General features: G+C 38.8%; 1 protein-coding gene and 1 non-coding gene across 2 annotated transcripts; both read left to right on the forward strand.

Annotated features, from left to right (window-relative positions):
- The first annotated feature begins 6,317 nt into the window (after positions 1 to 6,317).
- LOC142871252 (U7 small nuclear RNA) lies at positions 6,318 to 6,379 on the forward strand. The gene has a single exon (XR_012919506.1). It is a non-coding gene; the product is annotated as a U7 small nuclear RNA (small nuclear RNA).
- Positions 6,380 to 61,251: 54,872 nt separating this feature from the next.
- On the forward strand, positions 61,252 to 117,687 carry NOX3 (NADPH oxidase 3). The gene is made up of 14 exons (XM_012759587.2): positions 61,252 to 61,326; positions 61,940 to 62,035; positions 62,149 to 62,259; positions 63,532 to 63,616; positions 72,276 to 72,421; positions 74,904 to 75,085; positions 78,491 to 78,620; positions 83,981 to 84,073; positions 85,847 to 86,100; positions 91,353 to 91,515; positions 102,057 to 102,203; positions 105,566 to 105,690; positions 116,040 to 116,193; positions 117,481 to 117,687. Exons 1-13 carry the CDS (start codon positions 61,279 to 61,281, stop codon positions 116,164 to 116,166), a joined length of 1,707 nt encoding a protein of 568 aa, XP_012615041.1. The 5' UTR covers positions 61,252 to 61,278; the 3' UTR covers positions 116,167 to 116,193; positions 117,481 to 117,687.
- Positions 117,688 to 144,179: the final 26,492 nt, after the last annotated feature.

Here is a 144,179-nt window from a genome sequence, read left to right on the forward strand (position 1 = left end):
ATTAGTGAGGCCCAATGTGGTAACAGCTTTCAGTAGCACAAAAACAAAATAGCAGAGCTGGAAAGGAACCAGAAGTTCAACTGGCCCAGTCTCCTTGTGTGATGTGTGAGGATTCAGGGCCACAGAACGAGGCAAGTGATGCAATGGGAAGTGCTCTAGGCCAGAGACCAGGAACAAATTCTATTCTGGGTGATGGTGGTAGAACTTTCCTGTACCTAAGTTTAATTACATGGAAAATGAAGGATTAGGAAAAATTATACACAGGTTCAATTTCAGTTCTAAATTTCTCTCTTGTGTTACATTTAGTGTTAGGAATCAAAGGGGTTTCAAAGTCACTAAATAAAAACAGCACTTGTACCTTGAGTATTAATTTTGCTCAAAAATTTGAGCAGGAAAAGTTAAGTATGTTGCCTGGCAAGTGATTTAAAAATTATCTTTTCATCTCTAAAAAATGCAGATGTGTTTTGGAGGAGATAAAACATAAAACTACAAAGAAATATTATGCCTGCAGTGAGTTATTTGAGATATACTCCCAAACCCCTTCAAGAGTTCTCATTCATTCTTTCTGCCTTTAGGGACAGTTTTTAAACATTTGAGGAATGCGTCACTGGGCAATAGCACAGGAATAAAAAGCCTTCCGATGACAAGTTTGAAGACTCAACAGAAGTATGATAAGGTCTTCAAGCCAGAAATTTCATTTTGTTAAATCTATGACATGATTAAAGTTAGCTCACCAAAAAATACAAAGTAATGATGTAAGACTTAATAGTGGTGATGCTGCTAATTATATCAGAGCTCTGGGGCAAATAATTACTAAATTTTATAAAAGCATATACCCTGAATTTCCTGGAAGCTAAGTAAAAAGAAAATAGAATGAATAGTATCATTCTCATTTTATAACTAGTGAAGAATATAGCTGCATAAGAAAAACAGAAAAATATCCAAAGTCTGAAAAATCAGAGGGATCAAAAATGCAGGCGTGTTTTACAAAGGAACATAAGGATTATAAAATGAACATTGTGTTTAACAGCAATTTTACAAATGAGACAAGTAGTCTTAATTTTTTTTTTTTTTTTTTTTTTTTGAGACAGAGTCTCACTTTGTTGCCCAGGCTAGAGTGAGTGCCGTGGTGTCAGCCTAGCTCACAGCAACCTCAAACTCCTGGGCTCAAGCGATCCTCCTGCCTCAGCCTCCCGAGTAGCTGGGACTACAGGCATGTGCCACCATGCTCGGCTAATTTTTTCTATATATATATTAGTTGGCCAATTAATTTCTTTCTATTTATAGTAGAGACAGGGTCTCGCTCTTGCTCAGGCTGGTTTCCAACTCTTGACCTTGAGCAATCCGCCCACCTTGACCTCCCAGAATGCTAGGATTATAGGCATGAGCCACTGCACCCAGCCAAGTAGTAGTTTTCATATTAGCCATTTATTAGGTTGACCCTGGTTGTATTGAGAATTTGTCAAAGCACTTCTATGTAAAGTAAAACATTAATCTGTTCCAGAAATATAGCATTAGGTGTCCTAACTTGATAGAAGGGTAGAGCTTAGAGAATATGAAGAAATGAATGACTAGAATGATCACTTCCTTTTTGTTTTAAAGGACACGTGCTTTATTTTTTTATTTTGCCCATTAAGATACCACCAATGCCAAAAGAAAGCCATATTATACTGAAAGGTGTGAGTTTAGACACACTCTTAAATATCAGTTGCTTAAAACGGAGAGGATACAAGAGAAGCATTGATAAAGATGTTTAGTATCCTTACAAAGAAACTACCAACAAATACTATTTATCTCAGATTCTACTGTCAACTGAGATGGAAATACATTGTTAATTCTTGTCTTAGGTTTTCAAGTAGTAATGGTAATTATATACTGATCAGTACATAACTTTTCTTTCTCAATGTTTTTACTGTGGTAAAAAGTACATGCTATTAAATTTACCATCTTAACCATTTTAAGTGCACAAGTCCATAGTGTTAAGTGTATTTTCATTGTTGTACAACATATCTCCAGAACTTCTTTATCTTGCAAAACTAAAACTATACCAATAAACATTAATCCTCCCTCCCCTTCCCCTCAGCCCTTAATAACTACCTTTTTGCTTTCCATTTCTATGCTTTGGGCTACTTTAGATATTTAGATGTTTTGTATGAGTAATCATATAGTATTTGTGGTTTTGTGACTAGCTTATTTTACTTAGCCTAATGTCCGCAAGGTTCATCCATATTGTAGCATGTGATAGAATTTCTTCCTTTTTTAAGGCTGAGTAAGATTCATCTATTGACAGATATCTGCATTGCTACCATCTCTTGGCTATCGTGAATAATCTTGCAATGAACATGTGTGTGCAAATATCCCTGCAAGATCCTGCTTTGAATTCCTTTGGCTATATACCCTGGATCATATGGCAATTCTAGTTTTGATTTTTTGAGGAAACTCCATACTATTTTCCATAATGGCTACACCATTTTACTTTCCCGCCAACAACAGTGCACAAAGGTTTTAATTTCTCCTCATCCTCATCAACACTAGTTATTTTCTGTTCTTTTGACAGTGGCCATCCTAATAGACAATGAGCATTTCTATATTGTGAAGTGATAGCCAGACTTTTGACAGGAATATTGTACAGCAAGCAGTTCAAGATGGAGGTTGCTTGGATGACCTGAATTATAAGCTAGTATAGAATTGTAAGGGTTGCAAAAGTCTTAAATATATACACTTAATTAACCCGAACAGTGTAATAATGGTGAGTAGTCCAATAGCAGTGCCTACAGTTTATAGCAGTAACCATCATTGATGTGGTAGCAGCAGCAGCAGTGTTAAGAGAAGAAGATAGCGTGGGTTTCCCCATCCTGTTCCTACCACTATCAAGTTGTGGGATGCGGAAAAATACTTAACCATTCTGAACTCGTTTCTCACATTTGTGAATTAGGGATAACGATACCTACCACACAGCACATTGTTGGTGTGAGGAGTAAATGAAAGTATATACACAAAAAGAGTCTGGCACACTATACGCTATTAACAAATGTTACCTTCTTTACCCTTAATCCCCAAATCATGCAAGTTAATATATTAAGAGATCAAGATCTGAGTGTTAAATAAAAGTCTGATATGAAGTTTCAAGAGATATTCAGTAGCTACTGTAATTTTTAGGGAGTTTCTTTATAGTAATCTAACCCAGGCTTTCAATCTGAAGCTACCATGCATGAAGAGGGATCTACTACTCAAATGAGACACAAGAAATGCTACAGAAGAGTTTCTTCAGTCTTTAATATAAGACGTTAGTTAAATCAAAAGTGTTGTTTTGAGTAAACTATTCTGAAGTCTTAAGCAACTACGTCTTAGGATCTATACTCATAAGCCCAGATGGGCAGAGGGAAGGCCTCACTTTCATGTCTTTGGTCGTCCACCAGCCCATTCTCTTTTATAATTTCAATCTATTTTCAATAGAGCAGCCAGAGAGGTTTTCCCAAAACAAACTAAATCATGTCACGTTTCTACTCAAAACCTTCCAGTGGTTTCCTGCTAGAATATTGCAAAGCTGCACAGCACAGGGATTGTGCCTATTCTATTCACTGCTGTGAACACGTACATAGAACAGTACCTGACAGTAAACAGGCCCTTAATAACTATTTATTGGGTAAATACATAGTGAGTAATGGAATAAACAAAGTACTCAAATTGAAAGGACCTCCACAAAGTATCCCTGGGTTCTGCTTAAATGCTGTCCTGTGTATTTTTTGAGGTTTTTCTCGACTTCTAATTAAGGTTTCTGAAAAGTTATCACTTCCTCTCTGATGTTTGGATATATAATCAGTGCAGACAGCTCTCCCAAAAGACTACTGGGCCCAAACATGTCATAATCATTTTAACTCCTCACCTGGAGGAGAGATCTCAATCAGTTTCAGCCCCCAAGTCAGTGCACAAACACAGGACACCAGTGTTGGGGGAGGAGCAAGTCGGTCACAAGATTAGCACTCTCAAGCCACATAAGATGCTCCTGTCACAGATGGAGACAAGCAAGGACAAGTTAGTCAAAATTACCAGTATGAGTAGGGTCACCCCGGGCCTTATCTTGAGGGTTACACTTAACTATATTAAGTTGTTGTTTCATCAAACATGTCTCTCTTTGGATAGGATATCATTACAAAAATAATGGCCCACTTGGAAACAATTTTCCTAAACCAGGTAAACTAGCAATAGAATTTTATTAGAACCATATCTATTTTTGACATTCAGGGCACCTAAAATTACTGTATCAATTAAAGTATGCCTGAAACATACATTGTTTAACCAACTCTCTACTTGTGCCTAGAACACTGGACTTTTACATGCCCACTAGCAGTGTGTGTGTGTGTGTGTGTGTGTGTGTGTGTGTGTGTGTAAGACAGAGAGAGAGAGAGAGAGAGAGAGAGAGATTACCTGGGAAAGAAACAGAAACAGAAAGAGAGAGCTCAGAACTGGCTGACCAAAATAGTCAAGTCAGGAATCAGAGATTCTCACTGGTTTGCCTTCAGATAATTTTAAAATGGCCTGACTGATATTAATTCTAATCTGTGCAACCAAGAAGTCCTGAACTCTACTAAACGTGTGATTGAGTTATCTAAGAAAGAAATTTATTCTCTAAAAACCATATAAGAGGAGGGAAAAAGCTACTAGATTGAAGGATCAATGAATGAAATTGAGAAAAATAAACTCAATGCCTTAGAATATTGCTTTCAAAATTTAAAATGCATACATTATCACCTGAGAATCGTGTTAAAATGCAAGTTTTCATTCATTAGGCCTGATTTAGGACTAAGATTATACACTTCTAACAAGTCCCCAGGTGAAGTTGATGCTGCTGGTCCACAAACCACACTCCAAGTAACAACATTTTAGGACATGCAGACACAAAAGGCCTAGTTTCACAAGTTGAGAAGGAAGCCACCCATACAATTTGAGTAAATGCCAAAGGTGATTTTAGAAAGGTCTTGAATCATTGTTAGTTCATGGATGTGACCATGTTACAGCCCAACCAGGTTCACTGTCTGCTGCTCAAGAGGAAGCCAATACACTGAGACAGCAGGGTTTACAGCAGAGAAAGAGTTTAATACAGTAAGCACCATGCAAGGAGATAGAAGGAATTTCTCAAATCTGTCTCCCTGAGAGTTAGCGAGAAAGGGTTTTTTAAAAAAAGTTTGGCAGCCAAAGGGTTAGGCAATTAGGTCTGCTGATTGGCTGGGTTTGGGGTAAAATCATTAGGTATAGAAATTGTCTTCTTGTGCTCAGTCAGTTCCTGGGTAGGGTTTGCAAGACCAGTTGAGTCAGTTCCTTGGTATGGGCCACTGGTCTGGCTAGGTCAGCTGATCCAATGGAATGTAGGGCCTGGAAGATACCTCAAAAACTAGCCTTAGGTTTCACAAGCAGAATGTTATCTATGGGAGCAATGAAGAAAGCCAAGAATCTTTATGATTATCAGCTCTGTGATTCCTGAGTAGCAATTATAAGAAAACAAGCTAGGGAACAATGGCTGGTTGTATATATATTTTAATGATGTCTAAACCTTGGCAGAGCTTAGGCCCCTACCACAGTTCCTACCTTGTGGCCCTTTATTAATTTCATAAAGGGTATTTTCAACCATGATTGCATTATGAGAAGCAATCATTATTTTTTTAGTGTGCTGTAATTCAAGCTCCCTTCCTTTCACAAGTGTGAATCATTGATGCTTATTCTGGATTTGTTGCCATGAGTCTTTACTGCTTCAGCTCAAGAGCCATAGGATGAATCTTTACTTAAGCACATTTCACATTTACAGGAAAGAGAAACAGAAGAATGTATAGCAACACAGTGTGACACCCTGTGCCCAGAATAATCACTATAAATAGGGAGAAGCTGAGACCCATTGGATGAATACAATCTCTGTTAGAGGTTCATGTGTGGACAGAATTGGAACTCTAGGAGAAGTCATGGTGTGAGACAAAGCCCCGTAGGAAGCCTACAGGAGCCCTGCATCCCTTGGAGCCCTGCAGCTCTGTGCTGACTCATCTCATCACACGGAGCACAAAGAACCAAGCTGGGCCATCCATCGTGATCGTGATCACCCATGTCTCTCCCCAGGCCATGTTCACATCAGAGGCTATGCATTTAACACCAGGGAACAAAAGGAAGGAGGCGATTATAGCCAGGGTGGAAATAACAAATAAAACCACCCCCCAAAAAATTCTTCGACTTGCTAAAAATTCAGAACTTCAATAAAATTCATTTAATTTTGAGCCTTCCCTACACAGTTCTCCTGGCATGCCCTGTTGTGCTGTATCAAAAAACAAAGCAAGTGTTACAGCTCTTTTAGAATTTGTCTAGCAGGTCTTCCGGTCCTTACTGGAAGGCCCCAAAATAAAAAAAATTTTAAAATAAACCAAAAAACAAAACAAAGCAAAGTCAGAGAGCCATTTTCCTCACTGCAAACTGAATAGAAGTATACAAGTTGGAGTAAATGTAGGTATATCCAGAAATAGCAAATTCACCAACATCCAGTAAAGAGAAGACTCAGACATTTGAAAATGGTGGCTTCAGGGGTTGACTTGCTTGTTTATATAAGAAAACATAAATAATGTCCCCCATAATATCATACTTCTAGACATATTTATTTTGGGTGTGACATATCATATTGAACATTAAATTGAAAAAGTGATTTACTCTTTATACAATAATTGCTGAGGTCATTGTGACTTGCCTGAATCTGTGTGTGCTCTGAGCAGAGTGGACACATTGTAATTGCTTGGGCTGGAGCCTTAAGAGTATTGGAGTGAAATGGGTGGGGAAAATTGATAGCCTAAGGAATGTAGTTACAGATATCCAGTGTTAAATACTTAAGAAAGCTCAAGAAGTATGGGCACTACAAAAGGATACTGGATTTCACTAGTAGGCTAGTCATTATTTTACCTTGAGTATGTAGCTTAATTAGATCCAATGAAAATGAGATTTGAAAGGGTGAAGTGTTGGCAGGGAAATGGAGAAGTTTAGCTTTGCCCTTCACCCTCGGAAGGTTTGCTGAAAAATCAACTCACAATAAAGCAAATTAATAAGGGAAAAGTCATCTAATTTATTTAATGTGTATACATGGGAACCCCCATAAAATGAGGATTCAACTCCCCAGTGTGGTTGGGGTTCCAAAGCTTATATGCCTTTTGATAAAATGAGTTATGGGAGGGGAAAATGAGGAATTCTGTTTAGGGGCAATAAAGGATTACTAGGGAGGATGAATGGATGGGGAACAAAGACTAACTGGTAAATAATTCCCTTTGGAATTTCAATGAGTCTGAGAGAGGTGACATAATCTTCTTAAAGAGTCTATTCAGAAGTGATCACATCTCTGGTCTTACAGGGAGGAAAAGAAAAGAACAATTGCTCTCCTAGGTGGGTCTGGATCTCAGGCAGATAAAGAAACCAAAGATTTTGGGAGAGTTGATGGGGACTGGTGAGAGAAGGTAGGAGAGATCTTGAGCTTTCTTCAGTCACTCTAGTGTGTCAAAATGCAACATTTTGGGGTAAAAATGTTTCTAATTTTCTTCAGCATGAAAGATTAAGGAGGAACAACAAAATTGAGAGTTTTGAGAGCGGGACAGAGAGAACATATTTATGCCAACATAACATGGAGGGGCAACCCATGCAAAGTGGCTTCAGTCTCCTGGTCACAGTAGATGGTGGCAGTGCCATTTCTGAGAGGGAAGAATGGAACTGGAGCTGGGATAGTGAGTTCTTCTGAAACAGTTGGAAAATCAACAAGAGGACTACAAAGGCTGCTGAGCAAAAATATAGGTATATTTGGAGTCAGTATAATTTAGTGCTTTAAAATAATTAAGAAATGTTCTTAAAACACTTTATTTTAAAAATGCCCATTTCTTTGATGCTCTTAAGTAACTAGTTTCATCCTTTGGAGTATACCCTCAGAAAGTAATGTTTATAGAAAACCCTTTCTAAACAAATTTATCACATTTATTTTTCTGTGCATAGTTCTGTTCAGCCAGAGCCAGAACAGCAAACATAGAAGGAAACATGATAGGAAAGAGGTCTGCTCCAGTCAACGAACCCATATCTTGCTTCATGGAACATGCGATGCTATAATTATCACTCCCAGCACAACCCACTAGCTTCCCTATTCTACTCTTCTTCAAAAGAAAAATACATAAATATGCTGTAATCCTCCTGGCATTATGTAGCCAGCCGATGACAGATAACAATTCCCAAATCTCTTGTTTTGAGACGCAGTCCTCTCTGTATATGCAGCTAGAACTCTTGGCAGAGACCTGAGTTCACTCAACATTTGATCTTTTTGGTAACTGGTTCACTATTGGATCTCTTTGGTAAAATCTAATAGGATTTGCCAAAGGGATGTGTCATCTTTTTAAAAATGTTCAGTATATTCAATAATTATGTTATGCAAAATAATTCCCAAAAACTAATTCTGTTAATTATTTAATGATGCACAGTTATGCCAAATGGACTCTCTGACTACCAATTCCATACTGCCTTAGTCCATTTGGGCTGCCACAACAAAATACCGTAAACTGGATGGCTTATAAACAACAGAAATTTATTTCTCACAATTCTGAAAGCTGGAAGTCCCAGATCAAAGCAGAAATGATATGTGGTGAGGATCCTTTTTCTGGCTTATAAATGGCAACTTCTTGGTGGGATGGGCAAGGGGTATCTCTTGGGCCTCTTTGATAAGGGCACTAATCTCATTCATGAGGCCTCCATTCCCATGACCTCATCACCACCCAAAGGCCCCTTCTGCTAACACCATCAACTTGGGGGTGAGGATTTCAACAAATAGATGGGGTAGTGCATAAACACTCACATCATAGTATATACAGACCAATTCTTAATTTTTCTTCACAAGTAACTTGCATGTGCTTATACCATCTTCATATAAAGATTTGTTTCTGCCCAGTAGTCACCAAGATGTGTATTTGTGTGTGTCGTGGTCTTGGTTATTATTGTCACTAGGCCACCAACATTCTTCTGCCTAGAATTCTTTGTGATGGGGTGTGCATTCATGCAATTTTTGACCTATTTAAAAGTATAGTTTAAATGAAACCATTATTTCCTTTGTGTAGAGCAAGTTGCTGATATGAGGATAAAACCTACAACTTTGGACTCATTAGTATCATGTTCAAACTATCTTAGTTAACTCCCAAGGGCACTATTACCCTCAAATACACTTCGTTATAACTCAGAATATAATTTCTTGATAATATATCAGTTTTGTTGGAAAGAATAATGCTCTAGCAATATTTCAAAGATAAAGCAAGAGGACAAAATTAAGGATTACAAAACAGAGGGAAATACTAGTATATACCAAATGTGTGCAGAGGTAAACAACCAAAATCCTGGCCAAGAAAAAGCAGAGAGTAAAAACCAGGGGAGTAGTCCAAGGTCATTTATGTTAGTTGACCAATCAGAGCAAAGCAATGAATAAGATACGCAGGCAAGAAAGTAAAACAACAGAGCGAAGCTTGTGTGATTGATTCACGAGCAGCATGGGGAACCTGTTGCTGAAGTCAAGTTCCGCCAGACTCAGGAAGCTCCTTTTAGGGAGAGCTTCAGATTTTTGTTGCAAACATACCACTCTAGGAATTAACGGTTTCAAACAATATCCACTCGTTTTTTATCAGAATTTATTTCTGAGGATCTGGGCCAGGCCAGGCAGGCTTAGCTGAGCTCCCTCATGTATCTGTGGTCAGCTGACATCTTGGCTAAGGGTGGTCTGGCTTTGGATGCCCTCAGCTTTGAAGACTCAGTTCTTCTCCAGGTGACTCTTATCCGTCCAGCAGGTTAGCCTGGGCATGTTACCACGGTCAGGTATGAGAGAAGAGGCAGAAATATTCAAGAGCTTTTCAAAGCCTTTGCTTGCATCTAATTTACAATCCTACCATTGCCAAAGCAAGTAATATGGTTAAGTCCAAAGTCAGCATGGGAGGGCACTACCAAAGAACGCCGTTACAAACTGAGACTATTAATGCAATCAATATTCCACAGTGAGGAGCTAACATCAGGGCACTGGTAGTTCTGAGCCAAGTGTTGAAGACAGGTAACTGTACATACCTTCTAATAAAGGACAGCCTGGGAAGTGATATGTGGAAAGAAAGTAGTCAGCTTGCTTACTTGCTCAAAAGTAATTAAAGACATAAAGACCATTCAAATCCTGCCTGCACATTTCTACCTGCTAAGGTTTAAGAATGCAACATGGGACATTTAGGCTAGATATAAAGAAAATCTTGCTGACAATGAGAGTTGTTAAACACTGGAATGGATTACTAAAGGAAACTGTAATTTTCTGTTCTTTTAAAGTACTTAAAAATCAGACTAGCTACCTAGTTATCTGGTATGTGTTCTTGGACAGAGCAAAAAGATGAACTAATTGACCTTTCAGAATCACTCCAGACCTATTATTGTCATGCTGAACCTATTCACACGGTGGAAGAAAGAGCCTAACAGCCTGGCTTTTATTCCTACCACTTAACACACATTTATTACAGCCCCTCTCTGTGCTTGGCACTTTGCTTGGTGTTAGCGATGTAATCCCAACCTTTAAGGAGATCATAGGCTTTGGTCAAAAGGTGGAGCAAAATGCTCCATCTACATTAGTGCTAATGCATAGGGGTGATAGAAGATGCTATTTAAAACAGTGAATGTCTTCAAAGGACAAAGGATACTGTGAAAGCAAAGACCTTACCCTGGGTCTCTGCCTATCTTTTGTGCTTGCCAAAGGAGCAGAACACTCTTTTGTTCAACTGAGCCCATTGATGGGTTTGAGACAGACAAAAGAGCATAGAGAGGAGTTAGTTATAGGTTAGGGGCTGGAGAGAGCAGAGTTCTACGTATAAACGAGTGAGAATTTGTGGTTCTCTAGAAAACCTTGGTGAGAATGTGGAAGGAACAGAGATGAAATAGGTATGGCAAGAGTCCAGGCATTACATGGGGTAACTTGGCCAGTGAGAAATCCCTTGTTTTTTGGTGGCTAATGGATATTTAAGAATCAAAACAATATAACTTTTAAAAAATCTAACAAGAGAGGTTTATGTCCAAATAAGGTGGCTGGTATAGACTCATCTTTCTTTGCTTATCCCTGCTAAGTACAGTGATAAACCCTAGAATATAATGCAGGAGAAAATCTAAGGAGAACTCAGATATGTGGTAAGAGAAAGCAAAACTGATTTGGGATCTCAGGACTAAAGGATTATGTTATATTATGAATAACATAACATCAGGGTGTCTTGCAATCACTGCCCAACAGAAGAAGGTCACTGACCTAAGCCCAGTATCTCCCACCGCAAAAACGCAACAGGTGGCCCAGGTAGTCCTGATGACAATAGGTTTAATGTGAGTCCTGTGCACAATATCCAAGGAGCCAGGCAGAACCAGAGGGGAGGGAGCTGAAGCCCCAGTGATGACAGGTGCCAAGTCAAGCTCTCCTTACCTATCGTTCTTCCCTCTTCCACAAAGAGACACTGTCTGGTGGGAGCATTTGGCACCGGCAAGGAGGATCCCCCCACAATAAGCACCTAGCCCAGGAATCTCTTTGTCCCCACAGACCAGAGGCCCTATTCCCTCACCTGGAGGCAGCACATGTGAGGTGACAGTCCTGGTAACCTTCCTTCAGCCTCCTCAAGCAGCAGCAGGAGAGAGCAATAAGAGCTCAAACAGCCTACCTTAAAGAATGGCTAAAACACGTTCTTCAAACAGAAATGAATGAAAATGAAGGTATTTTTCAGAATAAAGAAGGCAGAAAACACAGCAAGGAAAGCAATATCATAGACTATCCTATTCAAGAACTTTCTATCATACATGCTGTGACCGAAACAAAAATTATAATACCGTCTAATACTTAAGACAATGCTATTTAAGGGGAAGGGTAGGTGGGAGTCAGGCTTTCACACTTCACTTGAAGAGGCAAGACGTTGATAGCAGTAGTCCATGATCAATCATATATGTATACTGTAATACCCAGAGCAACCGCTAAGAAAACTAGACAGAGTGACACATTCACAGATACTAGAAATACATCAAAATGGAATTCTTTAAAAAATTAAAGTAACCTACAAAAAGGTAATAAAAAAGAAAGAGAAGAAACAGAGGAAACAAGCAGAAATCAAAAAATAAAATGTCAGAATTAAGCACTAACATTTCAAAAGTTAGCTTAAGTGTAAATGGTTTAAATATAACAAATAAAAGGCAGAAATTAGAAGTGTGGATAAAATAAAAACTATGACTCAACTACATGCTGTTCATAAGAAATTTACTTCAGATTCAATGACATAGGCAGGTTGAAAGTAAAAGGATGGGAAAAAGATAAATCATGAAAATATAACTGTAAAAAAAAAACAAGAATGGTTATATTAATGTCAGATAGGGTAGACTTCAGAGCAAAGAAAACTATAAAGACAAATAAGGATATTATATTATAGTAAAAGAGGATAAATGTACTAAGAAGTTATAATCATCCCAAATATGTATACATAAAACAACAGAGCATCAGGAAAAAAATTGAGCGAGCTGGAAAGAAAAATAAACAAATCCACAAATATAGTTGAAACCCTCAACAACCCCCTCTGAGCAACTGATGGAACCACTAGAGAGCAAATCCACAAGGACGTAGCATACCTAAACAATACAATCCGATTGACTTATTTAGAACACCCCACCCAATGATACACATTTTTTTAATGTACCAGTGGAAAATTCACCAAGACTGGCCAATCCTGAGCTACAAAACAACTTCAACAAATTTAAAATAATTAAATTTATATAGACTATGTTCTAGAACCATCATGTAATCAAACTAGAAATCAATGACAAAAGAACAGAAAAATCTCTAAACACTTGGAAATTCAATAACACATTGAGAACAATTCATGGATGAAAGGGGAAGTCTCAAAGAAAAATTTAAAAAACACATAGAACTAAATGAAAATGAAAATGCAACCTATCAAAATATGTGAGATGCAACTAACACAGTCCTGAGAGGGAAATGTATAGCCCTTATGTTAGAAAAGAGTCTCAAATGAATAATCTAAGTTTATACTCCCAGAAAATAGAAAAAAGAGCAAAATAAACTAAAATCCAGCAGAAGGAAAGAAATCATAAAAATGAGGGGAGAAGTCTATGAAATTAAAAAGAGGAAACAGACTAGATATTTTTCAGTAGGGAATGATTCAACAAACTGTGATATACCCATACTATTAAATACCACTCGGTGACACAAAGAAACAAATTATTAATACTTACAGAAACTTGGATGGATCCCTACGAAATTATGCTGATGCTGACAAAAGCTTGTCCCTGATGCTTATATAATCTTTTATTCCATTTATATAACATTCTTGAAATGGCAAAATTATAGAAATGGAACAACAATCAGTGTTTGCCAGGGATTAGGAACAGGAATTTGAGTAAGGAGGTGTTGTAGCTATAAAATGGCATTAACTGGGGTCTTTGTAGTGATGGAAACATTCTGAATCTTGACTTGTGTCCATTTTTATCCTGGTTGCTATACTGTATTATAATTTCACAAGATGTTAACATTGGGAGAAAACTGAGCAAAGTTTGAGATCTCGCAGGATTATTTCTTAAAACTGAATGGGAATCTATAATTATATCAAAGTAAAAGTTTAATTTTTAAAAGTCTAACAAGAAATTAACAGGGGTTACATCATAGCAAAATTTAAATTTACTAAAAGACATAAAATAAATACATTGCAAGGAATTCTGTTTGGGGAAAGTTATGATATATAATAGCAAAATATTATTTTCCCTAAATTATTTAATAAATTCAATGGGATCGTAATGAAACTATAAATGAGATTTTGGGAGTAGAGTGACACAAGTTGACTCTAAAAGAGAGCAATTTGGCCATATACATGGAAATTATAGATCCAAATACCTGTTAATCAAAATTCCACTTGTCGAAATTTATCCTCCCAAACGTTTAATTATGTGCACAAGGAGGAATATTGAAATAGCAACAGGCTGGAAACATCTTGAATGTCTGTTAAGAGCTGATTGGTTAATAAACCATGGTCATTTCATGCACTGGAGTATCATGCAGCTACTCAAAGAATAAAGCAGATCTATAGATGCTGATAATCAGATTACTCAAAAATATTTTGTTATATAAAATGAAAAGTACAAAACATTGAGTATAGTGTAATACCATTTTGCTTACAAAAAGGGATTGAGATACATACATAAAGTTGTATATTTATAAAAACTTTATGGAAGGATACAAAAAAAGCATTAACAGTAGATACTTCTGAGGAGGATAATTGGGGAGTTCATGTAAGAATATTTTTTTACAGTATACCCTTCCATGCTGTTTAAAAATTTTAACACATGCACTGGTTAGGTTTTTTGTAAGTTTATATAAGAAGTAAACTGAAGGTAAAAAAAAGAAAAACTTTTATTAATAAAAGGTAAGGATTCTCTAATATGCAATTTCATTTTGTTTACAACAGTAGTGCAATGGTGGGTCCTCTCACCAATGCAAAACCACAAACCTTTTAGTAAAATCCTACTTTCTGTGGTCAGCCTGCATTAATGGTTCTCTTGGGTGCAAGGAGGATCAAGAGAAAGCATCCAGAAGTTTCCCCTTTCCTGATTGAGATGTAGGAACAGCCACAAGGTAAAGATCGAACAATAGTTCCTCAGAAGAAAAAACGGAGCCAAAGGCAATCATGAAACTGTAAGCTTCCCACCTTCTCAGACACCAGAGAGTCGCAGAAATCTTGCTAAGGACATTGAACTTTTACACAGCCGTGCATGCCAGGTCAAGCTAATTGGCTGGACTCTCGTACAACAGCATTCCTTAGCTGACCACTAGGTAACAGCAGGGCGACCTGTATCTTGGTCTCTGCCACTTGTGTCCACTTGTAGAAAGACAGAGTTGAATGATTTGACCCAAAATTACAAATCCAGAGCCTCAAAAACCTTCTTATGTTAATGCCCACTGGCAAGTTTTATTATTTTAATTATTTAAGTTTTATTTCCAAATTATAATAAAAGAATCATGTTCCTTAGGTACAAGATACTGAAAGCACCTGTACCGTTGTTTGTAACACATCTACAGCCATTTTCAAATTCAGAAAGGGAATGCCCCACAAGCCGCACTCTCCTTGACAAATTCTGTTCCTTCTCTCTTGACAGTAGCAGTGGGTGAGACAGATGACTCGGAGCTTTCATACATTAAGATTTTCCCCACTAGCTATTTATAGGGAGATCTTTTAAAAATGTATATGCTTAAAAGTTTAAAGTGTGCTACTTAGGATGTTACAGTGACAAATGGATATGCTGTAGGTTACTCAGTTCTTACGCTCCAGACTTAATTTTATTGCCAACGGTAACAGAAAATGCATGTTTCAAGTTCCTGATTGAAACTCTTAAATAAAAAGAGAATTTTTTCTAGTTAAAAAATAATCATGTCCAAAATCCTTAAATCAAAAGAGCTTCTTATCCCTGAAAAAAAATACAAGAAAATATGTAAAGGTGACTTGGACCTAGCAAAGAAGTGGTATTTGGAGATATAAATATTTAGATTAAATGGAAGGAATGACAAGAAAAATACCAAAAGAGGATCCAGTCTGTATGAATCCCCATTAACTATCCTTATTCCCTGGCATCTTTTCCAAGCAGCCTTAGAAGTGGCACAATAGTGAAGAAATTACTAGAGTGGGCACCATATTGAAATTCAATCTACCCCATTATTAATTAAGTTCATTTGATTTCTGCAGCTAGTTAAGGTGCATAAGTCAGTACACTGAGATGGAGAAGGGGTTTTTATACAATCAAATGACTTATTTAGTCACCAAATCATTGTTTCATCCTGGACAAAGGATTTACAGCATATGCATGACTAACAGTAAGAAGACTCACACCAGATCTTGCATTACCATAGCCTTAAGCTTCTTATGATCCACTCAGTTTTCTTGAAGCCAAGAGCACAATCCTCCACTTGGCCCTCAACCAGAACAGCCAACATTCATTGCATTATGCTGCAATTTATTTTGAGTGACAGCCATGTTCTAATCCCATATTTAAATTCCTGCACCAAAAATAGATGAAGGAGGTAGTTGAGAATACTTAAACTTTTGTGGATCATATCATTTAAACCTAGAAGAACAAAATGCACTACCTTATATTTGACATGGGAACATTTTACCTAATAAGATGGGCTGTGCACTATACAATGCTGTTTAGAAACTATGCAACTACAGTATGAAGATTGTTTTGTAAAAACAAATAGTAGACCAAGAATATTAAGATAATGTTTCCAATGACAGCTGACACTAATTGAGTGACAAGTTACTTAACTTTGTCTTTATTTCCACCTCTATATATGAAGCTCTTGGACTAGAATTATTTCTAAGCTCCATATTATAGGAAAGATGCTTTTTAAGTAGAAGTCAAAAATTCTAGAATATATATTTTAGAAAGAGTGATACATTGAGTAAATATTGTTTTTCAGAAGCATTTTTTTTACGTTTAGTATTTTGCAAAAATAATTTTTGTAAAAAAAAAGGAGACATCTATGAGTTTTTTTCTAAGGAATTTTGCATTATTAAAGTTAGAAAAGATAGGCAGGACTATAAATGTTTCTGAATAATGACTATCTCTGATTTTTTTCTTTATTATCCAGTCTTCAAACAAGCTGGCAATAGATAGCTTATTTTAAAAATATCTTCAGATGTTGTATCAGAAGACATAATACCTGTGAAAATCTTTTATCAATTGTAAGGCAATATAAAATGTAAATATCAACATTTTACTGTTAGTGCTATAAAATTCCACATATGCTGCCATTGACTTCTTAGGTTTATGGTGTATTTCTCTTCATTTTTAGTAACAATAAAAATCTAGATGTTAAATTCAAACAACTTTCTAAGATGAACAATTCATATGTATGTATGTTCCTCCTCCTTTGCTTTTAGAAAATGTGGTAGATCTAGATATTATCTAAGATTCTTCAACTGTCTTATTCAAATAAAGTACTAGTACTGGTTTTAACTGAAGAAGCTATCTATTGTCACTCATGTAGCTCTGGATGAATGAGTTTTAATTTGACCCTCAAGAGTCAGTCTGGCCAAATAATAACAATGAAAATGCATGAGAACAGCAATTTCAACCTGGCTATTTCACAGACAAGCTTATTTTATGCATCAATAGCAAATAAATCAAGAAATTGGATGGACTTGCTGAATGTCTTTCACTGCCCTAAGTAAATCCATCTAGCTAGCGTAACAAGCAGTTCTGAAGATTGGAGTGTAAGCAGAGAAGAAATATTGATTGATTGCTTTATTTAGAGTAGAACTGTAACACCACCTATGCAAGGAATTTAGCATATATAGCTAAGCAGTACCATCTTGTTGCTATAAACTTAACTGCAAGATAGATTAGACACTGGCATGTAGGTCCCATAACTTAAACCCATCTCTAATAGCAAAACAGCTCCTACTAAAGGCATTAGCTTTGGGGAGATGCAAGTGACCGCTGGCTGGCACATTAGATTTCCATAATGCCCCACTACAGGGTAGCTGAGCATCTGTGGGAATGTCAAAATTCACATGTAGGAGTGAGTTGTTTCAATCAACTTTGTAGGCATTTTAAAGAGGAAGAACATCTTACATCAAGGAACTGAATTCCAAATTGATTCTCCATTTTGGAGGCTTGGACAGAGTAAAGTGCACATAATAATAAAGTACCCTCTAGACCAACCTTCTGCTTCCCTATCAGCAATTCTTTTGTTGTGATTATTATTTCTAAAATAGTAATAATGCAAGTAAGTCCAAACCCATAGTCTGAATCCTAATAGATGGCTTCCTGAGACTAGGAACATACAAGAATTAAAAGAATAGGGAATACTTGCATTAGCAGTAGAACTGCCCTGGAGAGAACTGTGCTAAATTAGTTCTTGTTGCATGATCAGCAGTGTTTTAATAACAATATCAGGTCCCAAGAAAGCTGGGGAAAATATTTACCAGCCTCATCAATTTTTAGACCACTCTAAAAAATTATCCAGATCATCTATGTTTCCAGATGGTGTCTCTCTGAGATCTGTCCATATACTTTGAAGCCTCCTTTGACCAGGGTCCAGCCAGTGCTCAACTCACAGATGCTTGGAGTGCCCTGCATCCCTGTCCGGGCAATTTCAACACAGCCATCGTGCCCCAGGTACCGTTTCCTCGCAGGCACATTGCTGATGCAGGCACTCCTAAGCGATAAGATCTAGGGGACACAAACTTTAGGAGGAGAAAATTAAAAATGTAAGCAATTGGTTATCTGATGCTGAGAAACCAAATTGTCTAAGTAATATAGTTAAGTTTTGATATTTAGGAAGGCTACATCCTTAGAGCTTTGTGTATCTACAAATTAATACATATACCACACTCTAGCTTATAAATTCTTCTATGTAGTGGACTGAGTTTTATCTGAAAAAAACAAACTCAAATGGCTTCTTCAATCCCTTCAAAGAGAAGATAATTTGATTATAAGAACCAATAAAGAAAAAAAGCAACGCAGCATTCAGATGTAGGGTGGTCAGCTAGGCTTCATTCCAAACTAGATTACCTGCCTTGCACAGCCGTCTTACAGTGGATGGAATTCAAACTGCTCTTTTAGAAAAATGACAAATTGCTACAGATCCCAGGCCTTATGAAGGGTCACTTGTAAATGCAGCTGGTCAAACTTACACTGTGCAAAACCTTATGGGCATTTTTATGAGGAGAAAGTTGTCTGTTCTCACAAATAATTTGATCTCATCAGTTGTAATATGATTCAAAAGCAGAACTATTGGTAATATTTGTTGATATGAAAATCAAGGGAAAGTATTTAAGTATATTTGTATTACAATCAAATTAAGAGCAGCAGCTTGATAACTTTAGAAGAAGAATAGGAGTATAATTATTTTAAAGTCTTGGTTTACAAATAATCTGGATCCAATGTTCTTTAGAAACTCTCCTGTGAAGCTGGCATTTGTCTACCTTTTATACAGCAGTAACAGAGCTACAGCTAATCCATCACTGTATGCCTTCTTTAAACACCACAATTTCGACACTGAAGGACTGCAGAAATAGGTAGCACGTTCTACTCCTGATTTTCACAGATTTCACCCAGTGGTAGCGATATCACAGAAGGAGAGCTATTTTGATGGGCACTCAGTAGCTGTGTGGGGCATCTCCTTCCTCGCTGAGGCTACACCCATCCTCCATGTCTTGCAGTTCCCTTTACCTTCACCTTGGTATATAACCCACCAATCTTATCTGGATATCACGTCACTAGACTACAAGCTCCTCAAGGACAGGAGCTTTCTATTGTTCATCTTCATGTCCCCAGCCTCAAGCATTAGTGTATGTCACATAGAAGTTCACACAGCAGGTGTTTACTAGTTAAGGTGAATAACAAAGTAACCAGGCATTTGACTAAGTTAACTTTCCATTTCTAATAAGTCACACTGTCTCACTTTCTTTTTTTTTTTTTTTCAACTGAAGCCCTATGGAGCATAACCAAGCCCTTGGCAACAGCTCACAGAATTTTTTGCATCTCTCTGTGACAGAAAAGAAAGCCAAAATAGAAGCCAGTACTGCTCTACCCAGCAATGCCTAAGGGCAATCTAAATGCATCTCTGTAAGATGGTGAAATGAGAACAGTTTATCACCTAGTAAAAACAGAAAAATGAGCACGATTACTCTGGTTTCTTACAGTACAGTATGAAAAGAAATTGAATAAATACCCTTGATGCCAAAATTACTAGGCTTCATACTTGAAATGATTGAGTGAAAAGTGAGCGTCTCAGAAAAGGTTTTCTAAAATGGGCCTGTTTAAGCAGCTTGTTTCCTCAAGCAAAACTACAAATTTCGATTTATAAAGTGCAAGTAGCTGTGGAAGCAAGCACCTTTGAAAAGGCTACTTATACTCTTCAAAGCAGGAATCTGATAATACTAGCTGGCTATTTTTCTAGAGAAAATGCTGTATCCAACTGGCTGGGCTTTCATAGCTACATAGGAAACCACTTTTTCACATCAGTGAAGTTCTTCCCTGCAAGTGAAAGAAAAGAGAATTCTGTTTCTTAAGCGTTCCTTCTGCCTATGTCAGAGAAGAAATAGCTAGAAGATTGCGCAAAGCTCATCTGCTGAGGGTTGAGCTGCAACAACGTAAGACAGGTAAAGTCTCCACCCCTCCCAATGGTCGTGGGGTGGTGGCTTTGACTCCTAGGGCAAGGTGTCACACTCCCAGTTGTTTTATCCATGAGTTCTGTCCTCTGCCTCCAGAATACTGGAGAAAGGACCAGAATGCAGTAGGATATAAAATCAAGAGAAAGCAAGAGAAGTGGGGGGGAAAAACAGATGGAACAAATAGATAACAACTAGGAAGAGGGTAGATGTAAATCAAAGCATATCAATAATTTCATTTAATATAAATACTCTAAACTCTAAGAGGCAGAAATAGTCAGATTTAATAAAACATAAAAACCCAGCTATATCTGAGAAAGACTTGGATAAGTTAAATGTACAAGACTTGGAACATATATATCATATATACCATGAAAAATAATCATAAGAAAGCTGGAATGGCTATATTAAGGCCAGACAAAATGGACTACAGAACAAGGAATATTACCAGAAATTACAAGAGATATTTTATAGTGATAAATGAGTCAACCCATCACAATCCTAAAGGTGTACATACCTAATAATAGACCTTTAAATATATATGAAGCCAAACTTGATGGAACTGAAGGGAGATAGAGATAAATCCAAAACTATAGTTAGATATGTCAACAATCTTTTGGGGAAAAAAAAAAGTAGAGAGAAAATTCATTAAAATATTAAAGACCTGAGGAACAACACTATCAATCAACTTGACCAAACTAAGGAATATATATTCCCCAAAACAGAAGAGTACATATTCTTTTCAACTATACATGAAATATTCACCAAGAAAGATTATATACTATACTATAAAACAAGTCTCAAGAAATTTAAATACTTAAATCATACGAAATATATTCCTTGATCACAACAGGATTAAACTAAAAAGAAAAATGTTGAAAATCCCCAACTGTCTGAAAAATTAAATAACACACTTCTAAATAGCCCATGGGTCAAAAAAAAAAAAAATCACAAAGGGAATGAGAAAATACCTTACACTAAGTGATAATGAAAATAAAGCATATCAATATGTCTGGGGTGTGACAAAAGCAATGCTTAGAGGGATATTTATAGCATTCAATATTTATTTTTAAAAAATAGTCTCAAAATAATTATCTAAGAAATTAAATTCAAAGTCATAAAAATGAAGGGAATAATAAGAAAGAGTTTTGTGAAATAGAAAATAGGCAAATGATAAAGAAAAATCAGTGTAACAAAAAGCTGATTGTCTGGAAAAAAAGAAAGAATATATAAATTACCAATATTAGAGGGAAAAAAAGAGGTGACATCACCACTGATTCTACAGACATTCTATATACAGAAAATGTATATAGATTGGAAAAGAAAAAGTAAAATTATTTTGATTTTTAGACAACATGATCATCTGGGCAGAAAATCCTAAGGAATGCAAAAAAGCTAATAGAACTAGTAAATGCATTTAGCACGGTTGCAAGATATAAGATCAGTATAAAAACATCAATTGTATTTCTATATGCTAACAACAAACAATTGGAAATTGCTTTTTAAAAGAAATACCACTTATGGTAGCAATAAAATTGAAATATTTGAGTAAAAATTTAATGTATGTAAGACCTGTACACTGAAAACTACAAAATATTGCTAAGAGAAATTAAAGAGGACTTCGATTAAAGTGGACATATACCATGTTAGTAAACTAAAAGACTCAATATTGTTAAGATATAAAGTCCCCCTAAATTGATCCCTGGTCTTGAAACAATCAAAATCAAAACCTTAGCAGAATTTTCAGTATAAATTGACAATATGTGCTCTAAAATTTATATGAAATTGCCAAAGCCTTAGAATAGTCAAATCAATTTCAAAAAAGAATAACAAACTTAGAGAATTTACTAATTTCAAAACTTGTTATGAAGCCACAGTAATCAAGACAGTTTGGTGTAGATTTAAGGATAGACATATAGAACCATGGGATCAAGAGAGCCCAAAAATAGAGCACATAAATGATCAATGTATTTTTAACACAAGTCTGAGGTACTTCAATAGGGAAATGGTACACTTTTCAACAGATGGTGTTTGGATAATTGGATAACAATATGAAAAAATTTCCAACCTTATACCATAGAAACAATTAACTCAAAATGAATCATAAGCCTTTTACTCTTGAAAGAAAACACAGAAGAGAATTTTTGTGACCATGGGCTAAGCAAGGCAAAGATTTTTTGGACACAAAAAGCATAAACTAAGAAAAAATGATAAATTGGACTTCATAATATTTTTAAAAATTTCTCTTCAAAAAATACTGTAGGAAAATAAAAAGGTAAGCTATAAACTTCAAAGAAATATTTTAAAAATATATAGCTGATAATGGATTTGTACTCAGAATATCTGAAGAGCTCATAGTTTGATAATAAGAGGACTAACAATCCAATAAAAACTGGGTCAGAACACATGAAGACTTCTTAAAAGAAGATATGCAAATAGCATATAAGCACATAAATAGGCACTCAATATCATTAGTCAGTAAGAAATACAAATACACATACCACTACATTTCCTCTAAATTGGCTAAAATTAAAAAGATTAATTCTACCAAGTATTAAGGAAGATACAAATTTTCATATGTTGCTGCAATGTATAAATAAAATAAAAATTGCTACAGGCACATTACAAATAGTTTTGTTACCAGCCTCTGAGTGGAGATTTTTCCAAGTTCTTGGTGTTTGTCATGGAAAAGGATTTTAGGACACACCACATAAGCCAAGCAAGCGGAAGCTTTATTGAAAGCAAAAGTGCACTCTCAGGGTTGGGAAGGGAAGGCTTAAAAAGAGTAGCTGTCTTTGGAGGAAGTGGTTTTAGATCTTTTGTAGTCTTACTAATTGAGGGGAGGAATGTTCAAGGTCAAGGGGTTGGCTTTCACTAAGAATTTGGGTAGTAATTTCTAGAATTAGGTTCCCTCTCATTTTCATATTTTATATGGTTACCTTAGAAGTGTCACAGTGATTTCAAAGATGGAGAAATTTTACAATCACAATGTAAATGATACTGTAAGTAGCCAAAATTCATGTAAGGTGGCAGAGATAGCTGACAAGCCAGTCAAGGATGGTTCTTGCCTGCAGTTGTCATCTCCTCTAGTGAACTTCTGCTTAAGAGTTGTTTGTTTTAATACCTGCACCTGATCTCTGAGTCCCCACCTCCAGTATCAGCCCTGTCTCCTAGTCTCATACTCTAATAATTTGACAGCTTCTTCTTAGGCTAAAAGTACGCTTAACATGGTACCCAGAAATCCCACCTCTACATGTTTATTAAAGAGAAATGAAAATCTATGTCACAAAGACTTTGTAGGGGTGAGGGGAAATTTGCTCTTTCCCCAAAAGTTTGCTGAAAGATCATCTCACAAGTAAGGCAGATTAATAAGAGAAAGGTTTATTTACCAATACCATGCATACAGAGAGAATTACATAGTGATTATCCCAGTGAAGGTCAGATATTTTTAGAGGGGAGGGGGGAAATGGGGAGTATAGGTAGTTCTGTTTAGGAGATAGACAGCTGCTAGTGAGGATGAACAGATGTGGGAAAACAGATTGACTTGTAAATTAACCTGAGAAACAGGTATCGCCTTTTAAAGGATTTGTGCCTAGTTTGGTTGCATTCTTGATCTTCCTTCCAGCATTATATTGAGGTAACAGGGAAAAGAAGGTAAATCAATTCCCCTTTGATCTTTCATTGGGGTCAGTTGGGTTTATGCAGATAGAGGGAAAGCCTCTTCCAGTGAGTGCTTTTTGATCTTGAATGGCCTTTAACTCAAAATATTCTTTATACCAAGGAATCACTTTTTGGGGTGAAATTTCCTGAGCTCCTTCAACTTATATATTTTATTCACAGTAACCCCAAATGGAAACAAGCCAAATGTCCTTCAAGTGGTAAATGAATAGACAAGTGGTATAGCCATATGAGAGGATACTACTTAGTCATAATAAGAAAAGCAATATTAATAGACCCAATAACATTGATGATTCTCAAATGAATTACTCAACTACATACTCTGTGATAAAAGTAAAATTATAATGATGGAAAGATCAATAGCTGCCAGAAGCCAGGACAGAGGGAAGAACTGAATGTAAAGAGACACAGAGAAATGCTTAGGAGTGGTAAGATTGTTTTATATTTTGATTGTGGTGATGCTTATACAACTTTATCCATGTGTCAAAACTAATTGAATTATACATTTAAATTTATTTATTTTATCATATAATTATACCTAAATGAAGCTAATTTTTAAAAAGAGATCAGAAGAAAATATAATAAAAAAGAAACCATCAACATTTATTAGAACATCTGTATTAAAAGAAATCCCTCTTGCTTCCTATATTGTGTGTCCTGTTGTGTGTTTTATATTGTATCAAGCAGGGGGAAAATTAAGCTATTTAAGGCTGAGGTTAACTATGTGGAAAGACCTCCAAATGTTATAAAATTAATTTCCATTAAAGTTAGAGTACTTTTTGGTAGCTGACAGGGTTTTAAGATATATTTTAGAAGTGCAAAGAGTACACAAGGATGCTTATCTTCACTGTGAATTATTAAAAACTCTGACATACCTACACATTTCCTCATCAATATGAAAAATTAAACTTCAGTGAATGACCTTATAAATAGATCAGAGAAAGCAGAAGGACACTGAGAATAAGTTAACGACATTTCCAGATAATCAAGCCCAATAAAAATGTAGTATTTGAATGTGCAATGTGCTGAATAAATCAAATTCAAAGGTGTATCCCAAGACTTCAAATAGCCTGTGCTGAATAAGAAAAGAGTAACCTGGTAAATCTAAATCTTGATCACTTTAAGGTGGTAACTCCTTAACTATGCTCTGCAGAAGGTATAAGTATTGGATGTGTACACACACACACACACACACACACACACACACAACCACTAGTTCATTATCAAATCAATTAGTACAATATTGAATTAAACAAAATAAAACCAGTTTCCCCATGTGAAGACTTCTCAGACACTTTGACATGCTAATCTATATTGTGATTCTTATTGGAGAAAAGCACATGTTAAAAAACATGTCCCCAAATTATTAGACCATGAATTCTTTCATCAGGGATCAGGTACTGGAAGTTGCATTTGAAAAACAAACTTTGGGAAAGCTGGCTTAAAGCCATGTTTATTTTCCCAGAGAAGTCCTTTCTAAAATATGTGATCACAGTTATCTAAACCATGTCTCAATCTTTCAATAGGTGTGTGGTTTCATCTGTTCTGCTTAGTAAATATTAGAAATAATTATTTTGTCCCTGCAAAGGGACACTTTGTAAACAAGAAGCAGGTGTTAGAAGACAATTCCCCGTTGGTCTCTTGCATTTCTGCATGTCTTATGACAGAGGCATCGGCAGCTTTTTATAGCATGGCCTTTTGGAGGACATTTGTATAGCAACAGTCTTAGAAGATATAGTGTCTCCCTCCAGGGCACAGGGCTTTTTTTGCAATTGGGATAAATAAAGATAATGTCTCCTTTCAGGCAAATGTTGGGCAGGTTTGCTAGAGCTCCCTTTAAAAACTCAGGGGATCTCAGAATGAAGCAAACCCACTGGCTGCAGAGTGTCCACCTGGGCTGCTCCATAGCATGCCCCTGGATGTTAAGGTGCAAGGGAAGCATTGTGAACATGATGTTCATGCTTCCTGCTGTACCTTGAGTAATAACATCCTTTGTCTCTGACCCAGGAGTCTCATATCTTCTACAAACATCCATAAAACTGTGACAGGTAAACTTGCAAATAGGATAAAATCTTAGACTCTTCATAATTCTTGACAGCTGTAACATTTGCATTGAGGTGCTATCTTCAGGTAAATATCTTCTCACATAACAGCAGAAAAAGCTTGGAGGATTGAATGACACAAGATGGGGAAGTTGTAAGGAGTCTTTCTGAAAGAACCAAATGCACAGCATTGGTCCCAGAGACTGCCAATGTAATACACAATGAAAATGTCAGAAAGACTATGATAGAGGCAGAATTTCAGAACACAGTGGTTTGGTTTCATGGTCCAGTTGTGCCCTCTACATAGTTGGTAGGATTTTCAAAAAGAAGAGGGTGGCAGGAAGCCAGAATCTGGGAGAGTCAGGAAAAATATATCCTGTCTCCAAAAAAGAGAAAGAAAGAAAAACTATATTCAGAAAGCTTAAATACTTTTATAGTACATCTTTATTTTGGATGTCCTGGCATGATCAAATATGTGCTGCATGCTTGCAATTCTAGAATGGAAGGAAGAACTGGAAAGGTACCTCACAGAAACAAACTGCAAAGCACAACATTCCAGAAAAATAAATGCTCTGAAATTAGAGAAATAAAATTGTACTGTCTACACTCATGCCTACCACCTGCCAGAAGGCATTCCTATATCATTTTGTTCTTTTTATTTGTTTTATTCTTTTAGCACAAAAAACAAAAATCTTACGTTTGGATTATGAAAACTATCATATTATTGAGTACTGACATAGGAAGGACAGTAGCCCCATAAAATGCCCAGAATTTGAAATATGTTGTAAATGAGGACTGAACTCTAATCTTTTTCTTTTGCTCAAAACTCCTTCCTAAGGAGGCCAGCTTAGTCAAGCTCACAAATGGTAAATTCCCACTAAGCAGCTTTTGTTAACCAAATAAAGCATGGTTTACTTCCCAACCTGATTCCAGTATAGCATTAACATCACCTAAAAGACAGAAAGCCCCCATCTTAATCAAGCATCCTAGCAGATGTCTATCTTAAACTTGAAACATTCTCCTGTCTGGACCTCCCAGAGTGCTCACACCTTTATCTTAAATTAAGCATTTCCTTTCTGGTCTTCTAGACAAAGCCTAACTCTCTCAGCCAATGGCCAGCCAAAGAAATCTTTAAACCCACCTATTACCTATAATTGCCCCACCTTTTGGGGCCAAACTAATGTATGCCTCTCATGTATTGATTTATGACTTTACCTATAACCCCTGTCTCCCTGAAATGTATAAAACCAAACCGTAACCCAGCCACAGTGAGCCCACAGTGAGCCCACTTGCTCAAGGTTTCTTGAGAGTGGCTCTGGGCCATGGTCCTCAAATTTGGCTCAGAATAAACTTCTTTTCAATATTTCAGGGTTTGGATTTTTTCTGTCCATACAAAATATGTCAAAAGGAACCCTTCAGATGTAATTATGGTTACAAACCTTAAAATGGGGTGATTATCCTAGATTATCTTGGTGGACCTAATCCAATCACATAAACTCCTAAAACTGAACAGAGCACATCTTTCCTGCTAGAGGCAGGAAAGCTGGAAGCCACAGGGGAAGCCAGAGAGACGTGTAGCATGAGAGGACCCATTGTTCCTGGAGGGCCAGCTTGCAGAATGCATAGGCAGCAATGTAGGCAGCCTCTTGTGGGTTAAGAATGGCCCCCAGGTGATAGTCAGCAAAGAAATGGAGACCTCAGTCCTACAACCACGTGGAACTGAATTCAACCAACAACCTGTATGCGCTTAGAAATGGATTCATCCTCCAGAGCCTCCAGAATCAGCCTCTGCAATTCTAAGCAGAGGATTCAGCTGGGGTCTAGACTGGTGCCCAGACTTCTGATGTACAGAGCTATGAGATCATAATGGGTATTTTTAAGGGCTAAATTCATGATTTGTTATGGCAAAAATAGAAAACTAATACAAATCCTAAGCTTCCTCTATAACCACTGATAGACAATCTGTAAGAAACGTTTTATATTTGAGGATTCAAGCAGTGGTGACCCAATAAGCAAACCTATGGAGATGTTGCCAGTTTTTAATTCAAGTGTCAGTTATTTGCCTACAGACATTTGTCTACTAAATGAAGTAACCTGATGAATAATTGAAACTTTGCTATTTGATACCTTTTCAATTATTCAATAACAAAAGAGAATAACAGTATCATTGCCAGAGACTTTAAATAAATATTTCTCTCCTGAATTTATTTAACTCTTAGACTATTACATGACTACAATGTCAAGGCTATCACAACTGACGGTGAAAATTGGAAAACTTCCTCTGAATCACTCTTTTAGCCAGCAAACACGAGGTCATTGTGGCTTAGTGGAGCACATAGGTTAGGTCATTTTGCACAGCAAAATCTTTTTAGAAGGATCTTTCTGACTACATTTGAATTAAGAAAGCTAACTTTTCTTTGAGAATAAAATCTTTTGACAAGTGTAAACAGCAGAATTGAAGTATTGTAATCTGTGCTTTGGGGAAAATGATATTAGAACTGATCATTTGATAATTCACAGCAAGATTGTTAACAAACTATAAGAATGGTACTAAAGAACTACAAAGAGAGGGTCTCTCTAAGGCACAGTGAGTGATTTGGAATGATCACAATTACTTATTTGGTAGCTCTGAGTCAATACTCCAGAAGAGGATCATCAACAGGCCTAACTTTTCACATGGTTTCCCTATAGCCTTTCATCTAATATTATAGTACAGTGGCTAGTAAAAACAAATTAGCAATTACATCCTACCAAATATAAATATTTCAGAAGCAAAAGATTTCAACTATTTTCAGTCCTTTTTTTTCTTTTATTTTCATTTCTTTCTATTTCTTCCCCCCCCCTTGTGATAAGATTGACACCAATATTTTCAGTCTTTTGACATCATCATAACAACAACAACAAAGCTACAATAATATGCTGGCACCTCCTTAAAAAATGTCATACCACACTGAGCCTCTGCTAGAACTTCCACTCTGACAGTAACAGAACATGATATCTCACTCATAACATGTGGACTCCAATAAAGCAAGGCCAGAGAAATTTAGGGGAAAATAAAAATTATTTTTTATTGAGTCAGATTTTATTTTTTAAATTGCATGTGAACATCAGTAAAGGGCAAACAGAGTGGAGTTTAAGGACTAAATATCATATAATCATTCCTCCTATTTGCAAGAACAACATCAAAAGCATCTCAAGCAGATAAAAGTATTTCCTATTTGAAAAGGTTTTCCAGAAAAGGGAATTTCACAGTGTCTCATGGCAACTCATACCAATATAGCATTTTTGGAATATTTATTTTTATATATAATTTATCCACTGAAATCTGATTTTTCCTGAAAAATCACTCAATAAATATTTATTAAGTACCTACTATGGTCTCATTCTGTCTTTTTTTTAAAAAAGCTTTAGATATTACTCACATACCCAAAACTTTACCCACAGTCTGTTTAGAACATTCTCATCACTTCAAAAAGAAATCCCCTACCTATTATCAGCCACTCCCCAATCTCCCTTCCTCCAGCCCTTGACAACCATTAATTTTCTTTCTCTCTGTATAGATTTGCCTATTTTAAATATATATAAAAATAATACAAGATATGGTCCTTCTTTACTCAATTTTTTCATTTAGCCTAATGTTTTCACAGTTCAACCATGTTGTGATGCATGTCAGTACTCTCCTTTTTATGGCTGAACAATGTTTCATTGTATAGATATACATTTTATTTATCCATTTATCAATTGATGAACATTTGGATTGTTTCTGCTCTTTCACTATTATGAATAAGGCTTTTATAATCATTCATGTGAAAGTTTCTGTGTGAATATCTGCTTTCATTTCTCTTGAATATATACCTATGGATAGAATGATGGATTATATGGTATGGTTAACATTTTAAGGGACTGTCAAACTGTTTTCCTAAGTGGCTGAAAAATTTTACATTCCCACTAGCAGTGTCCTATACATCCTCACCAATACTTGCTATTACCTGTTTTTTTTTATAGCCATCATTGCAGGTATGAAGTTGTACCTCATTGTGGTTTTAATTTGCATTTCCTCAATGAATAATTATGTTGATAATTTTGCCATGTGTTTATTAGTCATTTATGTGTCTCCTTTGGAGAACTGTCTATCCAAATATTTTGTCCATTTATTAACTGCATTCTTTACCTTTTTATTATTGAATTGTAATAGTTCTTTATATATGTGGATACAAATACCATATCAGATATATACTTTGAAAATATTTTCTTCCATTCTGTGGGTTGTGTTTCACTCTTTTGATGGTATTACTTCCAGCACAAGAGTATTTAATTTTGGTAAAATACAATTTATCTATTTTTTTTCTTTTGACACTCAGTGTCTTAGCTAAGAAATCATTGCCTAACCCAAGGTCATGCATACTTAGTGTTAGGTTTTCTTCTATGAGTTTTATAGTTTTAGCTCTTACATTTAAGCAACTGATGGTATTTGGAGTTAATTTTTATATGTGGTAAAATAAAAGAGTCTATCTATTCTTCAGCATATATTCAGTCGTTCCTGCACCTTCAGTCATTTGTTGAAAAGACTAATCTTTCTCCACTGAATTGTTTTGGAACCCTTGCCAAAAATCACTTCACCATAAATGTATGGCTTTTGTCTGGAACATTACTTAATTCCCTTCCATTGATCTTTATGTTTATCCTTTTGCCAATAACACAGCTTTGAATACTACAACTTTGCAGTAAGATTTGAAATCATAAGCATGAGTTCCTTTACTTTTTCTTTTTCAGGATAGTTTTGAATGAGTCCCTTAAGATTCCATATGGATTTTAGAATCACCTTGTCAATTTCTTCAAAAAGGCAGCTAGGATTTTGATAGAAATGTGCTGAAATCAGTAAAGCAGATCTGGGGAATATTGCCATTTTAACAATATTAAGTCTTCTGATCCATGAACATGATATGTCTTTTTCCATTCATTTAGATCTTCTTTCAACAATATTTTGTAGTTTTCACTGCACGATGTTTGTACTTCTTTTGTTAGTTTGTTTTAACTGCTGTAAACATTTAAAGCTGTCTATTATTTCATGTAATAATCTTTTAAATGATCTCTCCCATGAATTTATTACCACCACCAGCTGCATAGGATCTGTATTCCTTCCACCTCTAGTCTACCGAAGAAGAGGTAAAACCCCCAGCTTCTCCTTGTTTTCTCTAGACCAGAAAGCATGCTCATGGTCTTCTGAAGATTTGCATAGGTTTAGAGCACAGTAGAGTAAACACTGTTTCCCTCTTTCAGAATTTACATCTTGTTAGGAGAGGCATAGTCACACCAGGAGAGGTTATTGTATATACAATGAAGCAAAGAAAGATTTGTCTATCTTATGGTAACTAACATTAACATAGAACTTTACCACCAAAAAATACATATGTCATCACTTTTGATTCCCATGGTAGTCTTTGAGGAAAATAGGACACTTCCAATGTACAAATAAAGAATATGGGCTTTAAAAGGTTTCAGCAATTTGCCTAAGGTTATACAACTAGGTTCTACAATGAGAAAAATCCAGAGCTCTTCACACCCAGGGAATATTGGCTCCTAGTACTGCTCAGATATTTCAAGCTGTTGCCTCCCCATTTAAACAAAGAGTGAAGATATGGCATTTCTGATTGATAAAAAGAAAGTAAGGCTGGGTGGGTGAGCTGGCCAGAGTGAAGAGCAGATCTGACCCTATTGGAAAGGGGAGAAGAGAAGGTGCTAGGCTGCTGCAATCAGGAAACACGAAGTGCCAACCAGGAGGGGAGAAAGGCGGGCTTCACTCCCCTGCCTCTGCTGGGCTGATGGCCACCAGACAAAAATCTGAAGTACTAGTTTAGGGGATGGCACGGAGAGGGGCCTGGGCTTCCCCAAAACCAGTCTCCAAGAGGAAAGATGGCAGGAGCTAGCCCGAGGTATGATGGCTGTCTTGCTAGCCTCACGACTAGAGGGGAGCAGGCTTGGGTGGAGAACAGATTTTCCTCATATGCAGCCTGTGTATGTCAGGCGCAGGTGAGTGTGGGTCTGCCTGCAGCCTGTTTGCAGGAGAAATGGTCTGTGGAAGGTAGACTTAAGGAGAAATCCTCACATCAAAATATTTCGTGTTGAAAGAAATTGTACAATCCTTCCCCCTGTCCTCCAGAAAGGCTTTTCATTTTCTAAAGGGCATGTTGCTTAAATCGTTCCAACCAAGGCTGTGCAGAGCTCTTCAAAGGCCTTCTACGGCTGCCCTTGGGAGACAGTGCCAAAACACATTAGATTTTGAAGCTCTAATTTGAAAAAATGTTTCTAATTCAGATCCTACAGTTTCCTTTAGTAAATTTTGTGGTATTATTTCTCATTATACTTCCTCTTGGCACTATATATAATCCTACACTTCCTTTTACCCTTCAAATGGCAGTCGGGAGGTATCACATCTCTCCAATTCATCACTTAGCTAAGGCATATAAAGCATATTGAGTTATTTTAGCCACTCCAGGCTTAAGCCCTTAATATGATCACTTCATCGTCCTCAGCGCTCTTCTAGCAAATGATCTGAAAGTTGGGAGGAATTTTAAAGATCACCTTCATCCAGCCACCCAATTGATATCTAAATCCCATCTACCAAGCAGACCAAGGAAAAGAATCCCAAACAACTATGCAGCCTTCAGACAACTCCATACCTTGTCAATTAACCCTTTCTTTATTTGAGCAGCAGAGATGTATTTTCTTGCACTTTTTTTGTTCTGGTGGGGCAAAAAACATCTGTGACTTCCAACTATTGTTCAATGCTCTGAAAGTGAAATAGAAGTCTACCTATTATACATACAGCCGATCAAATATTGAAAACAACTTTTAAGCACATTGAATATCCCAAGACTCTAGCTAAAGTCAGGTATAAGGGCTTGCATCAGTTTTAACTATGAAGTAAGCAATTTTTTTGCTATCTACTCATCAGCTTAACTGGAAAATACAAAGAAAACATCAATGTGCTATTTCCTGAAATCATTCCATTCTCCCCAATGCCTTCTTTCAGTAACTGCCCTACTTGCTCTTCTAGGGGAGCCCATACTTTCTCCATCATTTGCTTGTCACATTCTCTTAAGTTCTTACCAGGTGTTTTGGTAAGAAATATAATGTGAATTTGGACTAATTTGGACTAAGTGAATATACACAGTGACATAGATGACTTAGCCTTCTCTGACGTCATTACATTTTTTCAGAGATGTTCAATATTTAATATAAATACATGATGTTGCAAACATCAGGTGACTTAGTAGTTTGACAGGAGTAAGACCCTGAGATCTGGAAAGTACTTTTGACTCTTTAAAAGTAAACTTTATTTGTCTAACCTAGGGCCAATGCTGGAGACTACTGGTAATATGTTTTGTGTCCTGGAATAAACCCACATTTCATTGTTGAAAGAATTGCTTATGTTATTTGTTTGGGGAGATGACTCAACACGTCTAGCATAAGCTGCAAATCAGCTCGGTTGAACTGCATTTGCATCTGAGAAGTAGGAGGCTTACCAAAAGCATTCTTCTCTGATTACTCAGATATTCAAGGAAAGAAAATTCTTGGCTTTTTTTTGCACTTATTTCTAGAGATCCCTTCATTATAAGCATGGAGAGACCCATCAGCTCAGCTGTTTCTCTATCAATGGAGGACACTTACACTTTTCCTTGACCGATAGGAAGTTAAAGGTCTCCTAGGAAGAAATGCCACTGCTTTCTGTGATTACCTTTGCCAATGTGGCATTTAATGTAAGACCGTATGCCTCCCTGCCCCTCTCACCCTGATTTCAACCCCTCTGAGTCTCCCTGACTTTTACTCTTCTTCCCAGAATGTCATTTTCACTCTCCTGACCCTGCCAGATTAATCTTTGCCACGCCAGCTCTGACCTAATCAAAGAACTCCAGCCGCTCCATCTGCTTCCAGGATAAAACCAAACTCGCCTGGTGATACAGATTCTTCATGAGCCACCTTAATCCTATCTTTCTAGGCTGACCTCTCAACATCTCTTCAGAAATGTTGCAATTTAGGCAAAGCTAACCGTGGCACCCCTCTGCTCCTTGTACTTGAACATTTTCACATCAACCCTTAGCGTTCTGTCCGTCTCCAACCCCCCTTGCCACTTGTTTCCACATGAGTGTGTTCTGCCTGCCTAGGACACTGAGCTTCTATGAAGATGTCTTTGAAACAGCTCCTAACTTCTCTTCCTAGACTCAAGCAATCGCATTTTTGTCCTCTCTTGTGATATTTACATAGTCCGACTCAAGCACTATTTTGTCATTTACCTGACCATATGATCTCCTATACCAGAGCCTACTACTACACCTTGAATCCAGAAGTGTTCAATAAATGCTTATCAGGTAGCCTCAAACACATGCCACTAACCTGATTTTATTCCCAAACTCAAATTCCAATGAAAAGGAAATGATGAAGGAATAAATGGCGTGTGCATTTTAGCTTTTTAGAATATTGGCCTTGAGCACTTAATCCAAGGGAATTTTGTGGTTGTTATCACCGAGTCTTTTAGTAATATGCAAATTTTCCTATTAGAAGAAAAAGAAAAAAGCTCCTAACTTGCTTTCATCAAGTTTTAGTGCTGATAAACCATGCTGGAAACTATTTTACATTCCACTCACTGCTGGCTCTGTTGCAACTTTTTACTCCATTGGTGCCATTGCATCCCCCTTAATATTTCCGTGCCGTTCTCTTGAAATGTTTGGAGTTGCTGCAGAATATCATCATGCCTTATAATCAGTGAGAAAACTGGAACAATTCAATTTCCTATCAACATCACTCTGGGTAATCCTCCTTTGCTGCTAATTCTAAAAAGGACTGGAAAACACAAAGAAAACATCAAAGTGCTATTTCCTGAAATAATTCCATTCTCCCCAATGCCTTCTCAAAAGTGACAGCAGAAACCGAAGAAACAAGGTGAGCTTCCAGAAGCTAATGACAGTGCCACCATCCAGGACTGCAGTAATTGAGTTTTAATGTCCTGAGCTGTTGCTTGTCATAAATCCTCTATATGCAAAACTTGAGCCTCTGCTAGGCAAGATTAATGGTTAGCAGTGTATATAATATTTATTAAACCTCTTTTTATGTTGCGTGGCAATCTGTGCTACCATCAAACAAGTTGAAATAATTGACATTTAGCACATCAACCTGCTTTTGACTGAGAAGCATGACATTCATGTAGATAGTAAACATTTGGCAATTGCTGTAAATGTCTCCAAATTTAACGTCATGACCTTTTCTCAGGTAAATGTTTTTGGATAAAATGTAAATAATGATTCACTGTATGTCAAATACCACAGTATGTCAAATACTGTGCAATGTCAAGATTACTGTCTCGTTACCCTCCAGAGGTTCATAGATTGGTTGGCCTGTTGCATCTTTCAGTAAGTTTAATGTTAAAACTCACTATTATTTATTATAATTCACTGGCTTTCCATACTTTTCCCTCATGATATTTCTGATTAAGAAGAAGTGTAGTTTGGTTTCATTGTGTAATTAAATGAAACGTGGCATTTTAAAAATCCATACTCAGGCATGAGAAAATTAATTCTATTTCAGAGGCCTCTAAGAACAAGGACACATAACATGCCACAGGATCTCTGGAAGTAGCAACTGTGAACCATCAAATAGAAAGTAGGACTAACAGATTCAAGGGCCTCATCCTTTCACCTTCCAACATCTCTGGGTTCTTCTCCAATCATACAACAAATGTTAATGTTATCAAAGCATAATGTAACTGCATCTGATTGTGCTGCTCGGTAAAAATTCATCCTCAATCATCAATGTGAACAGGATGGCTTTAATTGATAGTGCAATAGTTCCTTCCAACGACATTTAAATAATTTCCCTAAGAAGAACTAGACTTTTCACATGAAGTTCACTTAGTACACACCAAGTGCAAAAGTAACTCTTTCAGGCATCTTCCATTCTTTTAGTTTAACAAAGTATCCTAGCAGAGTATTCTGCTAATTCAATTAGAGTATTTTAATGTAGCAATAGAAATAGGTATGCATTGATGTGCTAGGAATAAAAAATCAAATCTGGGCTAGGTGCTGTGACTCCCACCTGTAATCCTAGCACTCTGGGAGGCCAAGGCGGGAGGATCGCTTGAGGTCAGGAGTTCTAGACCAGCCTGAGCAAGAGCGAGACCTTGTCTCTACTAAAAAATAGAAAAAAAAATTAGCCAAGCAGCTAAAAATAGAAAAATTAGCGGGGTATGTTGGCATGCACCTGTAATCTAGCTATTTGGGAGGCTGAGGTAGGAGGATCGCTTGAGCCCAGGAGTTTGAGGTTGCAGTGAGCTAGGCTGATGCCATGGCACTCTAGCCCAGGCAACAGAATGAGATTCTGTCTCAAAAAAAAAAAAAAATTAAATATTTTAAAATTTTTTTCTGAAGTTCAAAGATAAGATAGGTATTTAGATCAAATTCCTAGAGAGGTTTCATATAAGCAGTTAAAAAACAAAACAGGAATGAAGACCCATTGTGTGCCTGGTATTCACTTTGCAGTTTGAATATCCTTTTCTAAACATTGTTTCAACAGAATTTTATTGAGTGTCTACTATTTCAGATCTGAAGAAGACATCAAGGTGTCTTCCCTCACAGAGCCTACACAAGGAGAAACTTTTTATTTTTTAATGACAGGATCTCACTCTTGCTCAGGCTGGTCTCAAACTCCTGACCTCACCTGATCCTCCTGCCTCAGCCTCCCAGTGCTAGCATTATAGGCATGAGCCACCACACTTGGCCTGGGAGGAAACTTTATGTTATGTATATCTTCTCTGCAACACCAATTCACAGTTAAAGCTATCGAAAACTTAGAGACCATTTATTCCAAACCCTCATTTTAGACATGGAAAACTTTAGTCCCAGAATTTATATATGACTTGTCCAAAGTCACACACTTCCAGTAGCAGAGTAAAATAGGAACCGAGTTTTCCTGCTTCCTAGTGGACTTGTGGTCCACTCACACTCCACCTAATTTATCCTCCAAACCACTTAAAATGAAATTACAAAATGGCACCTCATACAACAGTTTGAAAGAACTATTCAATTCTCATGCAATTGCCACTACCTGAAAACACAACAAACTCTGCATGTACATTTTAATATCTCTTAAGAGTACTGTCAGATAGTGGGTGAAAATAATAATGATGATGATAATAATATCGTACTCCTTTATAATGCATATTAACTTCCAGATCTATTTCTAAGTCCTTTACATATACTAATACACTTAATCTGCACAACAGTCCTATGAGGTAGGTATTGTTATTATCCCCACTTTACAGATGAAAAAAAAATTGAGCACAGAGAAGCAAAGAAACTTGCCCTTAAATAAAATGTTCATCAAGTTAATAAGTCAGCGTAGCTATTAAAAAGAATGAGTTTACAATGCATATTGACATTGTAAAATTTCCATAGTACATTGTTAAGTGAAAAATGTGTATTTACATATGTGTATAAATATACATGCATACACATATACACATATGTGTGGGGTATTTTTTAATTTTTTTAATTTCAGAATATTATGGGGGTTCAAATGTTTCAGTTACATGAATTGCTTCTGTACAGTTTGAATCAAAGTTATAAGTGTGTCCATCACCCAGATAGTGTGCATTATAATCTGTTAGGAGTGAATTTACCCATCCCCTCCGCCGCCTTTCCATCTGCTTGAATTCTGCTGAATTTTACTAACATATGTGCACATGAGTGTTGATCAATTAGTTCCAATTTAATGGTGAGTACATGTGGTGTTTGTTTTTCCATTCTTGTGATACTTCACTTAAAAGTATGGTCTCCAGTTCCATCCAGGTTGTTACAAAAGGTATTAGTTCACCATTTTTTTTTATGGCTGAGTAATATGTTCCTTTTATTTTAATCACCAGGCAACTCTGTCCATCCAGAGCCCCAACCCAAACCTATCAAACCAGAATGTCCCTGGATGGGGTTTAAGCCTATGGATTCATAAATAGATGATTCTGATGAGTACTCCTGGCTAAGACTGCCACCCTGGTACAACTGAACTCAGCAGAGAAATACTGTTCTAATTAACTAATTAGAATAAACCATATTAAATTATAAAATCCAATCATCTTCAAATTTTCAAGATACATGTATATTGTTAAAAAGGAACAAATATATCTCATGTCACGCGCAAGGAAAATATGCGTGAGCAGGAGCAGAAGCAGGTAGCCCTTGCTGACAGTGGACAGCCACGAAATCTCTCATGTCACCAATATGCCAGAAAAACAGGCATTTAATTGTTAATCCCTGATTTAGACCACTGAACTGCAATGCCCTTTAAGGCTAAACTAAATTTTAAATTCAATTCACTTGAAGGAGTTCATTGGTGACCTTTGAGAAATCAATTGCATAGTATCCTAGAAAAAAGATGATCTAACTTCCCTATAAATTGATGACCTGAAAAGACATGTACTATCCCTACCAAATAGATTGGGAGAGCGCTTTCACGTTTAAAGTTTAATGACAGCCTGTTATGCTCAAATGGGAAACTTTCAGTCCCCACAAAAAGAGACAGAGAGTGAAGGGTGAGAGCCAGCTCTGAATTGAATACTTCGCAGAAACATTTAGCAATTTTTATGAGCGTTCTTTTGGCCTTACCCACTCATTGTTTTGACTACTTGAATAAAAATTAAACTTTTTTTTAAATTAAAATCTTTAAGACCACTAAATTTTCTTTTTTGTAAAAAAAAACGGTGAAAGTCCTTTGTATATAAATAAAACTTTAGAGGTAGTCATGGAAACACAATTTTCAGGATGTAGATATGGAAAATAGTAGATGTCACCATGAATTATGTAACTGTCCAATGAATACACCTCTCAGGAGTGGCCTTAGTCTGACCATGTGCTCTGTCTGGGGCCCAGGAGCCCTAAATATCTAGATCCAAGAGTCCTTGTGACTGAACTGTTTCCACTATATTTCTTACCAATACCAATGGACCTCCCTAAAGGCCATACAACCTCCCTCTCCAAAGACCATTTACATCCCAAGCAGACCTAGTCCCATGCAAGTCCAAACCAGGTTCCAGCAATTTAGCTAAAGAGACAGCAGCAACCTTTTCAAATAACTGTGATTAACTTCAACCCCAGTTCCTAACTTTGGTGACACTTGTTAGATTAATAAATCCATCAATGAAGTGAATAACTCAGTACAAAGTTTGGACAAAACAACAAGACGATTCTTGTTTTCTCAGATCAGAATAAGCTTGAAGGAGAACTGAGAATTGGGCCAGAAGATAATGATAGAGAGATTAAGATGTCCCAGGTTTCATCTCTTTTCAAGGAGGGTTTGTGAGTTACCCTCCTACTCAGTAAACAAGGACTCAAGCCCCACCTCCTATCTGCCTACCCAGCAGAGTTAAACACTGCTTCTCGGGACAGCCTTATATAAATAAGTTATGGACAATATATTGCCAGCTTCCACCACCTAATAACATCATGTATTTTTTATGTATTGTTGGGATTCGTAAGTTGGAGGCACATCCATTGAGATGGATAATGGTTGTGCTCTTTTATTTTATGCACTTAGCCTTCTTACTGAGAACTGCATTAATCTTGTGTTTTATAATGGTGAATGCCAAAGAGGTGTCTATTCCTCTCTGTCTGCTAGAGGAAAAAAAAACTCCTGTTTTGGCTTCTAACATACTTGCTCCTCTGGCTTATCCCCTGCTTAGACATTTTTATTAGTATAATTGTTTTTGGAAGCATAAACCAAAAGCCTGAATCTAAGAAAACAGAAGTTCCTATGGAGTAGATTTATGATCCAATATAAAAAATTCTTGTACTTTGAAATTCAGTCCCCAAAGTCAAGAAGGATTTGATGTCAGAATGTTTTTAAATCATTTTCTAGAGGAGATCTAATACAAGTGCCTCGAGACTCTAAGGTTCCTACAAAGGGAGTTAAATTTCAGATTAATTTGCATTGGTATCAAGCAGTATTAGGTGATTTAACCATCATTAGTTTCAAATTGTTATACAGATGAAATAGCTATTTTATTCTAAATTCAAACACAATAGCAAAACAGGACTATTACTTAATTATTTCAAATAGACTGTAATTTTGAATATTTCTAATATGACAGTTTTCCCAACCCCTCCGAAATAAGCAATGCTGCAGTTGTGGGAACAAGAGCAAGTCAGTGTAAACACACACCATTACAGCGCAGAACAGACCCTAAGCAGATACGGGGTTTTTTGCAATTGCAAATCTACATTGATATTTTAACGATTTCCTTGCTTGCAGAACATCAGAGATAGAAGGAACCTTCAAAGAAAATCCAGTCTAGCACCTTTATTTTACATCAGACAACTTGAGTGGCTAAGTGGATTATCACACAGCTATCTAGAGGAACAGACTAGGTAAGAATGAAGGGCTTCTATCTTCTATTACAATGTTCTTTCCACCAGACCATATCATGTCCTCATGACCTTAGAAACCCAAAGCAGTCATGTGTGCATGATATTATTTGCCACGCTTGAATGACAATTTGGAAGGAGTCCATAAGGGAATCTAATGTTCATATTTTTTAAAATGAAACCAGGTAAGACCCAAATTGCTTTTGTCCATTACATACAATACAATTTTATTTTTCCTATTTTCATTGTTTCGTTTTTTTCATTTTTATTGATGGTGCATGGAACTTATTTTTACTGTTTGTCTAACCTTGAAAGTATCTTTTTGAGGTGGTATTTTCTGACCTTTCTCTCTTGTTTTCATCTAGGGTGCAATTATTGTGAATACTTTGTTAAAATTTGAAAAGGGATGTCTGTGTCACTTTGATAAAGCTATTAAGAACTATTACATCTCTACCACAATTACTCTATTGGATGAACACATTGTCACACTAAGCCTAAGAATGTAATTAAGAAGATCACCAGAATAAGGATCTGGGGGGATGACTCTAATCAAAATGCTTATATCAATATTAAAAATTGAGATGTATGAATGAGTCTTACAGTAGCTAACATTGTTCCAAGTGCCTTGTATATTATTTTTTCCATTTTATCCTCAGCACAAAACTAAAAGGTAGATTGAATTATTGCTGCAGTGCTGAAGAAAGAGAGTTCAGAGACTTCATGTTCAAGCTCATCCCACTTGCCAGCGGCAGAGCTGGGTTCTGATCCCTGGCAATCTGCCTCCAGAGCCCTCGCTGTTGATCCCTGGCATCTAAACGGCTATGGCTTGCTGCCTCAGCTAGAGTCTGCTGCCCTTCACTGGCTAGCCACGTTGGATCAAATCTGACTCAGAAAATAGCATGCTCAGCAACTAAAAACCTGCTTGGTTTCACTGACCATGAGGCCCAGTCGGGGTCCAAGGACCACCCATTTAAGTGCTTCACTTGGAGCAGATTTAGGACCATTACATCTTCAGCTATGCAGATACCAACTTCACGAGATTTGAAAGTTCTCGTTCTAATAGCCTCAATCAATTGCTTTCAATTTCTTATGTAAATACATTTATAGATATGGAAAGGCCAAGTCACAGCAGAAGAAGAAACCTGATAAATCCTTAATGAACGCAACCCTTATTAACAGTCTATGGTTCCAAGGCGAACTCTTCTTGTAATTTAAAGCAGCAGCATAATTGTTCCATTTCCCATAAGTGGCTGCTGTAATGAAACCAAGTCTGCAGTTTGTCACAGGGGTGGCAGCACAAGTACATATGTAGCTGTTCATTTTTAATAAGTCAGATACATTGATGGATATATAACAATATGGGGTATATTTATGAAGGTGTGGGGACATTTACTTAATGGCACAAATTAACACATTAAATAAGAAGCAAATATGTTAGACAATGAAATACAGCATACAAACAAACAAAAATGTTTTTATACACGTTGTAACCTTTGCCTTGCTACCCCTATTAACCATTTGTGCCATATTATTAGCTAATGTCAGGGGAACAAAGGTCACCTGATAAATCATGCTATGTTTTATCAATGTATAAGAAATCACTTAAATTATGAAAGAAAGGATGATAAACCTAAAAATCAATCAGCACATGCACATCCGGAATACTCTAGAGTCCTATTTCTGAAATATTTCTAATGTTCATATTAAATACCAAAGAATGGCATAATTACCTGATGCTATTGCTTCAAGTAAATTTTTTATTATTTTACTTCAAAGCCTAAAATATTGATAATGAGGTGATTCATAGAGAGTGATGACAGTAACCTTTTACCTTTGTTATATCTTGAAAAGTCACTTGGTTTTATGGACTTTTATAGGCACTCGTTTCAAGTAATTGTGTACTATATTTCAGTGAAATCAGATGTATAATGTCAGAAGAGAAGAAGATGCTCTGGCCTAATTTTGCCCTACATCTTCTAGACTGAAGGTCACAATGATGCGTTTTCCACATTAACTTAGTACACATAAAGAATTATGTCTTGAATACATCTAGGATGACAGAAAATGGTGTAATGAATCTTAAGTTAGCGGTCCTCATGTTTGCCTCATAACACCGTGTTTTCTTCTTTCATGTTGCTCTGTAATTGTCTGTTGACTGTTCTGCACCCTGCCCTAAATTATAAGCTCCTTCAACTGGTGATGGTAGCTTGTTCCTCTTTGAATCTTCATGCTCCTCTTACGATGCTCAATGCTGGCACAGCGTCTGGCACAGAGCAGACATGTGACATACATTTGTGGAATGGAGAACAAAGGAAAAGAAGGAGAGAAGGAAAAAGGGAGGAAGGAGGGGAGAGGAATGAATTCTGCTGTGTCCTCCTGATAAACTATGAGACTCCACCTTTGTAGTGCTAGCAATGGTGCGCATGTGAAGGAAACATCAACTTCTAGATGAAGACATTCATGCGGATACTAATGATTCCAAGAAAAGGCATCAGCTGAATGCTATCCTATTACGAAATTTAGAGAAAATCCCTCTGGTTACAATATAATTGGAATTCCATTCAATTAGGTTAATCAGGCATGAGATCATACTCATCATTGTTTTTTAATAATAATTTTAAAACACTCAAGTAGTGTTTATTAAGTATATACTACAGGTCTGATATTATGCTAGCCTCTGAATGAAAAGCAAAAGAAGGTGTGCAATCATCCATTCATTCAGAATTTTTTGAGTATTTAGTAATTCGCCAGATGTGCTGAACGCATTCCCTGCCCTTGAGATAATTACATTGTTCCTGAGAAGTCAAAGCACGCAAGTACAAAACAGAGCACTATGAGAACACTGAGATAAATATAAGCATTTCATAATAAAAGTAGTATTAGCCAACACTTAGTAAGTGCTTACTATGTGTCAGGCAAGGTGCTAAGCATTTTACATGCATTATTTTATTTAATGTTCACTAGACTTTATACTCATTGGCATCCTCATTTTACAGCTGAGAAAAGCTCAGCTCAAAGCAGTTAATTAACTTGCCATTCAGGACTATAACAAAACACTATAGACTAGGTAGCTTGTAAACAACAGAAAGTTATTTCTCACAGGTCTGGAGGCTGGGAAGTCTACAACCAGGTGCCAACAGAAAAAGTGTCTAATGAGGGCCCACTTCCTCACCAACAGCCGTCTTCTCACTCTAACCCCACATGGCGGAAGGGCCAGGATTCTCTCTCAGTTCTCTTATATAATAAGGTCACTAATCCCATTCACAAGAAATCCACCCCCATGACCTAATCACCTTCCAAAGGTCCTACCTCCTAATACCATCACCTTGAAGGTGAGGATTTCAACATATGAATTTGGGGATGGGGGATGTAAACATTCAGAACACAGCATTGCCCAAGTCACCAAGCAATAACTTAAGTCAATGGTCCTTGTGTCTCTGAAGTTCAGGCACTTAAACACTACAGCTTCTGATTACCTGCCTAAATTTTGGGGCATATATAATACATCCTAAGGATTAAGACATCTTATTTTTACTACAAGAAAAGTTTCATGCAAGAGATAAAACACAGGTCTTGAAGTGCTGACATGATTTATATAATTTGAACAGATGAAAGAAAAAAGTGATAATATCAAGGTAGAGGCAGGGAACAGTAAGTCCAAAAATATCAGTGCAAATTTATGCAAAATGATGAGTTCTATCTAGAAGACAATTTAATGGGACCAAAGCTTTTGGCCACTAACTCTGCCAAGACCAATGTATGTGCTCAGGCTGGTTACTTGCAGTTCATGAACCATCATACCAATGCACGCCCCACTCCTGCCCCTGCCCCATCACCACTGACTTTATGATACCAAGTTCTGTTTCTTTAACATTTGAGTCAGTTCTCTCCTCCCCACCTCTACCACCCAAACCTTAGCTCAGGGTCTCACAGTTTCTCCCTGGGATTAGTGCTCCAACACTAACTTGCTTTGTGGCCCCATGCAAATTACTAAATCTCCCTCTAATCCTCAGTTTTTCTATTAGCAAATTGGGCATGATAATAAAACCTTCCTTACAGGCTAGTGTGTGCTTTAAGTGAAACAATACATTTAAAGTACCTCAGTGTCTTGCAAATAGTTGTAAGGGAAGAAAAACTTTTTCCCTCTACCCTTTACGTTCAGTTAATGGGGCCTGCAAATTAAACTGACAAAAGACAGGTTAACAAGAGGAAAAAACAGATTTAATTCCATACATATTTATATTTTCAGAGCCTTTCCTGTGTCAGCTATCCCTCAATTGCCTTTGGCCCAAAATAAACCTTATGTGAAAATGGCATATTTTGGGGTGATATATTTGGGTTTCCTTCACATGACAGGAAGTTTTATTAATAATAACTAACCTGTTTTATGTACCTATGCTGCACAATGCCCAGGAATTGATGTCTAATATCTTAGTGTCCCTTTACAATCAGTCTATAAGGTCTGTATTGTAATTAACCCCTTATGTGGCTGTGGTAACTGAGGGCTAAGAATGTTAGTATTTTAGCTAAGGGTAGCCAGCTGATAAGAGCAGAGCCAGGATTCACAAGAACCCAAGCTGTTGATTCCAGTTGACTGTGTGCTTAACTCTGTTGACTCTCATTTTTAAATTACCAGTCCCACCACAAAAGCACCATGGCTAGCAATACATAATAAGCAAATAATTAATCCCCATGGTTAGACAAACAAAAGAGAAACACCAGAAGTAAAAATGTAAGACTAAATAACAACACAAAACTAACTATATTGTCATTTCTTCCAGAATATTCAGGAGTAGCATGTTGTAAATTTCCAAAGTTATCCTCACATCATTTACTTGGCTAACTATAAACTGCAGAAATTTAATTAGCAGATCCAACTTAATCCAGATAAAGCACTAGACAGATAATTAATTTTGCTTAAACTACCCCTGAACCTGAATGGCACTTATATCCTACCTTCCTAAGTGATCCAAAAACTGAATGGATACAATGACATAAACCTAAATAATGATTTACTACAGCAATTACCAAAAGTTTAAAATTTTCTCATAAATTAGCACCATGATAAAAGGTTCTAGATTGTCACGTAAGTAAAAATTTATAAATTATTTAAGACAGGTAAGCAGAAAGGTATCACCAGCTGCCCTGAGTTGTAACTCATTGTAACTAGAATTCATTTCACTGGACAGATGCATGCACCAAACAGACACACACAAATAGTGCCTGTCCTCAAGCAGTAGACACAAAAATGTTAGCAATGTGCCTCGTTGCATGTGTGCAAAAAATACTGACATGCTCCTTAACATTGAAGAACTGAGATCAATTATAGCATGTGAGGTTACACTGATAGCCACAGAATTATGGGATCAAAATAAACAAATGGATACTTTTTTAATTTGTAAGTGACAGGATGAAGAATATTGTGGATCTTTCCCACCAGACTGTAACAGTATTAAGGTAAATCAAATTTTGCACCTCATTTATTTAACAATGTTGTTTTTCAGCTGCTATAGGGGTTATTTTACCCTCTCAGAATACAAGGCTGCACAAATTTCCCAGAGCTTATTTTTGAAAAGAAAAAAATATATATTGTTAGCTCTTGAACACTTAATTATAATTGGCTACGCTTCTTTTCTTTTATTAAGTGATAATTTATGAAAGACTACTTCAAGATCTTCTTTAACACTGCCTTTGGAAAGACTGAAGCAAGGGAATATGTAATCACAATGTAATGTAATCAGAATATTTAATTAACATGTAATCATCAAAGAAGAAAATAGTCTCATAGCATTTGTGCCTAAAAGTCAACAACGGGACCCTATCTAAAAAGCTATATACGCTTTTAAAGTATTTTTAATGGACATAACATGGTCTTTTATTAAATATTTGCTCAATCATTATTTTTTTCAAATAGAAAATAAAAACCCTGGCCTAGAACTTCATATTGAAAGGCTACTGCCTCTGGTTTTTAAATCAGTTCACACTCCCCTCTCTACCTCCCCAGCCCGCAAATAGCTTCTCATCCCAGTGCTTGTCTGTTCACATCCTCCTCCATCCACCACCTACATTTCTTCTTTCTGCTGGCTCTTAGATCACTATTTAGGGCTGTCCTCCAAATTCAAGGCCTTGTTATTTTTAATTTCTGATTAAACTTTTCCTATAAGGAACCATAAGGACACATAGAAATGAAATCACAGAAAAATCCCTGAGGATGCAGGAAAGGACACATAATTTGTACCTAAAATCAACAGCAAAACATGGGTCAACAGATGGATTTGAATAAGAATCGTGAAGATAATACTAAGAATTATAATAGCAAACACGGCTCAGAATTAAGTGCCTTTTATACATACTCCTATTCATGGACATGAAGTGCTTTAAAATTTATTACTTTTTTTAAAAGCTGCAATAAACTTCTTGTGCCTATCACCTTGGATACACATGTGACGGTTTCTTTAAGGCAGGAACCTGGAAGAACTACCCAGTGGTCGGGTGTACAAATGCCCAAATCAACTGCATGCTACCAAATGCTTTTCCAAAGTAGTTACAACAATTAACACTCCCACCAGCAGGCTATACGAGTTTCTTTTCCCTTATCTCCACAACTCTTCTAATTTTTGCCAATCAAATGAGTAAGAAAGGGTACTTTCTTCTGTTAGCATTATTATTCTGATTATTAATAAACTAATTTTTCCTTTTACATGTGTATTGACTAATTTTGTTTCCTCATCTCAGAGTTGCCCACTTTTATTTGTCTGGTTTTCTAGAGGGTTCTTTGTACCTTTCTTATAGATTTCTACACTTTTCTTATATCTTCCTTATATTAAAGATAATACACTAATAATTTTGCACCAGTTTTATATGTTTAAAAATGTTCTCTAAGTTTTCATATTATTTTAACTACATATTGTGTTTTTAATTATATATATGTTAGAATTTTAATTTTGATGTGGTCATATCTATAAATCTTCTCCTTGGGAGTTGTGCTTTTTATACCTTGCTCAAGACATTCTCTTCTTCTTCCAGATGATAAATTTGTTTTTTACCTTTACGCATTTAATCCCCCACAGAATTGATTTGTATGTGGTGTGAGGAAGGCACCTAATTGCAGTTTTTCCCCATATTGAAAGCCATTTATCACTTCACCTTCACATGGATTGAATATTTTCTCATTTGTTCCCTGTTCTGCAATCTTTAATATAAGTTCTCTCATAGGATGAATCTACTTCAAGGCATTATATACTATACAAGCAATTTATTCTTATCCCAAAACCACATATTTTTATATTAAGTTCTATATATTTTTATATTAAGCTTTATATTACATCTGGGTACTTAATAGGACCATTGTTCCTTCTTTGCTTTGTCCATTACTTTTGTTTAATTTTGTTTTTGGATCATCTTAGGTATTTTTTCATAATAATTTTGTAATACAAAAAATAGTGGTGGTATTACAATTGTATTGGATTTGAAGAAAAATGGTGTTTTTATGATTATGAATCTCCCCATTGATGAAAATGGTATATCTCTAAATTACCTTAAGTCTATTTCAATGTTTTTTAATAAAGTGTTGTGAGTTTCTCCATGAGAGCTTAACACATCTTTTGTTAACTTTATTCCTGTGTACCTCATAAATTTTGTTGCCATTATAAACTGTATTCACTAATTGATTATGTTTTAAAAATAAGAAACCTATTAATGTGTCTACATTATTCTTTATAGAGTAACTTTCCTAAAATCCTTAAATAATTATAATATTTTGTCAGTTGATTCTCTTGGATCATGTATTTATTTAGATGATGATTTGCAGTCGATCTTTTTCTTTACAATTCTATACATTGTAGTTCTATTTCTCATCTTGTTGATTAAGTCTATGAGAGCAAGCTTGGATGATTACAAGGAACATCCTTGCCTTATGCAGTCCTTTATTGGGCATGTTTTAAAATTCTATCATTAGGCATGAGGTTTAATATAGCTCTTTGTTAGATGTTTTTCTTTAGCTTAAGAACTCAACCTTCTATTCCTAGTTTATTAAGAGTGTTTACTGTAAATGAGTACTGGTTTTATACAATGATTTTCTCCATCTATTATAATGATCATATAGATTTTCCTCTGAATTTGCTAATGTAGTGAATAATACTTAAAGATGTTCCTAATATTAAAATATCCTTGCATTCCTCAAATAAATACTAGTTGGTCCTAACAAGTTTCAAAACAAATTGTCTGTAACTTTCTTTTCTTTTCTTTTCTTTTTTTTTTTTTTTTGAGACAGAGTCTGGCTTTGTTGCCCAGGCTAGAGTGAGTGCCGTGGAATCAGCCTAGCTCACAGCAACCTCAAACTCCTAGGCTCAAGCAATCCTGCTGCCTCAGCCTCCTGAGTAGCGGGGACTACAGGCATGTGCCACCATGCCCGGCTAATTTTTTCTATATATATTAGTTGTCCAACTAATTTCTTTCTATTTATAGTAGGGACAGGTTCTTGCTCTTGCTCAGGCTGGTTTCGAACTCCTGACCTCAAGCAATCAGCCTGCCTCGGCCTCCCAGAGTGCTAGGATTACAGGCGTGAGCCACTGTGCCCAGCCACTTTATTTTCTTATATTTTCCTTTTCTAGTTTGACTTTCAATATTTTATTTGGTAAAAACACTTCACAATATTATGCTCTATGAAAAGATTCATAATGTATGGCTGAATTTCTTTTTGTGATATTAGCAGCCAGTGACGATAAATTGCCTAGATCCACTCAAATTGGGGTTAGGGTTAGGGTTGGGGTTAGGGGTTACATTTTTAATTTTTATTATTCCTTTTGCAATCATAAGCTTGATTACAGTACTCCTAAAAGAGAACTGTCTCTTCATCAATTATTTGATTACCCCAGGTATAGTTCAAACAGAAAGATAAGATAAAAACATAAAAATGTTTGATTCTTTCCTTTATCAGTTTTCAAAATAATGAGTTGATGTCCCAATAGCTTCCACAAGTGTTAAATGAAGCATTTCTTTTTTAGTAACTTTATGAACTCAAGCATTTAAACATATCTGATACGTTATTGCCTTAATTGGTCCTCAAATTGTGCCTTATCTGGCCAGTGGGAACTTTTTCCATTTGATTCTTAAGTTTTCTTGGCATATGGCTTGAAGTCTTTAACAGCTTCCTTGCCTTCTGGCAGGACTAGATATTCCAGGCTCTAATACATTTTTTGCTTCAAACCTTGATTCAGCCACTTCTCCATGAATTTTTGGTTTCTTTTACTAATAAATGGTATTTAGAAACCACAACCTGAGCCAAGGGATGTTCATTGCCCATTGACACTTAGTTCTTATTTTTCCAGGTCTTTTCAATGAACCTAGCTAGAAAAGGAACTTTTAGATAAAATATATCAAGATTTTTTTACTGGTACTTCTAATTCGAATGAATAATTACAAAGTTTCCACTTAGCCTCATTTATCTCACATCTATATCTTTTTTTTTCCACAGTGAAAACTTTTGTTCTCTATGACACCAATATAAGCATTAATCTTCCTTATCTTTCCATGCAGATAACTGTTTCAGAAAAATATCTCCACTAAAAATATATTTTACTTCTTTTTGTCCTTATAGTATGTCCCTCAAAATATAGGCAAATTAATTTTAAAAAAATAATGTGTAGTAATTCTTCTCTGTGTAGTTCTTGCTCTACTATTCCTAATCATTTAGACAGCACTTACCCAACTTATTGTCTGTGCACTGCTTTGCCTTGTACTGAACTTTGCCTGTATTAAAATTTCTATATGTAAGGTCATCCCTCAGTCTTGAGGAAAACCCAATAGCACAGTTCTACCTTCTGTGGGACATTATCATTGCCTCCGCCAAGACCTTAGAATTTTCATTGGTTATGAACCATTTTACATTAATTTGTGGCTCCATGTTTTATTGCCTTTCAGTATAAATTTAGGGTCCCAACGCTCAAGGCAATTCTATTTCCTCCCACAAAAAGGAATGAATCATTCTCTTCCAATCTCAAAAGCCTTTCCCATCCCTATTGATAAAGCAGAAATTTCACAGCTTGCTCCTCTAGACAGGAGACCTAATATCATTTCTTGGGTATGCCTGGGGAACCTTCTTTTAACTTTCCATCCTGAAACCCCCATGCATCACTACTGTTTTGCTTACCCTCTTCATTTGAGTATCTAGAGTTTTCTATTTTTGTCATAAACATAATTATGTTATTTCTTTTTTGTAATTATTTTTTGTAGAGACAGGGTCTCACTTTTTGCCCAGGCTGGTCTTTAACTCCTGGGCTCAAGTGATCCTCCCACTTCAGCCTTCCAAAGCACTGGGATTACAGGCAGGAGCCACAGCACCCAGCCTTATTTCTTATTATTTAAAAATATTATAGCTGGCATTTCTGTGTATTTTAACCAGTAGTGGAGCTGCATCTATTAAGGCTACAGCTATGACCAGAAGTCTCAAAAAGTAAACTTCTACAAGGATGTTCACATAGTCCAGAAAATCCAGGTGAAATCTGGACATTTTCTTCATCCAGATATTTTGGTATTTGTAAACACCTGAATAATTGACCACATTTTTCATCTGAAAACTGGAGTTCATGTAGAAATATATTCAGTTTAATTTCTGGTAGGCATTTCAAAAGATTTGTAAACATTTAATCTATGTTCTGTAATATTTTGACCTTGAGCATGACAGTTAAGCTCTCAGTGACTCGATGGGAATCCTTTGTTGCCTTCTGTGACTTTAACTACCGTATAAATGCACCCTTTGAAAACTACTAGCACCTACAAGGTTGAAAGCTTTTTCTCTGGGTATGCATCAAACGATTTTTAGGGGCACTGTCTTATCAATTCATTCTTTAGTCAATTGTTTTGAAGGGGACTTCGAGTCTTTTCAAGTGCCTTTGCATTTAAGTTACCAGGTTTCTCAAACTTAGCCCCCACTTCTTCTTAAAAGTTTAATTTTTTAAAAGAGAAAGAATTGTATCTTTTCAACACTTTCTTCTTCTATGCCTTAAACATATCTTAACACAAAGAAAGGAGATACTTAAAATTAAATTTATCACTTTGCAATTTGATTTGTAGGCTAAAGAGAGCAAAGTTTTACAAATGGAATACTTTTAAATAAATCATAATTAATTAACTATGCAAATATATAAAATAAATTTGGATACATAGTTATATGAGACTAACTGCAGTTCAGAAAGGTTAGAAATTGTAATACTATTTTTTAGCTTGGTTAATATAATATTATAATTGAGGTTGCTTTGATCATTGGGAATGTCAGAGACAATAATTTTTCAAGCTTGTGAATTTTGAAATCATATGGTTATGAGTATTAGCAGCTTAATATAAAATGTGGTGCTGTCCATAAAGTTAAAAGGAATTATTTTTGTCATAATAAGCTATATTAATTTAATTAGTTGTGTATATGGCTATATTTTTTATTTGAAAATGAAAGCAGAGCCGTAGTTAATAGATCTAGCTCCTGAAAGAGAAAAAAGAACTCTTTGATATTTGAAATAATTCCATAGGAAAAAAATTTTGCCTCCATAGATTTTATTATTTCATGCTGTAGATTTTTTAAATGTCCCTTAATTCATGTTTTCATTCAGTCAGCATTTCTCTGGAGCTCGGCAATGTGTTAGGAGCTACCACTCCAGAGCCAACCCTCTCTTCCTGGTCTATGGCAATGGCCCTACTTCACCTTCTGGCTGTGGGCTCACTCCCTGAGGCCCATCCTCCACCCTGACACCCAGGCCATCTTCTGATACAGCCAGCTGGGGCCGGTACCCCTGTGTTTCATGCTCTTAGAGGGCCTAACATCTATATAGTGGCAGTCCCAAACTGGGGGGTCCCTGAGCTATTTCTAACCAACAGATGTGTTTCTTGGTCTCATACTGTGATTTCAGTTTTGTTTTTGTTTCAATTTAAATTTGTTGCCAAATTAAAAAGTAAAGAGATTTTATATAAAATTCTAGAAATCTGACTGCCCTTCAAAAATTAAAAAGATATCATAACGTTGGCCCACATTCCTGCCAGAGCTAGGCAGAGGCTGCTGTCTTTAGATGAGGTGGTCACTATGGTCAGCTGGTCGACAGCAGGCACCTCCCATCCCCCTGACTCACTGACAGTGGCTGCCTAGATTCTGAGTCTGTGGTCCCTGAGTGTGGGCTCCGATCCAAATTTATTATTTTTCCTACAAGGCTGTGATAGGTCAAATTGTGGCCCCCAAAAGACATGTCTACCGGGAAACTCAAAATGTGGTCTTATTTGAAAATAAGGGTCTTTGCAGATATAATTCAGGTATCTTGAGGTGAGATCATCCTGGATTAGGGCGGGCCTTAAATATGATAAGTGCCCTTATGAGAGACAGAAAAGGGGAAGATTCAGAGACACAGAGAGAAGTAGGCCATGTGAATGAACACAGGGCAGAGCTGGAGTTATGCAGCTCCAGCCAAGCAACACTAAGGATTGCCAGCAGCCACCAGAAGCTCCAAGAGAGATTCTGTCTTAGAGCTTCCAGAGGGAAGGAGCCCTGCCAACACCTTGCTTTTTGACTTCTGACCTCCACAACTGCCAGAGAATAAAATCTGTTGTTTGAAGGGGCCTGCTATGTGGCGATTTGTAGTGGCAGCCCTGGCTGGGGCCTGCCTCTCCCGTCTCCTCTGACCTGCCCTGTCTTCACCTTCGACCTCCGACCTCCGTCTGCATGCCTACAGTTCTCACACCCACGTGGTTTTGTGACTCTGTTATTTCTTTCTTCCTGGTCAAACTGGGAATCTTTGCTGGAGGCTTGCAGCCTCCTCATCCCCCAAGCTGAGCAGATGGCTGCCCCCAGCGACACTGATATCCCTTGAACTACCTACTGCAAGTCCTTTTAGCACCCTCCACACCCTCCTGAAACTGTTTCAGGGGAAGAAACCTTACAGAGGTCATATTTGAACTGATCCTTGAAGGGACTTAAGTTTATCAGGCTTGGGATTGTTAATTTTATGTGTCAGTTTGGCTTAGCTATGGTACCCTGTTGTTTGGTCTAAAAGCAGTCTAGATGTTGCCATGAAGGGGTTTTCTTAAGATGTGATTGACATTTAAGTCAGTAGATTTGAGGGAAGCAGATTACCCTCTGCAATGCAGGTGATTCTCACAATCAGTTGAAAGCCTTAATAGCAAAGACTGAGGCTCCTCCAAGAAGAAGGAATGCTCCTCGAGACTGCAATGTGGAAACCCTGCCTGACCTTCCAGCCTGCTGCCCTGCGGGATTCAGACTCAAGACTGCGATGTCAACTCTTCCCCAACTTTCCAGCCTGCTGGTCTGCCCTACAAATTTCAAACTTGCCAGCCCCAGTAATCATGTTGTAACAGAGGTAAAGATCTGGAAAAGAGCAACGAAATGTTTTATGCGATTTCTCTTTAAAACCCCCCACCCTTGTGATTTTCATAGTGTATCCAATCTCTTCCCTTTTTTCATCCTCCACATCTCCCTTGTATCACTTTGAGCCAGAGATGTGTGAAATGCAGTCAATGAATGTGAGGACAGGTCGTCTCAGTGCAGAGATTTAGTTTAATGGAGGAGGTAAACGATCTAGATTGGTCAAAAAATTAAATATTATCAAACTTGGAAAAAATGTATAGGTCAGCAAGACCTACTCATACAGTGTAGAGTGGCAGAAAAATAGGAAGATACCAAGAGAACTGTTGGGTATTTTGCAATCATATACAAATATAAGAACTATGTCATAGTTTGATCAAGTGATTTTGATAAAGGCCAAATTACACATTGCACCACCTCTTGTCAATCACCTTGACAAGAAATCTTATCTCTTATGACAATAATATTATACCAAGAAAATCCTTTACAAATTAAGTAAATATTAATTGTAGTCAAAGTAGTATAGTAGCTTATGCCTAAGCTAGCTCCACTGGGGGAAATTGCAGGGAGGTATCTGAAAAGATTTTGTATCACTAACACAGAATGAGATAGGGACATTGAAATTAAAGTTATACACAAAAAGGCTGAAGTGCCAAGTACAGATTGGATTATTCATGCCCAGTATGAATTAATGGTACCTAATGCTGTGTAGCTGTGATGCCTCACTGTGGAGTCCACAAGTCTCTCCTCCTGGAGGGGATTTTGAACTGAAAGATTGAAGACAGACAGGGGCTGTATCTATTGTAGCACCTATAGTTTCAAATGACACTTTAATTGGCTGGGTGAGACCACATGGAGAGGAATGTAGGAGTAGAACGAGCCATCAAAAGCAACTATAGACCAAGATACCCGATCTTCAACATATTTACAGGAATTCATTGTTCTCAATAAAGATCCATCTTCTAAAAAGCACTCTAATGTGAGTTCTGGGCAATTATTTTGTTTCCTTCTGTTGGCCAAAAGAATTGCTAAAAATACTGCAATGGAAAAAATAAATTTTAGTTTTAAATTATCTACCAGTAACAAACCAATTCTTCAGGACAACTGTCCTATTAAATTGTATTATTTCATTGGGAAAATTCATATTCTAAGTATAAACTTTTAAATTGACATAAAACCCACATTCTCTCAAGAGCTAGGTCGTTAGTGAGGAAGGGCAGAGTAGCAGCAGATGACTGAACCTTTCTTTACATAAGACTGAAACCCAGCTTAATGGCTCCAGTCATTTTGAATAACATTTTTTCTTTATTGGTTTAAGTTAATCAGCTAAAATGCCTCTAGCCCTGGATGCCAATCAAAACAGAATCATTCAGGCAGATAAGGGAAGTTGTCCTCCATAATTGTCACCATGTGTCTGTGCATCTGTCTTAAAAGAGACATGGCCAGGCAGGCAGACCACAGGACTGGGGGTCAGACACAATGGGCTTGCAACTCAGATGTGGTTTTACTAACTAGGAAATCTTAGCAGTGCATCTCCAAATCCTCCTCATCGACAAAATAGGTCTTGTCATACTATCCTAATATGTCTTTGAGAAATGCCTGGCAGCTGGAAGGCCCTCCAGAAATATCCATTCCCCTGGCTTTGGGAGATCTTTCCTATTAGCATTTCCCAGACCCCATCATTTAGGACCCAGTCTCCCAGAGTGAGCTCTCAGAAGATACTTTTTGCTAATTCTTTCAGCTCTGTCCACTGTAGACGGCAAAGATATGAAAACACAGGGGTAGTGAGTGATATAAGGAAATAGCCAGTGGACTTGAACACCCAGCTCTCGTCTCATTTTTCTATATGACTTAAGCCTAATCCCCTAACCTCCCTGCTCTCTGTTTACTCCCTTCTGAAATAAGAAAATCACTCTACATGATCCTTATCATTTCCTTCTGTTCTTGAGAGTCATGATTCTAGGCAAATTTGATTCAAAATATGGGGCTCTGCAAACTATCTCTAAAAAAATATTACCAAGTCTTTTTGTGTGTACATGTCCTGTGTTACCAGATGATGGTTACACTGATGGCTGTGGACAGGTTTGTTTTATCCCATTTTGCCAGTTTCTTGTGTAGTGCATATGGAATATTTACAGAAATCTTGTTATGGTACCGAGGAAACATATCTCTTTTGTGTGTTTACATTCTTTTTACATTCTTCTGTTTTCCACGTCTTAAAATTGTGTATTGTTTTGGTTCAGCTTCCTGATGGGCCTTTGTCAACAAAATGAATCTTTAAAATTGTAATAATGCAAACATTGATAGTTGAGTAGAATAATAACAAATTGTACATGAGATGACAAATGAGCAGCAAATTGTTTCATCCTGGAAGAGAGATATCACAGAACCTGGTGAGTGACATTGGCATCCCTCAGTACAAATGTGCAACGCTTTCTCCAGCTGGTATTTTCATATCTGGTGGTTTTATTTAAAAAAAGAAAAAAATACTAAACCTTTGTTTGATTTTCCTGTTCTTTTCTGAACTTTGATCAAACAATCCCACAGTTTGGCAAACTGGCTTATGAGGTACTAGAAGGATGAAAAGTAAACTTTCCAGCTTGTCTAAACGGATCATGAAAACAGAACATTTCAATAGCTGTTCATTTGCTTTCTTGTTTGCTACCAGAAAATTCATGGCTGTTACAAGAAATATTTATTCGTAGGGAGCTTGTTTTATGTTATTTCACCTATCCCCTGTCCATTAAATCAAATGGATGTAATTCACCGTTGGAGTCTGCAGAGTCTTGCCCCAGCACGCGGTGATATAAAGCTGGGGGGGGGGGGTGAGTGCTCCGCCTGAAAGAGCCACAGGAAAAGATGGTTGGAAATGCTCTCCTCATCACAAATATGTGTCTTCAATATTTAGTTGTTGTGGCAGGAAAACGCCAACAAATACATGAACTGTAAACCATCTGGCTTGAAATATGTTCAAATATGAATGTTCATCTTGAAAAATGAAATCTATGGAATTCTGGCATCCACTTTGACTTTTGAGAGATGAACAGCTTGGATATGCAAAGAAGGGATTTCTAGACTAGCCTTCTTAAACTTTAAATTTTCCTGAACTTAGAAGTTAAATGATTCACTGCCTAAAAAGGAAAACTTCCCTTTCACTTTTAAACTTTAATGAAAACCACTGACTGCTTGGAAATCCCTTCAACTCTCTCTATGTAGGGATTTGTATGGAATTGTCTGTGTCAAGAAGCAGAGAAATGAAAGTGGTTCTGTATTTATTATTTAACATTTACAGAGTTCCAATGTATGCTAGACACAATATAAAACATTTAAAGAGCATGATAATCCTGGCTTTTGCCAAATTTCTAAATCAAAAAGTTAAAACTGGCAATACAGGAGATTTTGAACTGTGTCACTTAGTTTTGGGTAAGAAAGGATGAATTAGTCACTCTGTTCTCTTATGTGCTGGGATCCTCAGGTATCAGTGCCCTGCAAATAGCATCTGCAAATGACTGCAGGAAGGGTTTTAGAGGACTTAACCCTTTGAACTGGCTTGCTTTTTTCTCGATTCCTTTATTCTACTCAGGATTTAATTTTTTAAATACCCCAGATTTTACAAAGCACGGCAGTAGAATAAAAACTGGAGTTTCTTTTCATACAAACTTATTTATTTGGATTTGTTTATATTTCAAATTATTGATACATTCAAAGAGTATTTTTAATCTCTATAATTTTGCTAACCATGTCTAGTCATACTCAACATCCGAGTGCAAAGGGTTAAATGGAAAGAAGAAATGTGTTGCAAATGTAAGTGAGCAATGAAAAAGATGAAGTGAGAAGACTGAAACACGCAAACAAAGCTCATAAGTTCTGGATTTAGCAGACAAGGCCAGGAGTAGCCACAAGAAGAAGATTGGGGGCAGGGGTATTTTTTCCTTGCTGTTTGATGTTTCTGGAACGTTAAAATGATTCTTTGAGAGACTCCGAAATTCAAACTTATTTTCCTCCTTCTCTTCTTCACACTATATAGTTTTTGACAAAATCCAGCTTAATCCACCTCCTCTGAAGAATTCATTCTCCCCAGAGTAAGTCCCTCACCTGGATCTCTCCATGCTACAGGAGTATCGGGTATGCCCTCATCTTTAAATAATTATTTAGTTGTTGCACACGTACCTGTCACCACCCAACTGCACCATCATAAGCTTCTAAATATAGAAGCCAAACTTCTAATTCCTGGTGTGCCCAGGATTGTGTAATGCATGCAATGGCCTCAAAGTCATCACCGGAGATTGTAAGACTTGCATGAATGAATGAATCATGCCACAGGTGGAGGGAAAAGGCTTAACTGGGTAATGTTAACTAAGTTTGTGACACAAGCCATTTTAAAATGATGTTAAGAGGACAAAATGTTTCCTGAAATAAAAACACTATATACTTAATTCAGCAAAAGCTAGGATATTGGTGATAAATTTAATTAAATCTTTCTTAAAAATCAGATATATTTTAATGCATAGACTTCCATAACTTTTTTCTTTTTTTCTGCTTTTACTTTAAAAAATGAAATTTATTCAACATATAATTTATCCAATATAATTGTATAATTATCACAATAAATTCTCCTCAAAATAGCCATGTAAAGATTTGGGGTTATATGTGTTTTTATATGTGTATATATACTGGGTTTTTTCTTTCTTTTTTTCATCCATTTTTACTTTAATACTAAGATGTTTATAAATACTTTTAAGACAAGTGAGAAATAAATCACATTTTAGAAATAAGGATGGAACATGTAAAGATTAATTTTTAAACCTAAGCTTTTATATTTTATTTTTACTGTAGCATTAGAAATATTCTAAGCATTTAACAGAAAAAGGGACCATACATTATTTTTCAGCAATAAATATCTCTCATTTGTAACACTGTATGAAGAGTACAGAAGGCTAGAAAACGTCAACTCGTCCTCACAGTCACTGAATCTAAAATAGAAGAGATAGTCTAAAATTCAAGATGTATTCTCTCTGAATTAATTTTTATAACCCAGCTGAATAAGGCCTCTAAGATATGTAAATCCTAAACACTTCAGAAATAACAAATCATTTCATTGTGGAAGATTATTGGCTTAAAGAAATGAATACAAAGACTTTACATCTTTATATTGCTCACGGTGAAAGAAGCTACCAAAGATATTTTACTAACTACACTCTAATCTCAGGTTAATGCTGCCAAAATACCTGTGCTTTTGTACATTTCTAGAGGGGAAAATTCCTAAAAAATAATGTCTTTTTCTAAGAAGAAGCAAATGCACTAAATATTTTACTGTCCAATCTTAGACTTCTCTAGAAGAGGCATCATCTTGCTTCAGTGTGAGTGTGTATTCATGTGTTTATGACTCTGTGTGTGTGTGTGTGTGTGTGTGTGTGTGTGTGTGTGTGTGTGTGTGTGTGTCAGGAGAACTGGAGGTGGAGGAGAAACGGGCCTGACTCTGTGAGGCAGGAATTATGATTAGTCCCATTTAACAAATGTGCAATATGAGACTCAAAAGAGGTAACTCACAGTCAAGGGTGGGTGGCAAGTCTGAAGCTCATCTGTTCATCGAAATGCTTCCCCAGGGTTGTCAGAAGGCCGAGGAGCAAGGGGAAAGCACCGGCCAGAGCCTTTATTGTGGCTTTCATGGGAAGAAAGTCACAGGGTTTAGGACTGGACAGTTTGAATAATTTTGGCAAGCCCTGGGGTATAGGGGTGGTTGGTCTCCAGTTGCCCAGTACCTGGTCTTAGGTGACTTAGGGCAGGCAGAATGTTGGCTCTTTTAGAGTTTGCTAAGAGAGGTGGTTGGGAGTATGGACTCAAAGTTCTTTGGTTTATATAAGTGCTCACAGTCAAGTTGTTTGCTGTCACTAGGAATCAGCTAACTGCCCTAACTTGGCAGTTCCTCTCCAAGACTGAAAGGCCCAAAGATATCAAAGCATCACAAAATGTAGGGGTAAAAATGTGATTAATTCAATAGGGTAACTTTATTTATCCTTTTTTTTCCTTTTTAAGATAGAGTCTTACTATGTTGCCCAGGCTAGCCTCGAACTCCTGGGCTCAAGGAATCCTCTCGCCTCAGCTCCCATGCAGCTGGGATCACAGGTATGAGCCACTGTGTCTGGCCTACTTTTTTGTAATTCATTAACGTTACGTGGAGATAGTACACTTAATCACTTATAACAACATACTTATTTATAATTAATAAATTAAATTAATTTCTATAACTTAAATATGTCCAATTTGTAAAGATACATTAACAGTTTATATCTGTGCATTGCATGTATTTTGATACACAGATCCATGAAGAAATATTTCATAAAGGAAGTGATATAAAGTAATGGTTAAAAATGAAGATGTTAAAGTCAGAGAGAACTAGACTCAAGTCCCAGCTACTCCTACTGCAAGTTACTGTATTTGAACTTGTTTCTACCTTTCTGTAAGAGGGCTTGTAATATCTACCCAACAGAGTCAATGCATGATTTAGTTGGACAATATCTGAAAAATCCTTAACATAGTACCTAGATAACTATAGGTCAATGAATACTCACAATTCTTATTCTTACCAGGTTTTTTAAATTTTTTAATTCTTTTAGGACAACTGAACAGATCCACCACATGAAAACATAGAAAGCTTAGGCAATTATCCAAATGATTTGAATCTCCTCCTATTTTCATCTTAATTGTCTAAAAATTTTAAATAAAATATTTGGGCCAGAACTAGCCAGAAAATTTCTTCAATTGGGACAATTTTGCCTACGAGAGTGTGGAGTCACAGTCATATTTAACAACTATGACTTACACAAAAATCAGAGAAGGACCAGGCTACCATGTAAGCATTCCTGGGGTCACTGGGGATGAAAGGATATTCTCCCTTGCCTCATGGGTGTATTAAGTGGGATTAGAAAAAAGAGAGATTTATTCCATCAATCTGACAAAAAAAAAGTTCATTTTTTATAGTCACACTTTTAGATTCATGAGTTTTCTATCTGTGTTATTTTTAGAATCTTTTTTTTTTCTTCCCCATCTTCTCGAAGACTGTTTAATTCATACTTACTTAGCCCGCACACTATGTCTTCTATAGAGAGCTTTTTTGAAAGTGGGGAAAAGGAAATAAAGAAGTAAAAATAAACAAAGTAGAGAAAGCTTGAGAGCAAGTGCTTTGCTGCCTTTATGCAGCCTTCAGCAGTTACCTTATTTCCCAAATTTACATAAAGACTTATTATCATCTTGACTGCAATCATGTAGAAAATGAATGGGGTATAAAGTACATGAGGACAATTTAATAAAACCAGCTTTCCTTTATTATAAAATCTTTGAAGAAAGGAATCATTAGACAGGGACTTGCCTTGTATTTACCCAGGTCAGGAGGCATGTCAGCTTGGTGATGTGCCTTTGGCAAGAAGTCCTTAATTAGAAATTCCTCGAGAGCTGCTCCCAGTAGGTGCTTCCTAAGACAAAAAGACAAAACAATTTAGTACGGAAGCCCTTACTAAGGACCCAACATCCAGGCTCAGGTGAAAGAAAGGAATAACTTGCTGATAACAAAAGAGAAAAGTGTCATGATGGGGTGCTGGATTTTGCATGAGGGTCTCAGCACCATATTAATAGTAAGTATTATTTTTGTTATTCACCTCTAAATACATAGACTGAATAGTCTTTGATTTTTAGGATAACTCGTATAGGGATGCTAAATAGCCTGAAGTATTACTCTAGTCAAAAGACTAAAACTTGTTAGAAAACATTTGGTTGATATATTTAATTTACCCTTATAGAATCATGCAAAGTTGTTTTCCGATTGAGTTCATTTTTAATTATTTTTAAAGTCAAGTGGTTTCTTTTTGCATAATGTATGAATGTTTCCCTAAATCAAATGAAGTCTTTGAATTAGACTACGAAATTGGAATTTTTCTAGAGTACTCTCTGAGTTGTTTTTAGAGATTTCCTCCTTGACATCATTGTCAAGCAATGTTGATTAAGAAGGTTTAATGTCATTAAATTACTTAAAATTGAATCATATGTGTTTAAAATCTTTTTTATAAAGTTAATAATTTCTTACCACTATAATCACTGTTAAAATCTAGTCTATGAGAAATAAATATACAGAGTAATACTAATATTGAGAAGTTCTTCATTTCACTTTCAAAGAAGAACCTGAATGATTTTGAACAGAAGAAAAGGTTGAAGATATTATTGCTTGGTTCTCTTTTTGTTCTACTCTAGCTCTCATGGCTGGGAGTGAATTTATATCTGTTTATTGACACATTCTGTTGGTATGAAGAGGAGGAGTCTTTCCATTACACAAGAGCTATTTTGGGTGTAAGTACAGTTGGTGATTAAACATTATTGTTTCAGAAAACAAAATGCACTTTATTTTCCCTGGCATCCTCGTTTTCACTGTATATCTTTTTTGTGTCTTTACCTATGGGCAGTCAACACTGGCTTGGGCACGAGCATCTGCACTGTGCTTGAATTTTAACTGCATGCTAATTCTACTACCTATCAGTCGAAACCTTATCTCATTCATTAGAGGATCAAGCATCGTAAGTACTAAAATATTTGAAATAATTTCAGTTGTTGTCACTTCCTAATATAAGTGTCATTGAAAACAAAGATGTACTTTACTATGATATTCCCAGTAATCCTGTTAAAACTTAGGTTTGTTTATTTGTAAGACAGAACAGAATGGCTAAAATATCAGTAATCTGCCCATCTGATTTGACTTGTGCTTCTGCCATTGACTTCTTACATGCACATTGGGACTCACTGGGCAATCCTTTCCTGATGTACTTGCTCCATTGAAGGAAGCATTATAACAGCTTGAACTATTACCATTTTTGATTGAGAGAAGACAAATAAGCAGTTGAGAAAAATGCCACTCAGGAAACATCTAAGTTCTCACCCCCAGAAAGAACAAACACAGTATATAGACTTTAGCATGTAGACTTTAACACCTGTATTTCCTAATTATATTGACTTCACCATTGGGGGTACTTTACCTGTGCTTCCAGTTAGATAGAATAAAACATAGAAAATGAGACCTGCATTAACCTTTACCAGATAAAATAATTTATGATATAAGCATACCTCATTTTATTGCTCTTCACTTTATTGTACTTTGAAGATATTTCATTTTTTTCAAATTAAATGTTTGAGGCAACCTTGCATCGAGCAAACCGATTGGTGCCATTTGTCCAATAGCATGTTCTTACTCTGTGTTGCCATGACAGTATTTTTTAACAATTTTTTTAAATTAAAGTATGTATTTTTTAGTGTAAACATAACTTTTATATGCACTGGGAAACAAAGAAATTTGTGTGATTCACTTTATTGCAATATTTGCTTTATTGTGGTGGTCTAGAATAGAACCCACAATGTCTCTGAGGTATGCCCACAGGAAATCACCATTGTGACTTTATGAATATTCACATAGATGCACATAGTGCCTTTCTTTGTGTAATAAGGAATAATTTACAGACTCCTTAAACTACATAGATGAGGATAATGGCCATCATCTTTCATTTTCTAAACAAAGAAGCTATGTGAGATGTGGATATTAGCAGGTTTATTTAAGAGTCTTGAGTTATAGCCAGAGAATAACTAATTCAATCATTTTTGAGTTGAAACTTCAGCAAAGCATGTAATAACCTTTTGTTTTGCTAGTTTGACCAGCAGTCACTAACTTTTGTATCACATAGCCTCATTTTAAGCAATTTAGAGGCAAAGCCTGAGTCCTTATCTCTTGACTCTTATAATACTGTTATCATTGTGATTTTCCCCAAATCAGGCTTTTGTTGTTGTTGTTGTTACTCTAGTGCTGCAGAGGACCATGGAGGAGGCAATTAGACAAAAACCTCAAATTTCACAAACTGGTTGCCTATGGGATAGCTGTTAATGCAGGTAAGTACTTATTAACTGCTTGATGGATTTTACTATCTCTAATATTTAACTTTATAGTTTTGTGTAACTTCACTGCACCCCAACTCTCACCCTTGGATAAAAGAAACCTTTGCCATTCATCTGGCCATGTAAACTTTATACAAATGAATTTTAGAATTTCCAAAGTATACTCCTAATATATGAGTTTTCCCCTACCCAGAACTCAATTTGTCAAAGAGCAGTTGGTGAAACTTCATTGTCACTTGTGAATAGTTAGGCTTGTTGATAATACAATGATAAATACCTACTTGAAAAATGAACACTTTGTTATTCAATATAATTCACAATGAAAATAAAATTGACCTATGCTCAAAATCTCATTCACAGTCGTAGGGAAATGACTATCACAGGCAGTAAAAAGAAAGAGAAAAAAAAAAAACGATCATGTGAACAAGGTTCTGAATAGTATTGAACTAGAGAATATAAAAGGATCTTGAAAAGATATGAAGCTTTATAGGCACACAAAGCGTTATTGTTATTATTATATTTCTAATTCAAGAGGAAGGCACTAGAAATTAGCATCCAAGTTCAAGGTTAAACTCTAGTGGGGAAGAAAGGAACAGAGGCAATGATCAACTGGCTGGTAGTTTTGCTGGAAAACAAAGACATTGAAATAAAAGGCTATCTGAACAATAAAGAGTTATGATTCAGGACTGTTTCTCTCAAACTAATTTAACTATAAAATGTTCTCCTCATTTGTTTTTATCCTCTCATGCATAAAAAATAGCAGAGTAAAAGGAACACTCAAAACAAATGTGAATTTAATTAAGCAACAAGACATGACAGACGGTGCCCAAGTGCCAATTAACACAACTTTGGGTGTGCAGTGAGACACGAGGGGAAGATTGTCCCCATTGATTGTCTTCAATGCCAGATTAAACCAACCCCAGCAATGCTTTGCAAAAGGTCTTTGCGGTTTGTTAAGAAATAAGGGTAAAAAGACATCATGTCCTAGAGAAAACCAGCTAAGGGATGGAAGGCAAAGAACAAGAACACTTCATCTCTGTATTCAAGGGTCCACATAGTGCTGAGTATGCACAAGTGCCAATAACCTTTGATGAATGAGTGAATGCATGAAGAAATAAAGACTTCAGGGAAGCAGATCTCAGCTCAGAAATAGAAATTTTTCTGGACCTTGAAAGGTATCTTAAATAAAAATGAAGATCCCCTAAGAGTACTGAGCTTCCCATTGTGTTCTGGGGTCCAAGCAAAGGCCAGATTGCTCCTTGGTAGGCTCATCAAAGAAGGAGTTCAAAGAATCTCTAGAATTCCTTTAAAATCTTAAGTATGCTTAATTCCTGAGTAACACAGTAAAATGGCAAGAAAATATTACCACCATATAAGAGCTGTAAGGCAGGATTGGACTCTATGAGAAAGTAATAAAGACATTATAGAGAAGGAGAGAAAAACAGAATTAAAACACATCAGAAAAGGAAGCAAAAGATAAAGAAAAATATATGTTATGAAATAGTTTTCTCCTTAAACCCTTGGGTACGTATAATTCCTCATATGTAATCATATGCATTAGTAACGTATACAGAATGTCTCCCATGTGCACGACACCCTGAGAGCAGCTATAACTTTCTGAAACTAGCATGGTCAGTGCTGTTTTAGGAATGGGGTATAATTTAGCACGGGCAGCGGCTGGCTAAAAGCAGATGGCCGAGTTATTTTATACCCCTGCTACTGATTGGCTGTGTGATCTCAGATAAGTTCCTCATGCCCTTTCCTCTGTGGAATTCAAAGAACAGTAATACAATCTATCTGTGTCCATGAGATGTGCAGATTGCAGATTATCGTCAGGACTGGACCTAGTTGGAAATTTGCAGAATGCAAGGTCATTCACTTGGTGCTATTGCAAATAAGATCAAATCCGAGCTCCTCAGAGGGGTCTCCTGCTCCGCACACGTCTCACTCCCACCACACCCTCCTGGCCTTTTCCCCTCGGGCAGCATCAGCTCCTGGGAGTCCCTGCGTGTCCTGTTCCTTTGCCTGAATTGCTACGGGGTGGGACATCACCACATCCAGGACTTATCGCCAGGTCCTCCCCTGCCCGACACAGCCACCTCGCCGACAGGTCTGAAGTCACACTTCCCACCACACAGTGAAATCCCTCAGACTCTGACTGCCTCCAGGACTGAGGCTGTGCCTTGCACATTCTTGGCTTTTCTGGCCCCTGACACAAGAGGTCCTCAACAAATTTGGTCAGACCTGAGGATGAATAGGAGTTGGCCACAGGCAAAGGAGGGCAAAGGAATTCCTAGGAAGGGCACAGGACTCAAGGGCATGAGCCAGGCAGGGAGCCATGAGCAGTCTGGGGTGGACAAAACCGAATGTGGGGAGTGAAGAGATTCAAACGATGCCAGTTGTCCAAGGTAATAAATTCGCATTCAGCTGCAACAAGAGAAAACAGGGTGTTTTTTTCTCCCTCTTTCCCTCACGCAGATCCCTGAAGAGAATCAAGTATTCTTTCCAGCCCCTTTCCTCCCGGACCCCCGCTGCTTTGCCAGGCTCCCAGACATCTCCTGGGGCTCCCCAGGCAGGGTCAGAACTGCATCTGAGAGCAAAGCGCCCTCGTCCCACACCTCCATGGCAACCAGCAGCGCTGCTGTTGTTTCCACTCCAGGCAAAGGCAGGAGAGTGGGAAGAAAGCTCTCTGCTTCTCCCAAACCCTGACAAAGCAATTACTACATTTCACATTACTAAAGAAATGTGGCTGGCAACTGCACTTTTAGAGAAACAAAAATGCTAAGCCCTGGTTTCATAGATACACCTTTGCTTTTCCCATTTTGTCCTTCTGGTGCATTCACTTGGGAGCAGCTGAAAATGTCCCTGCGCTTATTTTATTAGCATCGCCCATTATGCTGCATTTCAAATAGCCGACTGGCTTAATAGAGGTGCGTAACCTTGGAAGAAGCGTATCCACATCCAAGTTTGCATGCCAGCCTCTAATTTCTCATCCGTTCCCCTATAAGTTGCATTGCAGGCTTTAATTGGTCAAATCATTAAAGGATGTAATTAGAGACGGGTGGAAGTAGGCTAGGGAGGAGGAGGGAAGAGACAAAACAATGGTATCTATAATCAAGGACATCATGGAAAATGCAGTGACGGGGACTCTTCTTCTTTCAGTTTCCTGCCTTCTTGCTTGCCTGCCTATGACAAGAGCTGCCAGAGCATTCTTCAACCACTAATAAATCATTTGCAGGGACCTATAAACCCACTGGTATAAAAATCATAGTTTCACAGCCTCTCCATTCTTATAATGTGGATCTTTTTGGATCCCAGGTCCACAGTGGACTTTGAAGACCCTTCCAATTGAAAAGCAGTACTTTGAGCCTGAGCTTCCATCAAAGGGTGCTGTCAATAGTAACCTAGGCAGCTCTCTCAGCAAATTCTGTGGCTTGCATCTGCCAGGTTCTAGGGGTGTAGAATTACCCCCATTGCATCTCCTGGTGAGTTGCTAAAATTAGCTTACAAACATCAATAAACATAACATGCAGGGTGAGAGGAGAGAGCACAGAATAAGAATACTGAGAAAATAAAGATTTGAAGACCTCAGGGTTGAGGATAGCCCCAAAGCACAAACTTTGCAGGTCCCTAACCCTTAGGGAATTTCTAGGGACCAGCTCTGCCTGAGGCACTGTGAGCTCCAGGGAGGCTCCACCCCCAGTCCTGCCTAAAAGAATTTAATGGGATTTACAAATGTGTGGCATGCACAGGGTACCAGAGTCAACGAGTCTTCCTACAGAATCAGACCACAAATTCGAAAGTTTGCGGCCAAATTCTGGCTGCAGAATCAAGCCAGGATTTGTCCCTGGGTCCGTGTTTCTAAAGGCTGCTTAATTAGGAGGTGACTAACTCCAGAATGACTGTTATCACTGAGAGGCAGGCAGAAAGACAGCAAGAACTGACCACACTTCCAAGATTCCCCTCAATTATGCTTCCTTTGATCTCCTGAAAAATAAAATGAAAGGAAGAAAGAAGGAAAAGGAACTTTCTCAGGGCAACTGGCTCTAATTGTAGCCTTTATAATTTTTTTGTTCACTCTTCAATGAAATCTCCTTATTTGAACTCAGAAGTTCACACACCAATTAAATGTGCATGTGCAGTGTTTCCAAAATCGCTGCTCTCTCAGAAGTACTTTGAGGAGAACATAAAATTGTAGAAAGATCCAGTTATAGCCCCTCTAGCCTGGCACAGTTGGGTGGGTTATGGAAACGTGTTTATTGGGCTCCTCCAAGGCCACAGCCTCGTGCACCATAGAAAGTGCACAGAGGACCTGGAAGTACTCACCAGCATAGCAGGTGGCATTGGATTGACCCCAAGACTGAAAAGCCCCATTTAAGCCAGTGTTGATTTGTTGATTTTGAAAACATTACAATAAGTTTCATGTTTGCATTACTTCCATACTGATTTACAAATCCCTTCTGATGATAAATGTTCCCAGTTAACTTCAGAGGAAGACACGGGAGCCAGTCCAGTTACAGGCTGGAAGGAACCTTAGACGCCATGTAGTTTAATCCAATCCAGCCATTTCACAGATGAGAAAACAGAGAGCAAAAGAAGTCACTGAAAGTATCCTCTTTAGTATTCTTTCTGCTACATACTAACACTACATAATCTCGTAACATGAATGACGTTGATGACTAAGAGAGAGAAAAATCAAACCGTATCACTATTTTGTCACATATCTGAAGCAACTGTCACAGTAACATAGACATCATGGCCACTCATATAAAAAAAACCTAAAATGTGTAAAGAAAAAATATATAATTTCTAAAAAAAGAACAAAAACAGTATCTCCCCTGGATTCTATCAAGTCTCAAGAGTCCTAAATTTAGCAGCCAGTATATCTTTAGTTCCTAGCTGAGATCACTGTAAAATTAGGAGCAGGTCTAAGAACAAAATAAAATTGTTAGGCAAACAAAGCAGGGCCTAAGCAGTTTTCTCTCTGAGAATTCCTGAAATAAATAAAATAGTCCACTTTTTATCTTCTACTTTTTGAAAAGAAAACAAAATGGAGGAAGCTAGAGCAAAGGAATATTTAAGACATGAACTTTAAAGCACATGAAAAATACCAGAGAGAACAGTTTTCAACACATACCCTCCGGAGCTACCTCTTGAAAAGCATCTTGGGCTTTCTTATACTACTTCATTAGTTCCTTCAGCTCTGTTATGGGAGACCTGGCAATAAGAACAAATAAATAGTTCAATATCTTTGTTCGCTCAATCAACACACTTAAATTTAGTTTAACGGTGTCAAATTCTCATGTGGAAATCAATCTAATAGAAAACAGATTGTGATCAACAACTCATTACACGGAAGAAGAATGTTATAAAATATAGAATGATACGAACGAGAGTTTACCCTGCATTCTCCTTCTATCACATATGGATTATGCAAAGGTAAACAAGTCATTTAATTTGGTCCGAAGCTCAGTTTCTACTTCTGTAAATTGGGAACAGCTCCACGCCCTGGCCGGAGGGAAGATGAAGGAAAGCCGGAACAGAGGGGTGAGGGCTCAGGGGTGCAGGGTAAAAGGAGCACACATGCCAGCCTCTGACAAGGACCCCGATGTCATGATCAGTCAAAGCCTTAGGAACAGCTGGACTCTAAAGACGCCACGTGAACCACTCAAAGAGTTTTACCGAAGCCCACAGGAGAAACTAGTTTTGAGTCAAGAGTAAGGTGTAACAATCATTGATTAGTAAGAAACAATACAGCTTAAGGCAAAAGATGGGGCATTGCAGTCACACAAGCAGGGTTTTGTCCCCCCTTCCCCATTAATGGACCACAAATTTCTTAACTCTTTGAATACTGGTCAGTACAAAGGGAGTAAGACTAATACCTGAGGATGAAATCAGATGATGCACCTACAGCATTGATAACAGTGCCTGGTGTATAGTAAACATTCACTGTATGTTAGCTATGAGAAGTATTACCTGTTTTTTTAAAGAATTTGAGATAATTATCAGAAAACAGCCATTAGGAATACTGAACGGTTGTTTGTGTTTAATTTAGCAAACAGTTCCCATTTTAGGTAGAGCGTATTGGAAAAGAATGCTGCTAGGTAAGCCTTGCTGGCTTTCTGGATGCTGAGCCTTCATACACATGGCCACATATGTTGACTAAGTTCCCAAGGTGGAAATACACCACTACCTCTTGGGTGCTAACCTCACAGGACCCATAGGAGGCAGCAAACTTCACAGATGCAGAAACACCATCACATGCTTTGCCTTCTTAGGTGTGCCTCAACTAAAAGTATATTTGACTTGATTTTCATCTTAAAGGTTGAAGAAAATTGTGTGTGTAAATATATAGATTTATTTATATATATTTATATAATATATATAATATATATAAATATATATATATATATCAGCATAGAAAACCCCACTCCAACAAATTTGCATCTATAGATTGATCTCCTATCCCTTTGTTTACCCCTTCTGCCTTTCTGTAATCTCATTGTCACTTAACAAATAATTATTAAATACTAACTAGTGCTAACCAATGTGCTAGGTAATGAGGTTTCAAGATGAATAAAGTCCATCCTTGAGGAGTCAAAGTCCATTGGGGGATGCAGGTATAAATAAATACCTGTAGCGATAATAGAAAACAACTTTGAATTGGGTCATAAAGCATGTATAGAACTTTGCAAGTCAGAAAAGGGAACGATAGAAGGAAATCAGGTGATAGAGCAAAGAGGCTAAATGGAAGATGGCATTCCTAAATAAATCTGCTACTAGGACCAAAGGGACCAAGACGACACCAATATTCTTAGAAGTTTCTGCTGTTCCTTTTCCCCTTTACGTTCTCCTTCATGCCTCAGCCCACAATGTACAGCCATGGGGGATCCAATAACTTGCCCACAACTCATATAGACTGAATGATGTAGTAGCCCTGCTACTCCTATGGGTGCAGGAAAAAAGGATATCAATTGGCAAATGATCTGTACTTTGGGCAATGAATCCTCATTTTATACTTGAATCTGATCCCAATGGTGGGTATCAACTGGCCACCCAGACAGGGGTTCCATTTGCAAGAAAATCGTCTGTAATGTCATTGTGTGGATGCTGTGCCTGCTGGTGTCCCAACAGATTTCACAAGACAGGAAAGAGTAGCCTCACGCACAGACTCCTCAGGCCAGAAGATGCTATGCTCCGGACCTTGTTCTCTTCGTTTAGAATTTAGACATCAGCAATTCCCAGAATTAGAAAGCTCTGTTTACTTCTTGAGAATATCCAGAAGGTATGCTTAGTTCCATAAACACTGGCTTATTTCAATCTACCAGGAATGACACATGCAAATATGTGTCTATGTATGTGTAGGTATATGCACATCTACAGTAGTCCTCCCTTATCTGCGGGGGATACTTCCCAAGACCTCCAGTGGATGCCTGAACCTGTGTGTAGTACTGACCCGACTGCTGTCCCTCAGAGCACAATTCTGCTCATGTCTTCCACCCACAGATTTAATGCCTTTTCCATCGTAACTAAGCACTGATTACACACTGTGGCTATAACTTTTGCAGTTTGAGGTGCGACAGCAAAACTATCACATATTTCTTTTTTCTTTTTCACAATTTCACAGATAGAAGATTCATTCTTACTATAGATCTTAGCAACCTTACCATAAGATTTTTTTCTTTTCTTATTAACTTGAGAACTTTCACCTTTTCACTTAAAGGAAGTACTTGATGGCTTTTTTTTTTAATTTGGCATATTCAAATTGCCAGCATTGCTATTCTTGAGCTTTGCAGCCATTATTAAGTAAAATAAGGGTTACTTGAACACAAACACTGGGATACCATGACAGTGGATCCGATCACCGAGATGGCTACTAAGTGACTCATGGGTGGGTGGCGTAGACAGCTGGATAAAAGAATGAGTCACATCCCAGGTGGAACAGAGTGGGGCACAGCGAGTGAATCACTGTGTGATTTCATCACATTACTCAGAACAGCATGCAACTTAAAACTTATGAATTGTTTATATCTGGAATTTTTCATTTAATATTTTCATACTACCATTGACTGACTGTAACTAAAACCACGGAAAGCAAAACCGAAGATGGGGGGACTACTGTATACTAAAATGCATTAAAAAATAAAAAGTACAATGTCTGAAAGAAAACAAAAACAGCATCTTCCCCAGTATTGATCATGTATGTCATATACATATATATCAGCATGTACCAATGCAGAGTATTCTAGAATAATCTTTCTGATTTCTTATTAAGTTTTATATATATATATAATTTCTTTAAGAATTATATCTTATATATGATTATGCTGTGATATCATAACACAGCATTATTTTACTTCCAGAATAATTATATATTTAACATTAAATTATGATGAATTGGATTTACTTTATTTCTTAATATAATTAAAATGAATCTGGAGAATCATCAGTATCTTCAGAAATATTCAATCCACTCCATTCAAGATGCACAAAAATAAAATCGCTTTTCTTTGGTGATTACAAAACCAGAATAGAGAAACTTGAGCACAGAGACATTGTATTTTTTAGCAACTGTGAAGGAAGAAATTCTTATGCTTTTAATTGCATGTCACTGGACATGGTGAATGTCCGGTGTCGTCTCCACCTCATCTAGCCATCCATATCGTGGCACATTTGTTCAACATGGAGCGCTACCACTTGAGCCAGACAGAGGAAGCCAAGGGACTTCCTGCTGCACTTTCCAAACTTGGCGACACCCCAAATGAGACCTACCTCAACCCCATCCGGACCTTCCACACAGTGAGTTCCTGCATGCTAAGTAGTTTCTCATCTGAAAAGTCTCTCCTTTTATGAGGAACACTATATTTCAAAAACTTTTAATAAAAGAGCTGGAGAGAAAAAGTTTCTGCCTAATGTTAACATCAATTTCACATTTTTTAAAGAAAGTTATTTTTTTCTATCATTCATATTGCTGAGAGGTTATGAGTAAGGAGAAAAATAGGTGCCACTTAATTAATTTATAGCAAATATATATATGAGAAATGCAATAACCTGTTAAAACTCGAATATTTATAATTTTAAAAGCAGATCTTGATTAGATATTTTTTCACTGATGTTAGGCTCATAAAGAATGTGAAGTGCCATTTAAATTCAGGAAATACAAATTGGATGTCTTCATTTTCAATTTGCAAATTGTTTTCTGGATCTCTTTTCCAATTTCTCATACTTTGGCACATGTGCGAATAGCTGATTTGCCAAATCAGATACTGGGCAAAGCAGCTAATTTCATAATGAGACTTTCATGGCTAGTGACATCATTAATGCTAATTACCTATGTGCACAGAATGGCAGCAGCTGTGGAAAAGAAAACCAAAAAGGTAGCCACAGCAATCCATATTAAGAGATGAAGACATTCCTCTCCCTTCATCCACCCCTACCTCTGTCTTTGTGGTTGATCTCAACCCTTTTCCATATACTAACACATTGGAGTATGTGTCCAGCATGGTGACCAGGTTAAAAAAAAAACCATATTGTCTCATAAAAGCTTTAAGGCAATACACTCCCGCAATGGAAATCTCTCCATCAGTATTTGGCGCAGCTCGTAAGTGACCATTTTGCACATGCAGACTTATTTGAAAAACAAAAATTCAAAGTCTTTTTGGGGGGAAATTCTTCCATGTCATGTCCCCTAATTATCCTAGGATGATTTTCAATATCAGGCCATTGCTCAAGTCAAGCTACCCTTTCTTAGCTGACAGCAATTAGAAGCACAAATATCACAGGTATAAATCAAAACTACAGCTGCCCACAGCATGTGGGAATGCCTTTGGTGTCACTCAATTGAGTCACAGCATTTATCTATGCACCTACTGGAGTTAACGCTTTCCCCCAGTAAGGCTCTGGAAGATTCATTGCTATGCACACCCGAGAATAAATTTCAACATTTTGAATATCTAATAAATAGTATTTACCATAAATAGTTTTAAAGCAATTGAACAAGATAATTAAGCTACTCCCAATATAGTAATCTCAAAATTTTAGAAGCAATATACCATATACGTACTAATTAAGCTCAGGAAACCCTCTAATTTGGGGTATTTAGAGAAAGATGAGTATCGATAACACAAAGTGTACATTATAGAGCATTTCTAGGATGCAGTGGGATTGCTTCAGAGGATACATCGCAACTGAAACCAGTCTATAAATGTGTTTTAAGAACAGAGACATGGGGATTTGCCTTAATAAGCAAAGAAGAATGATTTGAAATTAGCACACCATATGATGTAAATAGATTCCTAAAATGCCTGAGCGTACTTGAAAACAAAATCCTTTTTTTAAATGTTTGAGACATACCCCTTTAGATTTTATTTCCACTCTTTGCTCTATGAAGAAAAAACAAACAATGAAGAAGTCCCTATCCAAATTACCTCCAGATCTCAAAGCAGCCAAAATTAATGAGGTTTCACCGACAAAAAATACAGTGTGAGTTTATTGAGCTCATGGCTGTCTCAAGGATAGTAACACAATGTATGAATATTAATGACTTGGCAAGAATATGGGAAATTCACAATAAAAAAATGCTTTCTGATTCATATGCTAAAATGCTGTTTTACTGTCCCTCGCACTCACAGGTCAGAATTGTGGCCTTTTAGCAGTGTCCACCAGATAAGAATAGCTATACCTATATTGATTACCTAGGCTTTACCAAGCCTTACTCCAAGACCCCAGAGATGGCGTAAAAGAAATGCAAGTCATGGTCCTTCCAATTAAAAAGCAAGAGCAAGGAATAACTACCAGGGGGAAGGAGTGTGCAGCTGCTTTATTAGGCATGCCCCAAAAGACCTTCTCAAAAACCGTGTTTATTAATGTTAATATGCAATTAAGAATGGTGATCCACATATTTATTTTAAAAATTAAACACTTAAAACTCAGATTTATTTTGCAGTATTTTACCTTGAAATGCTCTTTTCACATATTGTCCTAATTTCAACTCAGCATAACTTGGATGTGAAAATTGACTTATACAAATGAAAAGAGTGCAATTACTAAAATGTTATTTTATGAAATTTGAGAAAAGCAAATGTCTACTGTAAGACAGTGGGAGAGGAAGAAGAAGGAAGCTCTTACTTCTCAAGTTGTACCTGGACCCTTGTTGAGGCTAGTATGTTTCTGAGCAAAACATTTCAAATGGCTGCCTGCTTGGACTCTCAAGTATTGATCCTAAAAATGGAAAAATGCACTAAGATATTAATATCATGGCATTCATTCTTTTTTTTTTTAGAACACAATCACTGAGTTGCTGAAGACAATAGCAGGCATTACTGGTCTGGTGATTTCTCTGGCTTTAATCCTGATCATGACTTCTTCAACCAAGTTCATCAGACAGGTCTCCTATGAGCTGTTTTGGTACACACACCATGTTTTTATCATCTTCTTTATCAGTCTGGCTATCCATGGAGCAGGGTAAGCCCATACTATGCTAACTGTGTGATACTTTTATCTCTGTGAATCTCAAAATAATTTTAGAAATTCCTTTTGATGAAGGCACACGACATGCAGTGACTAAAGGACACATACAATATGTAAAAAATACATTCACTGTGGAAAACTGAAAATAACACTGAAACACTGAAAATAAGCTACATAGGTGGTGAAATATTATATTTATTTTTCCTGGCTGACTCTGATCATGCGTCATGACATGTTCACAAGATTCAGGAATTCTAATGAATGCTGGATGACAGTAGATGTATGTTTCATTCAGTACCTGTTTCTGCAATCCAGTTTATGTGAGATTAGGCAGGATATATATTTCTGACACCCAGATTTCACTTCCACTTAACCAAAACCATCAGCTGGGAAATGCAGTGTACGGGACAGGACAGAGTGTGAGATGAGTGGTCTGACCTGGCTGTAGATCCAGCTCTCCCACTAGTTATCAGAGTGACCGTGAGAAAGCCCTGTAAGTCCTCTGGGATTCAGTTTCCCCATCTGACCTCTAAGATTCCTTTTTGCTCAGACATCCCATAACATGCTATTCTGGCATTCAACACCTGCCTGGGACTGTTAATCTCTTCATCAGGAAGCTAGAGTAGCACCTGAAGTATTTGAGTGTGCACAATGTGTTCACCCTCAAATATAATGTTTTCAGTTCTTCAAATATTAATAAGTGGCCTTGGACTAATTAATCAACTGCTGTCTATGAACTAGCTTGTCCCTTTTAATAATTTCAGAAATAGATGCCTTTTTTCCATTTTACAATTTTCAAAGCACATTCAATATGTATGATCATTTCAACCCCAACAACATTCCTGTCAAATAGAGTAGGTGCTGTTGTCCCTGTTTCGTAGAGGGGAAAACAGATGTTCAGAGGGGTAAGTGAGGCACTCAAGGTCCCATGATGAATAAATGGCAGAGTCAGACCTAGGATGCCAGAGTTTGGACGATTCAAACCTTTCAACCTTTACTCTTAACGAGAGTGAAGTGACGAAGAACATGTCTTCACTTTGATGAAACCCTTCCTCCTCAATACCTGCAAGAAAGTGGCCGTTGACGTTGCAAACGCACTGCTTGGCTCACCAGCAGTTCTTCCTCTGCTTCCCACAGCAGCAGAACCCCCTCCTCCGCTCCTCGTTCTCCCACCATTGTGGCTGCGCAGGGCCGGATCCCTACCCCAGAGGAGGCCTGTGTTTCCTCACAGCCCGGAAGAGCAAGCACACAGGCAGGAAGAGCAAGCACACAGGCCGGAAGAGCACGCGCATAGCCCGGAAGAGCAGCAGGGCTGAGCCAGTCGCTCAGCCTGGGGGACTCTGGGTCCCCTGTGGGGCCCGAGGCAGCTCTTCAGCATTTGTCCCTCTGCAATTTGACTGCCCCCCTGCAATCTCCTTCCTTAGCCTAGATGCTCCTTCCTTCTCAGCCCCCACTTCTAGAAGCGAGCCACGCTGCCGCTGCCACTACCTGATCAAGAGCTCTCTCACCATCCTTCAGCTGGTCAGACACAGACACGTTGTCCAAGGAAGAAATACCCCTGAGGCTTGCTTTACCCCTCTGTTAATCCTTAGTTACCTACTCAGCTAACTATGCGGCCACCTGGCTAGGGGCTTTCTCTTCTCTTTCAGCTAGAAGGCCCTTCTGAACGTGGGAGTCTCACCATTCCCTTTTGTGTTTGGGGGAGGGGAGCACAGGAAATGGTGCTTCACTGCCCATGCACCAAGGATAACACCTCAAAGACTGTCAGTCCTTCCTTTCTAGCACTGATTCTGCTCCCGGTGCCAGGGTTGTTAACCCTCGTGCACATTCATGAGGCTCTTCATAGTCCTGGCGTGTCTAAAAGTCCCCTTCACAGAAATTATCCCCCTGAATGTACATTCCCTGCATGCACACCCTGGTGCCTTCTAGAAGCACAAGAGGATTTCAATGGGCAGTGTTTCATTGGAGATATTTTTAATATCCAAATAACATTTCATAAGAAGAAATTTTTTAGTCATTTTAACTTAGTTGAAAGGCTTATTTTGGGATAAGAGCCTCATTTAATCTTCTCAGCTTGAAGTATTCTACAGCTACTGTTTACAGCAAAAGTAATTTGCAAATTCTATACAAAATGCCAAGTAAAAGTAGGATTATTGGAATGTGTTAAGGCCCACTAATCTTACTATTATGGGATGGAATGGATGAAGACGTAAAAAAAGGTTTTAAAAATTTAAAAAGATACAGCATTTGTAGAATGATCTGAGGCTTCTTTTGGATAATACAGGGAATGTTTCCTGGAGCCTGAGAATGAAGGTGTTAAAGAGTCTTTCCTCTGGATCCCATTTATTATTCACCCTTCCCATGTCTGGGCATCATTTGTACATTGGAGATTTACAGATAGTTTTTCTCATCTAACTCAGAGGGGATGTTATCAAGTTTGGATGACTTCCATAAAACAGACTGGGACAAAGGCCAAGGTGTCAGTTCTAGCTGGCACCAGGCTGCTTCCTCCTTCTGTGCCCTATGATGCAAAATGGGGCATACGCCTCCACAGGGTACTCAGGACAGGAGTCTATGTGACACTAAAGTTTCTCAGTCTGTGAGTAGCATGTTTCCCAAAATAAATCAATGTATTTTATTCACAAACACCTGGGAATTGAGCAGCTCCCAGATCACATGACCTCAATGTCTTGTGCTTCACTGCCCATGCGCCAAGGGTAACCCGAGAAACGAGTACCAAAGTACCTCGTCAAAGGTCAGTTGGTTTATGTGTGGCAAATACAGAAGGATTACAGGACTCTTCATCCAGTGCTCCATTCACAAAAGCTGGCTTCCTTTTCCGCCCCTAAATTTATCAATACAATCTTGAGGACACACTTCACTGTGACCTAATTGACCCTGTCACATGCTAGGCCTGCTAGTGGTCACTAGGGGGAAAATACCATTATTCAGGGCACTTCTTTGACTTCTTCACTTGAAAACTTCTAAGCACTCAGAAACAAACCAAGAAGGGTAGAAGTTAAATAAATCTGCAAAAGAACCAAATAGTACAAAGTTAGCCAATTAGCCCAAATCAGCAATCAGGACAAGATGAAACCTAATTAAATTCAACAGTCTACAAAAGGATGTGTTCAAACAATTTCCCTTCATTATGAATTCTCTAATATAGACACTTTCAATTTAACACAGGATACCACAGAGGGGCACTTCTTTTCTGGGATCTTCAAAGTTATTTGAAGCTTCTTAAATGCCTATTTTTAAAGATTCTGAGGGAAATGAGTGACAACCCAAGTTTCAAGAAGGTGAAGTGATCTAGAGCCTACTGTACAATGTATATCTGTGTATAACAAGACTACACACAATCGGTTTAACATTTTTGTATTTTTTTTAAATAACAAGTCGAATTGTGCGAGGCCAAACCCCAGAGAGTCTCTCGCTGCACAACGTGACCTTCTGCAGAGACCACTATGCCGAATGGCAGACGGCTGCCCAGTGCCCCGTGCCTCAATTTTCTGGCAAGGAACCCTCGGTAAGAATGAACCCAGGAGCTTTTAAAAATAACTGTCCCCATAGTTATAATAGCTAGAGCTTTTATATGCTTGAAAAAAGAACAACCCATTTCACCACTAGACAAAGCCAACTCTTTAATAAGTGTACTAATGGAAAAATAGAGTTATGGATAATTTTAAAAGACATTTACTGCCAAAAGCACTCTGTTCAGCTTTGAAATGTGTTCTTCTACTTACCTTTAAATATGGGTGTCTGATGTTGTGGGAATTCATAACAGCACAACGGTGTCTCTCCCAGCATCCTCAGGCCCCCGTCTCCTTGCATAACTGCCCTCTACTCTGATAATTCATAGCATCACCTCTCGAACGTAAGGTTAAGTGACAACCAAATGAGACTTATGCCCTCTCTATAAGCTTGCCTTCTTTCTTTCTATGACTTTTGGGATTGAAAAAATATGGGTGTCAAGTGTATTTCCTTCTTGTTCTAATTAAGCTCCCCATAACTGAAATTATGTCAACATCATCCAAAAAGAGAGTTAATTAATTTGTGTAGATGATAATGTCCACGGACTTCAAAAGTAACATTTTGTGGCTATGTGGTAACCATTACATCTAGTGGAACAGGTAAATAGAAATAATAATCCTATTTGGTTTCCTCGGGCATCTTAGAACAGTGCAAACCTTTGGGACAACTGGATGATATACGAAAGAAAATAAATGAAGCCAGCAGATAAAGACTAGGAGGAGACAGGTACCCAAAAATATGTATCATAAAACATGAGAGAAACAGTTATATACACTTATATAATAGTGTATAAGTGGTGAAGATTTAGGAAATTAAGTCATCAATATATGAGGAATATAAATGATTGCACTTTTTTAAAAAAAATTCTCAAATACATTAAATTAAGCACTGGATTTTAAGGGTGAAACTACTAGGAGGAACATTTAAAATGGAGAGAACCAGAATAGATGTGCCCATTAGACTGTGGTTCTTTAATGGCCAGTATAGATTGTCTCTGTCTTAAACTCAACTCTCAGTAGCCACTATCCAGCCTGCATATTAATGAAGAACATGAATGCCTCTCTAAAATTTTCAGCTATAGCATCTCCATAAAAAAATCAATACTCCCCCACACCTCATGAATACAGACCAGGGGCTGCTCCCAGCAGCGTATGCTGACATTAATTATCGTTAAGAGGCGGGGGGAATCTTACCCATTTCCCTGCTAACTCTCCCCTGCTGCACCTCTTTGCACACCCAAACTCACGGTGTCACTCTCTCCCATTATTTTTAATGGATCCTGATTCAAAGCGTGTGTGGGCTGTGCAATTACTGCTTGGCTGAACTGTACGATACTCTTTCTGATGTCTTATAGACACTGAATCCAAAAGGCATCCCAAGGACAAGGAAGAGTTCCTGAGCTTCACCGCACCACACCTTCCTGGTCTTTGCAAGGCTCCATTTCTACTTCTTTGCTTCTCTTTACTTGGTGCATTTTTGTGGTGCTTTTATTCAACGAACATTTATCAATTCACCTTCAGTGGTGCCCCACTCCCGGTATTGGACAGAGAATGCTTTGTACGTCACCTTGTATAAACTGGCCTGATCAAAGGAACTGACTGTGCCTTGCATTCCCCTCACCCCCACTTGTCTCCTCCCTTCTACCCCAAACTCACAGACACCTCCGAGACTCCAGATTCCAGGATTGCTCATGCAATCAGTCTCAAAAGATGCCTGGTCCTCCTTAGCCAAATAAGTACCTTCTTCATTTAACTGCAACATCAACAAATAATAATCGTAAAGCTGACACCATTTTCATTACCAAGGAATGACGGTAGTGGTAAAGAGGAAAGCTTTAACTGAGGTAATGTCAATTCAGTGAACTTTTGCCGAGTGGCTGTTACACGCTTGGCATTGCACTGGACGCAGGATTCAGAGACGTGAGTCCTACCCCAGGAGATCTTATTGTCTAAAAAAAGAGGCAATTCATAAACACACACATAAAATAAAATCAAAGCCAGCATGTTCTTATTTTCTGGTAGGAATGAAAAACCAGGAGTGAAAGTGGAGGAAACAAGTTTCATTACTGCTGCTTTTAAATCAACATAGTTTTATTTCTGTCATAAAATACTCACAGTCGTCTGGCTTTTTGAGTATTTTGGAAGAAGAAAGAAATACAGCTAAGAATCCAAAGAGTATTTTAGCATTAAAGAAACTTAGATACTAAATAGTTCTGCTCCTTTATTTAATAGATGTGGAAATTGAGGTCCCAAGGAGCCCCAGTTTCTTTCCTCTGGTCACAAAGGGCAATCCCAGCAAAGCCACATCGCGAAACCGGAGCCTCTAACTCTGCAGCCGTGACCTTTCTTCCCTACACCTTATGACATTCGCTCTGAATCTCTGACCTTCCCCCAATGCCCGTTTTGTTAGCTCCCTGCTGCTTTCCACAAGCACATATCCCCAACATTATATTCATCTCTGTGAATAAAGCCAAAGCATTTAAGAGCTTGGGATGAAGCTAAATCATTTTCTTCAGCTATTTCCAACTTTACAAAACAGAAAGGTTGAACATCATAAAACCCAAGGAGTAAAGGCAGAGTAAGGGATGGTAGTCCCAAGACCAGAACCCAGGTCTTCAAAGACTCAGTTCGAGATCCACTTTGCCACATGCCCCTCCTGCTGTGAGGACAGGCCTCCTGGTCTTGACTCGCTCTCGTCTATCCTGGTCATCCCTGCTAGGACAGTTTCCTAATGTTCATCTCTGGCCATATCTCTGCCTCGTGCCCTGACTTCCAGAGACTTCCAGAGACTCCAGGAGTATCACAGTGTAACTAAACGCGACTGTCTGCTCCTGGAGCGATGTACAAACCAAAGCACAGATAGAGCCGAGGATTAATAGCTCGCATTCTTCTTCCTGACTAGTCACAGAAAGAAAGACAATCCATTGCACTTCGGCAACATGGAAAAATCAGAGACCATGTCTGATTCGACATCACCAAAATGAAGTGTGTGATGCCCAAAACTATCTAAAATGGGTGTGGAAGATTATTTGTAAAAACATATAAAGACTATGTGAGTGTTTTTGCAAATATCTCCTTTAGCTCATACAGAAAGAACTGCATTCTTGCTATCATTTCTGTAAACATCCAAACCGAGTCACAAAAACCTTTCTTAGTGCACTGTTTCATTCAAGTGTGAGAGACCTAGGATCCAGTTCCTTGGCCCAACCCCATCCTTCACGAGTGCTGCTTCCTGGTTGTCCCTTAGCCTGACCATCTTCACTATCTCACCCGAGGCATAGGTACACCAAAGCTTTTGTTCTCTTTGCTGTGGCGAACTCACTGCTGAACACCACTGAGGCAGAAAAGAACAAGTGGGTCAGATTGCTTTGTGTTGTGGGCATAAATCATCCTTTGTCGGGCAAACAAGAAACCTCCCCCCCCCCCCCGGAAAAAAGCAGACAGAGTTGATGCAGGTGATAAGAGGTACCCTGAAAAGGGACCCAGAGATAAGCAAATAGAGAAAGCGAGAAAGGTAACTTGAAGTAAAAACAATGCTAAAGCATTTGTGACCTATCAACAGAAGAGACAGAGCTGGATGACTGGCAAGGGGGCAATGACTACAGAGTCAGCCGGTGTGATGGACATCTGCGTCCCAATGGGACACCCTTCCCGCTCCCAAGACGCTATTGGAGGAGCACCGGCACGATGGATCTAGACTAACAAGGAGAAAAGTTAGGGACAGCACCAACAGGCTTGAGTTCTAGCACTGGTGCTCTGGCATCCACCTGTCTTTCAGGCGACTCCCATGCATTCCCACTCTTCTTTAAAGGAAGAATTTGACTCAGTTTCCAAGAACACCTAACATCCTAAGGTTCAGTGAGTTCATGAGTCTCTAATGTTCTGTAAAACAAGCCTCAGCACCAATTTTAGTGTCAGACAGAAAAAAGCATAATTCTCTGATGAATGCTTGAGGGCGAGCAGCCCAAGGTTCCAGAAAGAACGCAAGCTGGGACATGAGGCACATTTGAGTTCACATCTTTACCAGACATCTTATTATAACACCTTTATGATCCTGGACACTTGATCTGGTTGAGTCTTAGTTTCCTCTTCTTTTTTTTTTTTTTTTTTTTTTTTTTTTGAGACAGAGTCTCGCTTTGTTGCCCAGGCTAGAGTGAGTGCCGTGGCGTCAGCCTAGCTCACAGCAACCTCAAACTCCTGGGCTCGAGTGATCCTTCTGCCTCAGCCTCCCGGGTAGCTGGGACTACAGGCATGCGCCACCATGCCCGGCTAATTTTTTTTTATATATATATCAGTTGGCCAATTAATTTCTTTCTATTTATAGTAGAGACGGGGTCTCGCTCTTGCTCAGGCTGGTTTTGAACTCCTGACCTTGAGCAATCCGCCCGCCTCGGCCTCCCAAGAGCTAGGATTACAGGCGTGAGCCACAGCGCCCGGCCTTAGTTTCCTCTTCTGTAAAATAAAGATAATATCATACGCCTCACGGGACTGTTCAGTATCGGACCTAATATAAGTAAGTCAGTCTTCAAAAATTTTAAGTTCCATTCCTACCCTTTTACTGGAGGAAGATACCTTATGTTGTACACAACACCCGGTGATGAATAACTTGCTGGAGAATTGATCATCCATAATGCAGATTATCCTCACAGAAAGTTAACATAGTATCTGCTGTATTAAGAATGGAAATTTTCACTGCCGTAATTCTCCAGATAATTGTTGAGCATTTTGTTCTGATTCCTTAAACTTAGATTTAACATGCTAAGGAACTAACTTTATATTTTATTCAAGATAACATTGGGTGTGGGTGTGTGTGGGTGTGGGTGTGTGTGTGTGTGGGTGTGTGTGTGTGTGTGTGTGTGTGTGTGTGTGTGTGTGTGTGTTTATTCAGTCAGACTTCCTAGCTGTGATGTATTGTTAGCCAAAAAAATTACTATTTGAAATTTTTAAATTTAATTTCTCATGTCCCATGTTGGCTGAATAATGTAGCTTTGTAAGCCTTTGACTTTGGCTGAGTTTGGGAGCATTTATGACCCTATCATATGTAACATAAACATCAATCTGCTTTTTTATTTCTTTGTAAATCCAATTATTTCTAATTACATAAAGGCATCATTGATCAAGTAAGCATAAAAACCAATATAGAAGAGTTTAATCTCTTAAATAAGCTTGTAGACTTCAAGGAATAATTGAATGTTATAGTATTTAATACAAGAAGACATCTTTATTGTTGATAACTGGCCCAAAGTTAAAGGAAAATGTCTAAACCCCATCGTCTTATATATTGATTTGGTTGAAATTGAAAATATTTGGATTCTATTTTCATTTCCTTTTCCTCTCTCTCTGCTACTCTCTGCAGGCTTGGAAATGGGTTTCAGGCCCTGTGGTCTTATATGCATGTGAAAGAATAATTAGGTTCTGGCGATTTCAACAAGAAGTTGTCATTACCAAGGTATGCGTGTAGCTTTATGTCTGAATAAAAGCCTGAGTGTAGATGAAAATTTTTTATTAGCCCAAGTTTTTAATTTGCCATTTTTATTACAGAACTGTCTGTAATTTAGAGGCTCATCTTCTGTTCTAATAATTGCTTGTATCCCGAGCATCTTTTAGTGTGACTAATTCTGCTGAAGACAGGGATCAGGGCTCCAGACTGGTACGCAGAATTCTGATAAGGGTTTGTGGAACAGCACCGAAATTGCCTGTATTTCTCTGTATTGCGGTTTCTCTCGGCGCGGGAGGGGGGGAGGGATCAAGGGGAGTGAGTATGCTTTACATTGGACATAATAACTTGAAAGATAATCACTTCCTTCACCACATAAAGACACGAATTTTGCAAACATACAAATAAGATACAAATATTTTCAAGTGCATACACTGTCACCTGGGACTACTGAGCAGAGGAGGACAGGGAAGCTGTTCGGAGAAGTGGAGAGTGCTCCTGGGAACATTTTCCAAGCTTGCTATCCATCCCCACATCCGAGTTTTACCTCATGCTGGAGGAAGGTGGGAATAATAGACCAAGACCAAAAATGAATGTCTAAGAGACTGAAAAGGTGCCAAACACTCTATTCCAGTTTTTTAAATGGCCAAGAAGACATTCTCTGCTAACCAAACCTATACCACTTTGCTAGTACAATTTTAACAGAATACTCTATCTCCTTAACTGTCTTCATGAAAGCAGAAGTATAGAAATTGCTTCGTATTTCTGCTTTAAGCTGTTTCTCTGTTGCTGTTTTTAAGTTAAGCACCAAAGGATGTCAGGCTATATCAAAAGCCAGACTGTAAAACTCCTGGAAACCTACTAGAGCTGTTACTAGGGAGACCATTTAACAGCAGTGTCAGAACAAATATCAGTAGGGAAAGGGGAAACTTAGACCTAATGATTAAAATGCTGTGAAATTCTCTTTTGAATAGAAAAATACTGTCACTGTATCTAGATAGTAGATTTTGTTCCCCTATACCTCTTGTCAAAAGGGAAGGCACAAGGGCCGGAAGAGATTTTTAAGAAAACAAGATGGAAATCTAAAAAGGGAAATTAGTTCTTTCCCTCTGATAAACAGCAATTTATAAAGCTGTTACAAAAGTAACTCTCTCAGAGCTCTTGCATAATGCTTCCCTACATCTGAAACTCACAGCCCAGGCTGGACGCCTGGTAAGATTCAACTAGAACCAAAACAAAAAACCAAAAACCAAAAAACTTTACAGTGAGTGTAGAGGTTGTTTTTCACTTAGCATGAAGAAATATCAGGGTTAATTCACAAGAGGTTGAAAAAAGATGCAGATAATTTAAAAAGGTAACAAATTGTTCCTAGATTTAAAAAATAGGGAGATAGTGTGGTGACTGTTCTAGTAACTTGAAGCGTAATTAAGTGATATGCACGATATGCTAGCTTTTATTCTCTTGAATCAGGTTAGCTGTCCTGTGAGAAGCTCGGCCACTTAAGACAGACACACGCGTCAAGCGCCATATTGCACCTGGGTGCAGCCACCCAAATTTCAAACGCAGCACTCTGCAAGAAATAAATGTCGTTCTTGCTGGAGTTGCAACCCCAGATGTGAAAATGGTGGCAAATCTCGCTGGACATGAACAGCAGATGGGTTATGTAAATTATACCTCAAAAAAAAAAAAAGCTGATTTAAAATTTTGAACACCTTTGATGAAATGAAAGGTGTTTCTTATTATTTAACCTGAGAAAAAAAGACAAACCTTCTTGCTCTAATGCAGGTGGTGAGCCACCCCTCTGGAGTCCTGGAACTTCACATGAAAAAGCGCGGCTTTAAAATGGCGCCAGGGCAGTACGTCTTGGTGCAGTGCCCGGCCATATCCCCGCTGGAATGGCACCCCTTCACCCTCACCTCCGCCCCGCAGGAGGACTTCTTCAGTGTGCACATCCGGGCAGCAGGAGACTGGACGAGAGCTCTACTTACAGCCTTTGGGGCAGAGGGACAGGCCCCCAAGGAGCCCTGGAGCCTGCCAAGGTTTGAGCCCATTTCTCTTGTATGTAAAGTCATGATATTATAAAAAGTAAGGTATCTTAATGCATCCACATGCTACCAAATTCAGCAATATCTTTATTAGACTGGGGATTTGAGTCCACTTGTTAAATTCAAGAATCTATAGAAAAAGCATAATTTAGTAAACCTCCTGGAGAAGAAACCACATTTCTGTAGAAAGCAAATTTTCAACAAAGGTAGGCAATGATCCAGGAAGGAGGAGTCGTTTCTTTCCCAGCTCTGAAAGCATCATGTGGCTGATGATATGCAGCCTGCAACTAGGAAGACAACTCTGTGAATTTTTTTTTTGTCATAGTCTGAGGTTTTTAGATTATATTTGCAAAGTTGGTGAAGTCCAGCCTTCATAAGAATGATGCTGTGTTTCTGTGTCGCCTGCTTATAAAGACACCAGTCACATTGGCTGTAAGGGCCCACACTACTCCTGTACGACCTCATCTTAACATCTGCAACCCTATTTTCAAATAAGGGCCTGGGGTTTAGGACTTCATCATATGGACTGGGGGACACAGTGAAAGCCACACCACCCCTCCATTCAGAAAAGCCCAGGCATATGACAAAAGTCCCCTTGGAAATTACCACTCCTAGGCTCTTTTCAGTAGACAACGGCCTAAGGTTGATGCCCACGCTTCCTGTAGGATTACCCCAAAGCACACAAAGCTCATGTTTGGGGCTCTAGGAAAACAGGGACACAAAAAATAATGAGAAAATCACATTGAAAGGTTTGATATTTTAAAAGAAGAATCAAGAGATTCTTACTTCTGCTATCCTTGGAGGGTATCAGGAGCTGCCAAGCACTGCCATAAGAACTTCAGTAGGGAACACAGTAAGGACACCTTCAGAAGGGAAGTTCCCTAGGGCGGGATATTGTCTTTCCTCCTCTGTATCTCTGGTGCCTATAACAGTGTCCCACATGCAGTAGGTACACAGGAATGATTTGGTGAAGGAATGAATGAATACCTGGACCCAATATGAGTTCTTTATTTTATTTAATTTGACAAATATTTATTAGTGACAAACAAGGTATCATGATAAATTTGCAGCACAGAATGTAATGAGCTTATTGTCTCTCTATCCCCCTTCCCACGGGCTACAGGGTTGTAATATGTATCACTGGGCTGGGTTGTGTTCAGCATGTAGGAAGAGCCTCATGCTTTCGTTTCAAACACTGGTCCTAAAGAATGGTATGATATCGAGCCAGGTATAAACAGCATCTGCTCAGACCAGAGCCCCAAATCAGATGACAACACCTGCTATCCAACTAAGACCTTTTCTTTTTATGATGGAAAGAAAGCAATGCAATGGAATCCTAAGGTTCAGAATGTAGTGCAAATGCTTAAAATCAAGTATAAAAGTAGATACACCTAATGCACACACACACATATACACACACACACACACACACACACACACACACACACACACACAGTGTCCAACTGCTTTCCTGGTCCTGGCTTCCCCTTGGGGTTGCCAAGATGGAAAACTTCATCCTATTTGCTACAGTTTCTCCCCTATGTGTATACAGTTATCTGGTCTCTCAACTACCCTTTCCCTTCACAAACTAGCTATCATTGCAGCCAATTCCCCCACAAGAACTCGGTACCCGTTTCGCAGTAGTTGATATGCTTTCTGCCTGAGGAGTATGTCATCAGCCACAAGGCGGGATGGGATCTGGTCGCCAGGGACTCCCAGGCTCATCTGCTCCATGTCCTGCTCCCATGTGGTCTCAGCTCTTCTAGCCTTCTTGTTTTTCACACACTGCAAGCATGCAATCCCCCTTTTGCCATTGCTGTTCCCTCCACCTGGAATGCTGTTCCCTGCATTTCTGCTTCTATCAGGTCTCTGTCTGAATGTCTCCCTCCCTTCTATCAGGTCTCTGCCTGAATGTCTCTTTCTAGTGAGGCCTTTCCCTTCCTGCCCCAAAAGAAACAACAACCCCCAGCCATCACTCAGTAGCCACGATGCCCTGTGCCCGACTTTCTTTTCTTCCATAGTGCTTACCCCACCTGGCATTTCTCAGTGCTTGCTTATTCGACTACTGCCTGTCTCCACACGCTAGAATATAAGCTCTATGAGAAAAGAGATTTGATATTTTTGGTTCACTTTAGCATCCCCAGGGCCTAAAACAGGTCCTGGTCTTAGTAGACACTCAGTAAATACTTAGTGACTGAATAAAAATGAGTTGTCATCAATAGTGCAGCTTCCCTTCGTCTGTTAAGTCGGTTTGCCCTCTGCCTCTATATGTGTGCGGGCACTTGTATTAGTGCTAAAGCCTCCCCAAAAATTAGAATGTGTTTAAATCTTCAACATACAAAGGATCAGAAGTTTAATGGACTGTCTTAGATGATTTTACAGGTCAGCATTGTTTTAATTTTGAATTAAATTAACCATATTGGAGAGAGCACCATATCTTTTTACTGCTTTGGACTCAGAATGAATTTAACCCAGCCCCAAGAATCCGTGAGGCCAGGGGGGACTGAGAAGCCCAGGAGGAGAAGTCAGCCTCCATGAAAGCTCTGAGCTCAAGAAAAAGGGAGAAAATGTGAGCTCTTTTCAAAAACAGAAGCTTCTGCAGTATTAATAAAATGTAGGGATTTCTCAGAGCTGATAGTGCTTTCTACAGGTCATCCTGCTCCAGTGTCAGATGACCAGGGTTCAAAGCCCAGCTTGGTGTATGGTCTTGGAGAACGTACGTGACACCTTGCCTGAGTGTCCTCATCTGCACAATGAAGATAATAATAGTATTTAAGGCTTTGTTTAGGATTTAATGCCAACAGTCCATATAAAGCCCTTATCATGATGCTCAGCACATGGTAAGTGCTCAAAACAATGTTAGTTACTACTAGTGAGGGAAGAAAGGTGGCCTGTCACGGAGATGACCGGGGAAGTGATGGTGAGAGGAGTAAACGGCGGTCAGTGCAGAGAGGGACGGGAGGATAGCACGGTGGGGGAGCCGCTGACCACACCCAACCAGGAGCCAGCCCATCCAGGAGTCTTGGACTCTGGGAACATGAGACATTTTCTAAGCTGCATTATTAGAAACTCCGTGTCTATAATAAATCAAGGCAGGGGTTGCTAAGTAAACTTATAAACAAGAATTTGTGCAAAAGAAACTGATTCAGATTGTGAGAGGTCTTGAGAAATGTAGAGATTTGGTTCCAAAAGAGGAGCAATTGTAGTGTCATGACAGCTACAATCAGCTATTCAAAGGCCTGAGAGGCAGAAAATGAAAAAGACCTGGAACTTGCTTCTCAGGAAGGCAAAAGGTGAGAGTTGTCAGAAGACAGATTTGAGTAAGACATGAGAAAAAAATCATCTAATACTTAGAACTGTCCCTAAAAGGGACAAGGTGCCCTGCAGTGTAATGTCACAATATGATCGGCTCTCCAGGATGTGGGAGGAAGGATTACTGTATTAGTAGGAAAACTGGACTAAATATTTTCTTCTGTAGCTTTCAGTTTAGATTCTCAGTTCTAAATATGTAGAAATATGTTTATTACATATATTTCTATGGATTATATGACACAATTCTTCTTTGGATTTAATTGATATTCTTTTAAATCATTGACAAATCTCAAATATGACTAATTACAAAAACAATGAATAGTAAGACATTTTAATCCATGGACAGGTTTTTTTCTCTCTCTCATTGCCCTTTAATTATTTATAAAAATAACCTACGGTGGGCTAAGACACTAACTTTCTGGTTAATGACCTTTAATTTTTATTCTTCCATTTCCATATATCAATATGTAACAAAGCCTTATTAATTAAAATTAACTTGAAGAGAGTTCATTTGAATTATTGGGAAGTCTGGCATGTAGAATATTTTAAAATAAACCCAATTGAACTTTGATGAACACATAGTAAAGCCCAAATGGGCCAACCTTGAATGTCTTCAACAAACACCCCTTAGGGAATGGTTATGAATAACTTAGAAACTTTTTAATTAGCATATCTTCATTCATATGTAAATGGGTGCTTTTGGACTAGTTGAGGTTATTTAATACATTCTGCTGGCTGAAATATTTTAAACATTCCCTTTACAATTTATTCAACCCATTGTTACTGAACAACTGCGTTTTGGAGGGCACTGGGATAAAGCAGTCAGCAAAGACAGACCTGCCTCCTACTTCTTTAGACCTTATAGCTCAAGACAAATACAAATCAAACCATGCACACCCAAAAAAAATTATAAAATTAGACCTGTGCTGAGGACTATATAGGAGAGAACACAGTGCCATAGGTTACATAAAAAGGAGAATTAACCTAGTCTATGGGGTTCAGGAAGGCTTCCCTGGGAAAGGATGATTGGGATAAGATCAAGGAGAAGGGTAACTATTAATCAAGTAAGGAGAGACGGGAGAAATTAAGGCAGATTTTTCCAACTGAGAAGATCATCACGTGCAAAGGCCCTGTGGCAAAAGCCGGCACTGTGTATTTTAGGAAATGGAAGAAAAGCCAGTGTGGGGAACTGGTGAGGAGAAATGGAGAAGAATTCACAGGCCAGTCCATGCAGGACCATCTTATTTATTCAATGAATATGCTTTATCCTTATGAAGAAAAATTTTCTAAGCAAAGACAAAAAGACAAAACATCAGTGCTGCCTTAGGCCTAATTACCACAGATTTAGAGTTAGCATAATCTAAAATAATGGGTTTTAGAAGTTCCACATAACTGACGAATTATTTCAAAATTGTATTTATTCCAAATGAATGGCTTCCATTAGACTAAAATTATATAAACATACTAAGATGTGTGACCAAACAAGTGAAAACAGGGGAGAACTGCATTATGACAAGCCTCCTAAACCACTTGATTCTTCTGCTTTCCTCCCTCTGATGGCAGCTGGGGACTGGGGGGGCATGGCAAGACCTCTCCCACTATGCTTTTATGACGCTTAGAGCCAAAACAAACTTCTAAGAACCGTAAGAAGAGTAGGCCATGTGGAAGAGGCCTGAGCCATATCTAGGTATGTCGGGCTTTGTCCTTTCCATGAATGTCACCCGGGCCAGGGCTACCTGGCTGTCTCCCCGTGAAGCAGTCCCCCAAGTCCTCATGCTAAACCCAAGCTTTGCAACTGGGGCATTTGCAAGCACAGAGTCCGCCTGTCTGCATACATGTGCAAACATGTGCTGTAAAAAGCACCAGCCCAGGATGTTTCGTGTTCAAGAGCAAGGTGTTCTGAAGGTCAAACGGGCTGCGCTGTGTGATTCCAGGCTGGCGGTGGACGGGCCCTTCGGAGCCGCTCTGACGGATGTGTTTCGCTATCCGGTGAGCGTGTGCGTCGCTGCAGGGATTGGAGTCACTCCCTTCGCCGCTCTCCTGAAGTCTATATGGTACCAATGCTGTGATTCGCAGGCCCAGCTGAAGCTGAGCAAGGTATGGAAAAATCATTAGTTCACCCTTCCGTGGACGAAAAGGTTCAATGTCCTTATATCTATCATCTGCCGATTCTTGGGGAGGATTTTAATTAACTATGAGGGATAAACTCAAGGATCCTTAACTATACTTATGTTCTTAAAAATCTCCACTCGGTATTACATTTATGAGTAGGGTTATGTCTAATCTTGTTAAGGATGACAAGACATAAATTTTATTGCTTCATTGCCATTAAGGACATGTAATTGCTCATCTCAATAAAATATGGACAGGCTGCAAATGGCTATGTGACCGGGCTGCAGGTAGTGCTATTAACAGGCAGCCTTCTTCTTAGTCTCTTTAGCTTAATACCACATTGCAAGTGTATAATTCAATGTCTTCCTTTCCTTTGGACTTGGGGTCTGAACAGGAAGCCATGATTGGGATTTCGGCCTGCTTATGTGGTGTTGCCATCCAATGGCCAATTTCCGTTTTGTCATTCCTTGTATGCTCTTCAGCTAGATGCCTCCAGGGTTTCTTCCTCCTTTTTTCCTACATCGAGACTCCATCCCCACCTCTGGCCCTCTTAGGACCAGCAGCAGGCACCACAACAAGTAGACCAGGAGCCCTGCTAACCCCAAGCAGTGTGAACACAGGAGGACAGGACACCAGGCAAGCGTGGTGCCAGTCCTGGTCCTGCCACTTCCCTGGTTGACCCTTTGGCTACGGTTTCCTCATCTGTCAAAGGGAGATGCTCAACTCATCAGCATGTCCCAATGCGTGTTCTGTGGGTCACTTGTCACCTGACTGATCCACTAAAGAGAATTCTGTGGTCCAAAGAACTTTAGGAATGTTCCTACCACACCCCACTCTAGAAGATTCACATTGTCCGCTAGCCTATTAAGTAAGCCCTGCAGAAAAGAGCCTCATGTAGTTTTGCTCCTTCCCAAGTTTATTCAGCCACAGACCCTTTCCTCGCCTAACACCTATTGAGGAACAGTATTCTGAGACGCATTGCAGACAATGCCAGTCTAGAAGGTCTCTAAAGGTGGAGCTTTCCCAACGAAGAAACAAGAGTCAAATTGCCTATTTCATGAGTTTCCAAGTGCTTGACATACGTTTTTCATTTGATTTTTATAGTCTCCCCCAACAAACTTATAAAGTAAATAATACAAGACCTATTTTCCAGATAAGGAACCCGAAGCTTAGAGCCATTAAAGTGACTTTCCTGAAAACACATGGGATAATCCAAGGCAGAATCAGGGTCCAAACTCATGTCCATATGGCTCTTTCCGCACCATCAGCAGCACACAGGAGACGTGATTCCCATGCCCTCCTGCAGCCCCAGTGTGATACTATTGATATTATGGGAGGGCCACTGGGTTCCTGGTCAGAGAACATGCCTGATTCCGCCCTCACTAATAGGTCTTGTTCAGTGCATAGCTCACCTCTCCGAGCTGGGTTTCCTGACCCACACACCGAAGAAATAAGAATCCATATCCAACAGGGAGTTTTAATAGCAAATAAGACAAATAAATGATGTGGAAATATTACTGTGTACATGTATAAAAAGACATACATGTTAATTATATCTGCCTAAGATATAACTAGATCACTAGTATTATTACTAATAGCCTAGATTTATCAAGGATTGACTACCTAACAGGTAGGAAGCTGGGCATTTTATAGACACTATCTCTTTCCATCCTTTTAAGGTACTTGCTATTTTTATTCCCATTTTACAAATGAGAAAACTGAAACTAGATGACAAAACTAATAGGAATGATAGCATCATCTTATTGAACTGTCATAATAACTTATTCAGATAAGTAATATCCTCAACTTATCAATGAGGACCTTGAAGCACAGAGAACTAAAAAAATATTAGAACTAGAATTTGAATCTAGGTCCTTCTGGTACCAAAGCCCACCTTCTTTCCTGCACACCACAGTATGTTCAACAAAGCAAGCAAAAGAGCCACTCTTTTGGCTATTTGGACCTCACAGTGCTTCCTTTTGGTTTGTGATGCTTTCTCGGCTGTCCTAAGCTCTTCCTTCCCTCTTGCCATCTACCAAATAAAAGCCCCTTAGGGAGGTGGCTCGCTGCATCCTGGTTTTCATTGCACTAAAGGTCACGCCATGCTTCACGTGGAGCTGATGATGGATACATGTCTCACTTTCAGCCACTTACTATCTCAGCCAATATTTGTTCAGTCCCCTCTCATGCTCACACGCAAAGCCTACCACTCTCCTCACACTCTGCTTAGCGCAACCGCTCCCTTCTCTCAAGCTCCATTGCTCCTTTGCTGTCCTATTATGTCATCTATCTTTCTTTCCTGTATCAAGATTCACAAAATACTGTATTTCCCTAGCAGACTGTGAGCTCCTTGAACATGGTTTCTCTGGATAGTTTCATAATAATGTATATATATATATATATATATATATATATATATATATATATTCAATAAATATTGACTAAATCAATGAGAGAATAAATGTCTACATTCCCAAAAGAATCAACATTTGCTTCTGTATACTTTTCTATAAAATTTAAGGCTACGAAGATAATTCGTTTTTTTATTTAACCAAAAAGACCATTCAGTAATTTTATAACTAAAATAAAAGATTCCAATTATTTTAGTACAAATATAGAGGAGAAATTCATAAGAATTCACAAATTCTTAATACTGCCTCCTTTCTCACCATACTGTTATTATTCCTGTGCCCTACTTGTGAGTTTTCTCAAGGCTGTTTCAGTTGAATGCTTAACCAAGTCACCATCAAATCATAACACAGGGACATTGTTCTGTATTAGAAAAAAAAAAACAAAAACAGAAACCATAGAGTAAGAAAGGAAAAGACAATGCTTTCATAACTTATACAAATTTGAGGGAATATTTGCACAAGACTCAGCTGAAAATAAAGGCTGGAATCATGGCATATGGGAAAGGCAGCCAAAGCATAGATCGTTAAGATAACTGAAAAGCCTTACTCTCCTAGCTTTGCCTATTACCATGAAAGGCAACATATGTCCTTTGAGTGGAAGTGATTTGTCCAAAGTCACCCAGCTGGTTAGCCACTGAGTCAGGACTGAAGCGGATATTTCTGATTTTCACTTCAAAGCTCTTTCAGGAAAGAAGTGAGGTTTTCATGCCACTGAAAGTTTGGACTGAAAATTATGCCTAAGATCCAATTCCTCGGAGTCTGCAAGCATGAGAAAAAGTTTAGGAAGCTTCTATTTTTTAAAGCAACTTTGTGTTTGTTTTCGTACAGCTTTCATTAGGTTTATGCAACTAATATTTGTTAGTACTGCCCACATGCTTTTGAGATATAAATACCACTTCCACTATCCTGTCAGCATCTATGTAATTTTTAAAGTGCAGCTGAGCAAAGCAGCACATATTTGTCTAAGAGCATCTTCATAATTGTAGGCCTGGGCTATAGCTTTCAGATTGTTTTCTTTTGTAACAAGGAAGGTGGGGTGGGAAACAGCATAGGTGTCGAGAGGTGGAATTTTAAGTTTAAATGGTTAACTGCAATTAGGTGGGATTTTCTCCTCCCTCCATGCGTAAAATACCAGTTGGCACAAGGCATACATTTTTACACACAAGCCTCAAGTTGCAGTAAAAAATTTGCACCAAAGTTTTCTCAGTTGTTAGCATCGCAAACTATATCTTCTTTACCCTTCTCCTTTCCCACATTATTCTAGAAAACTTCTAAATAAAATGAAGGAGCCAAACCAGTAAGACGCTTTCCTTAGGATCATAAGCAGCACTTTCTATTCGAAGCTGACATTTCAAAATGTCTTTATTTTCAAGACCTTTTAATTTTAAAGACCTGGGAGGTGGTGGCGAGAAGAAGGGGGAGAAGTGGTCAGGAGGAGACGTCAGGAGGAGAAGGCAAAATAACGGTAAAGCAGAATGATGGTTTGCTGTGCTGAAAACAGACAAAAGTTGTAATACATTAAAGAACTATTTTCAACACAGAAATAAGAGCTGAACTTCACTGCGTGGAGGCAGATGAGAACGTCGTGCCCCTGTGGGATGAGGAAGGGACGAGGGTGGCTGAGAATTCTTAGCACCGCAACCCGGAGGAAGCCGATTGCTGAGGGGTATAAACGCCCTGTAGCAATAAACGTCCTCCACCTCCTGACTAACGGGTATGATTAATTCTACATCACACTCAATTTGTGAAAAGAGCTCTTGAAAAAAAATTAGGACGGTTTGCTTGTGCAAACTGTCAAAATGATGAATGAAATAGGTGCGTGTGAATGGGGAGGGAGGGGGGAGACTGCTGACATAAATAGATTGGCTTACACATTTTAGTTCTCCCTAATACCACAGCCGCCTAGACAGCACCGAGAGAACTGCCAACTGGAAGATTTGGTTCATTTTCTTAACTGCATATGTAATCTTCGGACTACAATAAAATAGATTATAGAAAAACCGAGATAATCTAATTTCTTCATAAATTGTCTTCCTTCATCAGCTCAATAATACATAACCGTGATAATGGGTATTTATAGTGTGTCCCATGCAAAATGGCCTTTAGGTTCTTAACCTAATATAATAAACAGATAATTCAAATAAAAAGACAGCACGGGCCAGTGGGAACAAGGAAAAGAGCCCAAGAAAGACAAAAATCCATACGCTGCTTAAATATATGAATAAAACAAAGGAGGGCCTGCCCTCTTGGCTAATGAATGAAAAATGCATTTAATTTAATCTGTTTTGTTGGAGAAATTATTTACTTTCATTTTCCCTCACACTGGAGCTCTGGCTACTTGTGGCATTGATCCTGTCTGCTCACCACCGAGCGTGAGAGCGCTGCGATCGATCGGCCTCCTCAGGAGGGGCCGCGCTGCCGTCTCCTAAGGCGGCCAGTGCTTCTCCTCTTTCCCGGGGCGACCCCCAAAGGCTTCGGTACCCCACCAGGCCTCGCCATTGCTCTGTGAGGACACCAGTATTAATATTTCTAATGTCTTGGTTCATTATTCAGACTGAGAAAAGAAGTAGTCAGAAGACTGACTACAGTCTTCCTGTAAAAGAGTCAAATAAAATATACAAACATTGAAAAAATCTGCCTTCATTCACCCCATCTCCCCAAACTAACCACCTCCCTGGCTTTGCTCCCCAAGGAGGTCACCATTAAACAGTTGGGTGCATATCATTCCATTCCTTTCCATACATTTACATACACATACCTATATACATAGGCACAGGGTCTTAATTCTACATAAGTAGAGGTGTGTGTGTGTGTGTGTGTGTGTGTGTGTGTGTGTGTGTGTGCAGAGAGAGAGGGAGAGGGGTGTACGATTTGTTTAGTATTTGCTTTCCTTTGTAACACAACTCAGAGCACCTTCCATGACAATATCTAATGATCTATTTCATTTTATTTCGTGCCTTCAGAGAATTCCATAGTAGGGATAGCCCACAATTTACTGAATCATTCTACTACTAATGAATGTTTCGATTGTCCAACAAGGATAATCTGTAATGAGAACACGCTGAGGCACACAAAAAAGTCAGTCCTCAGGGACAGGGCAAAGCAGCACTACAGTCAGGAAATAGTTAAGATTAAGGATACAGGCTTTAGGAAAAAGTCTTAAGGACAGAAAATGATTGAGAAAGGCTGGTCTCAGTCTTATAATGGTTAACTGGAAAAACAATTTTATAATTCTGTCACTTTAAAACTAGAAGTTTTACACACTGGGGGGGGGGGGGCTTACCAATAGGAAGAAATAGTTCTTGTATTTCCTCAAGTGTGCCATTGTACTCACGGAGGATTACCTTGGCAACAACAACAACAACATAAGATCTGGGACAATAAATAGCGACCATTCATTGAGGATGTAGTATATTTTCTCAATATCAGTCGCAGTCTTCATCTCTGCAGGGCAGAAAATCCTCTTTTTAGAAAATAGTCATGATTCCCTCTTTGCAGAACCTTTGTTGCCCTTCTGGTTTGGAGCTTCTGTTTGTTCTGTTATTTCTTTCATACAGCGTTGGGGACAGAGGTGTGCTGCCCAAGAGGGGACAGGTGGCATGGCAGCCCACTGGCCTTCCTTTTGGAGGAGGCATTGGTCAAGGGACCCCCCACCCACCAGCTCCCCATAAAATGCCTCCACATGGGTTTAGCACACACAGAGCCTGGGGTGCGCATTCCCTAGAGAAGGGGTTCCTTTTAATGGACTATGTGTTTGTGATGGATGCTGAGGTTCTTACTCTGAGACTGGCGCTAAAGTCTGCCTTTACCTTCTCTCGATGACTGTCATCTCTGTCATTCAGGAGTGACCAATGGAAACACACAGCACACCAGGCAAATGTCCTCCTTTGCTCTGTAATATATCGTATTCATTCTGTGAGCTCCTCCAAATCACAATGAGGATAGTGACAATAGCAGCTAACATCTTCTGATCACTTGATGTGTCTGTCAGATGTCGTGCTCAATGCTTCAGTAAACCGTATTCTTTCATCCCCACAGTAAGCTCATGAGTTGCCGTTCTGTGTTTATTGCCACTGTACATACGTGACAATATGGACTGAAGTTAAACAGCCTGTGCCCAGTTACACAGCTCTTGGGTGAGGGAGCCAGCAAGGCGTGGGACTCACAGTGTTTGATTACTGCGCTACGCTACACTACACCCTGAACCTGCACCTCGTGCACACCTGCCTTCTTTGGAGGGGTTCTGGGCCTCCGCATAGATAAATATCTTTTCTCCCATTTCATCTTCTGGAGATTGATTCTGAGTCTAAAGAAGTACAAGTTGTCTTTATGGAAGTGTCCTCTGCCTGTGTTTGTGGATGTCTATTCAAGATATGGCTTCAGTTTCTGAGAGGCAATAGCCTGAAAGCATCAAACTTTGGTTGGAGAGTCCATGAACTCTGGTAGTAGAATAGATTGGTAGCTCTTCTCAATTCATTTTCTGGAATTATTTATCAAAAATTGGCCTGGCTCAGTGTCTCACACCTGTAATTCTAGCACTTTTGGAGGCTGAGACAGGAGGACTGCTTGAGGCCAGGAGTTCAAGACCAACTTGAGCAAGCATGAGACCCCATCTCTATAAAAATAGGAAAATTAACCAGGCATAGTGGTGCACACCTGTAGTCACAGCTACTCAGGAGGCTGAGGCAGGAGGATTACTTGAGCCCTGGAGTTTGAGGTTGCTGTGAACTATGATGATGCCACTACATGCACTCTAGCCCGGTCAACTGTGGAAGACCCCGTCTCAAATAAAAGCACAGGTCCATTTCCTACTGGCCTCAGGCCACTTTGACCTAGTCTACACGCATAGCTGAAGAATTCATAAAGACAATCCCAGGCTTCAGGGAACATGACAATGAGGTGGGCACACAGAGAGCCCAGTATTGACTGTCACTCAGAACCAGGCCCCCAGCGAATGTACATGTCTGAGTACAGTCTGATCTGATTGTCGGTGTCTGTCACAACATGACAACGAAGGCCTCTGCCCGGCCACAGCACACAGAAACCCCCAACCCTGTGGCATAGTCCCAGCATGGTCTCCTAAGTAATCTCCCCATCTGCTATAGCGACAGGAACATGTGGGATGAGTCCTGCAAAAATAATAATAATAATAACTTTATTACTATGAAGGTTCAGAACTTTTGTTATTTTACTGAAGCTGACTTTCTGTTTAAGAAAATCTTTTGAAGTGACCTTAAGTATTTTTGGCCTGTGATATCAGCTATAGAATTCTGAAAGCCACGCTTTATACAGGTAACTGATTTTAGGGTTGCTTTATTTTTGGAGACTAAGGTGAGGTGGGTGTTAAAACTCACAGATCACAGAGTTATAACCTATTGTTTGGGATACTTGTTCCACCATTGACCAGGTCCTTTCTGCTGGGCGAAATGCAGAGGTGGAACTCGCATGTCCTTTCACAGTGAGTGTCCCCCGCCATTAGAAAGATGAAAGAGAGCCAACGTAAATACCTTTTTCTTCTGTTCAAAGTCTCTCTTTTTTCTTTTTCTTCCTGAAGCACTGCTATTGAGCCTATCCATTTTTCCTCTGTAGCCTCTTGCACCAAAGCCGCCCGGTGTCACCTGTAAGTCAATTACGGAGGGAAAAACACACAAAGCCATTACAAGGAAGCAGAAAAGTATAAAAGGTTTGACAAACCCTAAGAACGCTGACACACAGCTAGGCCACAAGAAAGTAAAGACAGGGAGGATTTCTCTCTGAAAGGATCAAGGTTCATGTGTGGAGGAAGCTACGATGTAGGTAGTTTTCAAGTAAGGACGATTGGGACTAGATTTGAAACTGAAAAAAAAAAATTTTTTTTTTTTTTGGAAAAGCAGATGTTTTCGTTTATTATCTACATAGGATTGTATTTCAAGCATGTTCCTTAAAGAGTGGGAAATAGAGAAAATAAGTCAATGATGTTTGCTCCACGCCACCCTTAATGGTCTGAGACAGATCAACTTACCAAGGGCAGGAGGGAAGCGGAGGTGCCTTGGTTAGCGCGGCATTCAATTCGGTCCGTCCATCTTCCATTTCCACCAGGAGCAAAGCAAGTCCAATATGCTGAAATTAAAAAAAAAAAATTAAATAAAAAAATAAAAGTGAGAGCTAATATTTACAAAGAAAAATTTAGATTAGGCATTACACAAAGTGAAGAGAAAGAAGATAGTGGTATTCGTCACCAACGCAGAATATGAAACCTGCCTCCTAACTGGCCCCCTTTCCTCCTCTCTGGCCCCCCAAACCCGCAAGCCTACTCTCAACACTGGCGGCCAGAGAGACCCTTCCAAATGCCTCAGATCATGGACTTCACCTGCTCGACACCCCCAGCCCGACAGCATCCGGCCTCCCCCAGCCTCGCACCCGCCTCGCCTCCTGCTGCTCTCCCTCCCTCGCTGGGCTCAGCCCCGCGGCTCCTGGCTCCTGGCCCCTCTTGAGAGGCCCCACTCAGGGCCTCTGAGCATCCCCCCACATCTGTAGAGCTCTTCCCCTAACCACGCGCCTCCCTCACCGCCTTCAGTCCTTGGCTCCAATGTCCCCTTCTCGCTGAGGCCGCCCTTGACCATGCGACTTAACTCTGCAACCCTTCCCCTCCCAGCCTGCCTTGTGTTTCCGCACAGGGCTTACCACCCTCTGGCATATTCTATATCTTACCTCTTCATCATCTTTCCTCCTCCTCTAAGATGCAAACTCTACTAGCACAGGGAAATTTTTGCCTCTCTTGTTCATTTTTATAGTTGCAGGGACCCATGGGGTGTGTGTTCACCAGAGGAAACCACTGGCTCGGTTCTGCGACACAGGCCCACTGCCTGGAGGGTGAGCTCCAGGACGGGGCCAGAGTCAGGAAGAGAAGAGAAAGTCATCACGCTTAGGGACTGAAGGATTATGTGTCCCGGAATTAATATCCTAAGTGCCTTTCCAAACCGGAGCTGTCCAACAAATACGTAGGCTCTAATTCTTGAGAAAAAAAAGGAAGTTTATTCTCTCCAGCTTTTACTCTTCCAGACTGTTAATATTATAAATTCTTGCATAAACCCAAAGAGAATAGTTTAGGCTTGAAATATATTCTATGATTTTTTTTCCTCATAAATTTGATCTATTAATTAAATCTCATCCTTAACACTGATTGCATGATTGGGAGCTTGCGAGCTGGCTGGCAGGGAGGGAGGGACGAGAACACTGACCACTGGAAGAGACACTTCCAGGTGGCGATAGACCAGCCCCTCGTAGATATTAAGCCACAGAGACATCTCTTCGGGGAGAAGGTACAGGAGAGAGATGTGGGCAGCCAGGGGTAGGAGTGTGAGAAAAAGCCGTAGAATTAATAGATTTAGCTCCCATGGTTTCTTCTACATACAATCATTCGAAACTCAAAGTGCAAAAATGAAGCCTTTATTTTAGCAAATCCAAACTATTTCTTGCACATGCCATTTGCTCAACACAGAGAGTTTAAAAAAAAAAAATTCTTCCTAAACATAATTTCATTAGAGCAGTTGACACCCAGCACAGGCACCACCCACCAGCTTTCTTGGACATTGATATGTCTCGCTGAGAGGAAATTTCTGGCTTGTGCAGCTTGATTCTGAAATTACCATAATCTCTACTCTCCAGAGGCCGTGACTGGTGAAGTGGATTAGTGCCCAAGCCTTCAGGGTCTCTGGAGAGAAGAGTTCAAATCCCGAGCTTAGGTCATAAGTAAAGATGAAGGAGGCTGGTCTAGCAGTTTATCCCCCTTGGGGAACCGTGAAAGGCACAGCTAGTTATGATTATTAATCTTGTTCAGAAGCAGCACAGCCAGAAATGTGGCGAGTTGATCCTCATCCAGAGAAACTGGCACGGCCCACAGGCTCCTGACTCTCTCAATTCACTCTGGGCTTTTTCAAACACAATGTGAATTTTTTCAAAAGAAATCACAGTGTGACTGTTTGTTCACTGGCAGGGAAAAAAAAAAAAAGCATGTTATTTTTGCAGAACTGCCCATTTGGGCTCAAATAATTTAATGGAGATAAAGTAGTCTGCGATTATCAGCACATTATGAAAAGAGGGACAGATCAGTTCTCTTGCCTTCTCTCTTGACAGGTGTATTTCTACTGGATTTGCCGGGATGCGAGGGCCTTTGAGTGGTTTGCTGATCTCTTACTGTCGCTGGAAACACGGATGAGTGAGCAAGGGAAAACTCACTTTCTGAGCTACCACATATTTCTCACTGGCTGGGATGAAAATCAGGTATTGATAAGAGTCAAGCAATATTACCTTGACTCGTCTAATATAGAGCAAACAGAAGAGGAACGATTTCAATAAAGAGCTATGTATTTATCTGATAGCATGAAAGAATCCTTTTTATGTTCTTAAAAATGAAAAGAATGAAATAAAACCAGATTAGAAAGATCATATCAATAAAGGGCCCTACAGTTAACTTGCTGAGGGAGAGGAAAGCTTGGGCAATGGAAGACAATCCAGAAGTTGGAAATCCCAAATAAATTTGCATTTGTCCTTTTAACTGTGACATTAAGCAAATATCACTGATTGGCTGTATTGTCTTGTTGACTTCCTAATTGGTTCTAATTCTATGCTTTGAGCTGTTCAGAGTTAAACAGAAAAGATTCCAAGGTGTTTACATTTGACATTTTGTGGTTTAAAGTATGTGAGCACTTACAGAAAATAATTATTATGCATACATGATCTCTTGTCTAGAGATTTCTTTCTCTTAAGGCGTTCTTAGAAATTATGTACACCTATGTTTATTTACCTGAGACCAAGATGATCTTCTGTTTTGGCAGGTGTTCTACAGTATATTGTATTAATGAAATATTAAAATGGAGTTTACCAAAAATAATGTATGTCAAAATATTGACAATGGTAGTATTTCAATGTTGATAATATCAAAGAACTATTACATTTTAATCCATTTTAACTCCTCAAATCTGAGAATTAACAATGAAGCAATTACTAGGTTATACAATGTATATTCTAATCTGTAGCTCCTATTATTGATATATACTTTTAAGAAAAGTGTGTTTGAGGCGAGGAGATTTTCATTAATCACTAAATTTACAAACTTAACACACTTTGTGTGTGTGTCACTCACACACACACACACACACACACACACACACACACACATTCACTGGCCCTATAGAACATCCCTGTAATTTGAGTCTGTGTTTCTGAAAATGAATAAGACTTTGCTAGAAATCCAGTAGCTTAATGTTTATGGTCTTAGTTGCAGTCCTCCTTAAATATTTAATCCTTTGGGATAATTTGAAATGTAGATGCCTTGGAAACTAGGCTTGAAACATCTTAATGAATTATATAGTGTTAATTATGTTTTCCAAACAAACATTTTCCTTACTCAAGTGGGATTTTTAATTGATGATCCATTTGGTGAAGGACAGACACAGCTTTTGTCTTTTGCTTCCTAGAACCACGCTTGCTCTTCTACTTCTAGAGCCAGTTGACCACAAGTGCCTGCCTAGACTTTCCTTGTCATTTGGGGTTGAGACTGAAGTTCTCATAATTGAGAACTGAGCCTGATTTTGTGACAACACAACCCTGCCCTCTCCCTTCTCTGCCACTATAAAAGTGTGCTATGAAAGATACATTTTCCCCCTAAATACAGGTAAATTAAAATAGATGTCTTCTTAAATTTTTGCCATGACACGTTGGAAATTATTTAGACTCCCAGATTTCAGACAGGAAATCACTTATCTCAACATTTAAGGAAAAAATAATTGGTGCGTGCTGTCAGCACAGAATCAAGAGGCTGTTTTAGAAATAGCCAGTTGTTAAGCTGAATTCAACAACCTCAAAGTGGCGAAATGACAAGAACAGACGGGACAGATGGAAGAGGTATTATGAAGGGCAAATCAACAGAGTTTGGAGATTAATTGAACATTGGGCTGAAAAATATGGAACAAATATAATTCCAAATGTTTGAACATCAGTGATCGGCTGTGCCACAGACGTAAGTAGGGAAGGTCCTTTTTTGTGTGAAATCAGGCCCAAACTTCTTAGCAAGTACTTTAAGCCTCTTCCCAGCCTGATCCTACGTGCTGGTCCTGCCCATCATTTTCCTGTAGCCCAGCCAAGGATACGCACTGGCCCATCGCCCTGTGCCCTTTCATTCTCCCACATCTTTGTCTCTGCTCATGCTATCCCCCTTCCCTGACGAGTCACTTGACACCTGCTGCCATTTCCCGCCACCCTCTCTTTGCCTGGAGTGCTAGTCCCAAACTCCTTTCTTTTAATGGCCCTGCCACCGAGGTCAGACCTGCCCGATGGCAACTCCCTGTGTCCTGGATTTCTGAGATGCGGTCTGCCAGCATCTCCTGGCCTGTCCCGGCTGAACCTTCCCTAGCCTCGGCTGCTTTCTTAGACAGGTGAGACGGTCAGCCAGGGAAGGCGGCAGGGAACCTGCGACATGAGCTGTGCCCAGCAGGGTTGTCACCCAAGCTGGCCAAGATCCGGAGGAGTCAGAGGGTGAGAGCAAATTGAGCACCAATAGATAAAACCTGTGAGCTCAAGAGCTGTTAATGGGTCTAAGGGCCACAGCTCCCCAGAGCTAAGAAGCAAGGTAGTTACCAGAATGCAGTAGGGGCTAAAACAAATGACAGCAACCTAAAAACTGATCACAAGAGATTGATATGCCCTGGTCTCTTATTTATGGACCACTAGCGCCAGGTTGCCTGGGTGGCTGTGCTTAATTTGAAGGCAGATGGTTCGGCACAGAGCTCCAGCCACGCCCCTCGAGAGGCTCTGGCCACCACGCCCTGCCCGCCAGACTCAATACCCTCCTCGCACAGGAAACCAGACGGCAGACATCGAACCCTTTCAACCCACTAGGCAGATCTGATTGTACGTAAGATGCACTTTCTCCCTGGACATTTCACTGCACTTTAATCTGGCAATGCCCTTCTCCAATCTCCAACATATAATATGAAGGGAGGGCAGACAAGCAAATACAGGTTAATTTTTGAGAACTTTGGCAGGAAAAAAAAATGGAAGTCATTTTGTGCTTGCTTTTTCTTAGCCACATTTACTTTATTACTCTTGTCCTCTTAAAGAAAAATGTTCCTTCTAGGTTAATGTTATTGCATACCTGCTAAGTAAGTATAAGGAGACACTTTTTTCTCATAAGGCCCCATACAAAGAGAAATGAGATATGATACTTGCCCTAAAGTGAAAAATTGGTGATATCTGACAATAATGATAAGCATTTCTAGCCTTGTAGAAAAAAATTGTATTAAATCTACAAATGAGCATACTTACTTCATCCTTTTTTTTTTTTTACTTTTTTTATTTCGGCATATTATGGGGGTACAGATTTTAAGGTTTCAATAAATGCCCATTTCCTCCCTCCCCCCAAAGTCTGAGTCTCCATCATGACCATCCCCCAGATGGTGCACATCTCACTCATTATGTATGTATATACCCGCCCCCCTCCCCCCTCCCACCTGCCCAATACCCTATTACTGTAGTACCTATGTGTCCACTTAGGTGCTACTCAGTTAATACCAGTTTGCTAGAGAATATATAAGCTTCCATGATTTTTTTCTAAATGTCATCTGATCCCACACTTTGTACTTTAGGCCATTCACATAGCTTTACATTGGGATGGAAATACTGATGTGATCACAGGCTTAAAGCAGAAAACCTTCTATGGCAGACCTCACTGGAACAACGAGTTCAAGCGGATCGCTTACAACCACCCCAGGTAAGGCAAGCTCTCTTTCCTCCACCTGCTGGGAGCCTCCCTGGAGAAATACAAGCTGCTGCTGAAATGAAAAGTTTAATCTACAGGACTGCACATCTTGTTTAGAGACAGAACATCTACCTTAGAAAAGGTGGTAATGATATATTTCAAGAACCACAAACCTCTGCTTAACTGGTTTACAACCTCTGACAGTTATTATGTTGAAATTTTTTCACATTTAACCTCAATTTAAAGATGGTATTTCTTCAACTATGTATGCCTTCAAGAAATCTTTGTTGCGTATAGTTGATCTGTAATTACTCGACTGGAGAATTCACTTGTGTCCAACTGTACACTGCATCTAGCATGTCTAGCAAAAGCAGAGAGAAAATGTTATAAGCCCAAGCAGGGACTTAGGGTGGTGGTTAAGGGCCCAGGATCTGTCTACAAATCCTGGCTCTCCCTTCACTACTGGTTGACTTTGAACAGGTTACCTATTCTGGTACTGACTCAGTCTCCTCCTCTGCAATCTGCAAATAGTAATAATGCTTCCCTCCCAGGATTCTTCAAAAATTAAAGGAATGTGTAAGGGATCTAAAATAGTGCTCTGTAAGGAGCACTTAGGGATTGCTAGCTGTTATCCTCACTATTATGAATATCATCATCATGTCAATTATTACTATATTGATATTTTCATTATATAATAATCTTCAGTGTACAGAAGCAAGAGCACTTGCTCTGGGGGCCACAGATTGGGGTGAAGCCTGTACCTCCTGTTTCTTGGAGTTATTGTCTGTGTGACCTTGGATAAGGCAGCTTATTTAAGCTTTTGAGCTCCATTGTAAAATATGGATTATAATATACACTCACAGTGTGGTTCTCATAATTTCAATATATAATTAGTGAGAATATAGTGAACAGCTCTGCAGAGCATAAAGCACTAATGCAAACAGTCCCCGTTGCTACATATCTCTTATGTCTGTCTTTGCTTCAATCCTTCATCATCCATGGCTCTTGAACATCAGCATGTCCTAGTATTGTCTTCTTTGAAGAACAGGTTCCACATTTGAGGAAAGATCTAAAAGAAAAGTGGGGATGTGCCATGAGACAACTGGGAAGGGCACGTGCCAAGGCCCTGAGGCAGGAGTCACTGTTCCCGGCATAATCAAGGAGGCTGGTGGTTGGAACAGAGGAGGCAGGAGGGAGAGCAGTGGGAGACAGCACTTCAGAGAGGTAGCAGGGACAGTGGCAGGTCATTGTGAAACTTTGGATTTTATTCCCAGAGAGGAAGCCACTTGCAGGTTTGCGCAGAAGGGTGACATGGGATCACTCTGGCCTCCGTGGGAGGATAGAGTATTAGGGGGCTGGGACAGAGAGCCCCGTGAGGAGGAAGCAGTGCTGGTGGCTTGGATGAGGGAGCAGCAGCAGTGGGGGTGCTGAGAGGCGGTTGGACTGTGGGTATTTTGGGAGGTTGAGCTGACATGACTTGTTGATGGATCGGACGTGAGGAACGACCCAAGCTAGAACGGAATTCCCACTCCCTTGTATGGCAGTGACTGTGAGAGCAGCTGCTTGGCAGGTGTGGGGCATCAGGAGTTCCGTTGTTGGCAAGTTCAGCTGTGACGTCTGCGATGCCTCCACGTGGAGATGGGGAGTGGGCAGAGGAACAGGAGAGGCAAGAGCTCAGGGGAGAAGTTCACAGGTGGTGTCGGCACATAAACTGTGCTTAGAGCCATGAAGCTGGACGGGATGACCAAAGGAGCAGGTGCTGATCGACTAGAGTTGATCAGAACCACAGTGTGTGGAGGGTAGGGAAATGGGCTCTCCACCTGCAGGTTGCGGAGTTTAATACATATTACTCATTCCTGCCTTATTAATCATGCCACTTGGGCCTTCTGTACCCTGCCCTTTTCCCGTCCACTTTATTGGAGTTGAACCAGTAGGAGTAAATTCAAGTCCACTCAAGTATCTGACCCCCCTCCACCCTCCAAGACGTCCCCATCCTCTTGCCATCTCTTCCCTCAGCCCTTGCATTTCCGCCTCGTGGGCTCCCTTCAGAGCAGGCATGCTTCCTTAAGCTCTTTGTAGTTCCTTAGTCTTTTTTCTGCTCCATAGGATACTTCTTTGCTGACTATTATGCATCTTTTGGTCAGTTTGGTTACTTCTTTTTACATTTTTTTCTTATACTCTCCTTGTGCCAAGACTATGCCATTTTCTTTCTTATCAGCCGTCATTGACTTCCTTAGACTTCCCCAGGCCAGCCGTGTGAAGGAGGTTTAGTGAGGAGAGAGGTGTGAGAGAGTAGCCAGGGAACCGCCTGAGGTTCATGGCCATCCAATCCATCCCATCCTTCCACTGGGAGGTCGCCCTGACCTCAACTGCCTCAGGGGCACTGTGAGACCCCTGCCACCCTCTCGGCCCCGCACCTGGCAGCCTGTGCCAGGAGCCCCAAAGAAGCATCAGCCTGGGGAAGAGACGGTTTGAGGAAGTGCTTGTGAGAACTCACTCCTGACCTTAAATCAGCCTGAAAGAAAAGATTGCCAGCCAGAAAGCCCAAGAGAAGCTTCACTTTGAGCGTCAGGGTTAGGGGAGGGAGGGCGTGGACCAGCTTCACACCTTCCAGTCTGGCTTTTGCCCTGTGGAGCTCAGCCGCAGAGGCCCGTGAGAGCTGTCAACCTACACTAAGTGGAGACTCTCTCCAGGGACCTCTTCCTGAGGGCCACTTGTTCCATTTCGACTCTTACCTCAACTCTTGCTGACACCTGGCCTGGAGTCCAGGTTTGGCATTCCACCTTCTCTGCAAACATGGCGCTTCCAACCCACCCGGGCTTCCGGAACCTCAGAATCCAGTTCCTCCGTGCTCCTCCCTGACACCCAGCGCTGGCTCCCAGCCCCCCACGCTTCTCAGCCTTGAGAGTCATCACCTCACACCCATCCGACTCTTGCCCAGAGCAGAGAAGTGTTGCATCTACAGTTTTCTTAAAAAATATTATAGGTAGAAACTAATAAAATATTAGAAGCTCATATGGGACAGCCAGGTTTTTTCGTTGCTATTTTCTCCTTTTGGGAGAAATGATAAATGTTTCACATTCAGTTTTCAATCATCACGGAATAAATTTTCTCACTTCACAGGCTTTCGACATGGACGCATATATCTTGGTTTTAAGTTCTTCCAGCTAGTCCCACTCTTTATTATGCTCGCCCCTTATTGACATCTCACACTGTATTTGTTTATTTTTGTTACACATGAAGTTTGCAGCCCAGTGGGGAAGGTCTTTCAAAACAAACTATTTAATTATCTCCCTTCCCTCGGAAAGGTGTGAGCCAGAAACGTGGAGCGCCTGGAGACCAAGGGAAAAACTGGGCTTGCACAGACTCTGCCCAGAAAATTATGTCGCACAGTGCTGAGAAGTGAGCCTGTCCAATTTTTTGCAGGGAGTGAGGAGTGGAAAACAAGTTTTAAGGTGGGAAAGCTGTGTCCCTGTCACTTTGCCTGTTGCCCTTGTGACAAGCGTGTTCATGCCTTCTCAGAAGCCATAATCAAAGTCAAGTACATACATGTACTTAATGCCCAATTGCACTTTTTAGCACAGTAGCTATGCAAACTCCCTCTCCCTGATGGATGACTTCATCTCTTCCCAGGTAGAAGAGGCCCCTAAAGTTTGGTTGTCATTGAATCAAGTCTAGGTGAGCCTACTTCTTAGCCCAGAATTTTTAAAACGTATTTGTAATAACCGTAGACTCTAGAACGTGGTTACTTTTTATGTAGTTTCAACCATCAATGTCACTAATAATAGACACATACAGGCAAAGTCAATTATTATTTTATCCCTGGAATGCCAGATCCCTGGGAAGAGACAAGGCACCCATAAAAAGCTTAGTACGACCCCTTCAAAAGACTTTTAAAATGACCTCCTTAAAATAATTTTGTTTTCTGCTGTGTAAAAGAAGATTTATGTTTAATGAAGCTTTTAATGAAGAAATCTCGGAAAGAGAATGCCAATAAAATCTAATTTTTAAACAACAAAATCTAATATTGAGAAGTATTTCAATATCCTGGCCTTTGTCCAGATATAAATGAAACACACAATCCAATTACTGTTCTGCACAAAGGACAAAGTAACATTAATTTTCCTCAAGATGGTTATTAAAGAGATAAACAGTATGTTTTCCCCTTATTATGTCAAGGATATGTTTGTTCCCAAGCCTATTTGGCTACTCTTACAAGACTGTTCTGTCCTGTCATTAGCTCATATCTTTTGGCAAGATGAGTCCAGAGGAATTGGTGGATTTGTTAGTGGCCTCAGAAAAGGTTCTTTGTTCTTGAGGGTCTTTGAAGTAGGCTCTCAACCATTTCTATTCATCAGCGCAAAGCCAAGGATTCTTAGGACTTACTCTTTTAAAAACATTTACCTGTTTGCTCAAAGCCGGAGTCTCTTCTTGTTCTAAGAAGGAGTTAAATCAAAAGAATAAAGTGAAAAGGGGCAAAAATGTTTTTTTATAGAACATGAAAAACAGCACCAAAAATAAAGCTTGAAGGGAAGCAGATCAAAGAGAGTAGTGCAAGCTATAAAGGAACCAGAAAATTGCAAAAATAACAGTAATAGAGAAACAAATTGATAGGCATCAAAATGAATACAAATAAGGAAAGGGGAAGAAAAATTAAATATAGATCAAAGACTGAAAGTAGGAAATAGGAAAGTGTACACTATTGTTTTTATTTGTAATTAATTTTGGTAATTATATTAGCCATATTACAAAAACAAGTATGCTTTTAAAAGACAATCAACAAATAATAAGTGGATATATAAAAAAAAACAAGTCTTTTATTGATATGCTCAACCCCACATGCATGTATTACTTCAGTTAGACAAATGCAGAAAAGTACTCTAAACATAAAAACAATGAAAATCATTTTCCCAATTAAAATATGGTAGGCTAATTAAATACATGCATTGACATCTATGTCTTACTAATCTATAGAAGTATGTCTTTTACAAAAGTGGAAGCTGTATGTCATTTTTTGTAAACGTTCTCAATATGTTCCCAAGCTTTAGACAAATGTTCATAAAATCAGGGAATCATTTCCAAGAAGGTAGACAGAATGAAAATAAATATATCTTTGTCACATTTAGCCACATTTCAGATAAACACACATTTTACATGTACTCCACCTTCTGAATTTGTGAGCAGTTGTTTTTAATTAATTGAATAAAATGATTTTCCATAGGCCTTCAACCCTTGATCTTACAATTCAGATAATGTTTATAGTTTGCTACTTTTGACTTATCTGCTAACTTCCCCATGTCTTGTGGGTAATTATGTAATTAATGGCTACAAAAACTTTAAAGATTTGGCCACTTTTTTCATTAACGTCAGTGGAAGTGTTTCTTTTATCTTGAAGAGAAAAATACAGACTAGAAGAGTACTACCATTTGTTAGAACAGTTTAGCCCCACCCAACGCTGAAGAAAGGTGTCAACTTACCATATGACTGGGGGCTTCTAATCCATATTGCACGAATGTATTTTAGACCACCCATTGTTTTCAGAAATATGAAAATACCTTTATACTAAATTGAGTAAATGTGTCCATCTGGAACCACATTTGCTTGTGTGCACACCCTTCAATTCTCATTTGTACGTGCATATGTGCAAAATGTTTTTAAATGATATTTTTAAGAAATTAGCATTCTGATTATAGCATACAGGGCCCTTTATCTAATAGGATATCCTAAACATTCATTATATGACTAAAATGTTCAGAATATTGAAAGAAATAGACTTAAATGGAAATACAACGTATGATATATTATAGCTTCGTGAGAAAAATAAAGCCACCATAAACTTATGATGGGGATATTGTCAGCATATTTAAACAGTTCCTTCCCACCAGAGGGCAACCAGCTCTGTGGTATAATCAAATGAAGATTCAATGGAAATTACTGGAATTATTCCATTCATGGTAGGGGGGATTAGAGAGACGGGTGAGTACAGGGTGGATTTATCATTACCTTACAAAGTCTCTTTGATGGTATTATCTAACAAATTACTAGTTATGGAAAAACATAAGGTTATTTACATATGAAGTTGCATATGTTTTAGTGTTTTATTGGGGTGGAGGAGGGGACAGGGTTGGCAAAAAAAGGCTCTGCTATTCCCTGGGGTCCAATGCTACAAGTCGACTGCTTTCATTTCTCTTCCCTGTTTGACTATAAGAGTCTCAAGGGCAGCAACTTTATCCACACCCTCAGAGCCTAGCACAGTGGCCAGGATGAACAGGTGGGAGGACCATGAGCAGGATAAAGAAACTGGGACAAGAATCCTATCAGCACAGCTCTGTCTGCCAGAGAAAATGGACTTGGTGGAAAGTGGGCAGGAGAAGAGTCACAACAGTGAGCTTTGCTAGGGACATCTGCAGCCCGTGATGAGCAACTGAGTAATTAGGACGCAGGGAAAAGCAACGTCGTAGGCTGCTACAAATTAACTGGGAGATAGGTTAAAAAAATGAAAAAAGCCGGCCAGCACAATTATCATATGCACTTATGAAAAAAGAAGGTATTGTACGAAATATAATTATGTGATGAATCATTTGGAGGCATTTCTAATGAAAAGCACCCACTAGAAAGGATTAACCAGGAGTTGTGTCCATTGTCTGCTACAGAGTTTGTAGCTCTCCTTGGCTTCTTTCTAAGCCTCCATAAATCCACGGGAAGCTTCTGTTTATCGATTTTATTTGCAGAATGCACTCAGGGTATAAAGTAATTTGATTTTTTTTTTAAAATGGGGTTTAGGGTCTGCCCCTACAGGGTTATAACTTACCAAGCATAAAAGCCAACACATAAAAACAAACATACAATTTAAAGCGAGAAGGGCTCAGGGCGGCAGAACCTGGGAATTCAGCGAGGTGCTGGGATTACTCCCGGGCGCACCCACTCGCCCATATATCTGCTGGGCTGAAATCTCCTGGTGGGTGATATTTTGGATGCCTTTCATGCATGGCATCGCTGAACTGTTTTTGAAAAATGCACCAACCCCACAGAGAAGAGCACAATAGTTATTTAGCAAACATGGAGAGGGAGAGGAGGATTTTCTTTATTGTTTATCCGAGCTAAAAATAATGCCGTGAAGGTTAGCCATCTTCGCAGCTTGTGTAAAATTTGTCCTTTTCTCATCAAAGTCAGCAGCCCGGACTGATCAATGCCATTAACGTTGCCCCTGACTACATTTCCAGCTCCCCACGCACGTGCAAGCTCTGCGGCTTGCAGGCTGTAAACTGAAGAACAGCACCTTACGTTTTTATACTGCTTTTGCCGAGAATCTTTTTTTTTTTTCAATTCTAAACAATCGTGGGTAATTAAATTTTATAGAAGAATTTTTTCTTTACCAACCCCATTAGGGTTCTGTTGCACTTGTCCATTGCCTCATAAAAGGAGGAGAAAAAAAAAAAACAAACCCACAAGCTGCTGCATCTGTGCCTTAACCACTTTGTGTGGATTCTCGGTTCTGCGATTCACAGTATGTGTTTGTGACAAGAAATCTCTGTCCTTGGACTCATAAATGCCGAGGAGGGTAAGCAAGGCAAGAAAAAGAATGCCGTATGCGGGGACAGGGATGCACAGAGAGCCAGTGAAGGGCTTGACCTTTCCACCTTAGCTGAAGGTAGATAATGAACGGCCTTTGTGTGATGTTTTGGTGATTGCATAACCATGACAGCCATGGACCCTGAGCACAGAAAAGCGTGGACTTAGCTGTGCAGTGCAATAGCCACAACTTCAAAAGGGGCAGGGGAGCTGTGAGCTGCTGGGGACACCAGTGGTACACCTGGCAGCCAGCAATCAGAATCCTTTGAAATGGAGTCTTAAAGGCAGAGCATCAAAGAGCATGGTCAGGTTCTGCAAACAGTTACTGCGGCTGCAAACGAAAGGGCAGTCTTAGCCTGTTGGGAATGGGCCAGTGGGCAATCTCTTTGGTGACATCTACACTAATGGAAAAATATCACCACCCATAACAGCATCTTTGAAATAGATGCAAGGATACCTCTGGGCATCAGACACAAAGCAAAGCTGTGACTCCTCACCGGGAAGGGTCTTACCTGACCCCATCTATCATTCAAAATGTTTCAGTCCAGAGCTCAAAAATCATCGTGCTGATCCCAGTAAGTCTATAATCACCTCTGGGTTAACACCCCACACCTCAGCCTCTGTTCAGCTTTGTGGAGCAGGCAGACACCAGCAGACACGATGTGGTTTGATAGTGCAAGCTAACGGCTCCTGGCAGCTCGCCGTGTGCCGAGCACAGGGCCAAAAGCTGGACGCGCAGTGTCTTGTCTGAGCCTCCCAGAGATTCTGGGACCTAGGTGCTATAATTCTCGGCATTTTATAGATGAGGACATGGAGGCTTTGAGAAGGTAATTAATGTGCCCCAAATTACCCAGCACCCATGTGCTGGAACCAAGAGCCTTTTATCTCCATAAGCACCTTAAAATTGCTTCATGAAGTCATAAACTCATACTTTTCATTGGCAAATATTTTTCTAAAAACATTCCTTCTCAAATTTAGCTGTGGGAATAATATTTTTGAAAGTAATACTTGCACATTTTGAACATATTACCATCTATAAATTAAGACATTAAGTTCCTTGGAAGCTAGAGTTTGGGATGGGATTGACCGTCAATTTCTACCATGGATGCTACAGTACTGGGACACATAATTAAAATGTGGCTGTGACACATGGCAGATGATTATGTTAACATATAAGCTAAGGAGGCAGGGTGCAGTGGCTCACGCCTATAATCCTAGCACTCTGGGAGGCCGAGGCGGGCTGATTGCTCGAGGTCAGGAGTTCAAAACCAGCCTGAGCCAGAGCGAGATCCCGTCTCTACTATAAATAGAAAGAAATTAGTTGGCCAACTAATAAATATAGAAAAAATTAGCCGGGCATGGTGGCGCATGCCTGTAGTCCCAGCTACTCGGGAGGCTGAGGCAGCAGGATTGCTTGAGCCCCGGAGTTTGAGATTGCTGTGAGCTAGGCTGACGCCATGGCACTCACTCTAGCCTGGGCAACAATGTGAGACTCTGTCTCAAATATATATATAAGCTAAGGAGAACTAGGCTGTGTAGGCACTTCCCAACAAAATCCAGTTCTGAAGAAACAGAGGCAGTGTAGGGGGCTGGTCCTGAGGTCCAAAGAATTTCTCTAAGACAGTGTTTCTCAGAACCTCACCTGGGGTCCTTTCTAAATATGCATTCCTTGGATTTGAGTTTAGGAATCTACATTTTAACAATCTGCCTAAATGATTTTATGCACAGTAAAGTTTGAGAACTTTCAATCCGGATTATAGTAACTAATTCAGCTTATGCCAGAGACTGGAAAAATGCTACAAGGACTAGTAATATTCGAGACAAGGGGAAAAAAGACATGATCTCTGTAAGTCTCTATAGAAACTGACACATCTCAGCTTCGAGAGACAACCAGAACCACTGCACCGACACAGTGTTTATATATAAACAGAGTCACAAGGGATTTGAGCAGCCCTGGGACAGTCATGATATGTTAAAAAATATTTCTTCCACAGTTTCTGAAATGTCGTGATTAGAGATGTCAATGTTTGGGTTATTACATTTTCAGCAATGTCTTTTTCCTTTCCAGCTCTTCTTTCTGGCCTTCTTCAAAAAGTAAGGTAATTGCAACAGGAAAAAGTAATTAAGTTGCTATTACTTTAGAGTAAATTGTATTATCTATTAAAAAGGCAAGGTTTAACAGGATATTAGTAATAACTAACTTTTTGAATGTATTGTGTCATCTTGCTTTCAATAAAACATACAACACAGTTGCTATCATCTTTGTTTTACACCTGCGGAGGCTGAGGTCTAGAGCCTCGCCCAAGACCACACAGATAATAATCAGCACAGCCATTCATTCATTTATTCAACAGAGATGTATTATGGGGTGTCTACTGTATGCCGGGCACTATTGCAGGTGCTAGGATTAAACAGATCAGGTTCCTGCTCTCAGGGAGTTCCAGTCTAGTCACAGATCCAAGAGGATGCTGAGTAAGAGAACATCTGACCAAAAATCCAGATGAGATCACATCTATATTAAAACCTCCTCACCAGCATTGATGGACCCTTCCAGCCTCAATCTTCCTGGCTCCACTTGTGTGATTCAGGACATAACAGCACTTTGGGAACCAGGGAGAGAACACGGTGCTAAAAGTAGGGAAAGGGAATCTAAGAAAAAAAGGATGTGGATGGAGAAAAATTAATCAACCTCACAGCCACAACTGCTTCACTCATTCGATAATTGTCTCAGTTTCTGGCTGGTGTGGCCCCAGGTGACACTTTCTGTCCTTTCGCTACCCCTACTGCAGCAGCAGCATTGGCGTGTTCTTCTGCGGACCCAAAGCGCTCTCCAAGACACTTCGAAGGATGTGCCACTTATATTCGTCAGCTGACCCCAGGGGTGTTCATTTCTATTACAACGAGGAAAGCTTCTAGAGTTTGGAGGTAAAGTCCGTGTGTTGTGCAAGGTCAGGAGTTGGATTTCATCTCAATTGCAACTACTCACCTCTGCCATGGTCATGCACCATAGTCGCCACGCACAATAAACAGCGCAACTGAATGGGCGTGGTTGTGCTCCAACCCAAAATTTTATTTATCGACCCTAAAGTCAAATTTCAAAGAATTTTCTTATATCATAAAATATTTTTAAACTTTTTTTTTTTTTTTAGCAATTTAAAAATTCAACAATATTCTTAGCTCCTGGGCCATCTAAAAACAGATGGTGGGCTAGATTTGTCTTGTGAGGCGTAGCTTGCTGACTCCTGTTAGGGGTCATCTTTCCTAAACTTGTTTTCATGCCTAATGCTCCATGCGATGTGGAAAATCATCTTGTAGCTTGGCCTAAAGTCTCGTTTAGAAATTATTTGACATTTCCATTAGTGTGATGGCAGAGACACCTGCCTTATGACCAAACCTGATGATTTCTGCTTTAAACTTAAGCCCCTTTGTGCTTTTGTTGATCTGCTGTAGACCAGAGAAATTAGCAACGGAGGTCATCTTTCACAAAATATCCTTCACATACTTGAAAAGATAATGAAATCATCCCTCATCTATCCCCTTTGTAGTCCAAACAATACTAAATTCCTAACCTTTTGGCCTAGGATATATATTCAAGCACTTCAATCATCCTTGTTGCTCTTTTTCAAATTCACTTCCATTTCTTCATATCCTTTTAAAGTGCATTGACCAAAATGAGACATGATATTCTAATAGAAGCATGGCTAGTACTGGGTAGAAGAGTGGCTCTTTTAGATCTTATATGTCATGTATGTACGACTAGATTCTATGCATGCCTCTCTCCCTCTTTCTCTTTTTCTCTATTTCTTTCTCTTTCTTTCTCTCCTTCCATCTTCCCTTTATTTTTCCCTTCCCTCCTTCCTTTCATATTTCTTTCTTACTCTCTTTTAACAAATATTTTTTATTACTACCACATTTTGGTCTATGGTCATCTTTGACACCTACACCCCAACTCAACTTCTGCCCCATGAAATAACTGGAAATTCTTTTTATTTCGAATTCCCATTGAGCCAGTCTTTCCACATCATGCAGCTGTTTTACCCCACAGTGTTCCCAAAGTAGTCCTCACAACTTAAAAGTCTTCTCTACTAGTATTGGTTAATTTTTTGGAATTTTTATTTCTAACATTTCAAGATTGCTTTGAAGTTTAGCCCTGAATACCAACACTAGTATGTATAATAACTTAGTAATATCTGCAGGTTTAATAAGTGATATAGAAAATCTTTTGTTTAGGCTTTCAATCAAGTTTTTGACCCTGAAGAACTCCACCAGGAATTCCTGTGACTGCCTGTTAACACGAGCACCCAGTTGGGAACCAGTGAATGATAACCAACCATTGAGAACAGCACGCCACACCATGCTTTCTTAGCTTATAAATAACATGCCATATGCAATAGAACAAAAACATTTACTGAAATTAAAATACATTATGTTTTTCAAATGCTTCTTATCTTTGTGGATTGTCATTCTGCCATAAAAGAGAATTAAATTAGTCTGACATGATGTGTTTTTACAAAGTCAGGCAGCCTGTTAAGCTCTTCCAAGTATTTCTAAATTATAGATTGATCATTTCTTTTACTTTATCCTCAGATATTCATGTTAATTCTATGATTCCTATGATATTGATGCTGATTCTCTAAGTTAGGTATATCCCATGACGTCTCAAAAATGATTTCTGCTAACCCTGCACCGCATATTTCTTAGTATCTTTAAGTATTATTTGATGCATATAATTCAAACTCTACTAATTTTATAGACCTAGTTTTTCTGTGTAATTATTTCTCCATTTAAGTTTGATTCAGTCTTTGCAACTAGAAATTTATGCAGTCAAATGTAATCTTTACTTTAGCAGGCAAATTGAATGCATTACATTTTTTCTCTTGGTTGTATTTAATTATTACTTTTTCTCCCTGCCTATTTGAAAGTAAAATGTACTTTTTGGTCATCCAATTTTGTTTAATAAATTAGAATATGCCTGTCCTTAAAAACAAATTTTGCCATACATTTTTTTTTAACCTCTGGGGATGCTGTCTGTATCATCTTTTTGTTTTGACCTTCCCACTACTTCCCTACATACTATATAGAATTTAACCTCTCCAGATGGGGAAAAACACAAAAATCAGTAGATTTATTTAATGCAGCAATAACCAAATAGGAAAATGTGGATTTTTTTAAAAGAAAGGAAATAGTCTATCCAAAATTGAAATCTACAGCAAGCCTATAAATTCATATAATAAGAATTATGCAAGATGATTTGATAAATGAACAAACATTAATAGGGAGACATTTTTAAATGAGTAGAAATAGTATGTTCCTATATGGCAATATTGAATATTACTAAAGATATCAATCAGCTACATTCCTGGCTATTCACTGGGGCACAAATGTAGAAATCAAAACTGATAAGAGAAATGTAGATTTTAATTAAAGAGAAGAAAGTAAAGCATTTTCCATGGTTAACAATAGAAATTCTCAGGTTTTTTTCAGTTGGCACTTTTCATTGAATTTATTTCTTCTTGCTATGAGATTTAATTCAAAATATAAAGAAATTTTACTGCCAGAAAGGTTTACAGAAATTGCTTATAAAATACCTTGAGATATGCCAGGCTGTTGTCATAATTGGATGAATAGAAAAAAGGAATAAATTGAAAAGAAAGATACATTCCACCCACAAAAAAATAATTTGATCCAAATTAATTAATAGGTTAAATAAAATTCCAATCAAATTTTAAATTCTCTTTAAATTTTTTGAAAGGGTAGATATTCCAAAGTTCCTCTAGGAGAATACATGAGAAAGAGAGACGCAAAAAAAAAAAAAAATGTGAAAAAGAAAATAAAAGAAACAAAGGGGAAAAAGGGAAGAAGAAACAAGAGAAGAGAAAAAGAACAGAAGAGAAAGAATACAAAAAGAAAAAAACAGAAAGACAGGGAAAGGTGCCTGTAACCCTAGCAGTCTGGGAGGCCCAGGTGGGAGGATCACTTGAGCCCAGGAGTTGGAGGTTGCATGGGCTATGGTGACACCACAGCATTCTACCCAGGGTGACAGAGCTAGACTGTCTCAAAAGAAAAATAAAGGGAAGGGAAGCAAAAGGGGGAAAAGGGAAATTCTCTAACCAGAAGCATGGTCTGCCATGAAGTAGAGGAAATGAACAACGGTAAGTCTCATAGCCACCTTCTCAAAAGCATCCACAGAGACTGGATGATAATGAGATAATATCTCCAAGGTGCAAAGGGAACATAATTATCAATTGAGAATTTTGTCCTCGGTGAAATTATTATTCAAAAGTGAAGGCAAAATATAGATATCTCTAAAGAAAAGAAAGCTGAAATTTACCTACCTCACTGAAATACTACAAAAGGTTATGTTTTAAAGAAGGAGGAAAGTCAATTAATGGCATGCAATAGACAGTGAGGAGCAAAGAAATTGAAAAACGTTTTGTCAAAATCTCTAAGCATTGCCTGTAAAAGAAGATGAATGATTACTTCAGAGGGAATTTTTTTTAAGTAAAACTAAAATACTAGACAACAATAACATGAAAAGATGGGAGAATTAACTGGAATTAAGACATTCCAAAGTCTATATATTGTTCAGGAGGATGAAAGAAATGTTGATTAAACGTAGCCTGTGTGAAGTTCTATAAGTAAATTAAGAAGGATAACCTTACATGAATTCACTGCTCACCAGTTCTTTTAACATAATTTCTCTATTCTTGAGTTTTTATTGAGCCTAAGCTGCTAATCTGTTTGATTGTCAGGCAATATGTTTTAAGCAGGGCTCATGAGTGTTATATTCCCTGATTTAATTCATATTTGAGAATGTCAGCCTGTTGCTTTTTTACTCAACTCATATTTGGCTGAATATAGTGTACTTGGAGCATATTTTCTTCCCATCAGAAATTTGAAGACATTACTCCAGTGTTTTATGAATGTTGCCTTGGTGAAATCTGAGGCCAACTTCATCCTCCCTTTGTAAGTAAATTACTTCTTTTTGCCTGGATGCCTAAATAACTCTTTCTTTATCTTTGAAGTTCATAACTTTTGGGTTTTGAATATTTCACAGGAATTTTTCCTGTATTACAGAGTATTTTTTGAACAACAATTTTTCTTCATTTCAGAAGAAATGTTTTGTAGTAGGTGTCTAAATATACTTCTATTTCCTTTGTTTGTCTCATTTCAGAGGTATCAATTATCCTTATATTGGATCATTTGTTTTTCCATTCTGTTAGTTTTTCTAATTACCTTAATCTTTTTGTCTCTTTTATTTACATATGATTTCCTCTGTTTTATTACTGGCCCACATTCTCTTTCTGAAACCCTCAGAGCGAGATATGTTTTGGAATTCAAAATAATTTCATATTTTAGAAAATAACAAATGCATATTCCATATATTGCATGATACTCCCAGTAGAATCTAGGCAGCATCTACTACTCAAAAGCATTAATGTTTTGTCAAATAAAACTATAAATATAAGTATTCAAATTAAGTTGAATTATAAAAAAGAAGATTGTAAATAACCTTATATCTGTTCAGGACACATTATGCAGCTAAGTGAGTTATAAAAAAAATAACTCTCAGTCTTGATAGCTGTCTAGATTTAGTTTTTGGAATTTCAGATTTGGGAAGGATTATAGACTTGGAATTCATCTTGGAATTTCAGTGATGTCTATTCTGTTCCTCACTGTTTAAAAACTTTTAAATTTGTTTTGTAAAGATATTGCTTTGAGCCTTTGTTACCTTAAACCTGAAATATCCCTATGATCTCATTCTGTTTTTCCCATAATTTTGTCTTTTTTCTCTCTTATTAAATTAGTATTCTCATTACATTCTCCATAACATGAATAAATAGTAAGGAATTATTTGAGACATGATTTCTTTTAGGTTAAATTTTCTTTTTCTTTTTCTGCATGCTATATTACCTTTTCTCCTATAGTATTTCTTCACACTTGCTAGACATTCCTTGTATTTTTTTTTCACCTTCTCGTATTAGTTGACTCTACCCAGACATTTTATCATTTTGTTGGTTCTTCGACATTGTGAATAAATTCTTGGTTGTTACCCCCCATGCCATCTCTAAGACTATATTCTCCCTCTCGTTCTCCCACTCTCTCTCTCTCTCTCTCTCTCTCTCTCTCTCTCTATATATATATATATATATATATATATATATATATATATATATAAAATAGCTTTATTGAAATATAATCCACATAACATAAAATTAACCCATTTACAGTGAACCAATCGTGTACCCATTACCATGATCAATTTTAGAACACTTTTATCATTGTAAAAAGAAAGCTCACATCCGATAGCAGCCACTCTACAGTTCCCCTCAACCACCCCCAGCCCTAGGCAACCACTAATCTACTTTTTGTCCCCATGGATTTGCCCATTCTGGATATTTCATATAAATGAAATCATACCATATGTGGTCTTCTATATCTGGCTCCTTTCGTTTCGTATAGTGTTTTCAAGATTCAACCATGTTGCAGCACCTCATTCCTTTATTTTTGTCAAACAATATTCCATTGTGTGGATATGCTACATTTTATTGATTCATTGATCAGTTGATGGGCATTGAGTCGTTTCCATTTGGGGGCTGTTATGAATAATGCTGAACATTCATATGCAAGTTCTTTTCTAAAGTATGATTTTAGCCTGGGTGTTTCATGTTTTGTCCCCTTTTCTGTAGTCTGAGAGAACAGCACCTGGGATGGAACGCTGTGCAGGAGAGGAGGGAAGCTCAGCTTGGGTGGTGTAATAGACTACATTGGATTCCCTGGGCTCCATTCTACCTCCTGAGATTATGTGGACTGTCCTGTATCTTAGTTTACTCCAACTAATTGGGTCAGGAAGGGAGTGTGTAATGCATTTCCGTGAGGCGATATCCCCAGGCTCTGAGCCCATCCCCTAATTGAATGTGAAGCTTGGATTTTTCTCTTCCAACAGAGAAAGTCAGCTCCCTTGAGTTCTTTCCTCATTCATCCATACCTTAGCCCAACAGAAGAAGAGAAAGATAAAAATACCCTTTCTCTTTATGTCCCAGGAGCAAGAGTTTTAGCAAAATTTCTCAGGACTTTTTTGACTCACCAGAAGGGCTTCAGAGGAGTAGGGTGAGGTAAAAGCCAAGCCATATATGGCTGCACTCCACTCTGCTCTAGAATCTTCCGGTCCTTACCTTGAGCACAAGTTTTTTTTAGATTTATAGGTTTCATTTGTCCTTTATCTTGTCTATTCATGAGAGTGTGTGTGTGTCTGTAGCAATATCAATGAACTCTTCACAGTTGAATGTCCACAACATTCTGTCTTCGACACACACCAGTTGGATTATCTCCACAACTATCACTATTATCAAGGTCCCCCATAACCTCCAAAATGTGAAATTCATTTCCTTTTTATTGTTAGCAGCAACTGAAAGGAACAACCAATTCTCCCTTCTTGAAACACTTCCTTCTTTTGATTTCTGTGACATAGCAATCTCTTAGTTTACATCTCAGGCTCCTCTGCCAAGTTTCAAAATGTTGGTGTGTCTTAGGACTTGGTCATAGTCCTCTTCTCTTTTTCTATCCAGTCTCTTCCCTTTAATAATACTATAAAATCCTGTGGCTTCAAACGCCACCTCTGTGATGATGAGACCCTAAATTAAAGCCCAAGTGTAGACTTCTCCCCTGGGTTCCAGTCTGGTATATCCAACTGCCTACTCCACCACTGGAAGTATCATAAGCATCTCAAATTTAACATATCCAAAACCAAACTCTTTATTTTTTTTCTCCTCACAATTCTGCTGTTCCTCCAGTTTTTCTTATTTCAGTTAATGGCACCATCATCTACCAAAATGCCTAAGCTGAAAACACTGCAAAAAGCTTCTGAGTGGTCTTCGGTTCCTTTTCCCCTCATCTCTCGCTCCACGTCTCATCCTAAACTACTGTTTTATCATCTTACTTGTTTCATCTTTTCCCATACACATTTCAGAAAAGCATAAATTGTGCTCTCGTGGCCTCCAACATGTACAATAGAAATTTTTCAGTTAGCACCGTTGCTTGTGTCTGATCCAACTTCAGGCAAACTGTACATACTCACTGGCTATGTTCCTCCACAGAGCTGGCGCGAATACAGCCCTGCTCACCGGGCTGACCAGCCACTCCCTCCTCTGAAAGGTGGGTGGCATCCTCGGTGAGCAGGTTTCATCCACACAGGTGACCTCATTACCATGTAACCTAACATGTCTTCTTGTATAGCTACCAGCTATTATCACGCGGGATTTTTTTCTCTTCTCTTTTTCTTTTCTTCAATTCCTAAATTCTTCCCTCTATTATTCTGCAGCCCTCTAAATTGCTTTCTCCTGGTTATTTCCCTCAGACTAAGTAGAAGAAAAGCTGCTTTAAGAATTCTTTATCAAATCCAAACACCTTCAAACTATCACAAAAATTCCCGATTGATCTTAAAGACAACAGCTCAGTGAGAATCCAGTCTCAGTATAGGGATTCAATTAAGTAATTCCCTAGTTAAGGAAAAGAACATCATCCTTACATGTTTAAAAACTCCCCAAATCTCCAGCAACTTACCTCAAAAGTCAAATTTACTTTTTTTTAAATGTCTGGAACTGCAAGAAGTGCACCAAACAATATAAGGTGCTAATAAATAATGCTAACAAGATATATGAAACTTTTACCAAAAAAAAGTTGATAAAACTCTATTAGTCAACCATTCCTGCCCCATGGTAACATGAATAGAGGTGTTACTCCTTCACATCCCCTGGAGACTGGGGGTGGAGACCTGTCTGTCATTCCTGCCTGTACTTGATAAATATCTAGCAGAGGCTAGAGGGTGTGCATGTTTGGGGTAGGGGAATTATAGAGAGAAGGGAGCTGAGGAAAAGGAGTCTCAAATCTATGCATGAAGTCCTGGGTGGTTTTCCAAGAGGCCAGTGTGTGAAACCAACTAGCATGAACACAGCCAGTGATTTGAGAATTGAACTTGGTAAGGAACACCGCCCAGGTTTCAGGTTGGCTTCTGGGTTACACACAAGTGGGGCATACCAAAATAGCATTGCAACGCCTTGGAAAACTAAGTTGATATTTGAACCACAAACCACAAAAGTGGGCCAGGGTGTGTGTTCTGAACTTAAACCTGCTAACTGCCAACTAAAATAGAAGATCTAAATAAGAACCAGAGTGTCATAACATTATCCTCAAAATGTACAGGACACAATCCAAAATTTTTGTCATACGAAGAACTAGGAAAACTCAACTCGAATGAGAAAATCAACAGATGCCAACACCAAGATGACACAAATGTTGGAATTATCTAACAAGAATTTTAAAGCAGCTATCATAAAAACATTCCAACAGGCAATTAAAATCACTCGTGAAGCAAAACGAAAAAATAGACAGTCTCAGCAAAGAAATAGAAGATAGGAAAAGAACCAAATGCAAGTTCTGGAACTCAAAAATATACTAACTGAAAGAACAAACCTCACTAGACGGGTGGGTAGAATAATTCCCTGCCACAGATGTTCACATCCTAATCCCCGGAACCTGTGGTATGTAAGGTTATATGGCAAAGAGGAATTAAGGTTCCAGATGAAATTATGGTTGCTTTGAAATGGTTCCCTTGAGATGAAAAGATTATCCTAGATTATCAAGATGGGCCCAGTGTTATCACAAGGATCTTTAGAAGTGAGAGAGAGAGAGCCATAATAGTCAGTTGGAGTCAGAGAAGGAGATATGAAGACAGAAGCAGAGGCTGGAATGACTGGGTCGATGGCTTTGAAGATGGAAGGGACCATGAGCCCAGGAATGTGGGCAGCCTCTAGAAGCTGGGGAAGGCAGGGGACTCTAACCTCCCCAGAAGCTCCAAAAAGGCACATAGCCCTGCAAACGCCTTGATCATAGTCCAGTGAGATTCACATTGGAGTTTGACCTAAAACAAATATAAGATAATAAATTTTGTATTGTTTCAAGCTGCTAAGCTTTTGGTCATTTGTTATAGCAACAATACATAACTAATACAGACCAAAAGGTCCAATATCATAAATATGTCCATTCTCTTCAAAACAATCTTCTAATTCAAAATAATGTCAATCAAAATCCTAAAAAGGTTTCCCATGAAACTTGATAGGCGAATTTTTTCAATGTATATGGAACAGCAAAGGGAGAAGAATAACCTAGACAAAACTAAAGAAATGGATTCATCAAACTTTTGTTTTTGTAAATGGCCAGATGATAAATATCTTAGGCTTTGTTGGTTAAATATGGTGTCTGTCACAAGTACTTATTAGACTTTATTTAGTATTCAATTCTTTAAAAGTGTAAACCATTCTTAGCTTGAGGGGTATAATAAAAAACAAATCACCAGCTGGATTGCCCCCCAGGCCACTGTCTGCTGATCCCAGAGTTAGAACAACATGGATAAGCTTCACGATTACATTGAAGGGGAAAAAATGTTGTAGAAGAATCCACGTATATTGCAACCACTAAATGAGATTGAAAAGCATGCAAAACAGTTATTATTTCTACACACATGCAATACACATATAATCACATCCATATTATAAGTATACAGAACTGCACAGAAATTAAATGGCGAGCCCCAAATTCAGAATACTGGTAGTTTCTGATGAGAGGGAGGAAAGAATGGGAACAAATGGAATAAAAAATGGCTTCAGTAGGCTCAGTAATTTTTATTTCTCTAACGGCTTTAAAATTTGTATTCCATGAGCTGTAATTTTGTATACACTTGATATATTTTATACTGTGAAAACATTCCTGGTAGATTTTTGCCCTTTTAGGCATGGCATGATTCCTCGAGTTATCCTGGGGACACGTGGGTTTTCCTCAGCTAAATGATGTCTTCCAAGTTCATCCTTGCTGAAGGTCTGTACACTTGTCTTACAAATTAAAGGTGAAATTCTGGACACTTGATTTTCTGACTCAAGGACAGCATGTCCAATTTGTCATTTTACTTGTGACAAGAAAGCCTGGCTTGTCTCTCAACAATAGATGTCTAGAAACTTCCCAGAGGCCTATTATGCAAGAGACCAAGGCTCTATTAGCCTCTCCCACAGCACAGACACTTGTCTCGATCGTTTTGGGGATTCAGATTGTTAGGACTATGCACCAGGATACTCCATCACTAAGATGTCCTTTTCTAGTGCTACGTGTCCTTGGCCACAGTCGCACTGTCTTGGGTTCCTGGAACCTCCATTCCGTTTCTACTCATTTATTTCCCTCCAGTGTGACAATGAAGGTCAAAGTGTGATAGAAACACAGTAAGGAAAGAAAATGTGAGAAGGAGTCTGGCACAGACCTCCCAAACTATGGCAGACTGAGGCCGGGAGGTAGGCCCAGTCTAGGGCTCAAGCACAGCTGGGGGTGTGGACAAGTATGGTACCAGAGGACGAGCTGTGGGCCAGGCAGGGTGGACATTCGGATTTCCTAGAGGAGATGAGCACGTTCCATAGGGCAGGTGGACCAAGGTAGTGGATATCCACAGTAGGCAACACACTGGATTGAAGATGGCTGGTGTCACCACCAGGAAGGCCAGACACAGGGATCATGGCCCCAGCCTGGGTGTCAGGAGCAGAGGTTCCTGGGCTCCAGTGAGGATGGCAAGGTAGCCAGAACGAAAGCAGAGCTCAGTTCTTAGAAACAGAGCACACAGGCCCCCAGGGGCATCACAGGGCTCTGGGGTCTGGGGAAGGTGACCCGAGATCTGGGGAAGGTCACAGGAGGAGAGAGGACGGGGCGGCGGCGGCGGCTCCCCTACTAGGCAGAAGCAGCGCTGGTCTGTTTCCTCTCCTGCCTCTCCTGCCTGGCCCCACCCGGGCATTAATTATTTGTACTAACATCTGCAGCACATTTTTCAGATTCACTGCTGGTACAAAGAAAGAATCACAAAATCAAGTTATGTTATTGTATTTTTAAACGGAGCATCTTTGTTTTAAAATTGCTTAAGTTTTTGAAATGTCTACCCATCCGGCATGATTAATGTGATGCATACAGTGGAGCAGCAGAGTGAGTGGAGAATTAGCGCCGATGCCAGCTCACCTAGAGGCATTTATCTTTTCTTTTTTTCCCTGGTGCCTGCGCTGAGCCTGAGGGTAAGCTGACACTTTTTTTTTTTTTTTAAATAAATTAAGCTTCATTTTCTGTTTTGCGTGTGTGTTAAGAACCTTGAAGGGAATGAGCAATGTCTGCAGTCTCCACTACCAGCTGCCATGGCAGGAAAAGAGGTGACAATTTCCCGCAGATTCAGAATGATTGTTTTAATGGGGCCGCGGCGGAGGCAACGAGCACAAAGATATTGTGCTGCCAGGAAAAAGCAGGCTCTCTCTTCCCCCAGCCTCGCGCTACATGATGTAACATTTAGCTTCTGGCTTAACGTGGCATCTCTTCCCTGCTTTGATTTATTCCCACTTTTGCAAATCACAGAGGTATGTTACAGGAGATGCATTTAGAGCCGTTGTTATAGCTCATTGAGGAGCAAGGCTGTTATCCCCACCAGAGGACAATCCCGTGCGTATCAGGGTGAGTGACCTAGAATAAAAGGAAAGAAGTTTTAGAAAAAATAAAAAAAAGGCAAAAGCAGGCATATAGATGTTTTGCTGGGATGAAATTGTATTTACCTTGATTGAAAACTCTTTTATTATGAACATAATTTAGATCAGAATGGAAAAGAGAGCGCCTGGGCTCCCTGCCTGGCTGGGAGTGTTGCTGAGCACACAGGCGCTGCAATAATGTAAGTGCATATGTAATGCCTGTGTTATTGTGTTTATATACGAAAGCATTATGCTCCATCAAAGGAAATGAAAAATACCTTCCTGGGTTTGCTCAGTCAGCTTCTTTGGCGGAAAATGCTTGGAGGTGTGGAATAGTAACAGAGTGACCCAATACAGGGCAATAAAAGAACTACTGTGCAGGCTTATCTTACGTGGAAGGCAGAAACCCATCTGAAACAGGGAAGCGCTGGCCAGACCCGGCATCCTCAGTATAGTTCATGTTGAGGCCTTTACTGTGGCTCTGGGATAAGTAGTCCTTGAGCACAGACTATGCTCACACCACTGTGTGGAGTCAAATGTTGTGTAGAACAGCAGCGCTGTCTGCAAGCAGCTTACAGTCCAAACCAGGCAGGCAAAGCAAATACACATAGGAGGTCCTCAGAAATACAAGGGGGAAATTGCAAGTGAGGTGGTGAGATGACTAAAATTCTAATTCTAATTCTAATTCTAAAATTCTAATTTCTCCCTCTCTAGAATGTGTGTGTGTGTATTTACATGCATATATTTATATATAACATTTTTATTTCTATACATGATATATATTTTTACATGTTCCCCTAACATGCTCAATTAGGAGTTCCAGTTTCCTTACTTCTAAGACTTTCTTCATGTCAAAGCTGTTCTATGACCCAAGAACCAAGAAGGAGCAGGAGCGTTTGTCCTTGCAGTCCACTCCGAGCAATACAGAGGTGCCTACAGGTGTTCGCACTGTCATTCAACTTGTTATCCACTCCCGACCACACAGCGCAGACTAGTGCTGGACACAGAGTATGGCACAAAGGACATAAAAAAAAAAAATAATAATAATAATAATAATAATCCCCGAGTTTCTCTCTGAAGTAGAACTATGCTGAATGTTCTACCTGTCATCTCCTTTGTTTTGTGAAAGTTTCCTAAGAGCAGGGATCTTGTCCCAGAATCAGCATTATACTCTCCCTGCCTAGAGGGGGCTTGGCAAATAGAACACGCACAGGAAATATCTGTTGAATGAATAAATGAAAGCATCCTTATAGCAACCTGTGAGGCATGTATCATTACCCTGTGCTACCAACAAGGAAACTTAAGCTCAAAGATTGATTCATTTGCACACAGTCACACAACGAACATATACAATTTGTCCTATTCAAGATTAATTAGGTCTGACTCCAAAGACCAGCTTGTTTCCATATAAACATTGTTTCTGATGGGCAAAAGACCACGCCTGCCCTCAAAGGGCTTACAATTATATAGAGAAACAACACTCAGCATGCAAAAATCAAGAGCGAATGGTCCAAGGCGGTATATAATTAAGAGAAAAAGAACTAGCACAGTATGTGCTTTGATGGATGGCTTTTATTCCCAGGCCTGTCACTAGGAGCAGCTACCCACTCCCACAGCTACGTCACTTGGGGAAGGAAAGTGGCTACTAACACTCTTGGTTTTGTATAACCATGTTTTTTGCAGACCAAAATAACCTAAGAGGGAAGATATAAACAAAGAAAACTCTAAAATGTATGATACCAGTTTACAAACTCTAATAATTCCTATGAAGTAATTCTGGGACTACTTAGCATAGTCCTCTGTCATTCTCTGCTTTTCATGCACCAGCTCCCTGTGGTGATGTGAAGCACTTACCAAAGGTCAGTCCTGCTTCTGACATGGGTTAAAGATGCTGCTAACAGGAGTCAGGACACAGACATGCTTAAGTACATAGAATCTGAGCTCAGGTCCTGCAGCTCCAATGCTAGTTGAATGGGCGTGACAACCACAGTTGAGAGGCTTGGATGACGTCATGCAACAGTGGGGAGATCGGGCTGTCAGCACCTTAAGCCGATGATTTTAGGGTCATTAATGGGGAGACAACCAGAAATTAGATACCTCCCAATGCAATCCCAGGTGACATACACAGCAACACCTATGAAGAATTCTTGCCAAAGTGTTTAACCTGAATCTAACGGGGAATAGAGGAATAGGTGAGATGACACCACACGGAAACAATGAGACAGAAGCGGTGACATTACAAAGGACAACAGTTCTGCTCCCTTCAAAGACAATGTCATAATTTCTTTAAAAAAAAAGAAAGCAATATTGTACTTCCAAAAGAAAAAGAAAGATTAATTTTTTACATTTAAGAGATATAATCCATTGCAACATTTAATTTGATTCTGATTTAAACAAATGAGCTATGAAAGACATTTGTGGGGGAGAATTGGGGAAGTTTGAATATAGCTGGGTATTAGATGATATTGAAGAATGGTTGTTAATTTTGGCAAGGGTGATAGTGATGATTATGTAGTAAAAGTCTTATTTTTCAGGGGAGTATTTTGAAAATATTCAGGAGTAGACCATCGTAATAGCTGTAACTTGGTTTAAAATAATTCCACCCCAAAAAGGACAAAAATGCAGCAAAATGTGAATAATTATTAGACGTAGGAGATGGGTCTGTGGGTAAATTCTTATTCAGACTCTTTACTTTTCAGTATGTAAATTTCTACAATGAGAACATTTAAAAGGATGATATAAGGCATGTGAATTGTTTGACAAAATTCCTGGCATGCAGTCAGTGTTTATTAGTATTGGCTTTTATCATCATTGTTGTTTTTATCATTTCCAAGCTGGCATCACTGCTACTGATGGCTGCTGGCATTGCCGTGGGGGCCGCTGCCACCCGAAGGCGAGAGAGAGGGTGGATGTCCATGCGCAGCGTCGGCTCCAGTCCCAGCTGCAAAAGCTACGTTAGGGAGGCCTTGCACTCCTCATAACCCAGCTTTCTTCTTTGCGCTTTTTAGCTCTTTGTCTCTCTTAATGCAGCCTTTTCCACGAGGACTGGGCCAGAATGACAGGCTCTGGGCTGCACTCGAGACACAGCTGCAGAGACACCGACGAGCACGCTGCGGGGCCAGGGCGAAGGCTGGTGGGGGGGGGGGGAAGGCTCCTGATCGGGGTTCCATTTCCCCGCGCGAAGCAGCAACGGGGACAGGCTGCCCTTGGAAACCCTCTACCTCCGCTCACTGTTCCCTAAGAAGGAGGACTGCTGTACCTTACTGGCAAATTGGGAAGTAAACACTAGACACGAGCAGCTCTGCTCTCTGCCTACACAGGCCACGAGCTCCAGGACACTTTCCATATATATGCCAGAGCTTAATGACAAAGGCACGTGTCCCTGCAGCAGGAGCCTGCGGTGCTGCCTGTGACTGCGGGTAAGGTTGTCTAGTTCTGAGGTTCAAGGTGAAAGCTCCCATTGCCACTCCTAAGCCACGGTTGCTACTAACACCAAAAAAAAAAAAATATATATATATGTATATATATATATATATATGTGTGTGTGTGTGTGTGTGTGTTTTCCCACCTTCTCCTTTATTCCACTTTATTATTCAATTTAGAACTCAGATAGGGGTGGGGAGAGGGTTCTGTGTGTCAACCTTCTCATACCCCAACATCTTGGACCAAACACATGAGCCTCAGATTTTTCTATTGAAAGAAGTTCTTTTCCAAGTCCTTCATCTAAATATATATGCATTCTGCCCTGTGGCTTGTGCAGAAACGCCCACACATTCCTGCATTTTAGGAAAACACAGGTAATTTGGGATTTCTGCTCTGTGTGTTTTTAAAAAGTGCAATAAACTAGCTATCACTACACATCAGACTTATAGAGCTGGGCAAACAGGTTTTATCTGCCTCTTACATTTAAGAAATTTTCAAATTGGAGAACGTTCTGAGCGAAGCTGTGTGAAGGACGAAATTGCCACCAGCTCTCCTAGGTATTCTAAGCTTTCAAATTAAAAAGAGGAAGAGAACAAAACTCTATGTGCTACAAGTGTGGAATTAGTAGGTCCCTTATTAATTAATTTTTTGCTGCAGTTCGGGGAGATGCTAAAGTAAATCTTGGAGCTGAAGTGAAAGCCCTCCCAGTAACCGTCTTGACCTCCTTGCCTCATCATTTCAGCTACAGGAGGTATATTTCCTAGGAGAATACTTCATCAAATTCATAAGGCAAAACAACTGATACAGTAGATTTTGGTGAGAGCAGAAAACACCTACACATAAGCCAAATAAACTGAAGACAATTATTTTTGGGATATTTTTTAATTATGGTAAAATATGCATAACATAAGATTTACCATCTTAACCCTTTTTAAGGGTACAGTTGAGTGGCATCAAGTATATTCACATTACTGTGTAAACACCACAACCATTCATCTCCAGAACACTTTTGATCTTGCAAAATAAAACCCTGTGCCCTTTAAAAGAATCTTCATTCCCTGCTTTTTCTAGCTCCTGGTTACCACCATTCTACTTTCTGTCTTCATGAATGTGACTACTCTAAGTCCCTCATATAAGTAGAATAATACAGTACTTGGCTTTTGGTGACTAAAGACAATTATTTTTTAAGTATTTTTTGTTTTTTTTTTAATATCCCCTACATGTCACCTATGTATGCCTTGTCATGGGCCTATCTGCCTAAGAATTCACTCATGAATTGTACCAAAACATAAAGCAGGCTATTTTACATGCAGAAGACCACATCTTTCTGCTTGATTTTTGTACCTACCAGTCATCATGTCAAATAAAGCCTCTGTGTCCCAGACTGTTTGAAGTTAAATTCACAAGGTCAGAACACTCCCAAATTTGCCTGATGTGAACAGTCCCTCTGCACCGATCTCTGGAAGCCTCCTACGTGTGACATCAGCCCAGGCAGCAGACACCAAGAAGAGGGACCAAAAGCCAGACTTGGAAGGCCAAAACAAGTAGTCAGGAGACGAGAGGCAAGGCCACCAAAAGAAGATGAATGTCAACAGACAACAACACAGACAAAGAAGTCAAAACCAAAGCAAGACTCGCTTTGCATTTTCAATAGCACCACTGGAGTACAGCAACTTACCACATGTGACAGACTCTGACATCTACCAGGAAAATGTGCCTCATGTAGAAAACGTATTAGGAAAATATTGTATATTCACCATTTTTATTATTTAATGTAAAAATAAATTATTTTAATTACATCTCTCAATTCAACTATCTCATTTCTACCAACAGAGATATCAAATCCAAAATCTGAATGTAGTCTCAACTCAATTTCTTCTACATAAACAGCTTGCTTTATTTAAAAAAAAAAAAAAAAAAGCTTGGCCCAAGGACCCAGAGGAGAGATCTTTCACCTTGGACCATCATTATTATTATGAAAAGTGACTTAGGAAATAAGAAGTCAAAAGCAGTTTGAACTTTGGACCTGAAACAGCATATACTAAATATCATGAAACTATCATAAAAAATAGTGTTCAGGATCCAATCATTATATATTTCTTCAACTGAAACTGTTACAGGTTGAGTATCTCTTATCCAAAATACTTAGAATCAAAAAAGCTTTGGATTTTGGACTGCTTTGGATTTTGGAATATTTGCATTATACATACTTGTTTAGTATCCCTAAATATGAATATCTGAAATCCAGTATGCTCCAATGAACATTTCCTTTGAGCATCATGGGAGTACTCAAAAAGTTTCAGATTTTGGATTTTAAGATCAAGGGTACTCAACCTATATATGTAAAACTTGGTAATTAATTCTGGGACCTGGCACTTTTTTCTCATTTTGGGAAGAGTCTGCCTTTCTGTACCTTCAATTCTTCATATGCATGAAGAATTGAGGTCAAGGCAGAATTTTCGAAGTTCTTTGAGGCCCTGATAGACATAGTTGTTTTAATCATCAATGAAAAAAACACATTAAAAAATTAAGCAATTAAAACTTAAGACTTATCTTAGTCCATTTTGAGATGCTTTAATAAAATACCAGACACAGGGTAGTTATAATGAACAGAAATCTATGAGCTCACATTTCTAGGGGCCTGGGAAGTCCAGGATTGAGGGGCCAGCATCTAGCAAGGGCCTTCTTGCTGGATCAGAAGGCAGAAGGCACAAGGGCATGAGAGCAAGAACAGCATAAACTCGCCCTTTTGTACTGGCAGCAATCTCTCCCGGAGGGTAGAACGCTCATGACCTAATCACCTCTTAATTTTTCACCTCTTAATACTGTTACAATGGCAGTTAAACTTCCAAATGAGTTTTGGAGAGGACAAACACTCAAACAAATGACATCTCTGTATGCCAACTATCAGACCACTTGAAGACATCATTGCTCATAATATAGAGTCCACAATAGAGTCTCAGAATGATAGAGAGTCTTGGAGGCCAACTACAGAAAATTATTTGTTTTTCAGTTGAAGAAACTTAGATCTAGACTGGTTTAGCTCATTTGGTTAAGATCATGCAACCAGAATAAAAATTTAAACCTTTTGGATTTCAATGCAATTCTTATTTCAATACTATTTTCATCACACCAGAGAAAAATATCTAAATAGTGAATAGAGGAATTAATCTTTATTTGGAATCCAACTCCTAAAAGATTCCCAGAGTCATCTCATCCTGACCAAACTTCTCTAAGATGAGGATTGCTACTGAACAGAAAAAAGCTGGGTTCATTGAAGTAGATAATCTGGCTCATAAATAGACCATGTTGCCTGTGGTCTATATGCTGAACTGCCTATCATGACACCTACAGTGACCTTCAAAAAACAGGCTGCTAATGTTAGGGAGGACAAATGGTTAACACTTGCAGGGACTCAATTCGAATCCCTCATGGGCCAAATTTAAATTATAAGTCAAGCGACTTCAGTCCAAGGTCCTGAAGTAAAGTAGATTCTAGGAAGAATTTTAAAGATAAGCAGATTTCCAGAGTCTGAATATGTAGACAAGATAATGATATAAGGAAGAGATTTGTAGACTCACCAAGAACCAGGATAGCTTTTGAGATAAGTAGAACCTATATAGAAAAAGTAGGCTGCCATCTGAGGGAAAATAGTGCCAGGCTGTTAAGGATATTTTTCAAGTTTCAGGAAGTTTAAAACTAAGAAATGGGAAGGAAAATGAATGAAAACATAATCTCTGTGTTTCCCAAGATTCAAATAAAGCAATCAGGGAGGAGGCTGAGGGCATATCTGGAAAAAATAAGGATAAGCTAATCTAAAAGCTAATGGATGAGAGAGGTGGTGAAAGACAAACCCAGTATGCAAAACTGCTTCAAATAAACATTAAAGACTTTCCAGACCAAATGGCCATATGGGAACACTTGGCAACAAGTGAGGACTATGATATAATTAGCAGGTATGGAACCAGCTAGTCTCTTGCTGCCAAACAAAAATTCTGCATAGGAAGGATATGGTGTAGGCACACAGGAGGGGAAGTGACTTTGTATTTTAAGACATCTTAAACAAAAACAAGTTGCAAAACTTTATGGGGAAAGGAAATATGATAGAATCACTGTAGATAGAAATGTCATACTTAAATATCTAGATCAGGGGTTGGCAAAGTACATCCTACGGGCCAAATCCGGCCCACTGCCTTTTTCTATATAACCTTCAAGTTCTCGTTTTTACATGGTTGAAAAAAAACAAAAGGAGAATAATACTTTGTGACACATCAAAATTATGGGAAATTCTAATTTCAGTGTCCATAAACAAAGCTTTATTGGAACGCAGCCATGCTCATTTGTTTACATATTGTCTATGGGTGCTTCTACACACTATCAGCAGAGTTGAGACGTTGCAACAGAGACCATATGGCCCACAAAGCTTAAAATTTTATGATCTGGCCTTTTATAGAAAAAGTTTGCCAGCCCTTAATCTAAATAATAAAACAGAGCCTGAAATACAAGAGGGTTGTAAAGTTGCAAAATTATCTCAAGTAGTTATAATGAGGGAGTTCAGTTGTCTACACATTAATTTTTGGAATGTCTCACAGGCTGAAATGTGGAGGTTAAGGTTTTGCGACTTCCTATGACAGGCCATTTTAGAACTTAGAGAGAAGGGGCCTCTATGCATGGCTCCAAGTGATGAGTATGAGCTGGATAGGAAATGTTTTTGTGGGACATCCATGTAAGAGGATCCCAGACTGCCTAAGTTTGCCTAAAAAATCAATGGTGTGGGCCTCTAGTTTGAGAAAGGAAGTTATGAAAAAAAATTGACATTAGTAAGAAAAATTTAAAAGTTTAAATAACAACCCAATTTGAAAATTACTTTAAAATATGTTTTGAAGGGCCAGGAATAATGTAAGCCATGGAGCAAATGATAAAGAATTTCAACAGCAAAAACAATAACAAAACTCTATACACTTTATCGGTAAAGTTTATGAAGAATAAATTTTTTTTTTTTTTTTTTTTTTTTTTTTTTTTTTTTTTTTTTTGAGACAGAGTCTCGCTTTGTTGCCCAGGCTAGAGTGAGTGCCGTGGCGTCAGCCTAGCTCACAGCAACCTCAAACTCCTGGGCTCGAGCAATCCTTCTGCCTCAGCCTCCCTGGTAGCTGGGACTACAGGCATGTGCCACCATGCCCGGCTAATTTTTTTTATATATATATCAGTTGGCCAATTGATTTCTTTCTATTTATAGTAGAGATGGGGTCTCGCTCTTGCTCAGGCTGGTTTTGAACTCCTGACCTTGAGCAATCCGCCCGCCTCGGCCTCCCAAGAGCTAGGATTACAGGCGTGAGCCACAGCGCCCGGCCAAGAATAAATATTTTTTTAAAAGGCATCACATTAAAAATAAAAAATAAATGTGTCCAAGTAGAAATACATAAAGAATGTCATACATAGTAGAACAGATGAAAATTTAAAAAAAAAAATTTAAAAGCTAAAAAATAATTGGTGGATATTTCTGTGGGACCAAGCCCAGTAATAAAATCTCTGTTAGAAACATGGGAGGTGGAAAAACAGCAAGCAAATCAATGAGACAAATTGATTGATAACCACGATATGAAAAGTCCAGGCAGGTCTGAAAAGGAGATAGCAGAATGAATAAGTTTATAAAGGAAGGCATTAGTGACATTCTCACTCCTAAATTAAGTTTTGAAGCAGATCAGTCACAGGTACAAAATCAAACAGCAATAAATAAACTAGATGTCTGTGGCTGAATCAATAATGCATTTTGTCACAATTTTCTCTTCCAAAATTGAGTAATCACTGAAAATAAATGGGCTCCACCCAAGAGTTTAAAAGAAACTCAAGGGTGAAATTCTGGATTCATTGAACCTTGTGTAGACAAATCAATTGAATGGAGGACTGGCAAACTAGCAATGTGACAGGCATTCATGAGAAAGGACCAAAAGATACGGTTCCCTGTACACTTAAGAGTAAGATAATCTACAGTAATAAAGGCAAGAGAGTTTCTGGAAGGGAGATTATACCTCCTTAATTATTTTATTGATGTATAATAGATATACATAGTTTCAGGGAACCTGTGAAAATTTAATACATTCATATAATTTGTAAAGATCATATCAGCCTACTTGGATATTTGTCTTTTCTTTATGCTAGAACCATTCCAACTCTTCTCTTCTAGTTATTTTGAAATATACAATACATTATTGTAAAGTATAGTCACCTACTGATCTATCTAATCGTAGGTCTTAGTACTTCTATCAAACCCCGTATTTGTGCCCATTAATCAACTTCTCTTCATTCTCCCCCCCTTACATTTTTAAGAAGCATGTGGGAAAGAAGACTTCAGAAGGCATCTATTTAAATACTAAGAGTTTGATAAGATTCCATGAAAATTACATATATTTAACATCTCTTATTACAAAAACAATATATGTCCTTTGTAGAAAACACAGAGAAGCAAAAAGAATAAAATTAGAATCATCCATAATCCAGCTAACTGGAGATGTCCACTATTCATAATTTGCCACACGTTATTTGGGACCAAACATGGAATTTAATTAACTGTTGTGTCTTGGAAGAAAGCTGACACTGGCTCCCCAAAATAAGAGAAGGACAAGAAAAAATAGTTTTTAAACTGTTCCAACTCACAAATGGATGATAAGACATAATAAGAGACTGTTTGCAATAAAATCCTCAGGTTTGCACATGACACTAAGTTCTTTTTAATAATGAAATATTATGCCATTTATGCAGAGGAAACTGTGAAAATTTCACAAGACTGCATATGGGAGCAGAAAACTGGCAGATGAAATTCCTTATAGGCAAGTGTAAGAGAATACATTCAGGGGAGCATAATACCAATTATCCTGGAAAAATGATGGATTCCCAGGTTTCAGTCACCATCTAAACCTACTGTGCAGCATGCCATCATTATAAATATACCCTAAACACAATGTACCAATTTCACTAAAAGATCAAAAATGATGCAGAAACCAATATTCTACTGTCTAAAATAATGGCATATCCACAGCTAGAATACTCTGTGTATTTCAAGTCCTACCTTAAGAAAGGCCAAGATGCTTCAAAGAAACCATCAAAGAGATAAAAATGAAGATGCTTGCCTATGAAAATCAGTGTTAATAATCAGCATTCTCCAATCTACAAAATATAAATGTGATAGCTGAAATATACATGAGACGAATTCTATAAAACTGTGATATTTCTAGATTAAGTAATGCTCCTTAACTTGGGGTCCATGGGCCTTTAGGTGATTTGTAAACTCCTTAAAATGGCTGGCACATTTTTTCATCTATATATGCTGTATATATAAATATATATATAAGTACATGACAAATATTCATATATACTTTTGTGTCTACATACACATTTCTTCTGTTTAGTGAATGCATATCTACCAGATTCTCAATGAGTTTCATAACCCAAAAATCTCCAGAACTAGTGGTCTAGGTGGTGCAAGTGTGGCTTTGGTCACTAATTCCTGGGAGTGCAACTTGAGGCTTGAGTGAGAAAGCTTTAGAACAAACTAAGTTGTATTTACCCCATGAAAAATGAGCATATGGAACTCATTGCCCTGAGGGATGCTCTAGAATAAGGAGGCAAAAAGTGCATGGAATGTGTGAGGGAGATACTGGAGGTAGCTCTCTAGGCTCTGATATCGGGGCTCCCTGAGGGCAGGGACTGAGGTCTGCTTTGGTCACCGTTCTATCCCTAGCACTTAGAATGGGGCCCAGCACATAATAGGCACTCAATAAATACTTGTTGAATGGCTCCATTAATGTGCTGAAGGATGGCCATGGCTCCCCAACTGAAAGAGGGAGAGAGAAGAGAGAGCAGGAAGGTACGGAGGGAAGGATGGAGGAGGGAGGAAGAGAAGAGGGAGTGGAAGGGGAGGTGTGGCTGCTCTTCAGCACCTTAATTAATCCATTCAACAAGTATTTAGTGAGTGACAACTATGCTCCAGGTCCTGCTCTAAGATCCTGTTTTCAAACACCCAATCTTGGTGGCCGCGTCAGAGGCAGTGGCAACATGAGCTCCGGGTCCATCTCTGACACTCACACCGGCCAGTGTGTTTCCCTCCTGCCCTCCTTCCCATGTCCTCATCTGTCTCATTTTCCTGCTGGAGCATCTACCCCATGAGGACACCTGGGTGGTGGAGGTGGGCGCGGCACCATGTCAGCAAAGAATTATGTGAATTGGGCCTTGGAAGAACACAGGGAAAATAAAAAACAGAAATGAAATATCAAAGCAATAAAAAGTTTGTAAGAGTTTATGAACATAAAACATGTACAACTATTAAATGGAACGCTGTCAAGCAGATTAATTAGTTAGCATTTGGAAAGTGCATTGAAGATGAAAATTGCCAAATAAGGGCTCCATGTATTGAATCAATCTCTCATTTGTTATAACTTGGTGGCATAAGATAAAAGTCCACTAATAGTTGAGATAACTCCTGGGCCCGAGATGGGATACAGGGGGTCTTTTGCCCTTCAAAGGCTGAGCCCAGAATAGCCCTCTTCCAGGATTTTGGGGAAAGCTTTTTTCCCCAAGTGTCTATGAGGTCACAGCTGTGGAGCTCCCCTCCCCCAAAGCTCTTTGCTTTTGTTTACCAATTTCCCAATTTCTCAGCCCTAAAAACTGCTAGAACCCCCTAGTGGGGGAGGCCTCTTAGATCCAAGAGAAGACATTATAAATAAGCCTTGTTAGATTCTTCCAACCCTGATTTAGATTTTGTTAAAATGGGACTTCTGCGAACATTCCTTGGATAGATGGTGTTCGACTCTTTCACAATATTGAAATACTGAGCTATCTGGATATTCCTGAAACACAGCAGGACCAGAGCAAGAGCCAGAGCTCAGCCCAAAGAGCTACTTCCAGCCCAGCCAGAGTAGGAGTCAAGGAAGGGAGAATTCTGAATCAGAATTCACCTGAATCAAGTAGCAAATGGCATGTGAAACCAAATTCTTTCCATGTAATTTATTTCTGAAAACAACAACAAATGGGCTCCAACTGTTTGATGTCGTTGTACCTGCCTATCTACATAGCATTTTTATTTTTACCAACATTTGTTTTGATTTATTTAAGTTCTATGATTCCTCCTACTTCCAAAAGAAATGGAAGCCACTTATAGATTAAAACAAAGTATAAAGAGCTAAAGCATTTAGAGATAAAATAAGACAAACAATGCATTCCTGTGCTGGAATTCATAAGACAGAGTATACTTTAGCAGAAAAATATTAGAAAATCCTGGGTTCTAGCCCTAACTCTGTCTCCAACTTTGTGATCTTGTGCAATCTTTATTCCATTGGCAATACAAAGTCTCTGAAACTTTTCATCGTGAATTTTAAAAGTGCTTAAAAAATAATATTCTGGTGTTAGTGTGTCAGGCAAGATGGGGTGGGTGAGGTTGCAGAGGAACCAGTTAAGCAATTAAAGGGTGATCCAGGTATGGGGGTTAATAGTAGGAATGGAAAGAAAAGGAGGGGGACACAAATTTTAAGGAAAACTCAACAGCATTTGGAAATTGATTGGACATGAAAATGAGCAAGACGAGTCCAAGACGAGTCTAAAATGACTTTGCACCTCTGTGGCTGGGAGCATGTTATCCCTGAACAGAAACAGGAGAAACTTTCTAGGCGAGGAAGCTAGGCGAGGAGCAGGAGAGCAGCTCAGCCTTGCCGTGCGCAGCGTGTGCTGGGGGGAAACACCCGAGTGAAACACGGCACAGTCGTGTCTGCTGTCAGCTGGACATGAGGTGAGAAAATAAAGCAGGAGGTTAAAGCACTGAAGTCTTTGGGATTTCGGAAGGTGAACAGGAGTGGACACACAGGCCCACGGGACGAGTAAGGGGCCAGGGAGAGGGCGCTGAGGGCTCTGCACTTAACCAGGACCCTGAGACCAGGTTACTACTCAGTGCCGAGCATTTGTTTCTGTAGTTAAATGGTTTCAATTTCTGCTCTTCCCAGTTGTCTCTAATCTCCTTCAAGCACTCTCGAAGAGAATGCCTGCTGGAGAGGACCGGCAGCTCCTGATGGGGGTACGTTGGAGCCAGGTGGCTCCATTGCATTTTCCTAATTTCCATTCTCTTTCCACTGGGTGGACCCACTTGGTTGCATGACCTCTTCCGAATGCATATTGACCACAGGCAACCTGGGGCTTCCTGAACAAATTAGTTTGACTCTGTGTGTCATTTAGCTGAGTTGTTTTTACATTTCCCTAAATCTGTCCTGTCCATACCAAGCTTCCTCTAAGGGCTGTCTTTTTTGCTGTGCTGTCAACCTTCTCCCGAAACCTTGAGTAAGTTAGTCACGAGTTGCTAAGGTCTCTTTCTAACTCTTCGCCAAGGACAATTGCATAGATCCTGTATTCAACTGCATGAATGCTCGTGATCTATTTCCCTATAATAATACCCAGCTGTGTTCATCCTCAAAGGCAGGTAGATAGTTCTGGGGATTTCCATTATATGGTATTTAACTGTTTGCCATGTAATAAATCCTGGACCAATGTACTAAACTACCAAAATACTCATTATCAAAAAATAAAAACATATTTCTTTCCTTTTTTGTCCTTCGGCTTCTAATCTCAGCACCAAAGATTCCTCAGTTGGTGAAATAGAGATAAATGTGATTTATGAGAGAATAATTAGCTATTGTATTGTGAAATATAAATCAGATGTTGTTTTTCTATGACACATACATATATTATATTATACATTATAATATACTCAAAATTATATAATATGTAATAACATTATCAATAACAATGTATTATAATGAAGTACTTTCCAGTGGCGTTTGTTGCAACATATATGTCTTGGCAATTGTAAACCTTGATGTCACTCAAATCTAAAACTTACTTTCAATAACAGAGTTACAGATGATATTAGCAATGTAGTTTATGCTTAACCAGCTTTTCTAATGATATTCATTTACGACACAAATATGGCAAGAATAAGACCAGATACAGGAAGAAATGAGATATGCAATATAGAGGAAAGAGGCAGCTAACCATATAAACTCTCCATGACGTTGGCTTTCTTAGAGAATCATTGATGGTAGGACATTATTTTCTGGTAGCCCTGGTGATCTATACAAGGAAGATTCTCCCTACCCTTCCTTTCCTTGGCTCTTGGTTTTACCTGAACTGAAGTCAGTCTCAGGTTGAAAGAAGCAAAGCCTTCAGGAGCAGCCAGAGCACAGAACAGCCACAGGGAAAGAGTTCTTCCTTCTGCACACTCAGAGGGCAAAATCGGGTGTATGGGTCTCAGGACATAGTGGGATAGTGTGGAACGTCACTGGCGAGGGAAAGGTATGAAAGAGAGAAAGTGTGTTGGGTTTGAAAGGAAAAAAAGAACAGAGTTGTAATGGTCTCCAACAGGGTAGGGTGAAGGTTAGGAAGAATGAGACCCCTCTATTTCCCCCACAGCTAGGAATTATTTCCACCACCTCTGCCCTGAAATACCATTTTTTTTTTTTTTTTTTTTTTTTGAGACAGAGTCTCGCTTTCTTGCCTAGGCTAGAGTGAGTGCCGTGGCGTCAGCCTAGCTCACAGCAACCTCAAACTCCTGGGCTTAAGCAATCCTACTGCCTCAGCCTCCCGAGTTGCTGGGACTACAGGCATGAGCCACCATGCCCGGCTAATTTTTTATATATATATATTAGTTGGCCAATTAATTTCTTTCTATTTTTATAGTAGAGACGGGGTCTCGCTCAGGCTGGTTTTGAACTCCTGACCTTGAGCAATCCGCCCGCCTCGGCCTCCCAGAGTGCTAGGATTACAAGCGTGAGCCACCGCGCCCGGCCTGAAATACCATTAAGTACACATTTGGAATGTAAGCAGAGAGGTCTGAAGGTATAATACAAAAATTGCTAGAATTAGAACCAGACGGTTGTCTTATCACTATGCCACTTCCTTGCTGTGTGGCACTTAAGCAAGTTATTTGACCTCTCCGAGCTTCAGGTTTTTTAATCAGTAAAATGGGAACGATAATAATAGTCTATCCCTTGCATCATTGTTGTAGGGATTACAACAAGATAATGTGGCTAAAAGGAGTTTTGTAAAATTTTAGTGCTACTCAAATGCCAGTTATTAGCAATTCTCTAAGACCAACGCCATATATTTAACTACCTATTTTTTTATGATTGAGATTAAGTTCAGTTCACCTCAGGATGAGCAAGTGCAGAGGGCACTCGGGCAGCTGTGCGGGTGATTTGAGCAGAGTTCTCGAGTTTGGGGAGACAGTGTGTGCCAGGTAGCGACATGCCTGTAGGGGACCATGAAGGCATCTCCTCTGCAGAGACCGGTTGATCCTGGATGTCACTGGCCTCCCCTTCTGTGAGCCTTTGTGCCCTTTCATGTCTCTAGTTTTTGCAAACTCTCTTCCTTCCTTTCTACTGCCCTCCTTTCCTCACCCTTGCCTCACCATCCCTCTCCCTTTCCCTTTAAATGCTCATAATAATAAGTAAAAATATTTCAATATCACTTAAGTGAAATAAATAAGGTTTGAGATCCTCCACTTTTAAAAGCTTATAAACTAAAATCATTTACAAATCTCTCTCTCAAAAAAAGAACAAAAATGAAATTGGGTTAGCTTATTTAATGTTATGGTAAGTTTTATTCCTTTCTATATCAGAGAACCTTGATAGAAATTTGAACTAGAAGCAGTCTAAGTGTAGGTAGTCCACAGTTGTTACTACAGTGGATTCCTGAAAAACTTCACCATAAAACACAATCATTGTAAAGCAGATTGCATTTTCCCATAGGAACCAGTTTATAACTGGGCGTTGTGTTCTTGATCAAGGACTCGGAATCCAATAAATCACAGGTATGACCAACAATATGCCATAAAGGAAAAGATATAACAACTATAAAATTTTATAGTCATTTGAAATAGTAAAATTAGGCCCCAGGTCTTGTAAATGAGCAAAATTAGAACATGCACGGTGA

The sequence above is a fragment of the Microcebus murinus genome, chromosome 5, assembly GCF_040939455.1.
Source record: "Microcebus murinus isolate Inina chromosome 5, M.murinus_Inina_mat1.0, whole genome shotgun sequence".
Lineage (NCBI taxonomy): Eukaryota > Metazoa > Chordata > Mammalia > Primates > Cheirogaleidae > Microcebus > Microcebus murinus.

Coding starts and splice junctions, on each gene's coding strand:
- NOX3 (XM_012759587.2), top strand. CDS start 61,279: ATGATGGGGTGCTGGATTTTGCATGAGGGTCTCAGCACCATATTAATA. Junction 84,074..85,846: donor AAGAAGTTGTCATTACCAAG/GTATGCGTGTAG, acceptor GCTCTAATGCAG/GTGGTGAGCCACCCCTCTGG. Junction 86,101..91,352: donor GAGCCCTGGAGCCTGCCAAG/GTTTGAGCCCAT, acceptor GTGTGATTCCAG/GCTGGCGGTGGACGGGCCCT.